This window comes from Dermacentor variabilis, chromosome 1 (assembly GCF_050947875.1).
Source record: "Dermacentor variabilis isolate Ectoservices chromosome 1, ASM5094787v1, whole genome shotgun sequence".
NCBI classification, from domain to species: domain Eukaryota; kingdom Metazoa; phylum Arthropoda; class Arachnida; order Ixodida; family Ixodidae; genus Dermacentor; species Dermacentor variabilis.
Window position 1 is genome coordinate 176,185,421 of NC_134568.1, and position 144,179 is coordinate 176,329,599.

At 46.6% G+C, this 144,179-nt stretch overlaps 1 protein-coding gene across 2 annotated transcripts; it reads left to right on the forward strand.

The window, feature by feature from the left end:
* Window positions 1–21,596: 21,596 nt before the first annotated feature.
* On the forward strand, window positions 21,597–101,076 carry Polr3D (RNA polymerase III subunit C53). 2 transcript variants are annotated; one of them, XM_075700107.1, is made up of 8 exons: window positions 21,597–21,762; window positions 23,831–23,945; window positions 24,168–24,323; window positions 29,650–29,813; window positions 59,934–60,067; window positions 63,951–64,176; window positions 71,445–71,548; window positions 100,708–101,076. In XM_075700107.1, exons 2-8 carry the CDS (start codon window positions 23,842–23,844, stop codon window positions 100,993–100,995), a joined length of 1,176 nt encoding a protein of 391 aa, XP_075556222.1. In that variant the 5' UTR covers window positions 21,597–21,762; window positions 23,831–23,841; the 3' UTR covers window positions 100,996–101,076. The 2 variants fall into 2 exon arrangements, with proteins under 2 accessions (XP_075556222.1, XP_075556230.1); XM_075700115.1 differs by having other exon boundaries at window positions 24,204–24,323.
* The last annotated feature ends 43,103 nt before the right edge of the window (window positions 101,077–144,179 follow it).

Genomic DNA, 144,179 nt, shown 5'->3' on the forward strand with positions numbered 1-144,179 from the left:
GGAGAAGTTCTTGAAAGACGTCCCGCTGTACTGGAAGTTGTTGCGTAAGGTGTTGGCAAGGCTAGAGACTGGCTGTTGGTGCCCCAAACCCCGCGCACGGCAGCCGTATAAGAGCTCTCTAACCGAAGCGCATTTCATCATAGAAAATGAAAAGCAATGAAAAATCAATGAAAAAGAAAGAAAATAAAAAACATGAACGCTTGAAAGCAGGGGCGCTATAACGTAAACCTGGGTGCTATAACGTAAAACTATTCCAAACTTTTCTATTCCAATTCTGCTATCAGCCCGCCACGATTGGTCAAAAACTTTTTTCGACCACGCCCACTTCACCTGTCTGTCACGCGACGTTACGAAAACCGCGATACCTCCCCATCTGATATGATGTGTACACACTGATTATGCATGATTTGACAGAAAAAAGAAAAAAAACAGTTATTTCTGATTCGACCCCTTTTCGCCTTAGCCCTCGGCTATTGGTAAAAAGTTTTCGGGCTGCACCCACTTCTCCTGCCTGTCACGCGACGTCACAAAACCGCACAATCTCACCGCGTGAAAGTGACGTGTACGCTATAAAGTTGCATTAATATGCCGAACAAAACTGAATTTTTTTCGGAATAGCCGCAGGCTGCCCCGTTCCGAAAGGAATAAAAGATGGCTGCCGCCGATCGCTGAGACGCTGGCTACTCGCACCTGCCGGAGAGCATGGGTGTATTTGCGTATAATAAATCTTCTTGCGTGGCCGTGTAACGTTTTCGAGCCCTTTCGGCACATTTACCACCTCATTCTGCCAACTATTCTTTGCTGAGGGTCACTTTTAGCGTCATTCTTAAGCTTCCGTTGCATGCCGCCGCGATTTTCGACCAGCCACCACAAGCTAATTAAGGGAAGCCGACCAATCGCAGACGCCGGCACCAACCCTCTTCATCCGGTTATCGATTTTCAGTGCACTGGCTTTGCCCCAGTGAATCCCTCTCCACTTGAGCGTGTATATAATGTCTTTGTGCAGCTTTACTTCATTGATTTGTTTAACAGCAGAGCTCTCTACAGGACTTGTCCTGAAGGCACCGGTCGCCAAGCGGATACCTAAATGGTGAACAGGGTCAAGCATCTTCAAGGCGCTTGGACTGGCAGATTAATATACTATCGCCCCATAGTCTAAGCGTGTACGTAGAAGACTTTTGTACACGTTCATCAGACACTTCCTGTCGCTGCCCCATGTTGTATGTGATAAAAGTTTAAGAAGGTTCATTGTTTTTAGACATTTCTCTTTTAGGTGCTTTAAGTGTGGAATGAAGGTCAGTTTTGAATCTAAGATTATTCCTAAACATTTGTGTTGTGTGACACCTGGTATGTGCTGTCCATATAATTCTACACTGGGCGCTGCAAATAAGCCTGGTTTTCGTGTGAAAAGGACACATGAGCTTTTAACAGGATTAAGTTTAGAGCCGTTTTCCTCTGCCCATTTACACATTTTGTTCAAGCCAAGCTGGACCTATCGCTCACAAATAGAAAGGTTACATGACTTGAAACCTAATTGTACGTCATCTACGTATACCGAATAAAACATACTCTGCGGTATAGATAAGCGCAAGCAATTCATTTTGATTATAGAAGGGGTACAGTTTTATACCCCTCCTTGTGGCACCCCAGTTTCTTGTGCAAATGGCCTGGACAGAGCATTGCCTGGAAATGAACCACCAACCTGCGGTAGATGCGGTGAAAGGCTCACCGACCTCCACGCCCTCCTGGAGTGTCGGGAAGCCGAAACAGAGCGAAATAAACACTTTCCGCTATAGCATACCGGCAGCACATCCACCTTCATTCTGTAATGTTTATTGGTACATAACCGTTGTTTGACACCAGAGCAGTCTTCTTAAACGATGTTGTCTTACATGTTGTTATCCCTACGAATTTGTAGCACATCCTCTCTCCAGAGGATGCCGCTGCGATAATATTTTTGTACAGCACATGCCTTCAGGCCCTTCCGTTTCAAAGGCTCTCTTAAGGCAGTAGTGCGTCTTGCAAACGTTTGGCTTCATGTATTTTAAAATATCATTATTCTATCACAATGTATCTTTTGTGTTCTTAGTACTCCTCATTAGTCATTGCCATAATTTTATTACACATAGCTTTTACGCACATTTCAGTGGTCGCTTTTAGGCCCCTTTACAGCTACGTCACACCAACCTCTCGGAATTCATCTACTCACTGCAAACTCGATCATCAACATTTACCTGGCGCTCTTTGGTCATAATTGGCCCTTGTGCCGTAAAACAACAAATTCATTCATCCATTCAGAAGTAAATAAGCCTGTGCGACCTTTCACGCAGGAAACTCAATTTCCACCAAAGCGTTTTCTTTTGAGCAGTTAAATTGAGAGCTTCAGTTGCCTGCCATTAAACCACATACTTTAAAACGTTGTCCACACATGCCTCGCCCGTTTGAAACTTTGCTCGTGTATAACGCTTTCGAGCAGTTATTAAGAATTCTTTTTTACAAAGGCAGCAATTGATCCGCACACATTTCACTTCCCAAACATTGGCAGTAATTTCCCCCAAATGTTCACTAAATTTGATCTCGGGGCCGTACATAGTTCTCCTGCAGGGCAGCGGGATTCTGTGCCATTCGTAAAACACACTTATAACTCTCCAGAGCGATTGAATACGTAAAAAGCTAAAGGCCACAATTAACTCACAAACTTTGAACGTTTCCTACATATCACTCATGACCTACCATTTATTTTCGAGAAATATTGTAACGAAAAGGAAGCCCAATGTACAAACGTATATGCAACTGTTTACATGTGAAAGGTTATAGTGGTAAACGCGCAGACTGGTACACCGGTAACAGCTCCAGTAGATAGTCTGTACCACTACTTCGTCTCGAGCTAAACAATTCGCCTAATCTAGGCACCTCGCCGGAAAAACCACTGAGGTTGCCTTTTAATATATGTACAAATTTCTTTTTCAATTAATAAACGTCTTTCTCTTCCCTCTTCTTCGTCTCTCTCTTGCCCGGCGGCGGTACTGTTCAAATGCACCGTAACATAACCCCCGGGGGCTGGAGCGCCGTTACGGCGCTTGCAAGAACGATAGCGAACTACATGAACAGTACGGTATTAAACGGGACACGTGGAGCTCGTAGCTGGGATGACGACGGGGTGTCTTCAATAGGGTGATTTCGTAATTTAAGTCACTTAATCGCCGCAGTACCCGGTAGGGCCCGGTATAGCGTGAGATAAGTTTTTAGGACAGCGGACATGGCCACTTGGAGACCACAAAACGCGACCACGCGACTGCCGTAGCGAGTCTTTTGTGATGCTTGAGACTCTATAAGTCGATCATAGGCAATCTGGCGAGCTATAGGAACCCGACCAACGGCGTCATGGGCGTATTCTGGGGTGTGTCGTGAGACCGAAGGTAGTAGGGTGTCAATAGGCAGAGTGGGATGGCGACCAAACAAAAGGTAGAAAGGTCAGAAACCAGTGATATGACGTCATGAATTGTATGGCGTCATGAAGTTAATCGCACAGAAAACTACATGCCTATGTATACAACACAAAGATCTCCAACTGCAGAATAACCCTATATTCGGCTCCCACATTCGTGTCCGCTGCGTCTGTACGGAGGATGAAGGGCTGGTTTAAATTCGGGAGTCGCAATATCGGGTCTTTGGAGGTCTGGCGTTTGGTTTCCCGAAACGCTTCTTCGCATGCTGATGTCCATTTGACAGAGTTGCTCTCTCATTTCCGGGTTAACTCCGTGAGGGGAGCGCTGACATTGGCGTAGTTCGGGATAAATTCCCGATAGTACCCGGTCAATCCGAGGAAGGCGCGTAGCTGGTGCTTTGTTGATGGGCGTGGTGCAGCTTCAATCTTGTCCAGCGTCTTACCCAATGGTTTTATAGGACCCACTATGTCGACCGCCACCTGTTTGGATGGGGTTTCAATTACGGGCATTCTTCCAAGTGGAACGCGTGGCACTCTACCCTTTGGAACCGTGCACTGGCAATTATCGCAAGAAGCGACAAACCGTTTCACATCGGCCGTGATGCCCGACCAATAGAATTCCTCAGGAATCCGATACTTAGTCTTCTGAGCGCCTAAGTGACCAGCCATTATACCGTCATGTGCTGTTTTTAACACAGCGTCTCGATGGCACCTCGGCACTACGAGCTGACGCACTGAACGTCCGTTCTTTTCCGTGTATATAGTATAGATAAAGTAACCCCCTTTCCTGTTTGAATTCGACACTTCCCTTCTGATTTGAGCATGTCTGCTTCCGTCTGATCCTAGCGAAACGTTGCTTAAGCGTCTGATCACTTCTCTGCTCGCTCGCGTACCCCTCCTCGCCTGGTAAATCTGCAGCGGCCTCGGAAGCCTGGAGTTGGGGAAGCCTTTTCTGCTGCGCCTGCGCCTTGTGCGCGCGTGATAGCTGCCGCCATGGGTCCTCGTTTCGTCTTGTCCTTACCGCCGTATTGTTCGGTCTCGTATTTCGGATCCTCCGGGGGTCTTTTGCCTTCTATATTTCCCACAATTAGGTCATACAGCTGTTTTCACATTCATAGCGATGTAAGGGGGTCGGTAAAGTACGGGGAGTCGACTTCAATCTGCGCCTCGGGCAGAAGCTTGACAGTTCCATCAACCAAGTAGATGGGGCTACTTGCGCCCGTTAGCTGGTTTTCGTTCAGCAGGTCACTCTCTATAATCACCGTGTTGCACCCTGTGTCCCGCAACACAGATCTCTTTCCCTCCTAAGGTTCCGGAGGCAACCGGAAGGGCTTTGATGAGACATTTTGGCGGCGTCGCCATTATCGCGTTGATGCCGGGAACCTTGTCCCCATTTCTCAGCTCGAGATAGCCATAGCGCATCTGATCCTGGTGATCTACTTTGGTGGGGCGTAAACGCACGATGCCTGTAGTCTGTTATTAGAGTCAGCTTGGCAGTTGTACGATCTGTAACCCTTTCCGACCACACGTGTAACAGACGATGGCCGAGTTGGCCGCGGGTTTGTTGCGACAGATAGCTGGGGTGTGTGGTTCCCTCGATTGCAGAGGAAACAACGCGGTAGTGGCGTACGGCCGTTTCCCCTCTTTTCAGTTTCCTGTCTCTCGGCTGCGACTGGATCACCTTTCTTTGGTTTCGCGAGATTTGCTCCACCCTGAGCTTCCAAGAACTGGTCTGCCAGCTCTAACATATCGTCCAAAGATTCTCCCTTCCTCCCCTTTAGGTAAAGCGACAAATTCGGACCACAACCGTGCTAAAATCTCTCTTGAATCAGCAGTGCGCTAAGGGAACTGTTCTCGGTATTGGTTTTGGAAAGTTTGACCCATCTATCGAAATAGCGACTTAGCCGAGCTGCATATTAGGTTGCCGTTTCAGCTTCCACTTGTTTCTCGTTATTGAACCTGTCTCGAAACACATCTGCTGTGAAGTGAAAGCGCCACAGGAGAGCGGTCTTCACTTCTGCGTAGTCCGCTGCATCCGTCCGGCGGTAACCTTCCGTAAACGCTAAGCGCTTCTCCGCTTAAACAGGCCGACAGCGCGGTCGACCACTGGCCTTCGGGCCACTTCTAACCTCTGGCGATACTCTCAAACGGCCGAATAAATGCTTCCAAATCGTCCCTTCTTTCATCAAAGGAGACGAGAAGCCTGCTAGTGTTTATTCGTAAACTGTGCTCGCCGCTAGCCCTGCTTCGGTTGCAACTTTGATTAAGCTGGATCCTTAATTGTAACAAATGTACCTCCCGCTCTGCGGCTTCCTTCGCAGCCACTCGCTCCCTTTCTTTTTCTTCTTGAGCCAACGCCCGCTCTTCTCGGGCCTGGCCCTGCTGTTCCGCAACCCATGTCCTCTGCTCAGCGCCCTCTAGACCTAACTGTTTGCCTTGTTCTATTCACTTTTTGAACTCCATTCCCTCCAAAATGCCGCTACACCTCCAAAACTTGCGCGCTCACAATTCGCATGCACGTGCATTCGACATTGGGCAACAATGTGTCAGTAGCGCTAATCGATCAATCTCCACGATCCTTGTTCTTCGTTCACTGTGCTGCTTTTGTACAGAACATCCTGTCACCGGACGCCAGTTCAGTGTCACGGCTTGTAACCCGTTCGTCGTCGGCGCGAAGCCGTCGACGGGGTATACAAGCTGGTGTTGCGTACTCCAGGGTAGCGTACCGTACTGCTGCCGAGAAGTAGTGACGCCTGCCTATCGAAGCTCGACCGACATTACTTATTGGGTAGCGTGGCGTTGTCGGCGGGCTGCAGGCATCCGGTAGATCATGGTGACCAAGCAGGGGCGAGACGATTTGGTAGTGCGAAACTTGCACTGTTTATTCAAAGGTAGTTGAAATAAAATAAGAAAAGCATGAAGTATGAAGTCTCAAGTATGAAGTCTCTCAAAGTACATTTCGGAGCCCCTTAAATAGGCTCTCTACAAGTGTGGGCGAGATCTTGCTTCCGCCGATGACACGTGACAGGCACGGAGAGAGGGCCCCTCCTCCTGCAATACCGAGCACGGGTAGGAGAAGTCGATCCTCTTTTCGACGAATCCGGGGAGAGGGTCGGGTGAATGACCTCTCCGGCGCCGTGGGGTCCGGCCAAGAGAAGGTGAAGGGGATGAGGTAAGCACACACGATGCCACGACCATGAGAGGAGGGGAAGAGGTCGCTCGTGTGCTCCGGCTCAGGGGTAGCGTGAATGACCTGTCGCCACGTGGTGTCAGGCGCCAACCCTAACAGCATCTCCGGCGGGGGAGGAAGATCCCGACGTGTAGGGGCCAGCAGCCGCTGTACGAGGGATCGGCGTTTCGGTATCAGGATTCCCCGTAGAGGTCACGAACCCTTCGTTCGTAGCAGGTAGATTCCGGGGAGTGGTCATCCGTCCTCGTGGCGGTCTTGTGACTTTTCTCCTTGGTCCGGTCCGGTGAAATTGGTCTTTGCAAGCAGGTCTCGCAACTTTTTGTCTCCTGAGTGGGCAAGCAATCACCCCAGAACAGTGCCGGACCCACAACCACAAAGCAGCGAGCACAAGGACACTCTCCCCCAAGACACACCCGGCTTTTAACAAAAAAGAAAACCCGCTACACCTTTCCCATTTCCTACGCGCGTCCTCCCCCCCTTAAAAACAGCCATTTCTTTAAAGCGCTAAGACGTGGTTATTAAAATCAGCTAACAATCGGCTTCACTTCAGAAAAACATATGAATGCACGAAAAATATGCCACGGAAACCCGGATGAGCATGAGGCTTTCGATACTCTAGGGGCAACGACTTAAACCGTCGGCATTGCCGTTAAGCTTGCCCTTCTTGTAGCGAATATCGAAGGTGTACTGTTGAAGAGCCAAGCTCCAGCGCAAAAGACGACCGTTTTTCGTAGACATGGACTGCAGCCATGTGAGGGGACAGTGGTCAATCTCTATGGTGAATCTTGAGCCAGCGATATAGCAAGCTAGCTTCTGTACCGCCCAAACTACGCAGGCGCATTCCTTTTCTGATGCACTGTATGCTTCCTCACGAACTGAAAGCTTTCTACTGGCGTACAGTACAGGATGTTCGTTCTCGTCATCTTTCTTTTGACAGAGCACCACCCCCATACCCCTGTCACTGGCATCACACTGAAGAATGAATGGCTTAGAATAGTCGGGCGCGTTCAACACTGGCTGACTCGTTAGTGCGTTCTTCAGCATACTAAAAGCCTTTTCTTTTGCGTCATCCCACTTTACCGTTTGTGGTTCTGTTTTTCTGAGAGCATCCGTTAAAGGACTCGCAATCTCGGAATACCGCGAAATATATCTTTGGTAATAACCCGCCAAGCCAAGGAATGATCTGATGTCCCGCTTGGTGCGAGGTTGCGGGAAGTTGTCTATCGCGGTCAGCTTAACCTCGGAAGGCCGACGATGGCCTTGCCCTATTACATGACCTAGATAAGCTACCTCCGCGCGCCCTAATTGGCATTTGGGAGCCTTAACAGTTAAGTTGGCCTCTCGTAGCCGACACAACACGGTTCGCAGGTGTTGCATATGGTACGCCCATGATGAAGAAAAGATAGCTGTCATCGAAATAGGGAAGTGCAAAGTCCTCCATTCCTCGTAGCACCTGGTCCATAAGGCTAGAGAAGCAATATGGCGCATTCTTTAATCCAAAACTCAGGACTTTCAGACGAAAGGTTCCCATCCGGGAAATAAACGCTGCAAGCCTGCTTGCCCCCTCGGTCAACGGAACCTGCCAATACCCTCTAACTAAATCGAGCTTAGAGATGAAATTAGCACTGCTCACTTTCTCAAGCCTTTCCTCGATGTGCGGTATTGGACAAGCCTGGTCCTTCGTTATTAAATTGAGCCTGCGGTAGTAGATACATGGCCAGTGGCGTAGCTAGGTCGTCTGGCACCCGGGGCCCATAGGTCTTCTGTCACCCCCCTCCCCGGGTGTAGCCGGCGGAAAGAGGGGTGTCTTCAGAGGTATATGACACCTCCCCCCCCCCTCACTAGCCCCTTGCACCCGGGGCCCACGGCCCCCCGCCCCCCCCCCCCCCTGTTGCTACGCCACTGTACATGGCCGCGGCTCTTTTCCTGGGACCTCAACCAAGATAAGAGGCGAGGTATAATCACTCTCTCCTCGCTCGATTACACCTAGCTCTAACATCTTGTTTATTTCAGCGGTCATGACTTCCCGTTGACGAGGCGAAAGGCGATAAGCTTTCGAACGAACTGGGTCCGACGAGGTTAACTCGATATCGTGAACGATCGCAGTTGTCCTGCCCGGTGTGTCTGAAAATACGTCTTTAAATTCAAACACGAGTTCCCTCAGTTCGGCCCTTTGATTGGGACTCAACTCCGCCTGTTCCACTAACTTATCAATGGTCTCGTGAATGTCTTTTGTCTCCGTCACGGCTTGTTAACTCTGGAAATTCGATAGGCATTTCCTCAGATTGGCTATTCAAAGAGGGTTTCACGATCATTCGCTTTTCCCCAACTTCAAAGCGTCGCGTGCGAGCCGTCCTGTCATAGTAATGCTCAGCATTGTTTTGTGCTTTACGCATTTCCTGCTTGGCAATCATTGTGGCAGGGCTTACGTTCAATAACTTGCTGCATTCTGCTTCTCGCGACATTTCAGGCTCCGCGGCTTTCCTGGTTTCTTCATTAGCTGGCGTACTTTCCGCCTCATCCCCTATAGGGCTATCCTGTTCAGTACTAGTTGACCAATCAGCTGTCAAACCGGTTTCTTTCACCACTGGACTTTCATCCACTGCTTTAGCCGCGAGCTCCTTTGCCTTGGAACGAGTTAGGGCTTGCACTGCTCCCTCACTAAACCCGATTCCCTTGCGTCGTAGCAAATCCTCTGATTTGTTAGAAAACAAATACGGATACGGCGGCGGAAGATGTGCCGAGACGGCGGCTTCAGTGTCCAGTACTCCGAAAGGGCCTTCAATACGAATTTTGGCCACCGGGAGACAAACACTGGAGGCCTCTACGGCTTGCCTTATCGAAGCACATTCCCCCGTGAACTGGCCTGGATCTACGTACGACGGATGCACTACGTCCATTGTGGCTGCCGAGTCGCGAAGCACTCTACACGGTTTGCCGTTTACCACGAGGTCTCGAATGTACGGTTCGAGCAAGTTCAGATTCTCTGCGTTACTACTTAGTGACATCAACACTAGTTTGGGAGTTCTGCATCCCACGGAGATATGCCCCGTTTGCCGGCAGTTGTAGCAAACTACTGGTTTCTTGGCCTCGAAAGCCTTTTTCTTTTGCTTTTCTGCCCTCTGTTCGGGTGACTCCTTTTCTCCTTCGCTGTCCTCGTCACTACTTTTCCCTGAATCTGATCTTTCCTTTGTTTTATACCGACTCGACTTTGACCATCGTTTTGGCTTGTCGGGTCTGCATTTATTCATCTCCTCCTTAGGAGCTTCGCTGCCTTCGTCCGCACGGCGAGTTACGTACTCCTCAGCGAGATCGGCCGCTCTCGAAACAGTGTCTACGCCTGGCCTATCCTGAACCCAATGCTTGATGTTTACTGGCAGCCGGCGGTAGAACTGTTCTAAGGCAACGCACTGCATTGTCTTTTCGGCATCGCCGAGTGCACCCTCTTCTCTGAGCCATTCCTTCAGGTTTACCTCCAAGGTGTATGCAAAATCTGAATATGACTCACTTTTGGTCTTCTCGACTTCCCTGAACTTTCGCCTGAATGCTTCAGCTGATAATCTATACTTTTTAAGCAGATTTGCTTTGACTTCATCGAAGTCCTCTGCTTCTTCTTTCCCCATGCGGGCGATAATATCAGCTACCTCACGTGGCAGTAACGTAAGCAAGCGTTGCGGCCACGTGTTTCTCGCGAATTTTGCCTTCTCACACATGCGCTGAAACTGCACCAGAAAAAGACCTATGTCCCCTCCTACTGCGTAGGGTGCCATCAAGTCTGTCATTCTGCGCTCGCTTTCACGTGCCTCTGTGCTAGGTCTTTCGCTATTTTGTGCTTTCAGAAGCTCAATCTCTAGGCGCTTCATTTCGAGGTCGCGCTCTTCTTTGGCCTCACGTGCAGCCCGCTCGCGCTCCTCTTTTTCCTCTAGGCGCTTACGCTCTTCTTCTCTTTCTTTAATGGCCTCTAGGCATTCCGTCAGTTCCTCGTCGTCTGCCCCGGTCGCTTCGATCGCCTCAATGATCTCCGGCTTTCTCTTTGATTCGGCAATTTGGAGGCCCAACTCTTTGGCCAAGCTCAACAATTCCGGCGGGAGAAAGAGAGAAAAAAATATTTATCGACTGACGACGATAGACAAATTAAACGAAATACAAGAACAATACGACACATGCACTTAATCTAGATCAATGATGAAGACAAAAGAAATACAACGAACAGTTAACAGTAAATATAGAAATTAACACTACACAACACACACTTAACGTTGGCCAACTAAACAGAGTGCAAACGAAAACAAATGATGACATTCGCATGGCCGGGCAGCAGCAGAAAGTCCATAAAGCGTGGAGTCGACGGCAGAGCTTTCCCGAAGAACGCTGGTAAGCCGATCTCGTTGCGGTGGACGCAGTTACTGGGCTGGTTTTCCCGGGAGTCACCCAATTGCATTCCGGCTCCTCCCAAGGTCTCGGCCGCGCCCCTTTTAAGTAGGGGCGAGGGAACGGGTGATTCGCCCCTGCTGCTAGAGGTCTTGCACTTGCATTGCACCACGCAAGCAGACCCTTGAGTCCGTGGCGGGCATTCATTCACAAACACAGGAGAAACGACAGCAGCCGGCCAAATGGCGCTGTCGGAACACATACACTTTAAGCAAATCGTGGACACAGGATTGCACAGAGACACCCCATATTTCGGAGTATTCGCACACCTGCCTTCTTAGCAAGCTTCTCAATGCACGCGCGGGGCAGAGAATACACAGGGGTACTTACAAAAAGGCGTCGGGGCGTCACGGTCGCGCCGACGACAAAAAGACAATAATCTCTAAACCTGCCTTCGACTTCTTTCGGCTGCTTGCCCGAGTGGCCGGCAATAAGCGTCTTGCTCGCCGGCCCCTATTTCCACTACCTTTTGGCGCCCGTTGATCGGTGCTTCGCCGAATCGAATAATGCCGCACCGTGACAGAGACGGAAGCTGAAAGCATTAGCAATCATTTCTGCTTTAGCAATGCCGGCGCGACCAAGATGCGGGCGTGTATCGTCCAGTAACTCGATCGATCGGTGCAATGGGGACGCATAAATGAGCTCCGGTCATGTTCAATGCATCGTGCACATATTCAATTTCTCGGCACGCGTGAACTCCAGCCACTACTAGCGCATGCAACAGAAGTTTATTCCTTTATTGGGCAGCGCACACACAAACGAAACACGAGAAAGAAGACAGGACAAGTGCTAGTCTAACAACTGAAATTGTTTATTTGAATAAAATTATTATATACCTAGTAATCATGAAATTCATGTAGATTACATGTAAAAACCGTCATACAATCACAAGTGATGGATGAACGAGATCGCTTCGTTTGCCAGTTGTTTATTTACTTTGTTCGGCGCACCGCAGGAAAAAGGGTTTATTAGCTTAGCTACACGGCTCCAGTGCGGAAGCTCACTCCATACAGGAGCAAGTTAAACGTCACACTTTACATCGGGACCCTCTGTCCTCACTCTCGAACAGTATCTGCCTTTAATCCCGCCGTCTTCCCTAGGGAAATCTGAAGGCTGTCCAGCAGCAAATCACCATCGTCGAGTACCACGCCCATGCTATCCATAACCCGCTCCTTTCGACACCGAAATTTATGATAATATATGGTGGCATATATCCTAGGTGGTAACAGGAATTTAAGCCCATTTTAATTAAGTGTACGACAGCTAGATGATATTGTGAACCTCGAAACTGTCAGTGAGCGCGGACACTCGTATTGAAACTGCTCTTTTTCACGCGAAAAGCCTTTGGTTGTGAAAAACTTGCTGTGTACCCGCGCACCGGCTGTGAGTTTTGTAGGGAGCGGTAGACGTAATAGCGGACGCTATCCCCTGAATGCTAACCTAGAACTAGGGTAGCTGTATTTGGAAGCATATGCAGGTACCCTACAATGCGCATGCGCCTCTCCTCCTTGCGGCAGGGATAGTGCGGCAGGAAGCTGCACCATTGCCAATCTCGCATGGCCTCCGAGATTTGCGCGCACTGTTAGGTTTGGATCTGGCTGTCCCATTCGCTCGGCGTAATTTCAGTAGTGGACGTGGCCGGCTCCTTCTCCGCACCGCGGCGCTCACACCCGACGACTCTTGGGTTCCTAAGCGCATTCCTAAGCAATTCCTAAGCGCACAGCCCCAGGGCTAGACGAGGTTCCCGTTAGGCTGGTTAATGAACTAGGACCAAAAAGTAAGGAAGCTCTGGTTAAAGCAGTGGAAAAAAACTTTAAAAGATAGAATACCAGACCGTTGGCCACAAAGTAGGATGAATTTAATTTATAAAGGTAAGGGGGAGAAAGATAGGATTCACTCGTATAGGCCGTTGACCATTACATCGGTAACATACAGGTTAGCAATACAGGCAATCAAGTTAAAGCTGCAAGCATGGGCAGAGAACAATGGCATTTTGGGAGAACTTCAGCATGGCTTCAGAATAGGTAGGCGCTTGGATGATAACTTATTTGTTCTTACTCGGTGCATTCAAATATCAATGAGTAGAAAGCAGATCGTTATATGTGGCCTTTTTAGACACTACAGGAGCGTATGACAACGTAGACCGCAACATTTTGTGGGATATTCTGGAAGGGGAAGGTTTAGGTGACGATTGTCTACTGCCTTTGAGAGAGATTTACCTAGAAACTACCGTTTGCGTTGAATGGCAAAGGATGAGGAGCGAGGAGAAAATTGATATCAACAAGTGATTGAGGCAGGGGTGCCCTTTATCCCCACTGCTTTTTATGATGTACTACATGGTGAGGATGGAGAGGGCTCTAGAAGGAAGTAATATCGGGTTTAATCTCTCATACAATCTCTCGGGTTAATCTCTCAGGCAGGTGCAGTAGTAGAGCAGCAGCTTCCAGTTTTATTTTATGCGGACGACATTGTGTTGCTAGCTAACAAGCAAAGTGATTTGTAACGTCTGGCTAATATCTGTGGACAGGAAGGCGAGAATTAAGGTTTGAAATTTAACATTAGAAAATTATGTGTTATGGTATTCAATGAAAAAAGTGGACAGTGGCAATACAGGGCCAGGAAATACCTCGGGTAAAAAAAATATAAATATCTTGGTATATGGATAAACGAAGACAATAGATATATGGAAACACACGAAAAAACAATTACAGTAAAGGGGAAGCGAAATGCAGCCATAATGAAGCACAGCGCGCTGTGGGGATACAATAGGTACGAGGTGCTCCGGAATATGTGGAAAGATGTAATGGTTCCAGGTCTTACTTTTGGAAACGCGGTTGTTTGAAATCAGGGGTACAAGCAGGACTCAATGGGAACTGCACTGGGCGCTCACTGGAAGACTACAAATGAAGCTGTGCAAGGTGATATGGCCTGTCGGGATCCAGGGATTCTTAGCACCCTCTGCTGCGTCACAGGTCTGACCGCCGCCGTGGTCAGTTGCTTCGCAGATGCTGGGGAATGAGGGCCGGGGTTTGATTGTTGTATTCATATAGGAGGTTGTGGCCAAGTACTGCACCAGGGTGGCCAATCCTGCTCTGGTGAGAGTGCGTTACCGGTTCTGGTCACCGGGATCAGGCCGCGCTCCAGGCCTGTGTATGCAATTTTATCAACACGCGGATTTTTTTTTTAATCCGGTGGAAAATTGCGCGGCACCGGGATTCGAACCACGGTCCTCTAGCACGCGAGGCGGATGCTCTACCTATACGCCACCACTCCATTATATGGCGGACAGGCCACCATTGGAATCTGAACCTGGCAACGTTTAACGCTAGAACGTTATCTAGTGAGGCGAGTCTAGCAGTGTTATTGGAGGAATTAGAGGGCAGTAAATGGGATATAATAGGGCTCAGTGAAGTTAGGAGGACAAAAGAGGCATATACAGTGCTAAAAAGCGGGCACGTCCTGTGCTACCGTGGCTTAGAAGACAGACGAGAACTAGGAGTCGGATTCCTGATTAATAAAAATATAGCTGGTAACATACAGGAATTCTGTAGCACTAACGAGATGGTGGCAGGTCTTGTGAAACTTAATACGGGGTACAAATTGAAGGTCATACAGATCTACGCCCCTACATCCAGTCATGATGACCAGGAAGTCGAAAGCTTCTATGAAGACGTGGAATCGGCGATGGGTAAGGTCAAAACAAAATACACTATACTGATGGGTGACTTCAATGCCAAGGTAGGCAAGAAGCAGGCTGGAGACAAGTCAGTGGGGGAATATGGCATAGGCACTAGGAAAAGCAGGGGATAACTATTAGTACATATTGCAGAACAGAATAATATGCTCACGCTGCAGCTCGGCCTTCTCCTCATGGAATTTGTCGAGGGATCAAATACATGAATAATAACTGCATTGCTATTGCGAAAGGTGCCGAAAACGAATTCTTGAACGCTACGCACTGTAAAGACAAGTAAAATACGTATTTTTTCACAAAAGAATACACTCGTATGTCCAAAAAATTGTGTCCGAAATAACTGATATCAATGCTTCCATATTTTTGTCTATTTGATAGGTAAAGAAAATATCACACGAACTTTAGAACTATATCAGCTCGAAACCAGCAAAGCACTGCATGCCGCTGATATGAAAAATGCAAAAGCCACGAAATTAACAATTTGAAGACAAATAGTTTAATGAAACTTTGTCAGCCAATAACCTTGTTTACATTTTTGTACATATAACACGGCCAGGGAAAAATCTAATGACACTGTCATTTGTTCCAATGTATTGCTCAGGAGCAGCTATCATCGGTCGTGTATTGTGAGCAAATGCACCGAAATTACAGTCGCAACAGAGAGCATTTATAAAAAGCAGGAGTTCTGCAAGATATACGAGGGCGAGTCATATGAAAGCGAGCCGATGCAAATATATGGCAAACGGGGTAGTTTATTTAAACGTAGTCTCCATGAGCATTTAGACATTTGCCCCACTGGCTAACGAGTCGCGTGATTCCTGCCTCATAAAACTCCTTGGGTTGTGCTTCAAGAGGTCTGTAACTTCACGTTATCGTCCGACATGAATCTGGTTCCCTTGAGCTGTTTTTTCAATTGCCCCAAAATGAGGACGTCGCAAGGCGACAGATCTGGACTGTATGTCGGATGTTGCAGCGTTTCCCACTTGAACTTTGCCGGTTTTGTATTAACCACATAAGCGACGTAGGCACGGGCACTGTCGTGGAGCAAGATGACACCATTCGTCATTTTTCCACGTCGTTTGTTCTTGACTGCGACACGCAGCCGATCCGGCGTTTCACAATAACGGAAACGATTTACAGCCTCTCCATGTTTAGCAAATTCTATCAGTAATGGCCTCTGACAATCGAAAAAAAAAAGTCAACAACACCTTTCCAGCGGGAATGACGGCCTTAAATTCGTTTTCTTTGGGGGTGGTGAATTCGAAAGTTCCCACTGTAAGCTTTGCCCTTGTGTTTCAGGCTGTAGTAGTGGCACCGTGATTCGTTCCCGGTCACAATTGCAGACAAGAAGTCGTCACCGTCATTGTGATACCGGATTAGATAAGTCAAAGCAGCGCCGAACTTCGTCTTCTGGCTGTGGGTCAAAATCTTGGGCATCCATTGTGCACACAAGAGCCGATAACCGAAATGTTACTGAATTATGGCGTGAACCGAACCGTGACTGATGTTCATACACCCTGCCATTTCATCGATGCTTATGCAAAAAAGAAGTGAGGCGTGCAGACAGGACACAAGAGTAGAGAAGTGCACAACACGAACGCAAAAGAGTGTACTCTTGTGTCCTGTCTGCACGCCTCACTTCTTTTTTGCGTAATGAATCCTTACCAACTAGCTCAGCTTTCTGTCGTTCTAAGCATCGATGCTTATCCTCCGGTATTGTCTAATCAGCTCATCAACCTTTGCAATTGTGTTGCGGGTGATTGCGCGGTGGCTTTGGCCCGGTCTTGGATCGTCTTTGGAACTTTCACGTCTTTCTTTGAACCGTTCCCTTCAGCGGTTCACAGTGGCCAACGAAATGCAATGTTCAACGTACACGGTGGCCATATGGCGACTAATCTCTTTTTAGAAAGCACCTTCAGGTGTCAAAAACCTCACGACACCACACTATTCAACTTTTGGAGTGTCTATTATGTCACGCAACCATGTTCAGCCCACTGTATGAGAGCATTAAAGAACCTTTATCCTCACACCTGCGTGTCACTTTTGTAAATTAGAGATGCCTGTGTACTACCGCATGCTTCGCAGATAATGAACAGAACCATCATTGCGCGGGGTTGGTTGGCTCACTTTCATTTGACTCGCCCTCGTACATAAGAAATGCGAAGATACAATGGAATATACAAATGCGAAGATACAGCTTGTAAAGGGCAAGGAAGTGTCACTGGAAACAAAGTCCACTGCACGTATACAGACAAAACCTCGCAATAAGATATTTAAATATACGTATAAGTCTCCAATAAACTTACGTATCTAAGAAAAACTCACGGTATATATTGCGCCAAACAAGGCAAACAAACGTGTTGCGCAATCACAAATTCACAGATAACAGAATCCTAATGCCCGCCCCTCCTCGGGCTCCACTCCCCCCGATGTATCGCGTGCGACGGAAGGCGGCGCGCTTCCTCCCCGCTTTTCTCCCTTGCGCACAGAAGACTGAGCCACAATCGCCGGCTCACCCATGCCACCCCCTCCACATCCTTTCACTCGCATATACAGCATACGGCGCGCGGTCCCGATGTTATCGCCCTTGGACTTTATACTGAACATGAGGGTGACGGCGACGGTGACGGCAGGTATGTGCCTGGAGTGTCCATGTAATTGCCACCGCAATAACATAATAGGAATATCCAGCAACTGAAGCGTCCCGTGGCCCATTACTTTCCGCAAAAGTAGTAACAAAATCGAAGTTTCACCATGCGACAATTAGCGGCGCCGCAACAATGTCTTTTCTTTTTCTTTTGGGGGGCGGAGGCATCGAAACGAAAGAAAAAACGCAAAGGAAAACATGCTAGCCACAATCGAATGCCTACTTTGGGCACCTAATGTGGCTACCGAAGGAATATCGAAGAAAACGTGAGACGCTTGGTCCACAGAGAACCATACGCATCGTGCTCGGTATCCTACACCGGCGAGACAAGACTTTCCGGAGAGGTAGCGCTCAAGCGAACGCGTTGCAATACGTCGAGTCCCCACAGTGCGACCATTGTTCATTTTACTCGTCTGCTATCCAGAAAGCATCCAAAACTCTGCCAGGCGAAAATCCACTCGGCCAGAGAAACACGAGAAAAACGCATGCACTCTGGCTGGCTCTGGCAGCCTGCGGGTAGCGAGAACAAGAAAATTAAAGAGGATCAATGTGTCCTCGCGAATAAAAGTCAAAGTATAAAAAAAATAAGAAGGTAGAGACCTTCGCTGGCTTTAATGTCTTGACATGGATGCTTTGGCGCAAGTGAAATTTTGATATTCTATTCTGTGACATGACGGCATAAATGAACCACCACAACGCTTCATCTCATCGGACCTGACTGCGTACTTTGTCAACTTGTCTCATAGTGTGTTGGTTTTGCTTGTGTCGTTGTATGGTCTGATGTACGACTTTAGAAAGATCAATGCACCTTTGGCGTCAAATGTTTATAACAACATTAAACCCACAAAGTTTCGGAATTGAAAATCTAAAGCACGGCTTTAGAAATGTCAATGTACCTTTCGCATCAGAAGTTTATGAGAAATTTATACCCATAAAGTTTTGGAATGGAAATCCATTCGTTCCGTAGATTCCGTGGCCTCCGCGAGATGCCGCGACGAGCCCGCTCGCTATCATAACGCCCTTGAAACTTTGTGCTCGGATGGGGCTCCTTGCGTTATTCGACTCCTGGTGCATGGGCGTTGCCGTGAAATCCAGGCGGATTTCGCAATCTACGCTCTGAGATGTCTTTTCGAGCCTGAAGATGACATTCTAGACAAAATCCAGAATGATTTCCGGCGCCGGGGGTTGTTTTGGTCAGCGGTGCATGGACAGCACGCTTAGGCGCCACGTGTGGAAAAATTTTGCGAGGGCGCTGCGAGCGAACTAGATTGGGGTGGAGAGGCGCGTCGCGGCACATTCAACGTAATTTCACTACGGGGCGCTGAGACCGATTGCGCGCGTACGCTCTGATAATGATGCTTTATTTCAAGTGCAAATTTATATTGACACTTTTTTGCTACCTATACATATTTAATGCATCGACTATATGACATGACGTCTTCAATTTTGCTTTCGTTGTCAAGTGCGTCGTCTGCTATCGAGCGCGCGTCCGTTGCGCGGACGCTGGCGGACACCCAGTTTTTCTCGCACAAAGTCTGTGCAGCACAGTCTTTTATGGTTTTACTTGCTTTGGTGCGCCCGCGACTCTTGTAGGACGGTACCAATTGTAGTTTTAGCCAGGTGAACTGCTATTTCTAACACTGTTTTCTAAAAGTAACAAGTAATTTTTGTCACAGAAGCCGCCTATCTACAACATGAAGCTACCAAAGAAAATTTTATTGATATCGTGTCAATTTACGTTCTCTTATTGTTGGTGGAATATCGATCAGGGACAAAAACCAAAGAAAACAATATTGTAGTGAAATAAACGAGGTTTATTGACTGCGTGGCGCGAAGAGGTGCAGATGACCAATGCACTTCTAGGTAAATCTAAGGGTGCATATACATATATATCAAAGACATACATGTAAGAGAAAAAAATATCAAATATTCTAAATGCACTGCTTGAAATAGTGAAAACTCCCGACCGGAATAAACGTGTTTCTTTTAAAAGATGCACCAGACTCAGGTGAACCAATCAAATTTTCGAGAAAAGCAATAAAGGCAATTATTGGACATTAATATGAACAACAGTGTTAGGGAAAATATATTGCATATGTACTCAGACTGAATCGGGGAGACCGGGAAGTCTTTACCAATGTAATCTCCGTGGCTCATCTGGCGATCTCCTTCCATGTGCCAGCTGCAGGCTAGATGAAATCGAAACATATAGTCTAATCGAATGGTATTTGCTATTCACATCGTATTCGACTTCAGAATTCTGTATTAAAAATGATCTAATAGCCGTTTCCGTTCGAATGTAACGCATAACAGCACTTTTGAAGTTTCTATAAGGTGAGAAGCCGATGCAAGCGAGGACTCTTATTTTTAATGATTGGGCTGCTGGAGAGTCGTGGCTCTTGCGCAGAGGCGCATCAGTTCCTGAGAGAATTAACGCACAGGTGCTCATCAGTTCTGCTGAACAAGTTCGCAGCTGTCACGCAATATAAACGCCCAGTTTTGGGGCAGCCTGTAAGTCTGCTGACTTCATCCAGGCAAGGAAAACAATTTTTTGTCAGTATCACCATGTCTGCAACGCCTTAAAACTAGGTGCCTAATGTGGTACCACGCGTACCTTCTTCAACGAACACAGCAGATCTACAAATATCTCTACGTGTATGTGAGACATGAGGTTCCTTTAAGTACTTCATGGTTGTTAAAACAGCCGTTTATATTACAGAAGCTGCTTAGTTGAGCGGACGTACAGTTGGGAACGGCATTAAATTTAGTAATGAAATATAAGGTACGCGCAACATGTTTTTCTCAGAAATCAGACTCGATCGACAATAATTTCTTTCGTTTACACCCCTGAAAAAAAGCCGAAGAACGCAGCTACCTCCCTTTCTTGTATTTATTTTTTAATGAAAATAATCCTGGCGTTTTACGTCTGGCGATATGATTATGAGGCACCCTGTTCAGTTCTCACTACCTGAGGTTCTTTAACGTGCACCTAAACAGAAGTACACGAGTGTTTTTCCATATCGTTCCCATCTTATTCCGCGACCTGGTTTGAACCCGTGAGCTCGAGTTCCGCAGCGCAGCGCCATATCCTATATGTAGCCACTAATTAGGCTACCGGGCTACTTCTTTTCTTTCTTTTTTGTTGTTGTTAAGCATGGACTGGATAAAAAATTTCACGCGGCTTACGGGCCCAAGGTTAGCATGTATAATGGCTACCTACAACTATTTTCGGCACCCGAGGTCCGACCGTAATAAAAGAACCCGTACCAATCACTCCGCATTGTGTTACGCGAGGAACACGGAAACATGAATGTGATGTTGCGCTGCAGTTTTCTTTTTTTTTTTTTCTATAAGAATACTGCCCGTAAATCTGAGTACAAGGCGCCGGATGGGGCAGATGTCTTTTATTTGTTTGAAGCAGCGAGCAGAAAGCTTAGATATGTTTTTCCCTCTGTGTTTCGCAAGTCCTACTGATGATGTGTGTACCATATGCGCAAATATGCACACGAGAGATACAGGCTGTTTGAAGAACAAGACAAATATTTGTTCTCCGAAGTGAACCGTACAATAACATAGTAGAATGAAAAGTGACACTGGGGCCGCAGTGCACGCGCAATCACCGAGTGGCATTAAAAAAATAATAAGATGAAACAAAGAAGAGAAGGAAAGAAATTTATTGCTAAGGCATAAATACATGTCATATCCAATTATAAACACCATTTGAGCGGCCTGAACGCATATATCAGCGCGCGAAGCAGTACGAATGACCCTTCCGAGAAGTATCGCCATGGTATCGCCAGCAGTTCCCAACGGCGCGACGTTTAAACGGCCCAATCCACTTCGAGCGCAGCGCCGCCACAGTATTTTTCGTCGTCGCGTGCCTCACCGCAAAGCATGCGCCGCCCCAGCCGTTCGTCCCACTCAACCGTATTCTAGTACACTTTGGGCCGAAAGGGTCGATCCTCGTGAGGGGCCATCCTAGGACCCGGGCCTGCCAGATCATAACTGAGCAGAATCTCAATAAAGTAGTTACCACCATCTAGCCATAACCACAGTGGCCACAACCAGAGTTTCTTAGCGAACCGATGGTGGAGGGCAGGGGCTGCTATGGGTGGGAGAAGGCAAAGTGGCGTCAAGTCTCTCCTCCTCGCCCTCGCGACGTCGCAGGCGGCCGCCGGGCCGCCAGTCCACCGTCGAAATAGTAGGATAGTAGTCGGCATGGTAGTCGGCATTACGCCTGCGTGACACGCGGTTAGTGCGCCTTCAGACAACGCTCGCGGCGTATCGGTACCGTGATCGGGACGTAGCTCACTGCAGCGCGGCCGACGCGGTGCAACGATTGCCTGTGGAAGGTACGTTTTTCTCTCCGCGTTATAGTTGGTATGCTTGGATAATGTTGCGGAAGTCGTTCGGGAGGCTTTGCCGGCATTTGCCGATAGTTTGAATATGTGATAATACCACTGTCTCGGTCAGCCTGCATTTCCTCGTCGTTACACGTGTGTATGGGTTCACTGTGCATAAAATAAGTGTATTTATCGCCTTCTTTGCCTCCTGTTTTATTACGTGCTGCTTGTCTCAACCACTGAATGCGGCCGCGAGTGGCATGTTCAGTTTTGACCACGTTTCATCCAAGCGTTTGTATGAAGCCGCGGTGAAGTGAGTAAACATAGCATAATTTGTGCATACTGTTAAAAGCAGATGACAGTGACCCCTCGACACTTTTCTGATTGGGCTTGGTTATAAGTACATAATTTTTTATTCGTTGATTGAAACTGGGGGCATAAGCACAGTCGTGATTAACTCTGCAGCTGTTGCATTCTTGCACAAAGTCCTTGAGATACCCGCCTAACTTAAGTTAGGCGGGTGTCAATTGCTACAAGAACTGAAATTTGGGCGAGTTTGTAAGAATTAATACTTGACTTAGCGCTTGTCCTGTCTAGTCTTCCTTCTTGTGTCCGTTTTTTGCGTCAACTTGCTGACTTCATATCTGTTAAAGACCATGAACTGTTTTGTTCATCTCATGATGTTGTGGAAGAGCTTTTTGGAGACTGTAATTAACCAACCTTTAGAAGGAAGCATAAATAGAGAACCAGGCATTCCAAACAAAATATAATCAAGAACTGCCACAAAATTATCTTGTCGTACATTTCATTGAAAAGTTCTATGCAGTTCATTCAATGTTGTGATGGGAATTTCACAACATGTTAATTGCAGCACACTATACAAATATTGAAGGACATGTCTGCTTGTTTTGTGATAATCTTGCACATTGTGTTTCGAACAGAAAGGTATTGTTCAGTGACACCAGATTGGGTGTGTGGTGTTCAGGATGGTCGTGAGGGCAATACTGACGACTTCTTGCACATTGTGTTTCGAACAGAAAGGCATTGTTCTGTAATGCCAGCATGGGTCACTGTCAATGTGTGGTGCTCAGGGTGGTAGAGAAAGCAAGACTGACAACTTTATCAGCTGTTGAATAAAGCTCTCCTCACTAGTTTCTTGGTGTGTTGAAGATTGTTTCTTTCTTTTCTTTTTTTGCTTGCTTGTATTGTTTCAATGCTGACCGGTGTAAAACCACTGGAATGTAATAATTCACACCTTCCAGGGTGGCTCAGGGGCTATGGCATTGTGCTGCTGAGTGTGAGACTTAGGGTTCGATTCCCTGTAGTTGGTGGCCACATTCTGATGTGGGCGGAATGAAAAAAATGGTCGTGTACTACACTTTGGGTGCACGTTTAGAAGCCCCAGGTGGTCAAAATTAATCTGTAGCCCTCCACTACAGTGTCCCTCACAACCCACTGTGCTGTTTCAGGGTGTTAAGCCTCACAATTTAATTTAACAATTCATCATCCTTAACATTTACAAACCTGAAATGATTGGGACAAGTAGCATGGCAAACACCATTTCTTAACTGTATGCTGCCATAGGAGTCACTTTATGCTTAATATCCCGTTTGCAGATAATGAACTCCTATTTACACCAAAATATTTATGGCAAACATAGCAACCTCCTAAAGCTGGGCTGAGGTATTTGTCCTTTGCTTTCTGTTAATAAAAATGCCATTAATGAGACAGTCATATTCTTGTCCTTGGTGTTTTAAGAAATAAGATTACTTTCGCACTCCATTACGATGCTATGGAAACTTGCAGTAGACTGCGTATGGGGGCTTTGCCATCTCCATGCAGACTGCTTGTTCATTTATTTTTGCCTTTTAAGCTTATTCATCAGTGAAATATTTTAAAGAGTAATCTGTTGTGGTGAAAAGCTTTTGAGGAGCTGCTCCTGCCATTTACACACAAGCACACTAGTTTCAATTTTCATCACTGAACTTGGCTTGGATATACAAGTTATGTGAAATGTGAGTCACCATTGACTTGGCTTTACTCTGCTTAGAATTTGTGTATAACATTTTTCTCCCAGGTGGGCCTGCAATGAGTAGCACTCCCAACGGGTCTCCCTCAAAGGCTGCTCCAAGTCCTCCTCTCCCACGTGGTGTCCTTGGTAGAAGTGGGACGCCCCTGCTCCCTGGGACACGGTAGCTATTTACAGTTTCTGTACTGGCTTTGAAGCCAGTACCTGACAGTGCATGCACATGCGTTATTATTGCTGTAATATGCAGGTGGCAAGAAATTGGTATGATTGAATGTCTATTGAACTTTGCCAATTTTAAACAGATTTCATTTGTTTGCCTTGCTTGCATATAGTATGCAAGAACTGAACTTTTGTACTTATCTTTGTGCTTTTGTTCATGCTGCAGAAAGCCAAAGCAGGAGGGCTGTTTTATTACCTCCAGGTTACCTTCCCTGAGAGGACCCAGAGACTTAACATTATCTGGAAGCCCTGGACAGAAGAGAACCTTTGCTCCTAAGGTTGATGCACCTAGAAAAGCCACTTCGGGTAGAGATGATGAAGGGTGAGTATTTTTCACTACCATTTATGGTGTTAAGGTGTTGTTCATACAAATTGTTCTGTTAGATAAGAAATGAAAAAGTTTTCCTCTTTACCAAATGGAGAATTACAACTACAGCCATTTCCTGGAACCCTGCTAGGCTTCACCTAGCTTCGTTATCTTCAACGCATGTATTCTCTGCTGCTTAGGTGCTGAGGTATAGAACAGCTCTGAAAATAGCAAATCGATTGGAACGTAAACAAGTACTGGCACAAGATTCTTGTCCCTTTTTTTTTAATTGGATAGTTGTCGACCCTACAAAGCCTTATTTCCTTGAGAGCACAAACAATAAATAATTACATCACCTTTAAATGCAACCAGTTCAAAACAAATACCAAGTACAGTGTGGCTTGAAACGTGAAGCTGGGGACTATGTACCTCACAGGGAAACCTTATGTGTTCTTGTGGTGCTACACACCACTGATGCATGCACATGCACTATGGCTGTGCAACTGGAAGCTGATGAGTCTGTCAGCACTGGATGGGATAAGAGGGGAGTGAAGATGAGAGGGACCTCCCCTGCATTTCAGGAAAAGCGACAGCAGAGGATGGGGCTTTACTTATTTTGAATGTGGAGGGACGTATAATGAAGGGCTGATTTGGTGGTGGAAGTAGTTTGAGCTATTCTTGAAGATTTTGACAGCAGCTCATTACACAACACAAGAAAAATTAGTAAATATAGAGGCTATATTCAGCCGTTTTACACTTGAAATCAGCAGACAAAAATTGCTAGGGTGTTTGTTCGCTGTTTATCAGCCTACTGTAATGTTTTGAACAAGAAAGACATTCAGGTTGTTTTGTGACACAAGCGTAAATTGCTGCATCATATATGATGTATAGGGAAGGGAAGTGCAGTCAAGGATGGCAGAAAATTAGGTGGGGTGATGAAAAGGAAATTTGCAGGCGCTAGACAGGCGTAATTGGAGATTGTTTAAAGAGGCCTTCGACCTGCAGGGGACATGAATATAGGCTGATGATCATGATATTATATAGCATGCAGTTATGGGTTGTTTTGTGGCAGAGAGCAGATATTTCTTTCCTTGCGAGAGAACAATTTGATGGCAGAATATGTTTTTACATGCTGTACTGTCTCTTAGCACCAGTATTGTCACGAATATGTCAGAAAATGAAAATGCTGCAGTGTTACAATAAACATAGCATGGGGCCGGCCGTGTGCTATGAGTTGACAGCAGAAACAAAAACTTTTGAAGGAAGAGGAAGAACGCATTCTTCTGGCTTGGATCAGTCTTTTAACAAAGATAGTGGCGATAATCGCCAAATGCGCAAAGACCCCTCTGCTCCTTCAGGCTCCCAGAAACCCTTGCACATTAAATGTCCTCTGGAGAAGTATGCACACCATCATTGCTGTGGTGCAATCAAAAAGCGCATGTTTCTATGACATTTTAAAACAAAAATTCACACAAAAGGAAGTACTCCAAACGTTCTGGCCTAGTTATTGGGCCTACCTATTAGTCAATCAAGTATGATGTCATGAAGTTTCAAGAAACTTGTACTAACTGGAACTGCAGAAAGTATGTCCTATTTTTTACAAAAAGGTTTCAAGTTCTTTTCAATGGTCCAGATATTTTTTGCAGGTTTTGTGTAATTCGAGTGCCTTTCTGCATGGCAACCAAATGTATCACTAACTGCATGGTGTATCATATCTGATACTCTACTTTTGCATATAAAATTGCAACTATGCGTTTATTTTGAAAATTGAAGCTTGTTTTGGCATATATAGCCTAAACAAAGGCCTGTCTAATTTTTTCACAATAAAATAAGAGTTCATGCAGTAAGAACATCATATCTCCTGTCTCTTCTTTATTATCTGGCAGCACACCGTTTCTGTCCAACAGCTGAGTGCTTTGTGACTGTAAGTATTCAGTGTGCTGTGCAGTGCACAAAAGATCTAGTGTGATGATGGCATTTGTGAAGTATGTCACCTACCGATACGGTTTCAATCTGTTTCTGCCAGCTCCCTTCCACCTATATTGCTGCTACTCGGCAGCACACGGGTGGGTGGCAATATGCACTGCTATGAGCACAAGCATGCTGGCAGTGGTTACCTGAGCAGTGAACTGAATTAAGTGGCACAGCAGTGTAGTAAATAACATATTTGCATTGCAATTATTTTAGATGTAGTTGTTGGGGATGTGATATTTATTTATTTACTTATTTTATTTCAAAACACTGCAGGCAGCAGTGCTGCCCAAGCACGATAGGTTTTCTTTTTTTTCTTTTTGCATCAAGTTCAATGGCAAAGAATTCACAAAGGCATTTGCATTTGTACAATCAACAAGAGACGCTGGCAGACAATTCCACTCTTCAATTGTGAGCAAGAAAAAAGACTTCTTAAACATCTTCGTCCTCACAAAGTACGGGTGGATAACATCCGAGGGATTAATTCTAGATGACCTGTGTTGTGCACGGGAAGAATAAGTTTTGTGTGGCAGACCAATTCTGTTCTGATAGATCAAATAAAGCATTTTGAGTCTTCGTGATCTTTCAGCAGACACGGAGGGGCTCCAGATTCAGTCGCTGCAGCATATAGGTAACAGATGAAGCAGATCGATAGTCAGATACAGTAAATCTAGCAACGAGGTGCAGAATTCGTTCTACTTGTGCAATATCTTTAACGTAGTGTGGGTCCCACACTGTGGAAGCGTACTTAAGGACTACAGTGTGGTATGCCTCGAGCTTAACACTTGACGGTGAATATTTTGATTTTCTGTGCACAAAGCAAAGTTTATTAAATGCTGTTGTGCAAACGTTCTTCAAATGCTTATCCCGTTTTAAGTTTCTTGTGATAGGTAGTCCTGTATATTTGACAGACGTTACTGACTGAATACTTTTGTTAGCAATGTGATACATGTGAGACAGTGGCATTTTCTTTGTGGTTATTGCCGTAGCAACTGTTTTATCAAAATTGATTTGCATGCTGTTTCGTTTGCACCAGTCCGCACGTTTACAGAGGCTATTGTTCAGTAGTGTTTGACAAGAGGAGCTGTTAACAACACTGTACATCACATTGTCGTCGACGAGTAATTTCACTGTAACAGAGTGATCGACGTTAGAAGCAATACTGTTAATATAAATTAAAAATAACAAAGGACCAAGTACAGAACCTTGTGGTACCCATTGAATCAAATGGAAGATCAGTACCGTATACAGAACTCTTTTCATAGTTTATTATTATCATGCTACTGCAAATTGGTATAAGTTCAGATAATGTTCCAATAAGGTTCTATTGTATTAGTGCAATCAATGTGCTCTTATTTGTGGTGTGGTGTCATCTTTAGTTTGCTGTGAATGTAATGTCTGAAAATAAATACATGATTGTTGCTTTTAATGCTATGCATTTCTGTCAACTGTTGTGCATTACTAAAAGAGCTTGTGGGATCCCGACAGGGTAATTGGATAAGGCTTTTTTTTTCTGCCTTGAACAATTGTTCGTATACGTGGGTGCTTAGTCATGTAGCCTGCAAATGGAGGGGTGTGTGCTGCACTTAAGTTTGAGGCCTACGCTTTCAACTCCAAAGTGGCCTGCAAAGTATTCGAACTTTCTTGCTATTTACCCATTCTGACAGCTTCAGTGGGAAAGTGTACAATGCTCATGATATAGAACGTACTAATTTAACCCTTTGAGACACTGTCTACATAATTGTGCACAGCTGGAGAGTGCATCAATAGCAAAAGCACTGATGAAAGTAATGGTATTTAAAATGTGTTCCATACATCTTGAAACACTTATTATTGGAACTGTGCTGCAATTTTGAAAAACGTGCAGAATGTTTTAGCAAAATGAGTGGGAAGGTAGACAGCTAGGTGTTTTTACTCTGTGCCAGTATGTTGTATGTAGCGGGTTCACTTCATTCATTGTTTTTCACAATGTCATGCACCAGGAATAATTTTCAAGTGGCTGGATAAGTGCCTTTCAAGCTTTGCAAAACACAATATGGTATATGTTCTCATCTTTTGTGTTCCTGTAGTGAGTTTATGCATGGAGTCGAAATTTTGTAAACTTGACAAAACTCGCTAAACAATTAAATTCTTAATCTTTTCTGCAGCTGTACACTTTCTATGATTCTGAAGATGCAAGAGATGGTGGTGAAAGCAAGTTTTCAATCAACGGGATAAAGTGGCATCTGAAAGGGTTGAGGCAGTTAATGCACATTCATACTTTTGTTTTTAATGTCTCCAGTTTGTGTGAAATTGGCATAATTTTGGCTCGTAGATTTTGGTAAGGGTGCATATCACCTCAATGACCAGTTTCATAGCGGCATGACATGGCACTCTTGAGTAATTGCACAAATGGAGTGTTCCACTTTAAAGTCTCCCTGTTGCGTTTTGTTCCATGCATACAGCACACACTTCCTGCCTATTGAAACTGTTAGTATGTTTGCTTTTGCAAAGTCAAATTTGTCTGTGTGCTGTGAACTTGTGCCATCTCCAGACATCTGTATTTGCGGCATTCATTTTTCTGATAGTCATTCCGACTAGCTTTTTATATTATTTGGAGAAAGGTGTTTGGCCAATGTACGACGATTCCCGGTTGTTTGCATTGTATTGTGCAAAGTGCCTCATTTCCTTTTGCACTTCAGCATCTTCTGCAGTTTGGCTGTCCATCTCAATTACTGCATGTTTGAAGTTGAAATTTTGCTGTCAGTAAAAGGTGTAGTAGCTCTGCAGCTTGATTGAGGCTTTGCAACATGCTTGTTTCTGTGTCCTACTTATCTCAAATTCTTTTCTGCAACTTCTTGTTGAGCAGGCTCTCATCTCAGCTTGTTTTCATGCACGAACTTACACAAACTTTTTTTACTGCTCTCAGGGCATCCCTCAGAAGACATGTTTGACATGAAAAACACAGTTTGGTAGCACTGATGGCATGGGTCATGATAAAAAAAAAAGAGCAGTGGAAACTAGTAGCATGTAGTAGAAATAGGTAGTTTTATTATGTAACTGGTCTATTGTTCGAAAGGTAAATATAGGGCACTATATAATCATACGTATTTCAAGTTTGTGAAAAAAAGAATGGCACTTACATTTAAAAATTAAATTATGGGTTTTACTTACCAAAACCACAATCCGATAATGAGGCATGCTGTAGTGGGGGGCTCCGAATTAATTTCGACCGTCTGGGGTTCTTTAATGTGCACTTGAATCTAAGTACATGGGTGCTTATGCATTATCGCCCCCATAGAAATGCTGCCGCCGTGGCTGGATTTGATCCTGCGACCTTGTGCTTGGCAGTGAGGAAAGACACTTGTTTGAGAATTTTGAATTTTCACAGGTTTGGAAGGGGCAAAGGTTATGAAGGCAGTCGTGGATCCTTCAACCATGGAGGGCGAGGCTCACGGCGGGGCAGAGGGGGCCACCACCCGGATCGAGGAGCCCGTTTCATCCAGACACAAGGAGCCACATTTTCTCAGGGTGTGGAAAGCACAAAGACAAGTGGTGAGTGTGTTCAGGTGCTCTTATAGTCTGATACATTTTAATCCACCTTAAAAAATATCTGATAGATTCTTTTTTGTTTTTTTGCACTTTTGCATCCAGGAAATGTGTATAGTACAACCTTACTAAGGAAGTTGAAGAAGTTGCTGAGATAACTTTGTTATATGCATTACTTTGTTACAAAGGTTGTCCATTGTCGTGACGGATATTTTCAGCAGAGGTAGGTGCTAGGGCAGTTGCTAACCAGTAAGTCAATGCTAAAGCCCACAATGCACTGCTGAATGACTCCGAAAAATTGTTTTCTACCCCGTTTTCATGAACATAATGACTGCGTCCTCTAATGCAGCTGTGAATGCTTATGCATCTTTGCTGTCATCGTGTTCACTCAAACGGCGGTGTAACAGCTCTTACAGCATTTTGCGGACATGCTGACGCAGTACTGCAGGCCTCCGATTTTGTGCGACACTCATCGCTATACTCAAGCAGACGCTTGAGTATAGTGGCTTTTAAGCAACACAATCCAAAAGTGCTGTGTCTACAGGAAACACACCTAAAAACACAACACACAAACTTTCTCCGACAGTATGTTACTTTTCGCAAAGATCGCGATGATGCAATCGCATCATCGGGAGGTGTTGCAATTGTAATCCAAAAGAGCATAGCATGTCAACATTTACAGCTACGAACAGCCCTTGAAGCAGTGGCGGTTCGAATAGTTTTGCTAAACAAACTTATCACTATTTGCTCGATTTATATACCTCCACACTACAAACTAAGCAAACATGAATTTCAGTCCTTCATAGATGAATTGCCAGAACCTTATGTTGTTCTTGGCGATTTCAATGCACACAGCACCTTGTGGGGAGACTCTCGTGTCGATGTGCGAGGTCGTCTCGTTGAACAGTTCCTTTTCTCTTCTGGAGCGTGCCTTCTAAATAAGAAAGAACCCACATATTACTCTCTTGCGAACAGAACCTTTTCGTCAATAGATCTTAGTATAGTTTCCGCCTCTTTACTGCTCGAACTCGAATGGGAAGTTACGAGAAATCCTTACGGGAGCGATCACTTCCCCGTATTGCTAAGAACATCTAAAGAAAATGAACTTCCTCCACGAGCTCCTAGGTGGAAGATAGATATAGCCGACTGGGAGAAATTTCGAACTCTCACTAACATCTCATGGGCCGACATGTCTTCTTTAGAAATTGATGCGGCTGTGGAATATCTTACATCATTCATAATAGATGCCACATCAAAATGCATATCCGAAGTGAGTGGTCTGGCATGCAAACGACGTGTGCCGTGGTGGAACAGCGAATGTAGGATCGCCCGTAAGAATCAGAACAAGGCGTGGGGGTTGCTACGCGCTTCTCCCACTGCAGAGAATCTTATGAACTTTAAAAAAATAAAGTCCCAAGGCAGGCGAACCCGCCGACAGGCCAGAAGAGAAAGCTGGCACAAGTTTTCATCAAGTATTAACTCGTTCAGGGATGAGGCCAAAGCCTGGAACAGAGTAAATAGGATTAGAGGGCGGCAAACACATTCACTCCCCCTGATAAACACACAGGGAGATACACTGCAAGACCAGGCAGACTCACTTGGGGAATATTTTGAGAGCGTGTCAAGTCCAACAAATTATACACAATCCTTTCTCAAATACAAAGAAACAGAAGAACGTAAGCCATTAACAAGAAAAGGTAGAGAGAATGAGCCTTACAACCGTCCCTTTAGCGTTGCCGAGCTAAGAGCTGCCTTGATCACATGCAAGAGCTCTGCACCAGGACCTGACAGAATTATGTACGACATAATTAAGAACGTACACACTGATACACAACTGACTTTACTTGCACTTTTTAACACTATTTGGGCTGCTGGATATCTTCCACTTGCATGGAGAGAAGCGATTGTGATTCCCATTCTGAAGCAAGGTAAAGATCCTTCGTTGGCGTCAAGTTACCGCCCGATAGCCCTCACAAGTTGCATTTGTAAGCTGTTTGAGAAAATGGTTAATCGGCGACTCATACATTTCCTGGAATTAAACCAAATGCTTGATCCCTTTCAGTGTGGCTTCAGGGAAGGGCGGTCCACAATTGATCACCTTGTGCGCATTGAGGGAAACATTCGCGACGCCTTTCTACATAAGCAATATTTCCTATCCGTGTTCCTAGATATGGAGAAGGCGTACGACACAACGTGGCGCTACGGAATCTTGAGAGACTTGTCGGGAATGGGCATCCGTGGCAATATGCTCGCCCTAATAGAAAGCTGTTTGTCCAATCGTACCTTCCGAGTAAAAGTCGGTAATGCACTGTCACGTCCTTTTACGCAGGAAACTGGTGTACCCCAGGGAGGTGTGCTCAGCTGCACTCTTTTTATTGTTAAGATGAACACACTACGTGCTTCACTGCCACTGGCCATTTTTTATTCCGTATACGTCGACGATATACAAATAGGCTTTAAATCCTGCAACCTCGCAGTATGCGAGAGACAGGTACAGCAGGGCCTGAACAAGGTTTCCAAGTGGGCTGATGAAAACGGATTTAAGATCAACCCCCACAAAAGCACTTGTGTTCTTTTTACTAGAAAGAGAGGCCTGGTTCCAGATCCGTGTGTTCAACTGTGTGGACATCAAATACCCATAAACAAAGAACACAAATTTTTAGGTATTATACTAGACTCCAAGCTTACTTTTATACAGCACATTAAATATCTTAAAGAAAAATGTCTAAGGAAAATGAACCTACTTAAAATTCTATCCCACTCAACATGGGGTAGCAACAGGAAGTGTCTGATGAATGTTTATAAGAGCCTAATTCGATCACGATTGGACTATGGTGCCGTCGTATATAACTCTGCCGCTCCGAGCGCACTAAAGATCCTAGATCCTATCCACCATCTAGGTATCCGCTTAGCCACTGGTGCTTTCAGAACAAGCCCAATTGAAAGCTTATACGCGGAATCAAATGAATGGTTGCTCCATCTACAGAGAACTTACATCAGCCTTACATATTTCCTAAAAATACACTCCAATCATCAACATCCATTTTTTAACACTGTTAACGATATGACCTGCACTACACTATTCCATAATCGTCCTTCTGTAAGAAAGCCTTTCTCGCTTCGAGTGAGGGAGCTTAGTGATGAGATACATGTCCCACTCCCCGAGCTTCGCCTAATGCACCCAACCAAGTTGTTACCGCCTTGGGAGTGGCAGGTCATAGAATGTGACATATCCTTTTTAGAAATAACAAAACACGCACCAGAGATCGAAATACGAACTCATTTCCTAGAACTCCAGCACAAGCACTCCTGCGCAGAGTTCTACACAGATGCTTCGAAGTCCAATGCCGGGGTGTCGCATGCTGCCGTCGGCCCATCCTTCTCAGAATCCGATGTATTACACACGGAAATAAGTATATTTACGGCCGAGGCCTACGCATTACTGTCTGCCGTGAAGCATATAACAAAATCAAACCTCCAAAAGTCAGCGATATACACAGACTCCCTAAGTGTCGTGAAGGCCCTGATGTCACTCTATACACACAAAAATCCAGTACTTAATGAACTATATTCCGTCTTGTGTAAAGCGTACAGATCTAACCAGAATATCATAATATGCTGGGTCCCTGGCCATAGGTGAATCGAAGGTAACGTTCTGGCGGACGAGATGGCCACGTCAATCGCATCGCAAGCTGTTAACCCTACCGCTGCGGTGCCTGTCACATATCTGAGGCCTTTCTTGCGAAGGAGATTGCGAGACCACTGGCAACGCATGTGGGACGCGGAAACGGATAATAAGCTCCACCTGATAAAACCACAGTTAGGATTCTGGCCCTCTACTACAAAATCGCGCCGAACAGATGTCCTATTCTGTCATCTCAGAATAGGACACACGTTTGGCACCCATAATTTTCTACTCACCGGAAGTGAGCCTCCAACCTGTGGTAGATGCGGGGAGAGGCTGACCGTACTCCACGTCCTCCTGGAGTGTCGGGAAGCCGAATCTGAGAGAAAGAGGCATTTTCCTTTAGCATACCGGCAGCACATCCCCCTACATCCCGTAATGCTACTCGGCCCAGAACCTTTATTTGACACCAACGCAGTCCTAAGTTTCCTGAAAGATGTTGTCCTGCATGTTTTTAGCCCTACATGTTCGTAGCGGATCCTCTCTTCAGAGGATGCCGCTGTGATAGCTCTTTAGTAATGCACGTGCCTCTAGGCCCTTGTGCTTCAAGGGCTCTGGCGAGGCAGCAGTGCCCCAAGTAATTTTACCATCTTATATATTTTATATTTTGCATCATTCTTCTACGATGGATTTTAATGTACATAGTATTCGTCCTTAGTCATCGCCATAATTTTATAGCACGTAGTTTTTACGCACTTTACAGCGACTATTTTTAGGCCACTTTACAGCCAAGTCACATCTTCCATAATACATCGTTAACACTACCACTTGTCATGGCGCTCTTTGGCCAAACCTGGCCCTTGCGCCACAAAACACCACACATCATCATCATCATTAAGCAACAAAAGAGCATGTCTTCATGCTGTGTCCAGCGATAGGCATAGCACAAAATCGGATGTTTGCAGCGCTGTGCGGGCACGATCATGAAATGCTGATAAGCTGCACGATAGATGCACAGAGAGCATGAGCAAAGGCTGTACAGTATATAACGATACATTTCATCGTCCAGTCTTGTCATTTGTAGTGCCAAGTGCCAGATCCTGGGCTTCTCCCGAATTAATGATAAAGGATGAAAACAACAGACGATGAAATTGGATCATTATGAAATATGGCCCCATAATGCAGAAAATCCCTTGACTGCACTGTGTGCAGCAGTTAATCGCAACAGCGGTTAGACGGAGCAGCATGTACCGAAGCACATACCACGAACCATGAGCTCTACTATCCGTATTTTATTATGGCATAGTGCACATCTTTCAACCAATGCACAGTGTGCTGTGTACACCGCACAGGAATGTGTGTGAGTTTGTGGTTTTGGTAAAGGGCAGTGCAAGGTGATAGGCGGTAGGCTGCTGACTCGGGCAGCACGACTGTCAGGTGGCCAGCGGCATGTGGAACTTTTGAATAGCTCCATCAGACAAATTACTAGCAGCGTCATGCACTGCCAGATTTTGGCCTCATTGGTGCGAAATTATCAGTAAACGTTCGTTGTGGACGAAAAAAAAGTTCATTATACTCGCGGACAACTTTCTGTGGCTATGAAGGGAAATCTATGGGCGCGTGGTGGCGGTACATGTGTTATCGTGCCAAGTAGTCCGGCAGCATTGACGGTGCTTTTGGTTGCTCGAAGCAGAGACTGAATCAATGCAGCTTCCACATGTGATGGTTTCGCATTTGCACAGACGCGGAAGGAAAAAGCCGCAAAATAAGTAAATTTTTTCACTTAGTGGTGTGTTCTGTCTTATTTGACTGTTGCTAATAAGGCGATTGTTTTCTCTTTCCCAGCCTAACCTAACATGGATTAAATGTCGGGACTTGTTCCAGAAGTGCTCTCACTTGTGCGGACTTTGCATCCATAGCTTTCCCCTTGTAACGTGCCAAGGGAGACGACGCTTACAGCAGCATGGTCAGTGCAGGAAAGAACGAAGGTTTATTGAGAGCATGGCTTATAAAGACATGAATGCAGCGCGCTGTACGCACTGCGCTGATATAATCAGTACACGTGTCCGATACATCCTTCCTCGGGCAACAAACAAAAGAGAGACTTAGATGCATACTTAAAGAAGGGAACTGCGCTAAAAAAGACACGGACGAGCAAGGACATGGACGGGCGCTCGTCCGTGTCTTTTTTAGCGCAGTTCCCTTCTTTAAGTATGTACGACCGACTCGCCCAACAACATGCTCTCCTAAACTTAGATGCATATACACATTTGCCAAAACTTATGACACTTGCTGAAAATGTTCATCATAATGAAGCTTCTGGGGAGGCCGGACGACACGTCGACCTTCTAGTAGCATGCGTCGGTTGGATGCCAGGCGAAGGATCGCCGTCACTTGCTGGTAGCATTGATCCTACGGCTGTTTCTAGAGATGACGCCTCGGAGGCTTGCACTGTTGGTTCAGCTGGTGCTGCAGGCGCCAGCGCATGGGAGCTTTCACAAGGTGGAATCTCCTCGCAGTTGTCATCACTTTCACCGCTATACTGTTCACCCGTCCTAAGTAGATGTCGGCGGTTGCACCGCAGAACACGGTGATCTTGCGTTCGTACCAAATAGGAACGTGGAGCAGTTTCACCAACGACCTTCGCTTTTGGGGACCACGCAGTCGCATCCTGAAGCCTCACCTTCGTGCCTCTGCGCAGTATTGGCAAAGGCTTCCCGGCCTTGGCTTGGTGGTGCTTCCTCACAGGGGTCCGGGACACCCTACCGAAGTCAGGAAGGTTAGAACGAAGTCTCCTTCTTTGCAGAAGCTCACCCGGAGAATGCCCATCTTCCAGTGGTGTTGAGCTAGTAAACCCAGCCAGAAGTCCTCCCTCGCCTCTCGAGTCTTTTTCAGGATGCGCTTTACGATTTGGACACCTTTCTCAGCCAAGCCGTTCGACTGCGGATAATGGGGGCTGGAGGTTACATGGTTGAAGTCGTATGTTTTGGCAAATCTGGCAAATTCATGGCTTGAAAACTGGGGTCTGTTATCTGTGCAAACTTCTACAGGTACGCCGTACCTGGCGAACATGGCGCTAAGGGCTGCGATCGTAGTTGCTGCAGTTGTGTCGTCAAGTTTCTCAACCTCAGGGAAATTTGAAAAGGCGTCGTAAGCAACCACGTACGAATTTCCAGCATAAGAAAAGATATCTACGCCGACCCTATACCGAGCACAGTTTGGAACTGGCCTCATTAGAAGTGGTTCATGTGGTTGCCTGTACGCGTACTTTCGGCAGGTTGCGCAGCTTTCTACTAGCGCAGCGATTTTGCCGTTCAGACCGGGCCAAAATACAAGAGTTCGGGCCCTCTCTTTGCACTTTTGCAATCCGAGGTGGCCAGCATGTATTCTGTTCAGGATGGTTTGTCGCATACTCTTCGGTATTACAACTTTCGAGCACTTCAGCACTATTCCATTAACGACTGACAGCCCCGTTCACCGGCTGCCCGCTTGTTAAGCTCTTCCTCACGGTATGTAGGTATACGTCACGAGACGTTTCTTGCTGCAGTAACCGCTGCGTTTCGGAAGTGACCATGTAGCCCAAGGACTGCACCGCATGGATCTCCACGTCGTCTGCGGTACCAGAAGTAGTGCCAACTCGATCTTTGCCCTGGTCAGCCGTTGAGCGTGACAACATGTCAGCGAGAACCAGCTGTTTCCCGGGAATGTACTGCAAGACAAAGTTGTATTTTAGTAGCCGCAAGAAGAATCTTTGCACTCGCGGTGGCATGTCGGCGATTTCCTTTTGCGCGATCGCTATAAGCGGCTTGTGGTCTGTTTCGATAAGCACTTTTCTTCCGTACACAAACTCGTGAAACCTTTCACAGCCAAAACAAATTCCGAGTGCCTCCTTTTCAATTTGTGCATAGCTTTGCTCGACTCTGGTTAATACACGAGATGTATACGCTACCGGTCGCCATTCACCATTGTAGCCTTGCAATAATGCTGCACCGACACCTTCCTTTGATGCGTCGCACATTATCTTAGATTCTCGTTGCGGATCAGATTGCAAGCAGGGGGGCGGTAGTCAAAACTTGCGTTAAGATTTGCCACTCTTTCGCGTGGTTTGCTGTCCATTGGAACTCTGTGCGGGACTTGATAAGCTCTCATAAAAGCGTCGTTCGCTCGGACAACCGTGGCACGAATTTGCTGAAATAGTTCAGCACTCCCAGCATCCGCTGGACGTCAGTCTTGGACGTTGGTGTCGGCATGTTCGCCAAGCTTTCGATAAGCTTTGGGTCAGGCGATATGCCCGTTCGGCTTATGACGTCACCAAGGAATTTGACTGATTTCACACCGAACTTCCATTTCTGCGCGTTGAAAGTCAATCCTGCTTTCTCGGCAGCCTTAAGCATTTCCATCAACCGTTCATTGTGTTCTTTTTTAATGGAACCCCAAACTAAAATGTCGTCAGTGTATACCAGCACACCAGGTAGGCCCTCGAATACTTGACTCATAGTTTGTTGAAGTACCTCCGGTGTGGACGAAATGCCGAAGGGCAGACGCAGAAAACTGTATCTCCCAAATGGTGAAGAGAAAGTGCAGATCTTAGATGTGCGCTCGTCAAGCGGCATCTGATGATAGCCGGAGTTCGCGTCAAGACAGCTGAAGTACGCGGCATTGGTTAAACGGGCTTCCAAATCTTCGCGCCTAGGAAGCGGGAAATGCTGCCGCTTTATGTACTTGTTAACAGCTCTGGGGTCCATGCACACCCGTAGCGTGCCATCTTTCTTTTTTGCCAGAACTAAAGGACTGGCCCACTCGGTAGGCTCTTTCACTTTAACAATTATGCCAGCACGCACCATTCTTTCAAGTTCCTTCTTTAGAGGCTCTTCCAGTGCCAAAGGAACTCGTCGAGCTGGTTGCACGACTGGCATCGCTTCAGGTTGCAGGACCATGCTGTATGCCTGCTGCAAACAACCTAGGCCCTCGAAGACATGCCTGAATTTCTTGAGAAGTCCGTCGTTGGAAATCTTGTCTACAGCGCCTACTTTACGCTGGACCAGCCCCAAAGCCTCACTAGCTTCTAGCCCGAGTATGGCCTGACGGCCGATTTTCACAACAAAAAAATGTGACCGTAGCAGAAGTATTAAGAAGCCTTACTTCCTGCGTAGACGTTCCATAGCACGCTATAGTACCGCCGTTATACGCCCTCAGCACCGAATTCGTTGGCTTCAACTCTCCAGCTCTCCTCAGTTGGCGGTAAATTGACATGGGAAACAGGCTTGCCTGCGACCCCGTGTCCACTTTAAAGCTTATCTCGCGATTGCGAACTTGGGCTTTAACCGTCCAATCCCTTTCGTGACTAGATGTCGTGATCTCGAGAATGTCGAAGTCCTCGTCTTGCTGTTTTTTTACTTCACTGACTACCGCTGACGCGCAACTACTTGCCAAGTGGTTCAGCTTGTGGCACAAACGACACCTCTTTCCAAATGCTAGGCATTGCTTCGGTTTATGCCAGCGGTTGCACTTACGACAGTGAAATTGTTCTTTTCCTTGCTTCCGCTCTTTTGAGGGTGGCGCCGTGCGCCTCGATACGGCATCGACTCTGTCGTCCCCGCTACGCCATACTTCGTTTCGCTGTGCTGCCGTCTCCGCTGCTTTATACATTTGCTCTGCTTTTTGCAAAGTCAGTTGGCTGTCACGAAGCATTTTCTCCCGTAGTCTAGGATCGTGCGTACCAAATACGATCTGGTCGCTTATCATGGATTCTTGCAAAACGCCAAAATTACACTGCGCTGCTTGTTTTTTCAGGTCACGAACAAATTTTTCAAATGGTTCACCCTCCGCTTGCTTTCTTGAAGAACGGAATACATATCTCTCGTGCACTTCATTGCTCACTTCGGCACAATAGACATCAAACTTTCTCACCACTGTACTGTAGTCGGTCTTGTCTTCATCCCGCGCGAACTGGAAGTTGTTGAAGACATCCAGCGCGTCATCATCTGCCATGCTCAGCAGGAGGGCTGCCTTCGATGCTTCCGTTTTCGGCCGGTCCTTTGCCGCCGCTGCCTGCAGAAATAACTCACATTTCTGCTTGAAACGCTTCCAGTTTTCCGTGACGTTACTCGTCAGCCGCAATGGCTGTGGTGCCTTCAGCAGGTCCATGTGTTCTTCGCGGGTATGATTCCCCTCCGGCGTCGACAGGCAGCGGAGCAACTTCTGACACCATGTAACGTGCCAAGGGAGACGACGCTTACAGCAGCATGGTCAGTGCAGGAAAGAAAGAAGGTTTATTGAGAGCGTGGCTTATAAAGACATGAATGCAGCGCGCTGTACACACTGCGCATCACCGATGCGCATCCGCGCTGTTATAATCAGTACACGTGTCCGATACACCCCTCATAGCCATAGAAAGTTGTCCGCTCGTATAGTATATCCATTTAGAGGAAATTATTGCTTCATTTAAATGAGATTTTATATCCATGGTTTCTGTGGGAATATAATGGGTGAGCTATAATTATTTCATTATAGTATTCATTAGTTTGTTGTAACAAATTTTATTATGAGTTCTGACTCTATAATCTAGAATAGATGTGTTGCTGTTAGGTAACATGGTGCACTTATAATGCACATCATACAGTACATGTGTTGTATGAAATATTTGCAGAAAATTTGTAAGGTCACACATTTATACAAATTGCACTCCATACGCGCATGCCGAAGTGTTTTGTGAGAGATAAGGTGCCTTGCATGTAACCGCTATTTTAAATGTGAAAATCTTGTTTTTACGTACGAACATTTTTTTTTTTTTGAAATGTTCGTATGTGGATCACGCAGACAGCACAAATATATGAAGCCTTGCCATCTAGCAAGGAGAGATTGTTAAAGGGGTTGGGACACCAAATTTTGAGGCTATAAAAAGCATGTTGTAGGCTGCTTCCGTATGCAAGCACACCCAGAACGCGGTATTGGACACTGCAAACATTTCAAAATAATTTTAATTCAGCTCCAAAAAGTCATTAAAAACTCCATGGTCGAGACCCATCGCTAGTGCGGCAGTTATGAGATCAGAGAGGAGGAACGAAAATATTGACGTCATAGCACACTAGCAAAAAAATGTGACGTATGATGAGTAGCGATGAAATGCCGATTACGGAGCCTGCTGAGCCGAGCGACCGAGCATAGCCTCCACTATGACCGAGCTACAGGCATATAGAAATCCTTTCTTAATGCAAAGAAGGGATAAGGTGTGCAGACACGGACACAAGAGGAGAGAAGCGGACAACACGAACGCCGCACGGCGGCCCGCGAACGGCAAACTGCGTGTAACACTTGACTCCGAAAGGGACCAGGATATGCGGCGTTCGTGTTGTCCGCTTCTCTCCTCGCATAGTCGCATAGTTCGGCAGCTCGGAGCGGTCTCTCGTTCACTTGGCCTTTCTCAATGTGAGGGCCCGTCCACGTAACCGGCACGCGGGCCCCCGTGCGACAAAGGTTTTGCTCGCGAACGGCGAGATTTCCTTGCCGTAGAGAGGACGGGCCCGGGACCCATTTGTGCGGCAGCTGTACGACGAAGCGGCCAATCAGCGACCGAGGAGTGGTCACTCTGGCACCGACGGCAGCCTCGCCCCCTCTAATCGTTGGGCGCCGCCGATATCGTCGCTAGGCCTTTTCCGGTTCACTTCAAAGCTAAAGCTTACAGCGCTTCGGAATGAATCACCGACTCTCATAAGCCGCAATATTTTCTTACTGTTGCTGTCGCTCTTCGCAATAATTATAATAATCGCTACATGCACTTCGAATCGCCATTTGTTTACCTCTGCTGGGAGAGCACGCATACGAGCGAGCAGATGACGCAGCATCGTTTTACGTTACTATTTTTTGTGGCCCACGTGACCAAGCCATATTGCGTTTCCTCCTCTGTGACGTCATAGCATCCCCTGGAGCCCAGAAACCGAAACCGAAATCGCTCGGTATAATAATGCTATTATTAAATTATTTATTGGATATATATGAATCCCGCTGTGTGTATCGTGCTCCCTGAAGCATGACGCAACATTTGAATCAACAAACGCATGAACGAAAATTTTGATGTCTCCACCCCTTTAATAAAATGAGCCCGAGAAACTATGCAACAAACTGTGACTGGCTTTCTTTTTCATCATTACAAAGACAAGCGACATCAGGCGCTGCAGCCTCGACAAATTTTTTTCTGCTTTCCAAGAATGCGAAAAGTGGACTTCAACCACATCGGAGCACATCAGACTAACTGGGCACATATGAATTTTATAGCCAAGCATGTTCAGGCTGTTGAACAACAGTAACATGCAACACCAGAAGACTTTGGTCATGCTTATGTAGGCTTTTAGTTCTAGTTATGAAGGTGTTTTCTATTGCCATCATCTTATGACATTCTTTGAGCTTCAGGCACCAGGGCGCTCAGGCAAATCTACGTCCAGTGCCTGATGCCTGCTGAGTGGCAATGAAGCCGGCGTGTTTAAAACAATTTGCTATCACAGCTGGACACATCGCAACCTATGCAGCGGCCAGCATCTCAAACGCCAGGTACATGTCCACATTGATGGCATGCCTGAGATGGAGCAGTTGAATCAGCCTCCCTTTGTAGGTGCACTTGACGCTGCGAATGACACCTTGATCTAGCGGCTGCAGCATGGAAGTGCATTTTGGTAGGAAAAAAAGCTAAGCACATATTTCCGAGCTCCATGTCATCAACATGATAGGTGCTGCAATTATCAAAAAAAAAGGCAGACCAACCTGCCTGCCTTCCGCATGTCGGCATCGAAGGCCTCGAGCCAGCCACCAAATATGCCCCGGGTCTTTCATGACTTCAGGTTAGCAGTGTATTGTATGGGCAGCCTATGATTCCCTGTGAAGCAGCAAGGCTTCTTGCTTCTGCCGATTACCATATTTACCTGATTCTAACGTGCCCTCGATTCTAACGTGCACCCACTTTCCGTGACCCCCCGTAAAAAAAAAAAATCATTTGCCAGGATAAAAAAAAAAGTGCTTTACAGTACCGTGCACCTCATTCTTTCATACATAAATAAAGCTTTCTCTCATATGGAAAAAACAAAGATTTACTCCCAATGCACTGAAGTTGTGAGAAATAAAAGAAGTCGGCAGTTTCGCTTGAAAGGCGAAGCATCGGTTACGATAGCAAATTAGTAAACATATACGAAAAGCAAGGATAGTAGTTTTATCGGCCATATAAACTTTTAAACATTTGCTTACTAACTAAATTAATAAGCATAGTGTCATGCGCGCATAAGCAAACATGTACATGTCTCGCTCAATGACCGCGAAACTCTTTATCAAAACGCCGGAGTGAGGAAGTGCGGTAGCGGGAGCAAGCGAATTGACCTTTGTGTGGCCTCTCACTTCAACGCGAACTAAGCGATGAGAACACAGCGCGGTGCGCCTAGATGTGTAGACTCTGTCTCCATCGCAGATCGTTTTCAATATAGGGGCCGCGCTGCCACACCGTATGTAGCAGCCGCCAATGTAGAACGCCTCTCCTGTTTGTGCCAGTCCTGCACGCAAGTTTCGGGAACTACGAACGCCTGTGATGGCAGCCTGATTTCTGTTTGTCTCCGCACGTATGATCGCTTTCCTTTTAATTGTGGCGTTCTGTTGAACTCAGCATATCTTTGCAGTCGGCACTTCTGTGCTGATAGAGCAAATGCAGAAAACGGGAAGACGGACGATGCATTAACCTAAGCTAAAGGAGGCATTGCCTGAGCACACGTACTACAGCACATGGAGGAAGCTATGGCAGCTAGGCTCGAAGCACGCATGAAGTGGCCATTTTGAAATGGCCACCTTATACTTTACCGGAGCACTCTACTTCAAACGTCCCATCAAACTCGGTAGTGTCTTCACTAAAGCAGTTGTCAATATAGTGATAACTTTCCCTCAGAAGTGAAATAGGTGTACTTTAGGAAAACAGAATGCTTAATTTACTCAAAGCTTCATGTTCGTTGTCTATTACTTGCAACCATTGGACAAAAATGACAAAAACAACTCTCATCCACAATTGTGTACCTCATGACTGAAGGGGCTATTCTTGGCATATGATCAGAAAATTAGATGCGTATTGTTTTTTGCCGCTGTTGCGAAAGTGGTTTCTGAAGTTACTATAGCACGTCTGTCCTTGTCGCTGGAACCTAGCCACGCTGTCGAGAACACTGGCAATTTCAATCATAATTCAGTCCCATCTGGATGAACGTTTTCAAAACTATAGAAAATGATCACTCCTATACGTTCGGCAATAAGAATTGAGTTTGTTTAGCTTAGCTAGCTTGAGGGCGCACACGATCGACAGTCTATATGAACTTGAGTGAGCAGATTTGGATCGTACATAATCGCAATCGAGTGACCGCGTGAAGGGAATTATACATAGCTGGTGCCTGCAGCTTCGATAGTAAGTGTAAATTAAGCTGTTACATTGCACGCTCGTTCTCTCCTTGACACACTTTTCAACAGCACATTATAGGTGACGCCTTGGGTGGAAACAGAAATGCTCATGAATTGAAAAGCAGCAGAAAAAATATGCATGCACGGATTGAAGAAGTATGTCCCCCACCCTCAGAAGCCATTTATTCTGAAAAAGTCACCGAAATTAAGCTGTAGAAATCATGTTGCGCCCGCAAAGTAAACACGAATGAGCAGAAGACCAGCGTAACAATGATGCCGGAAGCCAAATGGCAGATTCACTGAAATGGCAAAGCAGCCAATTGTTGTATTTATGGTGACCATGCTTTGGCGAGCAGTTTAACGACCCAGTGAAAACACTTCTTCCATAGGACATCCAAATCACACACCAATGTCCATGCACCATTTCGGATACAAATAGGACTTCTTCTGGAAGTCAGTTTTGGATATCCTATTATGAATGTCCCAAAGATATCCCGTATGAACCTAATCCAGATATTCTACCATGAACATCCCAAGGTTATCCCACACGGACCATTTTTTACATACACATGAATATTTGTCCTCCAATTCAAGCTATGTCTCATGAGTTTCCTCATAACATAATTATGTTTTCTTGCATGTTCAAATTACAGTCCGATGCTATCACGTCTGCAGCTCGTGCTTACGTGGAAATATAACAAAATTGAAGAATGTCCACAATGTTTTGTTATATACATGTTTTCATGACATGCAGTTTCACATGAAAACCAGGAAGTATCATGCAAAAACAAAACCGAAACGAGATGGATTTCAGTTCAGGTGAGCTCACCTCTCAAACATTTATTCAGGAGAAAGAAAGAACTGCTTGATTTTAGCTTCTTTCTTCTGCTTGATTGATGACATCAAGCGATGCTCCAAAGAAATTAAATCATGCAATGCGGCTTCATCATCCTGCTTGCCATCACCTCTCTCGTGGCAGGCACGGCAAACAGCAGATCTGCCTCTGATGCACCTTCCTCATCACCACGATCTTGCATGATTTCAACAAGCGCCGCATCTGGCATTTCTTTGGCGCCATTGTCAGCATACAAAAATGCGCCAAGTTCAATGTCGTTGAGCACTCCACCATTTGCACGTAGCACATCTCACGCTTCGGTGACATCAGGTGCATTTTCAGGCTCCTCTTCATTGTCGCATGTTCCACCTTGAACGACCTTTATTTGGGCTTAGGTGAAGCAATTTGAATCTGTCTGGGTTCCAACTTCCTGCAGTGACATAGCAAGCATCTTGATCGCTTGATACAGTCGCACCCACTTATAACAATATTCAAATGTCATGAAAATTTCATTGTTATAACTGATAATTGTTAAAACCGGGTTGCATGAAAAAAATCAAAATGGGGGGATGGCAGAGCTGATCTTAGCTAACTATAGTGGCAGGGAGGCCAGTGCCCCTCCCCACCACCTTTCTCCATCCGGCTGCTTTGTGCCCACACGTTTAACTGCTTCCTGGGCGCTCCGATTACATGTAACAAGTTGCGGCTGTCGACCTTAAAGAATGGCACTGCTATAACTGTAAAGAGGGTTCATGGGTGGCAAGCGATATAGCACCGCCGAGGCAGCGCTTTGGTGGGCCCAAAAGGGGCCTTTTAAAAATGTGAGGAGCTTGCCGCAGCAGCCTGTCAGCTTGAGGAATCCAGAAGAAATGCTGAGGCGAGATCGCCACAAGTGTCTCGCCACGTACATCGTACTGCATTGCACGAGAAAACCCTATGTCCATCAGCCTTGCCGACATCCTTCTACAAGGTATTGAGGTGCTCCACGTAGTGCAGTGGAAGGTTCCCAGCGAAAACGAAGCCCCGTAGGGACTGAATCATCTGGCGGGCCTCCTGTGAGGACAACGTTAAGGCAGCCTGCCCTACCGTGTCATCGCTGCCGTCGTCGCCGTCACTATCTGATGCAAGCACGTTCTCAACGATCGCCTCATCAGTTAGAAGCACTTAGTTTCCAAATCTATAGCCGTGCGCTTTCTTTTCACCGGCAACGTCGTGCATTGCCGATTATCAGCGGGCGGGTCGGTCATCTTTTACTTCGGCGGCGAGTCAAAAGAGGCTGAGAAACCACGCGGCCAGGAACGATTTTGACGCAACCAAGAAAAACAAACACGGGCGATTACGCTGTTTGCAGAACTACGCTGAATGAGGAGCCAGCGAGCAAGATGCGAGCAGCGCAGTTGGTGCGGTCCATTCGTGTTTCGAAGGGTGGTGAAGCGTAGAGATATGGGCGCAGCTCATTTGTGTTCGGAGCAGTGGAAGGGTGACAGGAGAGAGGCACGTGGAGAAGGCTGGAAAATGAGTGCATGGTGACCATTCGAGCAGTGGGCCATCGTGCAGCTGCTCAAATTTATTTTTAATTTTTTTTTATTTTCAAGGATTTCGCATTTCACGACCTTTTGGCTTGGACGCCGAGGAGCCCGACTTCATCGTTATAAGCGATAATGTGGCATCGGGGCATTGTAGTAAGCGGGTTATTTCACCATGCAAAACATACAAAAGTTAATGGGGCAGCAGCTTCTCATTGTTACAACCAATATATTGTTAAAACCGGTTTATAAGTAGGTTCGACTATATATATTTATCTTCGTCTGCCGTTCAAAACTGATGTCCAGAAAGATCTTATCACCTGACGGCAGTAGCAGCATTTGAAGCTATTGATTCCTTTGTCCAATGGCTGTATCAGGGACGTGTGAGTGGGAGAAAAGCATACCAACTCGATGTTTGACAGCTGAAGGTCATTGATGTGGTGTACGGAGCAATTGTCGAGCAGTAAGCATATTTGGCGGCCTCGTCGCTTGATGTCTTCGTTGAACTCTTTCAACCAGTCGGAAAAGATTGACCGTGACATCCACACTTTAGAATTAGTCACATATTTAACTGGCATTCGCTTCGTTCCCTTGAAGCACCTGGGCTGGGCAATTTTCTCAATAACTAATAGGATTCTTTTGTCACTGCCATCGCTGTTGGCGCAAAGGAAAACCATCACACGGAGTTTGCTCGGCTTGCAACTTTTAAGCACCAACGTGCGATTTGGCAGCATCTCATAAAACAGAACCATCTCATCAGCGTTGTAAACGGCGGCCGTCTCGTAGCTGCTGAAAACGCCAGGCAGCTTTTCAGCAATCCACAATGCAGAAGCATCACTGTTGGCAGAGGCAGACTCGCCGCTAATGATTTTCCTGACGCATTTAAATCCTTGCAACCAGCCGCTGCTAGCTTTGAAGTCCTCGTTGCCCAGGATGCACGCGAAATCCTTCATTTTCAGCCGCAAGATCACGCCACTTATGGCAAAGTGTGCCCATGTGTCCAAAAACGACGTAAACACAGCTTTGTCCACATTGGCGTAAGTCGACAACTACATCCTTTTTCTCTTCAAGCTTGTGCCTGACTCCGCTGCACTGCGAATGCTTTCTTTTGCATTCAAGACATTCGACAGAGTGCTGGCCGGGATGTTGAACCAGGCAGCAACACCCTTCTTATTCTCGGCCTCGGCAACCACATTCGCAATTGAAAGCTTGTTCTCGAAAGACAAAACTTTCCACTTCCTCGCTGACTCATTTTTGAAGCGAACAAACACCATGAGAAATGTGTGCTAGACTGCTGAAGTTAACACTTGCGTCAAGTCCGCTCTCACATTCACATACCTGCCACCGTGCCATGCCAACATGCATAAAGGCCGCCCCACATTCAACGTTCTTACCGGCATTTTCTGACGTTGCGTCTCTCAGCGTCGTCACATGACTGGCACCAGAGAGAGCGTCCAGCCACATGAGTGGCACGCAGACCAGTGCTGATTGGGCTGCGCTCATCAAGCCACTTGCAGCGGTGACGGTGAGATCTGGCCTCTCTTGAGCGTGCCACCCTCAGCGTCGACGCCAGGTGACAAAATGCCAGAAAATGCCAGGAAAATGTTGAATGTGGGGCAGCCTTTAGCCTAAAAAAACTAAAACAGGCAGACAAGGTAGTGACACCTGGTGCCACGATGCATAAGCGAAAAATGCAGAGGTTGATCCGCTTGTCACAGAGTGGTGCTAGGAGAGCTAGCGGTGTTCATCATCATCATCATCGCAGCACACTGGATCGATTGCTCTGGTTCGCTGTGATCGGATGAGTTCATCTCGTGATCGGCCGCTTGCCGTATTTATCAATTACAGAAACTACGCATTGTTCACCCGAATTTTTGGTAGAGCTACTGCTCACGATAATAAGTTATAAGCGTCGAAAATTCGTCGCAACAAGGTCAATTGCCAAAACGCCTTTGTTACATGGAGTTCGGAAATACATAGGCTTATTTGGGGGTGGTGTTGGGGAATGAAAAATTTTTGTTAAATCCTGGAATTCATCACATAGAGGTTTGTTACATCCAGGTTTAACTATACTGCGAATTCTCTGACGCAATTTACTTTGACAACTTTACTTAGCTCAATAAGGCAGTTCCATCCACTTGGTGAAAGGCCTAAAAGAATGAGAAATAGGCTGCACTTCCGCATATATATGTGTGTGCGTAACATGTGCATACAGTGTATTTGTTCATGATGCGTGGGAACTTTGCCCATTGCATCTATCACACAGCATGTGCTGGGACCGTAATTTACATTATGGCAAACATTATGCAAAAGGCCCTGGCATATGTCCGTAAAATGTGTGCGGCATGCCTACATAGTGTCTCTTGTGGACATGTTGCGGATGTCTGCAGGACATGGAAAATGCAGCCAGACAGCCATGTGAGGGACGTTCCCAGGACGCATCTGACGCATCCCTAGGCTATCGTTGTCCTGGCAGTGTGCATGTCCATAGGACGCCATTGTTGTCACTGGGGAGCTACAGCATTTCACTAAAGGGGGCACAAGCTCATGGTCTATGTAATCGGTAACGAAAGGCTCGCTATTCAGGCATCACAGAGAATGGGGAGACACACAAGAGCTGGTAGGGTGTAGAACATTGATATCTGAAATAGTTTTCCACACTAATGCAATGGCAGCATTAATTGCTATGGCAATGGTCACAAGAACAAATGAATTGCATTACAAAAGTCCTGCTGCTTGCTTTGCTTCAGAAAATCCTAGTCCCTGTAACAACAATGTTACATTGTACAATTGTTCTCTCCTTGATACACCTTTCAACAGCACTTTAAGCGACGCCCTGGAAAATAAAATCTGCGCAAACGAATGTCTAACTAAATCAGCCGGCCTTGTTGCTGTTGACGCAAGCTGAAATGTTCACGAATTTAAAAGCAGCGGGTGACGCACCACCTAACAAGTGCTTTTGAGCCATACAACAGGCACCGCATGAAAGAGTGAGCGATTGCAGCACCGCCGCTGCCTCTGCGACCGGCGGCGTCAAGTGCCACTATGCATTGCTGTCTGCACGCGCTGCACTTCCCCTTTCTAGTTCACTGTAGTGCAACTTCTCGAATAATAGCTCCACTGCAGCTTTTTCTTCTCTTTTTTTTTTTTACAGTGAAGTTGATTACCTGATGGACCTGTATGGATGAGCCATATGCGTGGTCTCGTAGGGGTGGAGGGGGGTATCTAGGCTGGCTAACATCTGTAAAATGAACAAAAAAGAGGGCGGCGCTGATTATTTCCGGTTTGTCCTTTCAGAAAATTTAATTAATAAGGGATTGCTGTAAAAAAAAAAGTTTCATTGTTGTGAGATACGAAATGCATTGATCATATGGGTGTTTGCCGGGGATCCAAAAATATTTTCTTGCAGCGAGAATTTCATTGCCTTGGGATTTCGTTATCATGGGTTTCGACTGTATATCTGTGACGGTCTAAAGAATGCTGGTTGATTTAGCATGGAGTGACCCGTCTTAGCGTTCTTGCAGTAGTCACTGCTGTGCCCATGATGCTGTGTAATGACACACCACAAAGAAGTGGTATGAAATGGTAGCAGTAGGAGTTGAAGGTGGAGGGACAAAGATAAATGAGAAGTAAATATGACGAATGATAAACCAATAGACCTGAAATAGTGTGAATAGGAAGAGGTCATTATAATATGTTGTCTATTTTATTTATTTGGAATACTGCCAGTCTCTGGTTGAAACCTGAGCAGGTGGGCAATGCATTCGTCAGGTTTTGACAGCTATAGTATCATTGTTCGCAGCAGCTCTGCAAAGACAATAATTGGCAAAGCAATTCTTCAGTAATAAAAGGTGAAAAACAAATTAGTACAAACAATTTTCAAAGAGCATGTACAGGTTTAAGTGAAAGACATGATCATAATATGATGTCTACTGTTTAGAACCGGCAGAATGGCCACATCACTAGTGTCTAAAACACGTTGTCTAGTTGTGAAAAAAAATTTGGAGATGAGTCAGCGTTAGTAATGGATGCGTACAGGCATTTCCATTCTCGTGTTACTAGCGGGAAGAAAGAGCATTTAAAGGTGTTACTGTGATATAAATACTCAGTGTGTACGCATGCTGGTTCCTTAATGCTTGAAAGGTTCCTTGAAAGTAGAGGTGCTACACAAGTTCTTGGTCTTCTTTCTAGGGTCTCTGCTTGCAAGTGCATTGGTCAAGTTCTTTGTGCTCAGAACACAAAGGATAATGAAATTAAATATTTGCACTGCACCCATAATAAGTATTTGTGGCATTGGAGACAGGGTCCAGTGAAGGTGGACGCTTGCAGTGTAGAGTGGTAGTGCACAATGCACCGATAAGTGTTACTTGAGCAGATTGGCCTTGTGATTTTAAGCTCGGTGATTTCTAGTTGTGAACTGCGAACCAGCAGCTCTGTGTTATGAAGCAAGGGGGCCACCTGAAAGTAACTAAGTCATGCAAGGCAGCCTATAGCCGGCCATTCAGTTTGGGTTTCCAACCAGCCCGAGTCTCGACTTCACCCAGTTAGGACTGCCAAATATTCCAGCTTTTGCTTTTATTTCTACCAAATGATGATCAATAAACTAGATTTTCTTTTTGGAATGCCTGGCAGCTCAATTCCACATTCTTCCCTTTTGTCTCCTGTTGTGTTCTTAGAAACGTAATTGGGGTTCTGTTTTCGTTGTTTGTTCAAGTTCTGTTGTAGGCACTAACCATTCACATTGCCTCTATCTGTATTGGGAGCCATATTAGACGGGCAGCTACTGCACCTTTCTTGTTATAAATCATTACATGGCAGGACAAAAAATTTATGCACCATTGTTAGACATGTAGACTGGCGGCTCCTGGCATAAACAGAGCCGGTCATCACCAGCCACACCCACCCTCATCATGACTTCGTCTCGATAGTTGGCAACTCTACCTTCCATTTAAGGTTATTACAGTGTATCTCTTTCCCTTCTGCTTGGATGCTTGGTTCTCAACCTTCTTCAGGGTCAACCTTGCTTTGGTCTTTTATTATTTTCATGTAGCACAAAAGCATCTGTCTATTGCGTTTTCAGATTTCTGCTTCCCTAACATGCTGTAGGGTTCTCACATCACTGAACTTCAAGTCATCACTCTCACTTGACATACACCAACATGCACAAAGGCCTGTTTATGCAGCATATCGATGTCCACACAACAAGAAAATAAATGATTGTAGATGTAAAATGCAGGGGTCACTTTCAAGTTAGCCAAACTTTACCTGCATTTTTTGTGTTGATTTGTGCTGTAAGGTCTAGCAGCCAGCAATACTCAACTTTCATTAATTCGACCCTAGTGGGACTTCAAGTTTTACTCAAATTCTCCAAAAGGTCAGATGAACAAATGGCAGCAAAATGAACAGATTGAAATCTTTTTTATTGCTTGAAGTAGCTTTTCATCATCGACAGACTACTTCAGTACAGTACTACAGTGGAATCTCGATGATATGATCATGGCTAATACGAATTTCCAGATGATAAGAATTTTTCTGTGGTCCCGGCTGAGCCCCATTACTTTGCAACATGCTAGAGAACGGTTGTTATGAATCGATTTTCGACCCGCGTCGGTTGATACAAATAAACGCCGCCCCACCGACGGTCGTGAAAGGGAATAGCGTGCAGTCACGCGATTTCTACTTTTCTCTTTTGGTGCGGAGAGACGCGGACGCAGCGCCGGACAGCACGGAGGCCGCAGTTGGGCGCGAAGAGTTTGAAGTGGTGGCGCTTTTGTTGCTTTTGTACTTTTCCTCCTTTTCTCCGTGCCATCGGATGGAGTGGCTGCTGTGCTTCAGGCAGCATTCTTTGTGTTTGCGCCATTTTTGCCTAGTCGCAGCGAGCGATGTCTCGCAAGCGGAAAGCGCTCTTCTTTAAAGAGAAATTAGACATTCTTCGAAAGGTCGATGAGGATCCCAAGAGGAAGCGGACGGAGTTGGCTAAGGAGCTAGGCCTCGCAATGTCAACACTGAGCACAATAGTTGCACAGCGAGACTCTGTCATGAAAATCGTGCTTTCGTTCAAGGTCAACGCAAAGCAAGTGACGACCGCTCAGCACGTGAAGCTTGAGGAGACTCACCTGACTTGGTTTAAAGAAGTAACCGCAGCTGGTGTAAATATTGACGGTAAAGTTTTGCAGGAGAAAGCCGATGAGTTTGCACTTGCTCTGCACATAGATGGATTCCATGCCTCATGTGGGTGGCTGCAGCGTTTTAAGACTAGGTACGGTCTCGTTTATAAAAGCGTTTGCGGCGAAGCGAAAAAGCTGACTAGGCAGTTGTCAGCGACTGGCTAGCGAAGCTGCTGTCACTAATCGCGGAGTATGAACCTCGTGATGTTTTTAATGCTGATGAGGCAGGTCTGTTCTTTAACTTGCAACCCCGAGAAGAGCCTCTGTTGAAAAGACGAAGCTTGCAAAGGAGGCAAAAAAAGCAAAGAGCGCATTACGGTTCTCTTATGCTGTAACTCCGACGGATCGGAGAAACTTAAGCTCACGGTAGTTGGCAGGTTTCAAAAGCCCCGGTGCTTCAAGCGCGAGAGTAATTTGCCGTGCGTCTATCGCGCAAACAAAGTGGCATGGATGACGGCGGTGCTGTTCGAAGAGTTTCTGTCGCTCCTTGACAGGAGGATGGCTTGCAAGAATTGGAAGATTGCTCCGTTTCTTGACCAGTGCGCCGCCCACCAGAAGGACATTAGAGACTTTTTCTTCAAGAAATAAATGCTTTTTGCGTACGTGGGCCTGAGTGAGTTCACCTCTGACTCTTTAATTTAGCTAGTTTTAATTGTGTTTCGATGTTACGAATTTCGGCTAATACGAATATTTTATGTGACCCCGTGATATTCGTATCATCGAGATTCCACTGTACTTTCAATCACTATAAATGTTGTCGTCAGTCAATGGCCCACAGACTTTATCAGCCCTGACAAAATCGTTGAAAGAGAAATCGCCCAGGGCATAGTGCATGTTGGCATCATCACTGCAGGGCAGGTTGCTGCTGTCACTTTCATTGCCTAGGGAACCAGTAGCACCGCCTACTGAGTTTCTTGCGTTTTGAAGCTTTTATAAACACTGTGCATGAGTGTGTCTGTATGGGGTTGAACTAAACGAAGCAACATGCTTTCACATTTGACCTAAATGTGTTTTCCTTTCATAGCAAAGCGTGGTTTCTCACCAGGACTTTCCCGTGCATTTGAATTAAGTGAAAAGTTTCATTAACCAAAATCGAATTAACGAAGGTCAGCTGTACTAAGAAACTAAAAAGTGTGTCATTGTGCAAAATTTGGCTACCTTTTCCTCTATATGTAGAGTGTATATATTACTTGACATGTATTAAATGTGGGCATTGGCCAAATACTTCAACAATTTTTTGCAAGCTGTACAAATTCTTGGATGCCGGTACAGTCGAACCCACTTATAACAATATTCAAGTGCCATGAAAATTCTGTTGGTATAACCGAGTTGCTATAAAAAAAATCAAAATAGGGGGATGGCAGAGCTGTTGTGAGAAAAGTACAGTCAACGACCGATTTTTCAGACCCTCTAGGGAACGTAAAAACGTCCGAAAATTCAGGCAGTCCGAAAAAATGAATGCATGCAAAAAACGCACTTTTTTTCTTTTTTTCTCGGATCTAGAGATAAAGGGCGAAGTACCGGGTTTCTGAAACCCTGCCAAAGCATCAGTGAAAGGGCTATAAAAAAACGCATTTAAAAACTTTGTATGCAGCCAACTGCCGGTTTATTATGTACAGGCTCGTCCACTCTTAGGGTGAACACGGCTCACCGTGGCCGCGCTCCGCGGGGCGCCAGTGCGTCCGGTGCGGCGGCGCATCGAAGCGAAGCGGCGCAGGCGCACATGGACCTCGGGGAGGTGCTTCGCGTCGTCTGCTACAGCGCTGGAGCGCGCCGCTCTGGCTTTGCTGTAAAGTACACTTCGCTAGACCCAGGGGACTGAGCGACTGAAGTGGCGTTGCGGGAAGGCGCACTTCACTTACTGGAGCATTTTCCAGCTGGTTCGGTCTTCAGCTTGTGAACAGCCTCCTTAATCAATATACATTAACAGAAACAAGCTTATCACCACATAAATCACTTAGCATGTTTTTATAAGTGATGAGGGTAAAAATACAGTAATTTTTTCGCGCTCTTTATTAGGCTGGGGCATAGAGGCGACGCTTGATAGTCGTGTCAGAGCCGTCACCCAGCCAGAGGCTGTTCTTAATTTCCAGAGCGATAAAGGTCAGGTTTGCAGCAGCCGCCGCAACAATGGTCATGTATTCAGCTTCAGTGGTCACTGTTTGCCGGGCTTTACGGGGAGCATCCGCAATTCTTCCATCCTTCTTGTAAGCCTGTACTATTCGATTCACTGTTTTCAGTGGCCTTTTTGTCATCTACGATATAACGCATTCAGAATAGCTTTGTAGGCACAGATCTACAATGCGTCGTCTTTCTTTTTCCGGTACCCGCGACATGGCCAGTTTCCGAAAGTGCACGGGGGAAAGAAAATCCTGCACTGTTACAGCGTTTTTATCACCGAAGTGCCATGGCAACCGGCAACCGAACAAAATGCAATTCATCATGCAAGTTGATAGAAATACGTTTAATGGAAACACCTCTGGTGTCTTTCGATTTGACGAGTCATCCCAGAATTTTTAACTCGTGAGCGGCCAGTCACTCACTTGAGCAGCCGTTGGCTGCACCACATCGCCATATTAAGCTAAAATGGAGTAGCATGACCTAAGCCACAAAAAAAAGGGGGGGGGGGGGGGCTCGGCGGTAGATCCGGCTGACTCCCATGGTCAGTTAAAAAGTAGACTGGCCCGAACATAGCAGTCTGGCTTGGGCCGGGCTTGGCTACAAATGTCGAGCCCGTTGGTCGACCACCGGCATGCTGTCGACAGACGACACCGGCCTGGCCTCATGACCGCCGGTTAATTATCGTGGCCACGTTTGTCCAACACACGGACCAGCCACTTCCCCACGACGGCAACAGCATCGCTTGTTCAAGGCAAGGGTTCCTGTGCCGTATTAATATTTGGGTTTTACCCACTCAGCCTTGCCACCCCCCTAACCCCTAAAAAAAAAGAGAGAAATCAATTCCTCCTTTTCTCCAAATTTATACGATGCCCACCTATATGGCGTAACGCAGAGGCCATGTGCCACTTCTGGACGCATACCGCACAATTATATGCTAGTGAGAATATGCATATGACCTATTCCGAGGAAGTACTCAAATGAAATACAAGCGAGTAACGACTTAATTACCCGGCAAGACGTAATTTAAGCTAGAAAACAGACATGTAGATTATAGATTTTCCACTTCAGTTACCTATTCAAAACGGACAGAAAGGGCATTCGCATGCGGCGTGCACCGACTCCAAGGAGAAAAAAAAAAAACAACCAAATAAACGACGGCGCCACATGTTTCACTCCACCTAATCAATGTAATCAAATAACTGACCGACGATTCCTCTAAATGAGAATGCGACTTCTCACGTCAGGTAGCCGTCAAAGGACCGGCACCGCTTCGGCGATTTTAACCAATCTGTGACAACAAAAATGAATTTTTTTATATGATGTAGAAAGATGAAAAGGGGGAGTAAAACTGCCGCCAAATCAGTTGCTATGCAGGGGAGAGCCCTTTCCTACACCGCGTAAAGCGCTCCATGCACCCCTACCAGCGACATTAACGCGTCAATAAGAAAGTCTCGAAGTAGCGGATGTCACTTCTTAGTTGCTGTCGAAGTAATATTATTGCCCTCCTTAATGGTAAAATCGATGGCAAACATGATGATGCATGATTGAACAATCACTCTCTAACTTTCTGTAGAATTTATTGCGGCTTTCGGTCGCTTCTTTAGGTCAATTAAACAAATTCGTTCTAGCATCAAGACATGCACGAAATGGCGCGCTAGGCTCATTACATGATGACTCCAACGAAGAAGAGCGCGCCTAATAGGTTTCTTGGTATGCACTACACCAAGTGCTGTGAGAGTAAAATAAAATGGCACCAGCCTAATAAAGAGCGCGAAAAAATGACTGTATTTTTACCCTCATCACTTATTAAAAACATGCTAAGTGATTTATGTGGTGATAAGCTTGTTTCTGTTAATGTATATTGATTAAGCAGGCTGTTCACAAGCTGTAGACCGAACCAGCTAGAAGATGCTCCAGTTAGTGAAGTGCGCCTTCCCGCAACGCCGTCTCGGTCGCTCAGTCACCTGGGTCTAGCGAAGTGTACTTTGCAGCAAAGCTGGAGCGGCGCGCTCCAGCTCTGTAGCAGACGACACGAAGCTCCTCCCCGAGGTCCGTGTGCGCCTGCGCCGCTTCGCTTCGATGCGCCGCTGCGCCGGACGCGCTGGTGCCCCGCGGAGCGCGGCCACGGTGAGCCGTGTTCACCCTAAGAGTGGACGAGGCTGTACATGTGCATCGTCGGGCAGCCGGTTTTATTGCTGCAGTGGCTTGAAGAACTTGTTGATTGTTGTTTGGACGGCGTTCCAGTTGCATGCAATCATATTCACCTCGATCTGAGCAAGGGTCATGTCAGCACTGTACACCGATGAAAGAGTCAACAGTGCTCGCATCAACTCGGCGCTTGTAGGCGGCGCAGGCATTGGCTCCTCATCTTCAACATCGGAGTCTTCTGAATCCCCCACAACCTGACTCCTTGCTCCATGCCGAACTCTTTGCTCACGTCAGCCTGCGATGGGCCGCTCACGACTTGCTTAATAATGGCGGCTTTCTTCTCCATCAATAACCGACGGTACTGCTTTCCGCGCTTCGATGCCATCAGCGAGGACGACGAAGACGGAGTGGCGGCCATCGAAGGCAAGCGACATCCTCAAGTAGCGAACAGTGGAGTTCGCAGACGAGCGTCGAAGCACCTAGGCCTAGCGTTGCAGAGCACACTTGACACAACAGCACAACCACACACCACGCTAGCCAAAACGTGGCCTATGTTACAGTGTACTAGACTAGTATTCTCGTACACTGTACCTACGTAAACAAATGAAATGGCGCCGCTCCGGAAACTCCGCCGGAGGCGGAAGCAGAAATGCGGTGATGAACAGAGCCAGCGTGGCCAGACCAAATCGGTGTGTGACGGCTAGATTTGGCTAGTTGTGGTTCAGAGCGGTGATATGCTTCGGCTGCAAGTCGATTTCCTGCGCAAGGCCGCTGCGCGAGGAGCCAAAGGACCTTCCGTCGCGTCAAAAAATCCGGAAAATTGGACGGCGGGGGGTTCGAGCGTCCGAAACTTCAGATGTCTTTATACATTGATTCTATGGGGCTCGTGGCGGTGCCGCGAAGACGTCCGAAATATCAGGCATGTCCGAAAATTTGGGCGTCCGAAAATTCAGTCGTTGACTGCATAATGACGGGGGAAGCCAGTGCCCCTTTCCACCACCTTTCTCCATTCGGCTGCTGATCGTGTTGACAAAACTTGTGGACAACTTTCTGTGGCTATGAAGGAAAGCTGCGGAGGCAAAGCACGCACAAGTGAGAGCGCTTCTGAAAAGAGTCCCACGTTTTCATCCGCGTTAGTTTAAACTGTGGAAGAGAAAAATAAACACCTTATTAGCAACTGTTAACTAAGACATAACACACAACTGAATGTAAAAGTTTACTTATTTTACTGCTTTTTCCTTCTGTGTCTGGGCACATGTGAAACCGTTGCACATGGAAGCTGCGTTGATTCACCGTCTGTTCTGAGCAACCAAAAGCACTAACGCTAGCGGACTACTTGGCACAGTAACACATGTGCAGGATCACCGCCCCCGTAGCTTTCCCTTCATAGCCACAGAAAGTTGTCCGCGAGTATAGTTTAACTGTTTAACTCTCTGTTTCCTGTGCGCTCGGATCACGTGTAACAAGCCATGGCTGTTGGCATTCAAGAATGGCATTGCTATAACAACTGCAAAGAGGGGTAACTGGTGGCAAGTGACATGGCAAGCTCTGCTGAGGCAATTGCTTTGATGGCCTCAAAAAAGGCCTTTTAAAAAAATGTGAGGTTTCCTGAGCAGCCTCTCAGCTTCAGAAATCAAAAAGAAGTGCTGGGGCAAGATCGCGAGAAAACTCCTTGTCCGTCAGCATTGCTTGCTTTTCGCAAAGCTTTTCCGCATCCTTCTCCAAGGCACCCAGGTGCTTCACGCAGTGCAGCGTAAAATCCCTTGCGATAACCGAGCCCCGTAGGGACTGAGTCATCTACAGGGCCTCTTGCGGGGACAACGTTGAGGCAGCCTGCCCTACCATGTCATCACTCCTGTTGTGGCCGTCACTGTTGCCGTTGCCATTCGATGCAAGCACGTTTGTGATGATCGCCTCATCGGTTAGAAGCACTGTTAGAAGTACACTGTTTTTTCTCCGGCAATGTCGTGTACTGCCGATGATCAGCAGGTGGATCAGCCATCTTCTGTTTCGGCAGCGAGTTTAACGAGACTGAGAGACCACGTGGCCAATAATGACTTCGATGCAACCAACGAAAACAAGCACAAGTGACTTAATCTGTTGGCAGGACAGCGCAGAATGAGGGGCTAGCGTGGGCTAGTGAGCATTCGAGGAGCAGCGCATTTGGCGCAGTTCATTCATGTTTCGGAGGGTGGCACGACGTAGAGCTATGGGTGCAGCCCATTCGTGTTCGGAGGGGTGGAAGGGCGACAGGAGAGAAAGACTTGAGGCTGGCGATGCGGAGAAGGCTGAGTGCGCAGTGGCTGTCGGGGTGGCAGGGAGGGTACAGCGGCTCTAATTTTTCTTTTTCGTTTTTCTTTGCGAGATTTTTGCATTCAATTACCTTACTTGGGCAAACACCCAGCAGCCAGACTTCATCGTTATAACCGATAATGTGGCATGGGGGCATTGTAGTAAGTTGGTTATTTCACCATAGAAAACACACAAAAGTTGACGATTCAGCAGCGTCTCATTGTTATAACCGATATATTGGTAAAACTGGTATCGTTATAAATGGGTTCGGCTGTATATGTTGTCTGCCTGGAGGGTGTAGTGGTGTCGGGACAAGGTTCGAATAATACCTTGTTAGAGCAAGTTCAAGTTTGAAAAGTTGGCCAGCTAAAGTTTTCCATTGTTACCTTTATTCCTTTTAATGAAGTTTTTTATACATCAGCTTTTACACATCAGTTGTCGAATGTTCCAGAGTAATCGCTGGGACCCGCGTGCCTTCCACACAATTCTACATTATTCGCGTCGTACACACATGCAATCAGATTACACAAGGTTCGGTCACAGACACCGTATGGAACCATCAATAACATTCCAGAAACGTCCGATACATGCAGGCGCATTCTGCACTGTGTGATAACATTTTTTAGGCATTGAAACATGGTCGCCCGATAAAGAAAAAACAACTAGATGTGTCAGTACATAGTTTCGAGCAAGTTCAAGTTTAAAAAAGTTGGCCAGCTAAAGTTTCCCATTCTTACCTTTATTCCTTTGAATGAAGTTTTTTATAATCACAGTGTATTAGTCTTTTATGTTGTTTGATAGGCAATTCCCAAATTAGACGCACAAATGAATGCTCTGACAGCAGGCAAAGCATAGTGCACCCGCTGAAAAAAGGATACTTCAGCTTGTATACTTGTACTGCTGTTGCTGCTTCCAGTGACCTGCTCCTAGTTGCTACCGTGCTGTAATTATGAGGTACTGAGTGAAGAGGTCATGCTTATTGGAGGATTTTTGCAGCGCCTGTCAAATGGAACAAATGCGAGTCCACACCTGTTGAGAGACCCAAGTACCATGGTCCCAGCAGCAGCAACCAGACAGCAGAAGAGAAGATTCAGGATGAAAAGAAACTGGAACTGCTTCTTAGGAGTGATGTAAGTGTTTCACAACCGATATCATGAGGTGAGGTAACAATTTTTGCTATGAACCAGGAACCATGAATTTAGGATGTAGTGCCACGGCGTATTTCACCCTGCTTATGTGATGCCTATGCTGTAAGTGGATGGGAAGTGTGTCCTATGTAGCTGTTCCAACATGCTTTTGTGCTTGTCATTGCCAGAGTTCTTCAATGCTTATGCTGGTCCTTAATCTCTTACCAAAGATTCAGATAGGTTGATTAGAGAGAGGGGTTGTTACTGCAAGGGGCACTACTGGAGCTAAAGGGAAAGTGGCAGGTGCATATGTGCATATGCACCATTAGCTGAATAGAATAGTGGTAAAGTGCGTTTTCAGCCATTTCTGCTGTATTTTTCTTGTGTTTATATTTCAAACATTCGAACTGGATAAATATGCTGTTGCATAATTGCTATGAAATCGACTTGTGAAACCTACAGTAGCAGTAACATTGTACTCCTCTAGTGCTGTGGTCTGGTATATGTGATAAAAGGCGCTTTCTAATTTTTTTGTTCCACAATACCAAAGGCATGCTTTGCAGCTAGTACAAGCTTGCTACAGTCGATCCCGGATATATAAAACTTGGAGATATTGAATTATTGTCTATATCAAACAGTTGTAAAATCCCTTTGAAAATCCTACACATAGCGATGTACTGCGACTGTAAATATGGAATGCCTATTCACCGCCACATTCGATATAAAGAATGTCGCACCGCTCAGTACCCCTGCAAGTGCGTTTCTCCTAATGGAGATGTAACCAGTTCTCGTGTCGTTGGACATACTTAATGCCGACAAATTTGAAATGGCACTGTTTTGGCAGATGCTGTTAAACAAAACATTGAATTTGACGGGCATACAGTATATGCCACGCAGGAAAATGAGTAGGGGCCTCTCCATTTTGCTTGCTGCACATAGGGGTGGCTCATGCAAACCGCACCCGTTCGTTATTGGCAAGAGTAGATCACCACTCTACTTCAAGAGTGCGAAAGGGGTTCCGGTCCGATACGCATTCCACAAAAAAACTTGGACGACACTCAATTGTTTCACTGAGAGGCACTGGACATGGGATAGTGAACTGGGGTGCTGCACCACCGATTTTGTCTTCTTGTGTACAGAGGCTTTCCGCGAACAGAATTTTAGGATGCTTCAAGCAGTCAGAATGAATCTGACCCCAATATCCGCTGAGACAGATCTTTACATTACAGTTTGAATTTAACAAAACCCCAACGTGCCACATTTGCACTTTGTGGAAGGACCATTGTGGCTGTGGCGCGCAAGACTCATCGCTGCGCGATTTGCGTGTCCCCCATGAACACGTTTAATTCATGCTTGCATGGTTATACGTGAGCGGGAACGGACTCGAATGCTCTGCAAGCTGAAAACCACTTCTGAAACTAACAGTCTGTGTAGTGTCAGCAGTGGAAGGGGGGAAAGGGCTGAGAATAAAGGGTTGCATCGGCTGCGAAGTGTCAGAGCACTGAGCGGCATGCAAGAAGAGATGCACAAACTTTTTTAAGGTGGTTGAGATGTAAGGACAACTGATTCCAACAGGGACTGTGTTCCAAAACCCAACACAACAGTCCGTCTAGCTCGTTTCTCACGTATGGTGATTGGTCATTTAAACAGCATATTGTAAAGGACACGCATCTGAGCGCGTTCACAGGTGATTTGCAGTAGTAGTGCTTTGTTGGCGGCATGATGTGTATCTGTACAAATTAGTTTGCTTTCGTGGTGCATCCATTTCTACCTTATCGTGAATAAAAATGCGTAGCAAGCTGTTCAAGGCTCACCGCGGTCTCGTGTGCAGACGACATGGGCTTATAGGGTTAGCGTTCAGAAGACCATTCCGCATTATGAATGACTCACAACGTTTATGAGCAAAAAATAAGTCAACTTTTGTGCATTCGACATGGCCTTGGAGAAGCAAATTGGTAAGTTTCCACTTTTCACAATCTCTAAAAACCGTCCGTGATATGCGGAGATCTCAGATAAGCTTCAGAATGGCATATTTTACATTTCGAATTATCGACATACCAAACTATTTTGTCTTCCCCTTCGAGTTTGATATATCCGGGATTGTCTGTATTGGGTGACTGTCTGGTAGAAGAGTGGGCAGTGGCACCCAATCGCCAAAATATGTCATTCAGGGCAGTTGTGCTGTAATTTGGTTCCTTCGTGGTCCTTGCTCGTAGATTGTGATTGCAACATTAATAAAACCAGTGCAGCTCTCAAAGAGAGTGACATTTGTTCTGCAAAACACACTATGTGGGTAAAATCACCTGCCTTTCCTTGTAGTGCAGGTTATGAGGATGTGAGACGTTGAGTAGATCGTGAAGTTCATTGTGTAGACCAGTGGTTCTCGGCCATGGTTGTGTCGGGGACCCCTTCTGACTTCTGGAGGGGGGGGGGGGGGGCCTTTGCCTTGACGGAGTGGTGTCAGTGGTTTCTTTTTGATGAACAAAATTGGCAATGAATATTGTGACACATTTTATTTTTTTTTATCTTGTGCGGATCGCTGCTGGGAGCGCTTCCGGGGGGAGGTTGAGTTGAGGCTAAACTGGCCTCCAAAAAACGTGCAATTAAAAAAATTTTTTAAGGGTTTGCAAATATCAAAATTTCAAATACGAATGCTTAAGCTTCAAACAAATATTGAATCGAATATTGTACTCGCTATTCAGTTCATGCATATCGTAGTAATGATATGCATGTGCATACCATTAGTATGATATGCACATGCATTTATTAGCAAGTTGGGTTAATTTGATACGTTTGAACATTGCAATTACATTGTCAATGTAACAAAACTAGACTAGTAAGCCATTATACTAAAGCTTTGTGCATTTGACTCATGTTAACTAGGAAAGTTGAGTAATTCCCACTAGCTGTCCTTGCCAACCTGTGCCTTAATATGCCGCATCAAATGCCCGTAAACTCGGAGGCATTTGGCCTTGTGTCAGTCGTTGCTCATCGAATTTGCTTTCAAGCAATAAACTCAGAATTGAAAATTGCGCTGCCTAAAAAAGAAAAAGAAAAGAAAAAAACGCCGTGCCCCTTGTTACTGAGAGGCTAGCTTTCTCGCAAAGTTTAGGCGTTTAGTGGCTAAGTGTGCTTTACAGGCAAACTTTCGCCAGCAGCATGAAATTATTACAAAATTCATTACAATATTGCAACAATATTCTTCGATTACATAGAAGCAAATGCTAAGAAGCGTGTTTGCTCCTACACAGCCAGCAACATATTCGATTTGATTTGAATATTCGTATCCAACCGAATGTTCGAACATTTTCAAATATATGTTTTCAAGTTGAATTCAATTTTTTTTTCTTTGTTATTTTTTGCCGGTTTTGGTTTCGCGGACCCCCAGTTGAGAACTACTGGTGTAGACTGTCTTCTTAGTGTTGGCTCGGCCATTAAAAACTCTATTGCGAATACATCCACCCTGCTCTTTCTTGTAATGTCCACCTCATGTGTGCCTCAAGTAATGTCCACTTCATCGAGTAATCTAGCTCAAGGCCTAAAATTTTGCTATCTCTGCTGCAGGCAATTTTTAGAATATTCTGTATACTCTAAAAAAGAACCTGCTATTACTTGCAGTTACACCTTTCATTACTCTTTTTTTTTTTTGAGGTGCTATAACTGAAAAAAGAGATTTTAATTTCTGAGTAACACACCGTGCACTTACTCTGAATTTGTTGCTGTGTTATGCAAAGCCCTTTATGCAGTGCACCATGAATGTTGCATGGCACAAACAAGTGTCATTTTATCATGCCTTTTCATAGCGATACTGTCAGCATTAATCTGCCTAAATGTGGAGCAGGTAGTCTTGCAGGTTAATTATTGTTTGTGGGGAATTTTTCTGCAGTTCATAGATGATGGGCACGTGGAAATGCCTCGTCTGTATCCAACCACCCTACCGCTGATAACGCTGTCTGTTACGGCCTCTGAGCGGAAGCCACTGGTCAAGGCCGAAGGGGGGCCAGCCATCAAGCAGGAGCCCTTGGACGGGCCTGCCCTGGATAATGTTGCACCATGTACAGCTCTAAACAGACCTACCCTGGCTGACCTATGCATGGACCCAAACCTGCCTGGTGAGTGGTCTTGTAGGCAAAGCATCTGATGTGAATGGACAGCAATGGGTTCCCAAACCTGGCATCAGCACATTCTATTTCATACTTTGAGTGGGCATTCTCACAATCATAGGATTCCTCGAACGATCTAATAGCAGAAATGCTTGCTGACAGAAACACCGTAATTTGAATATAAGGAGATGTTTTTCCCAGAATCCATAGCCTCAATGTCACCCCCCGCCTTATATGCGAGGCTGATTTAATAGAGCATAGACTGCTTATAACGCAAGTCACTGGAGTCGCGAATGTCCACACCGTAAGCGGTACCAGCACTATAACCAAGCCAACATTTTTCAAAGGCCGCTTTTGCATGTGCAAAACATGGCCAAGCAGCCACGCGTGTCTGGGAATCGAAGCATATGACTGGGATGTTGCCCTCACTTTCGTTGGCAAGGTGGTTCCTCCATTGCCCAAGTGCCATACAGCCACTGCCAATAATTTCATTGATTCTGCAACAAATAGCAGCTTTGGCTGCCGAACTGCAACAAGACTGTGCTGGTGAGGCCTAGCTGACGGGGGTGTTGGGCAGTATGCCATCATGGGAAGATTGGCATTGATATATGTTCGTACCCGTAGATGAATGCATGTTAACAACTTTCCTGTCTGCAGGGACATAGGCATTCCTTGGGTAGTCTAGGAAACAATTTTTTTACTGCTGCAGCAAATGCTTATAAGAATGCATAGTATCAATTTCTAAAAGGAATGTGCTTCCTAGTGATGTCACTGTATTTGCAAGCAAACGTTTATCAACAGCTCTTGAAAAAAATTATGCAGTAGAAAAATTTGCAACTAAAACGAGAGAACTCTGCAAAAACATTGATGCTGCTTTGCACCAAAAGAACATAAATTTCAAGAGATACATTTTGAACAAAAAGACAGTATACAACATTGCTGCACATATCAGCTTTCTGTCTGTAGAAGTTCTTTATATACAAGGGAATATGTAAGCCCTAGTGGCCATTTGGCTGTTTGTAAGAGCCGCACAGCAGCTTGTAAAAGCTGCTGCGTGCCAATGCAGAGCGTAATGCCAAGGTCCACTCTCAGCTGTCTTATCGTGCAAAACTCCACTTTTTGCCCTGCCGCTGGCAAGTGGTGCTGCCCAAATGACGTTGTCACCCTGCAGGTAAGAACTGTGACCTTTAGAACACACGGGATATCTCTAGATCTGAGCACGGCAGCGACGAGACGGTTCAGAGTAGAAAACGAAACTTGCCGACAGATACCTGTTGACGTTCCGGGGCTATATGACGCACTTTTGCTGTCTGTGCTGAAGTCCAATGAATCAAAATCGTCTTCTGAGTCTGTGCTGCTACCACCATAAAAAAAATTGTGATGCAGACTCATTGAAATTGGTCGAAATTCACCGTTTCCAAGGGGCAGCTGTGCGTGACATCAAAGCCATGTCGGAAGCTACAAACACTCATCACACCCAACTAAAATACACTTCGAAAATCCCCCCTCCCCCTGTGGGAAAAAAAAACACAAAAGCGAAACTTGTATGTGGGTCCGTTGTAAAGAGCGTAGACTGTACAATCACTTTCGTGCTTGGCACCGAACATGTCGGTGCCTACGGGCATCAGCGCACGCTGGAAAAATGCTGCTGCATGTGGGAAGTGCTGTTCCTCTGCATCCGGTGCCAAGTTATGCAAAATCTTGCAAAAGCGATCGTACCTTCGAAAGCAACTGACCGAGAATACTGCTCCATGGCAGTGCTGCCACTGCTGATAGACACATGTGGTGCACTTTATACTGTTGGCAATACGGTTCTATATCCTCACGCAAGCGTGCCAAAGTAGACTAACGGAATTTTGACAGTAAAGTTTCATCCTGCGACGCATTACCTGTCTGTGCTCTCATTGTGCAACAACGAAATTCTTGCGAAAGCTAATTTTTTTGCGTTCTTCGCTGATTTCGTTATTGCCAGATTCAACTGTACCGCTTATAGCATGGATTTTCACAACTCCCACGACCTACATTGTAAGCGGTCTTGACTACTAACACACATCTGCTAATTCTATATGAAGGAAAATGCAACAATACATATTGAAATATGTCACAAAAATTGCACCCTCATCTTCCATAGCATAGCATCCTGCCACCTATAGTTTTTTTCTTGTACTAAACACGTAGCTAAAACATAATTCAGTGAGAAGGCCGTTCAAAAATGAAAATACTTGTGAAATCTTGTGAAATTGCTATAATATATATTAGCATCACTATTAATAGCTTACACACAAGAGACTTCTGGCCAAGGTGTTGAACCGTACCCAAACCAGAATTTTAGCTAGAACTAAACCTGAACTGATATTCTTGGAGTGTGCCTGAACCTGAATCGAACCTGAACCGAACCTGAACCAAGAAATTAATAGACGATTACGATGCTTCCTAATGTGAAATTTGAGCGCAGCTCTTCAGGTGTTTTGAATTCCACCTGTCGCATCGCTCATTGTTAACATAGGAAGTGCAAACACGGGAACTCATGTCCTGCGCGGAGCGCTTTCTGATGTGCATCCTCTAGCAGTGGCAGCGCAGACAAAGTAGCGCATGCGATGTGGATCCAAAGCACATTCAAGCGCTTTGTTTCTATATATGGTATCGGTGAATGTGCTCGCCCAGTGCTCGCTGCATGCCTTAGTAATGACGTCATCAGTGCACACTACTATGGTGCCATCTTGTAGCCTTGTGCGGCACTCTGCTTTCCTCTTCACCCTTTTGCCACACTCTCCTCCTCCGCTTTCCTCTTTGTGCTCTTTTTGTTATTGACGCCTTTCATCCCCCGCTGAGCTCCGCATTCGCTCTTTCATCCTTCGCTGTGCTTGTTTGCTTGGTTACACCGAAAAACGCCAATGCTCAATGCAGGAAGGGTGCTTAAGAGTTGTGCTCTAAAAAAAATAAGCTACCGGTTTTTCACAAAATAGTTCAGGTGTATAAGGTGACGACTGACAAGTGATTCTTTGAAATAATTACTTCAGCTGGCACATTCCACTGACTTATTGTTATGACCCACGAGTTCTGTTGTGTGTGAGAATGGAGACAGTTGTTAGGTATGGGCTGGTAACTATGGCAGCCTAGGCAGAGACGTTTGCACTGCTGAACTTGGCCATGCCATTTGAGTTCTGTGGCTGCAACATTGCTTCTGGGGGTCAGTGCAATCACTATTTTTATTGAAGCTCCCAATTTGGCCGTTAGATCTGCAAAATACGCTTGCCAGCAGTATACATGGAGAGCAAGAAAGACGGTGTCCTCGAGGAAGGAAAAATAGGAAAACCAACAATTTTATCAGCACAGCTTTTTGTAATAATAACACTGCAGTCATTAATGAATGCTATCACCTTTTGAGAAAGTGATAACCATGGCTGTAAATGGCACGGAAAATCTGCTTTTGTTGTATGCCTTGGTACAGTGCAGATTTGGTGCCTATGAGATACAATGCTCTTTGGTTTCTACAAATCATTCCTGAAGCACAATGTGCACACTTTTGAAAGATTGTTGTGGTGTTCGGTACAAACAATCCTTCTTTATTGTTCAAGAACATCAATGTCCTTACCTGCTTTAATTTTTTTAAAAGCACAGAACTGAGTGAGATGTCACTTTCTAGCTTCTTTCATTGCTGCAGACTAGAAGTTTATAGTTGTAATTTATGTTATACAATTTGAATCTGACACCATGGATCATATGCCACAGTTCACTCACCACCAGTCCAGTAGTAATTACCTGTTCTGGAGCAAAAAAAAATATAACCGGCTCTGCAGCTGTCAAGGTCATGAGGTGTGGAAGTTATGCACACCCCATGCAGACACAGTGTTCTCACTAATTAACTCTGTCTTTGATATTGTTACGTAAAACACAGGCAGATATTTACAAGGTATATTTACAGTGTTAGTGCAAGTGGGATCAAAACGGAGATCGACAGAGGTTTGGCACCACTTCGTCTCCCTTCTCTTCACTGCAGCGACACTAAGGCAGAATTTATCTGCGGTGGATTTATCTGCGGTGGATTTATCTGCGGTGGATTTATCTGCGGTGGATTTATCTGCGGCAGTCCCACGTTATGGCCCCAGTGGTAGACACACCATCCTGGTGCATCATCAATGCAACGGTGGTTGAAGGAGTGTGATGGGGCTTGAGCCTTGCCATGTGAACGATGTTGCTTGATGCTGACGATGACGCTGAGTAACTGGCAATACATTGAGAATGTAAAAGATGTAGGACTTGATCGACATCTGTACTCGGGTAGCAAGGGCCTTTGCAGCAAGCTTGCGACCAAATGGATTACCAAAAAAATTGCGGAGCTTCTCTTTGAAAAGATCCCAGTGAGGGATCTCTTCCTCACGGGTCTGAAACCACGCCCGTGAAGTATTGCCAAGGTAAAAAGAATGTTGGCAAGCATCACCATTCAATTCCACCTGTTATTGGTGCTGACATATTCATTAATTAAGCTCAGCCACTCATCAGCATCAGGACTGTCCATGCTGGTGAACACTCCAGGATCGCGGGGTTGCGCAACCACGGTGAAGGTAGCAGCCGCAGCTGGTGTAGATGATGTTCCTTTGCCAGGAACCAAAAGCAGGATTGTTGGCGGTGCGACTGCTACGAAGTTCTATGCAAGTATGTTCACGTCCGCCGCCAAGGTCTGTGAGTGGTGGCGCTGGCTAACACTCCCAGCGTTCTGCAAGAAAACATAAATACCCAAGTGGACGGGGAAACAGTGCCACGATGGCTTAATTGGTAGAGCATCGCACACGAAAGGCGAAGTTGTGGGATCGCTCCCCCACCTGCGGCAAGTTGTTTTTTCATCCACTTTCATTTCCATTAATTTATCGTTTCTTTACTTCATTTATTAAGCACAAGTAATTTCCCCTATGTTGTCCTTGGTGTCAGTGTCCTCTTCACTGCAGCCACACGGAGGCAGCGTGTATCTGCAGTGGTCCTGTATGTAAATGAAAATTTATCCATATCTGCAAAGTTCATTTGTAAACTGCATATTGTAATGAAAAATGTCTTCACCCCCTCTTATCAGGCTGCTTTGGCTGCTTTCCGAGGTCATAATTTTCGTAAATGCCATAGCTAAAATTGCTAAATCATGGAAATGCACAATGTTTATCTAAGTGGCGTGCACCATACTTTGAACGAGTGTAAAAAAAAGAGCGAAAAAGGGACCAAGCATGGAATTCGCATTGTTGTGTTGTTGCCTTCAGAATGCCCAGATCTGCGCTGCATTCTCTATGTCAGTGAGGTGAACTGTAAAGTGAACTGGATATCAGCAGTGCTTTCTTGTATATTCTGCATTTATAAAATGACTCCAAAACTGTCGCAAGCAGGATGGTGGCCCACACCTAACTAACCAATTCACTAGTTCATCCTGGATGTGTGCAATTGTCTAGAATGCCAAAATCATGTGACGCAACTTGTTGCCACTAGATTAGCATGTATTAGCATGTAAAGTAACTTATCTTTTGAATTAGCTTTCATAATGGAAGACTGAAAGCAGAGCATTGTCGTCTCGCGCCCCGCGACATATACTTTTGTCACCATCTTGAAATGGCAATGGAGATGACGTGAACTAGGCTGGCTCTGACTGTGGGCTGTTGTGAATGCCACGAACATGGTTTTGGTTTTGTATATGATTGCCCCATGCCAGCAATTTTTGGACCAATTTTCTTTGAAAAAAGTAAAGACTCGCTTTAGAATAAGGTGAATACTGTAATCATTCATTGTGAGCTACTCTTTCCAAAATGTGTTTTCAGCGGGGATAAGATGTGTTCGATGTATTACTAAGCTATGCTAAGACAGCCGTTGCTGCTGAATGGTCGCTACTTGAGTCATTATTTGGGCAGACAAGTGCATGCTGACCAGTCAAGTTCGAATTATCCGGTGAAAGCCAGTTTTAGTATTGAATTGGCAAAAGTTACTATGGCTCATAGAAATGTATGAACGCCGGCCGGGACTTTAGGTTGAGATCGAATTAATCGAAAAATCAAACGAACTGTAATCAAATTAACAGAAGTCTACTGTACCATAATGTTTGTGATGCTCCTTCTATTGGTAGATCATTGCACTTCTGCTTCTTTCTCATTCTAGTGTACCTTTTGCCTTCACTGCCACTGCTGGTTTAAATGTATGACCTGTGCATTTCATTCATTTGCCATGCCATTTTCACAGCTTTACTTCTTCTGAATTGTGCCATTCATGATGAAATCCATCCAGTGGAAGTCTGCCATGATGCATGCACATAAAGAAAATTTTGTGCATGAAGCCGTGCATGGTGGTATGGATTTTAAACGTACAAGAGAGTGCAAGCAGCTGTGACCGAGATTATAGGTACACTGATAAATTTGCGAGGGAGATACTTAACTAAGATGGGCATGACCTTGTGGTCTTATGATTGAGTGGGCTTGCTTTCTGTGTTAAAAATGTTAATTGCCATAAAATTCAACCAGCTCTATAGCACTGCAGTTGCAACGTACTATTGCATATTTCACATGCTTTTCTTTTTTTTTTTTCATATTATTTAGCTGGCTTTCTTTAGGATGCAGAAAAATGATTATGTAGCAACTAAAAAGTGAATTGCATGCTTTTTAGAGCACTCTAGGAGTTTTGCCCTAAGGTGAATACTTTCCGAGAGGGTGGATAATCTTGGTTAATTGTGCAATTAAGCAGTATACAAAAAATTTAATAGTGACTTGCTCCATACAGTAGTAAACAGCATGCATTTGGTTGCATCCTCCTAGAGGGCTTCGGCATATTTTTAAACTTATCTTGTTTATTTATTTATTTTTTGTTTCTTGCAGATCTCTTGGTCTGATGCAATGCTCTGCCTGCCCACCCACAAACATTTGTTTTCTTAGTTGCAATTGAAAATGTGTATTACAAATAAAGGGCAATAAAAATTTTAAATATAACTTTGTCTTTTAACCTTCCACTGTCCTTCAGATGTAATGATGACAAATGGAATCACTTGGCCCTTACAAGGTTAAAGGCAATGGTATAAAGCTCTACGAAAGGCAATACTGCTGTTTTTCTAAATAATTGTTCTTGTGGAATTAATTTTTATTAATATTTTAATAGCTTCTGTGGGATTTTCTTTCTTTTTTTTTAAACAAATTGTCTTTTGGATTTTGACTGTTGAGTGGTGTCCCGTTTCTGTGTGGTAAAGAACAAGTGATTCATGAGGATTCATTCAAGACACTTTTATCTGACCATATCTTTGTCTTTGTTGCCCTTTGCAGAAATTGGGCAGCTACTGTTCTTTCAGCTTCCAGACACCTTACCTGGCCTTCAACTTCCAGCAGAGCCATCTCAAAAAGAAGCTGCAAGCAGTATTGTTAAAGTTGTAAGTAAACATTCTTTTTTATCAAGTTAGGTGTGAAAATTCAAGCTGTTAGTAATTCTTCTTTCTGTTCCTATATCTTGTAAACTTCGTAAAACTTTTATGGGTTGTATGGGTTGTACTCTGTTTCACAGGTATGCTGTGGTTCTCTCGGCTGAGAATGTAAAGCCGAAGGTGCCCTATAAAACAACACTTAGCAATACTACTGCCGTCTAGGTAGAACTTGGGGAAAACGGTAATGCATCAGAAGAGCACACGGTGGCAATAGCAGATTACTTGTGTATCACTTGTTTGCCTAATTACAGTAGACATAAACTGACTGTGGATATCTGTTCTATAGGTTCAGCTTATAGGGGCCCTAAATCACTCACAGCATAAAAATTTGCTTAATATTGCAGTTGCACGGCACTGTTTAGTGAACATTCCTCTGCAAAATCTTTTTGTTAGGCCAAGTAATAGCAGAATTACAGTGCTATAGAAGTTGAAGTGCTTGGTTTAGCCCCTTCGGTTACAAATTGTGACGGAGTGTTCCAAAGGCCTCCAAATGTACGTATTTTTCTGTAAACAAAGCCTGAACTATGCAGAAAAATGTTTTTGACCTGTAGCATGAATAAGTAACACCAGCACAGTCATCATAATTACAAAAATAATTGATTACAGGTATTGACATTTTACAGATAATGCGTTCTATCATGAAATGAACAGAAATATTTGTTACAAATAGATCCACTAGTTATTACTGGGTATAATGTCTTCTGATGCAAAAAAGAACACTAATAACAGCAGCGATACAGAGCAACAAGTCCAACTTTTTGTCAAACCTGGTATTGCAACAGTTAAAATACAATTGTTTTGCATTACTCTCTATATTAAAGCAAGTTACGACATTGCTTTGGCTTGTTTTTGGCTAGCAGAGGGTTTCAGGGTCATGTTCAAGATTTCTTTCTTGTTGTCACTACTCTGTACATTCACACGTAGGTCACGTTTCCATATGGCGATGCCATAAATGAAAGGGTTAACCTTTCATGTGTGGCTAGTGCATGAAAAATGAACTCAAATGGATGAACATAGACACCATGCTGTGCATGGTGTTTTGGTTTTTCCTTTCATTTTTGCTTTTGATGCACTACCTACACCAAATAGTTCATTAGTACCAACCTACTGAAACCACTTATGCATATGAAGTGATTCTACGGAGCAGTGAATTTTCATCACATCTTCTCAGCAGGGTGTGCTCTTACCCAGTGTTCCTGACAGGAAACGTGATTGGAGGGATGCCATCCCACATGAGTAACCACACACCACACACTACAACTCTCTGCTGCACTTCTTTTTGTCCTATGATCTTGTGCTAAACTCCACTTCCAGTTGCAAGGTATTTCCACAATCAGTGTTTTCTGCTTTTGTTTCCCCAAACATTTCTCACAATAAATAAATGACCATGGGACATGTGCAGCCCACAAAAACACAACTACAGAAGGTGCAAGAATGGCTTCATCAAAATAGGCAAATCTGAAAGTAAACACTGCATGTCTAGTCTCAAAGCTTGCTTTACGAAGAATGAAACCAGAAGCTACTACAGTCGAACCGAGCTGTATTGAACTCGCAATAAAAAAAGCGCCTATCAGTTTGATATAGGGCATAATTCGATATAAGCCTGCTAAAGAATTGGATGTCATAAAAGCACATGCAGATCCCAACCGATATTTTGGACCACAAAAATACGGACTTGATGGATATTCCGGACTTCATAAATGCACTATCAGGGCTCCCATAGAGCTAGTGCATTTTTGCGACCTATTTTTAGAACAACATAAAGCCAGAAGTTTGATTTTCCGGACAAAATTTCCCACGACGGACCAGCGCTATGGGTCAGGGAGGACGCCATTTTGAATCTTGAGCCACCTGACTAGCTTCGGATCGGACGTGAAGTGGCTTAGATCGGTATAGTAATTTGATTAGCAAGTATAGGGGCATCCAAATCCACACTGCAATGGTGGTGCCTGTTGTGAGAAATGCTGATCTTAAAGGCCATGCTTTTTTGCTGTAGCCTGTGGTGGAAGCGATCTTCAGAGTCGGAAACCAGTCATGCGCAGCCAGTTTTGGACACCACCTATGAATGCCAGGTGATGCTCACAATAACCGCCATCATCATCAGTTTTGCCTCAGTGTCATAGGTGGTGTTGCGCATGTTTTCATCCAGCAGTGATCCGCCGGCTTTTATCCAGTACAGTGCAGTTGAAATCATCGCCTGCCATCACTAGCCGCCATACAACATAACATAGCTATTTCAGTGTGTTGCGGCCATTGATTCAGCACAACGCCGACGTGTTTTCAACGCCATAGCCCCTGCTCTTCACCCGCCTCCATCGAATGTGTCGAAGAAGCGTGGAAAATATTCGACCATGCCGCCTGACAAGAAGGCCGCCATCATCAGGCTTATCGAGCAAGGATGGACCCAAGTCGACGTTGCGAAGGTGTTTAATATTTCCAAACAGACCTTGTCTGATTACGTGAAAAAACAAAGAAAAGATTTTGTCTGCAGTTGACCAGCCGCACTGCAAAACTACAAAAAATGACCATGCGAAGCTTGAAGAGGCCCTGCAGCTGTGGTTGAAAGGAGTCCTAGCAAAGAACCTCCCCGTTTCTGACTACATACTCAAGCAGAAAGCCGAGATGCTCGCTTTAAAAATGGGCATTCAGCACTTCAAGTTGACCGATGGATGGATCCGTGGGTTTAAGAAAAGGTGCGGAGTCTCTTTCAAGAAAGTTTGGTGGGAGAGCGGTGCCGTGAATCAACCTACTGTCACGGATCACCGGATGAGTAAGTTGAAGGCTTTGCTACAAGAGTATGCTCCTGCAGACATTTTTAATTGTGACGAGACAGGCCTATTCTTCAAAATGCTGCCGGACCGTTCACTTTCCTTTACTGATGAGGCCTGCGCTGGTGGGAAGCATAGTAAGGAGAGGGTAACTGTCACGGTTGGCACCGAGAAGCTGCCCCTTCTAGTGATAAGGAAAGTGAAAAACCCGCGTTGCTTTAAGGGTGTGAAGAACCTGCCTGTGTGGTACATCAGCAATACAAAGGCCTGGATTGCACAGTTTTTTCGAAGATGACATCCGCCGTCTGGACCTGATGTTTGAGCGCCAGAAGAGGCAAGTGGTAATAGTTGTAGACAACCGCAGGGTGCACAGTGCCATAAACAACCTGCAAGCTATTCGTCTTGAATTCTTGCCACCAAATACGAGTGTGCTCCAGCCGATGGGCCAAGGGGTCATTAAAAACCTCAAGGTGCACTACCAGGCCCGTTTACTTGGCCGCACACTCATGTGCTTTGACAACGGGAAGACATGCTCCGTTAACCTGTTCTCTGCACTCAGCATGCTAGCGGATGCCTGGAAGGCTGTTCATCCTTCGATGATTGCAAATTGTTTTAGGCATGCTGGATTTTGCAACTCTGAAGAGCCCGTGACCGAAGAGGCAAATGGCACTGCTGAAAACATAGACACCGACGAGCAGCTGATTGCCGAGTTGTGCAGCAGTAGGATGGACCTTCCCGCAGCTGTTACTTTTCGCGAGCTTGCCGCGATCGACAACAACATAGAGTGGTGTGCAGAGCTTACGGACGATGAGATCGTGTGCCAGGTGACTGCACCACCAAAAGCGACTCGGACTTCGACGACGACGACACCTCTGGCCGCCCGCAACCATCAATGCAAGACATTTTCAACACACTAATATTGTTTTCTAGTGGGTATGACGAGAACATGACGCTTGCACAGATGCAAGCAGACGTCGTTACAAAAGCAGGAATTTAAAACAAGAGACCATCTGCAACTTTTTCAGTCCAGATTAGCTGGAATAAAGTTTGTTTTTATGACTTGCTGTTCTTTTATTCAGACTATTTTTCGGTCCCCTCCAGGTCCGGGAAATCGGTCGGCTACTTTACCATTTATAAAATGACTTTATTGGGGAAACTGGCTTAGTTTCACATGAAATAGTCCTGTATTTTCTTCTGCTTGGGCATTTTCGCTGCCTGCAACGCACGCATTTCTACACATTGTCTAAAGAATTGCAGCAGCTGAGGCCGCAACCTTCCACATAGACGCAGAAGCGCCGGACTAGTGCGAGTGCACCAATCACCTCGGAGGATGTGGGCAAAGGGTCATTGTTGCTTTCCTCATTGCGCCCACTTTCACTTGTACTCAGTACGATGTCAGCAATGTAGTCTTCGTTTTAGGGCTCTCCCGTGGTCGCGACACCATCATCCATACTCACAAACGAGTCGACCATGGATTCGTCAGTGGCTTCTGGAAATTCTGATGGCTCGCTCCAAACTTGAGCAACACTTAATGGCTTCGTTGCACTCATCAGAATTTTCAGTTACCACCGGGCGCACCGAAGCTGGCACATCTGAAGCAATTTCGGATGAACCACTTGTACATGGCCTCCTCGACGTCTTATACACGGCCGTGTGTACGCATTGGGCGCCACGGGCCCTGGGTCGTGAGTTTGTTCACATTAGCCCTAATCTCCCCCGTATTCGCTAAGATCATGCTGAGAGTGCTCCTCGGAATCTTGCACGCTGCAACGACATGCAACTTCTCACCGCGTTCGACTCGATTGATGATTTCGAGCTTCATGGCGAAAGGCAAGGTCTGCCGTTTTGTCGTGGCAACACTGCAGGAGAAGGCCCACGAGGTGCAAACACAATGAACCAGAAAAGCAGCGAGACAACTTGCACTTGCGCCATCTTGCACGACGAGGGCACAAGAGCCTCTGATTGGCTGTCTGAGCAAGCACTGCGGGCGGGCCAGGATCATTTTTTGCAGAGGGGTGTCGATGGCTCACCCGACGTGGCTCGGTCACAGTAAGGAAAGCGGTTGGATGGAGTCGTGCCGCCGCGAGGGAAAGCCAAATTCTGGGGGCACATTCGCACCGCTTGACATTCGATATAGGCTCCATCCAGTGAACAGGCAGCCCCACTGAGCAGCATCGGCGCAGCGCTGCTCAGAGCTGCCTGTGGCGAGCAGCGCGACAATGGGAAGGTGAGAAGACCGCGAAATTTATACTGTGTGCACACGTCGCTGGAAGCCACACGTATATCCGTGATTCGCCGTTATTTTTGTACATGTAGGTGCATGCGTGGTCCTCGATGATGTCGTAAATACTTTTTGCAGGTTTAGGCATATTAAAGGAATAGGAGAGTACTTTCATACTGCTGCATTAACCAGTGGAAACAAGCTGTATGCTACTTAACATGTTCTTTTCGCGAAAGAAGTGGACGGCCTGGACGTTCACGCCAAGTGCTGTTTGCAGCAGGTAAAACAACTGTACAAAATGTTCCTGCACATGAGTAAAGGCTAGTGTGACACTAACATTAAAGACACTAAACTGGCACCCTGAAAACGTTGTGCTTCTAGTAGATTGACCGATTTTTAATTGACGCCACACTGTTGGCGATGCATACCTCATTTCGCTCCGATGCGTTGTAGCCGCGGCCTATCATTTGATGCCCATTTCACATTGTTACTCTAGATCGCCACACAGCTCGATCTGGACCGTGTACAGCTGCACGGTCACTTTGGATCGCAATTTTGCTATATCTGCGTTCAGTCGATCACGATCCGTGCATCGAGTTCGAGCTTCACGATCGCGATTGTAAGCTGTCGTCAGCACTGTCATACCTAGTGAGCTAAACTAACTTGATTCGAATTGTTGGACCATGTAGCAGTTACCGTGCGTCATTGAAATTGAGAAATTTGACCCAGCTGGGCGTGATCTTGATTGAAAGTGACTGTGTGACACCGCGGTGTTGTAATGTTGTGTGCTTCGTCGTCATCTGGCATGGTGCCAAATGAAAGCTTTTGTAGTTTTGAAGCAGTTGTAAGTGGTCTGTCACGGCTCACTGAACACAGAACCAGGACCTACTTGCCAACGTAATTGGTGCAACTACGAGTCGCTTCGCACAGCAAGTGAGACAAATGAGCCCTTATTTATCAGGTCCTTTTATTCGTCAGATTATTCTCGTCAGCTTGCCACACTTTAGAAATGTCTGGTAAAAGCTTCTGGTTGTTGTCAGGATGACTTGTGATTGTGATTTTTTTCTCCAATGACTAAATGCTTAGAGCATATCCTGGTTGATTCGTTTGGGAACCTTTCGGAGCCATGTGCAGTTGAAATGAGATTTATTACCATATTTACTCGAATCTAGGCTGGCCCTGATTCTGAGCTGACCCTCGAATGTAGGCTGAACAACAGCAACAACAACAACAAAAAAAAAAGAAATGAGGACAGCATTCACAAAATGAAAACTGCAATTATTTAATGCGAACATGCAGAGTTCACTCTACGTTATCATCACTGCTAGCCTCGTCGCTATAGCCCAGACCACACGCATGCTTGCAGATGCACACCCATGCATGTGCAGGCACGGCACGGCTCGCATGCATCAAAGCGCGGAGCGACCTTGGTGAACAGCTCCTCTCTGTTATCGCGCGCTTATTTTCCTTATCGCTGTCATCTCCTCGTTGCGGCACACCCAAAAAGCACCCCCCTGTTGCCCCTTCCAACGACGGATGTTTTTCTCATCGATGCTGAAGTCCCGCCCGGCTTAAACGTTTGACAATGCCTCTGCAGCTAGCACAACTTTTCGTTTGAAAGTGGCATTATAGTGGCATCGCCTGTTTGCTGCCATTATGATAACGCCACGCCAGCCATGCTACACTCTTAAACAGAATTACACCCTTTGGGTCGTATCTTACAACACAACACTGATCGTCATCTCGCTTGTCTGCATTTCCTTTCTTTAACCCTTCAAGCCCGGTACTTCCAAATCACGAATGGCATACATGTAATCAGCATGACAGAGCATTCTTGATAGGAAAGTAGCAAGCACAGCTTTTTCAAGAAAGGAAATGCAAGCAAGACAGATGATGATTATTGTTGTGTGGCAAATATACACCCCAAAGGGTGTACATTTGTTTAAGAGTGTATGGGTCACGCCGCACACCGATACAACACAGATCAAAATAGCGATGTCGCTCGTGTAGGCTACTGGCGCGGCTAATAGTGGCTGCGATATTGACTTTTTTTAGATATGGCTAGCTGTGCACCATATTTATCATTTTCATTTACAAACTGGCGCATTTTTTAAAATCCATGAATCTAAGTCGACCCTAGAGTTTGGTATATCATTATTTAAAAGAAAAGGCTATCGGCCTAGATTCGAATAAATACGGTATAACCACGCGATCTGAATTTATATGATGCGAATGTTGGTTTTCATCATGTACAATGATCGTAGTTCATTATGCCCTTTTCACAAAATTTGATTTTGCTTGCGAATTCCTTTGCTTGCATATGTGTTTTGCATTCTGCTTTTGCAGTGCGCTTTCGCAAATGTAAATTCGCAAGAAAAATCGCACCATATGAAACGGCACCTCTGACGCCAGCAGCCGAAACGAGTACCATCTATGAATTAGCGCTTGCCAGCATAAAATAAGCTTCCTTGGCATAAAATGTTGCTCATCGCACACGCCAGTGTAATCCTGATCATACCAAATGCTAAGGCAGCTGTCAAATCTGCACAATTGTTACAAATGTCTTTTAAATGTGCAGATGTTCCACAATTTACAAGATAAACCCTTCTCACAAATATGATGACAGTAGCTGACTCACTGTACTCTCCTCACAGCTGCGATCAGTTTCTTTCGCCATTCTAGTTCGTAAGGCCTGCCAGGAAACTTGTACAAATTTATTCCGGGCGGGTCTTCGTGGCTGTGAGTCTCTTACACAACACTATCACCGATTCCACTTCTTTTTTGCACCTCCGTAATTTCGATGCTTGCCCATGAAGCGCATGCCATTGCGCTGTCGCAAGAGGTATCCAGGGAAAGAAAAGGGGGGTGGGGGTGGATAATGAACAATGCGAAACGGCCCCAACTGTGGCCAACATGAAGTCCAGTGCACGGGAAGGAATATGTGTCGTGCCGGCTGAGCCACCTTCGCAGTGCTGTCTCTTCGCTGCAGTAGATGGCGCCGGCGTAGCCATAAACTCGACTGTACGGAACCTATGTCAGGAGTTGCTGCTATTTTTGTTCAATGCAGTGGAGCTTGCCTTCTGAAATCATGGATTCGTGGAACTGAAATATTTCTATCTAGGCTATGAACGAGTCGATTTGAAAAATTTTTCCGGCAGAATGCTCCCTAGAGGACACGTAACAACTTCCAGCGTATAACCAAAATTTGCTATGGGATCTGGTGCGGGGCCCTTTAATGGCCGTCATCAGTCTCAGTCATTATGGCTGTTAGGTTCCATACATCGTCCTCCTCACAGTTAATTGCGTTTGATTTTCTGCATTTCTCAAAACACTTGGTTACAATCGCAAATATGATGGTGGCCCATGCCTAGACTGACTTGTTTGCCAATTCGTCCTGCAATACATGCTAGTCCTGACTGCTGAAACATGTGAGGCGACTCTGTTGCCATTAGCTTAGCATGTAAAATAACATATTTTGAATAAGCTTTCATAATTAAACCCTGAGAATAGTGTGTCATCACCATTCTTTGAGAAAACTTGTTCTGTTTCCACCTTTTGATGGCAGTCACGATGGTACTGGCGCTGAGGGTATGCTGATGCTAGCGCCGTAAAGTTGGTATCGGTTTTGTGCAGTACTTTAACAGGGTGCAGGCAATTTTGTGAGCAATTTTCTTGTAAAAATTGTATGTGTTAGAATCAGTTAAATACTAATCATTAATTGTGAGCTGCTGTTCTTGCTTCAAAATCTGCCAAAGGCAGTCAGCATTTTCAGCTAGAGATAACATGTCTTCACTGCATTCACTGTCCCCTGTAGCTGCCAAGACACTTCAGCCGTTGGAGTGATGATTTTGGGTTCAGGTGCAGGCATGCTGACCAGCGAAGTTCTAATTATCCAGCGAGGGCCAATTTCAGGATTTGAATAGCGAAAGCTTTGGCTTATAGAAATGTATTGGTGGCAGCCAAGACCTTCAACCGTCGTAGAAATCAAAAGTTTTAAACATGAATACATTAGATTGATGTTTTTTGAGCCACTACACTGATGATCAACCAGCCTGCACATGATGTTTTAGAGTTTCTCAAAGTTGCAGTCTTCTCAACGGGTCACAAGTTGGAGGTAGTGCTGGAGAGAATGCCCACTTTTCTTTTCTCACTACAGTGGGCAGAGCTACATTATAGAGAACCCTACTGATACGTTCCTAGTTCATAAATTCTGCCAGATATAATTTTCCTAAAGCTCAATCCCAGCAAAGGGCTTATAAACACCTATGTATTAGAATCCCCTTTAATACATTGTTGTTTCCAGATTATATGTTGTCACTATGCCACATAAATTGCAAGAAAGATATGAAGTGTACTGTTTAAACTTAAAAAAAATCTATAAGAAAAATCTCAACCTCACTAGACACCTTGGTTGCGCACTTCCGAGCGCCACCAATGTGCACTTCTGATGTGCCACGTTATTGGTGAAAATTTGACGCCTTACAGATCACTGCTTGATATTTGGGATCCGCTTGCATGGTGTGCCAATTTGGCCACAGAAATGAGCAAAACTAGCGATATTTTGGTTTTAAAGTGGCACGAGCATGGCTGTCGGTCGTGTCGCTGGTGCCCCCTCAAAACCGAAACTAGTGAAGCTTTCTCAATCCAGTAGTCAAACGCGCGCAAACCGCAGGGCAAGCCAACGTAGGCTGCAATGTGTTGAAAGGATGCATCAGCTGCATTTGCTGTTTGTGAAGCGAGTTCCACACATCCAGCATGTGTTAATTTATTGACATGTCAAATAGCAACACGGTTTTGGGCAAACAGATTCAAGTGGCGCCAACTTCACTCACAATGTATGCACCGACGAGGGCTGTGATTAGGTGAAGGAAGTGCCAGGCAGTGACTGTTGCAATGAAACTACCGATCATTTGGTTATTGAAACTTGGTCGTCTTCTGTTGTGTTGCCAGGAGATGAAGATTTTCCGCATGCATTGACTCTACTTTTGCCTATCTGTAGTGACAGCATTGACAATGGTCGAAATACGGACTGACCAGGTTGCAGGCAAGCGTATACGTACACAGAAATATGTTGGCAAACTTGAGCCGTATTCTCTGGCAATCAATTTTCGAAGATGCCACTTTTAGTTTTGTAGCACCAGATGAATTGACGGGCAAAGGTGATCCTGGCACTACAATAAGATAGCATGCTTGGCACTGTGCCAAGAATGCCGTTGCTTGTAGACGTCGATACGTCTGTTGCTAGTCACGCGAAATGTTGCAAAGTGAAGGTATCCCCGAAAATGATCATCCAAGAATGCAACAGCTTTTTTTGCCTCTTGTGGAATAAGTCGCCGAATGACTGCCGAGTTTGATACTTCGGATTCTCGTGTTAACTGCCGGTGATTGTAGCTCATTTAAGGGCTGAGCCGTGCAGAGTGTCTTTATTTTAGTACTTAACAGCATATGCTGTTCATGCAATACGTCTCCGGGATATTACATTTTTTTTATGCAGTCCCGTGGAAAACGTATTGGAACAGTTTACTGTATTTGGCATATACCATAACTTGGTTGGTTTTGAGATTTGAGTATTCCCTTTGCCCAAAGAGGTCGCATTGAGAATTTGTTGCACTAGGGCAAGACAGGAGGCTGCAGGTAGGGGTGCCATCGAAGAGTGGGCAGAAATATGTGGGGGGACATGATCAACCAGGCGTAGAGATGGCAATTGCTTTTCAGTTTTATTTGCCGTTGCATATGTTCCTACAAAGCGTGCTGGTGTCAGTGTGGCCATGTTCTGAAAAATACCATCAGCCAAAAGGAAAGAAACTCAGTGATGGGGCTTTTTGAGCCAAGATTCCACTCTGGCTATAAATAGTGTGAAGAAAGTGTCCCTCTTCTGTGCACTGGCATACCAGAGCAATTTGCAAAGTAGGAGTGCACCATCTCAGGGGCTGACAAATCCTTGCGGAAGAATTACTCCTTTAAATATTTCGTAGGTAGTTTTATGGGAAGTATAAATAGCAGTAAACATTTGCTTACTAACTGAATAAATGTGGGTTACACACCCAAGAACACTCATGAACAGAGTTCACTTGCCAACTGCTAACACTTGACGTCACAGTGTTGGCGTGATGAAGAGCGCCAGGATGAGGGAGTGTGCATTCTTATCCCAAAGCGAATGTTCCGTGCTGATGCTTGCTTTACCATTTCTACTGTGTCATGTATCCAACACTCGGCAGATCATGCGACCTGGGCATGCTGGAAGACAGTGCACATGAAGCTGCCAGCTTTCTCAGTTTGTCCTTGCATGCTCGCCCTTCACCCTGGCACCTGTAGCATGAACTCCAACACATGGTGTCTGGGCTGTATGTACCGCGTATGTGCTCTGCTGTGCGAGCAGCGTGAGCTTTATTATTTGACCTCACAACATTTAGCGTGCAGTGACGCCTGCCATGTTGGCATAGTGGCGTTGGCGCTGCGCTGCTAAGCCTGAGGGTGCGAGATCAAATCCTGGCCGTGGTGGCCACAGTTCAGTGAGCGTGAAATGCACAAACACTCATGTACTGTGCATTGGGTGCACATTAATTAACCCCAGGTAGTAGAAATTAATAATATGCATCAGTAATATATATAATGATGAATTAGTATGCATAATTAACATGCAGCTATGTGATTGGCAGGATCACATGGGATCGGTACATTGGCTTGCTATGAGACAGCCAACCGAAGTCGTTGGCCAGAATGCGAACGCATGCCCGGAATAAGCTGTTTCAAGTTGCATTTACTGAGTATTTGGCATTGTTGCTACCAGAATACATATTTCTAGCTGTGAGTGAACAAATATTTACTTCGCTTTAACCAATATAGTTTCTCATCTACCATTTTCAGTTTTTTAAAGCAGTAAAATACCATATTTTCTGCACTATTAGTGGCACCTTTATGTAAGTTTCACCCCCCCTCTTTTTTGCAAGTTTCTAAGAAAAAAAAAATTGGTATATTAGTTGCACTGGTATTTAAGGCTCACCTATTTTAACTTGGTTGGCATGTTAAAATGTGAATATGCCCGCTTGTACACTCCTCGCAAAATGCTGTACTTACTCATTTCAGGGCACTAAATTTTCTTAAACAAAATTTGTGCGAGCCGCAAATTCTAGCTGAAAAAAAACTTCAACCAACACTCTGCTTAGGCTCAGGAAACCAACATTTATTGAACTTCACTCGAAGCCATCGCAGGCCTCATCTTTTGATGCAGTCAGAAATTTCAGCCACTTTGGTCAGCAGCATCGCTGGGTCACCATTGTTGGCCTCTGAATAACTTTTACGAGGCATTGTAGGCATGTTGCTGGAATTGTTTTGGCGGCGTGGCGTGCTCGGGATGGAACACACGAGCGTTCAGAACATGCCTGCCTGAAGCTGAAATCACGGACACAGCCATACCAGGGAGGCCAAGCTGGCTGCCACTGTGCTGCCTACACGGTGGGCCCTAGGCGCTAACATCTGTTGCTTTGATCGCTCCACTGTTAATACAAGATACGAATTCTTTCAGAATGTTGCCGCACACGGTTTCTTGATCTGGTGGGGAAAGAAAAAAACACCCCTCATATTGGTAGCAGCGTTGGTTTTATGCTGTAGAAGCGCGAGCCGTTGGGCTAGTTGGTGTGACACTTGAGGATATAGTTAAACCTCGTAATAAGGAAATCGTCGGTGAACACGAAAAAGTTTGCTTTCCCGAGAATTTCGTTGTTGCAAAATGCGACAGCACATATAGGTAATGCGTTGCTGAACAAAAAAACTGCTATCAAAATTCTGTTAGCCTACTTTTGCAAGCTTGCTCTAGGATATAGAACCGCCTTGCCTACAGTACAAAGTGCACCGCCTGCGTCTATCAGCAGTGGCAGCACTGCCATGGAGCAGTATTCTCGGTCAGTTGCTTTCAGAGATACGATCACTTCTGTGAGATTTTGCGTAACTCGGCACTGGACGCAGAGCAACAGCACTCCATGCATGCGCCAGCATTTTTCTAGCGCATGCTGTCGCCCGTAGGTGCCGACGCGTCCAGTGCTGAGCGCTGAAGTGGTGATATCTCGTTGACCGAGAATACTGCTCCACGGCAGTGCTGCCACTGCCAATCAACGCATGCTGCGCACTTTGGATTGTTGGCAATGCGATTCTATATCTTGGAGCAAGCTTGCCAAATTAGGCTAACGGAATTTTGACAGTGAAGTTTCGTTCTGCGATGCATTACCTATCTGTGCTGCTTCATTTTGCTACAACGAAATTTTTGTGAAAGTGAATTTTTTTACATTCCCTGCCGATTTCATTATTGCAAGGTTCAACTATATACTGCTGCTATGTCGACCTGTGAGGGTCGCCCACATCAACCCACCACCTATGACAATGTAACCAGCGTTCTATGGCACGAGCTTGAGGCCGCCTGTTCGCCAACCTTCTCCACGACGCCTCCCGATCCGCCAGCAACCACGATTGCGATGATTCATGCCATTGTCAGACAGGAATTTGAGAACATGGGTTTGACTCTGCATGTTCGTCGACTCAACCCAGCGTTCCCCAGTTCTTTCGCAGCCCTCCTCATCTCCGGCAGTCCTTTTCTGCCACATATCGCAACCCGTATAAATGTTGTATCCCTGGTGTATACAAGCCTATCTGCTTCCACTGCTGTCGCATTGGCCACGTCACTCGTCACCGCTGCAACCGATGGCCACGACTGCCTCGAACATACGCTGGCACTTATTCCCACACCTTTGGACCTACTGGTTCCTAATGCCCCAGCTCTAAACCTTCTGTAAGGCTGCTCGCCTTCACCTCGATGCCATCAGTCTTGTTCGCCCCAACCCCTTTGCTTCTCTTTGCTGCCTATCGCCACCTGCACCTAGCCCAAAAACTAGGCACTGCAGCTGCTGGAGGTGAAGCTTTGTTTTCGGCCCTGCCCTCGAGTCCTCTGCTTGCGTTACCTATTAACCAAAACCTTCTAGACGTTGATGGCTATCCTGTCACTGCACTGATCAATACAGGAGCCCATCTTTCTATTATGAGTGCTGCCTTCCGATGACGACTCGGAAAGCTCCTTGCCCCAGTGTTGGCACGAGTTGTCCGCATTGTGGATGGCGGTACTGTTCCTATCCTCGGCATGTGTATGGCACATGTCAGCATCCGCCGGCCGCCACCCTCCTGTCCTCTTCACCATGATTGCTCATTGCCTCCACGACCTAATTCTCGAACTCGATCGTCTCTCTGTGCATTCAGGTCTTATTGACTGCTGTGCTAGTATCCTTCGCCTTGAGTTACAGATTCATGCAGAGCCTTATAACGCATCCCCGTGCCCCTTACACCCCACCGGCTTTATTCGCCTGCCACCAAAGTCGTCATTAGCCTATATTGAACTGTCGTCTTCCCTACCTGTTCCTGATGGCAAGTACCTCGTCACTCAGACTATGCCCGTCATTCCACTACAGTATGACGTCACCGTGCCTCGTAGTGTTCTTATTAATACTGCTAACTGCACTCGCATGCCTATTTATAACTTTGAATTGGCAAAGCAAATTCTTCCGCAAGGTATTTGCCTTGCCAATGTTGATTCTCTTGGCAACCATCAAGTGGCGGCTTTATCAACCAGTGTTTCTTCCGAGCTTAGCACACCCCTCATGCCAGCTTCGGGTGCCGATCTCAACATAAGGAAAATGGTTGCGGCAGACCTGTCCTCTGGCAGGCTGAAGACCTTTGCAATGCTTTAGTGTCCTACTGAGACATTTTCCACTTCGACGATTGCCCTTTAGGCCAGGCGCTCACGGTCAAGCATTGCATTCATACTGGCGATGCTACACCTATTCACCGATGACCATATCGAGTTTCTTCGTCGGAACGCCAAGTAATTGAAAGTGAATTGAACAAAATGCTCGATAAAAACATCATTGAGCCTTCTTTGAATCCCTTGTGGTCACCTGTGGTGTTGGTGAAGAAAAATGGCACGTGGCACTTCTGTGTAGACTGAACAAAATTACTAACAAAGACATCTACCCGCTCCAACGTATATACGACGCTCTTGACTGCCTCCACGGTTCCGGCTATTTCTCTTATATTGATCTTCGTTCTGGATATTGGCAAATTGCTGTTGACGAGATGGACCGAGAAAAGACCGCATTCATAACACCCCATGGTCTATACCAATTTAAAGTCATGCACTTCGGATTATGCAATGCTCCGGCCACCTTTGAGCGTATGATGGACTCCTTACTCCAAGGTTTCAGATGTTCGACATGTCTCTGCTAGCTCGATGACGTCATCATCTTCTCACCAATGTTCGACACTCACCTTGAGCGTCTAGCAACTATACTTGATGTTTTTCGAAAGGCAAAGCTGCGACTCAACTCTTCAAAATATTGTTTTGGCTCCACCAAATTACTGTCCTAAGGCATCTCGTTGACACTTCCAACGTGCATCCCGATACCGACAAAACTCGCGCTGTCCTAGTATATTGCGAATACAATGCATTTGTGATTATTGTTTAATGTCTAACATGGCAATATGCTTGCGCTCTGTTACTTATGCAGTGTTGTGGAAGGTAGAGTGACATTATGCACTGCATCCATCCACGAGCTAAAGTGATGTCATATACAGTAGTTTCCTTTATACAACTCCGAATAATTCAATTTATTGGTTCCTTTGATCTTGACTGAAGGTCCCGGTCAGTGCCCGTATGATTCTGTGGGTCCAAATTTTTATTTCAATTGTGAAATTGGCCTTTCCTGCGTAATTTATACTTGACTGATCATTCATGAGCATGTATGTGCCTGACGTCAATATTTTACGCAATGGTGACCCTAGTTATGATCCCAGTAGCGGCAGCATCTCTTTTGGGTGTGCTTATTTATTTATTTATTTATTTATTTATTTATTTATTTATTTATTTATTTATTTATTTACATGTAACTTACAGGCCTTCAAGAAGGCATAGTGTAAGGGGGGAAATACGGTAACATATTAGTATGGAATCGGGAAAGAAATAAACATCAGCATAATGAAAGGAGTACGCACAGAACATGGAAAATTAATACATTAGCAAATACAATATGTAGAGCAATAACAATAAATGGTAAACAGCAACATAATAGCATAATAACATTGTAAACGTTTTTGCATGTTATACAGTAGTAAGTATTGTAAAAAATTGGGAGCACTGAAATTCTTTAACTTGTAGAAAAAATGCAAGAAAACTACAAAAGACATGACGTGTTTAGACATTTGAAACGGCATATTTATTGGTTAGCAGATTGCAAAATGCAGTGTGTTTAGATTGGCATGCAATGGTATCTGGTAGTGCATTCCATAAACGGACCGCACGGGCCAAAGCTGAAAAATTAAAAGCGTGTGTGTTGCCATAAATTCGGGTGTAGCTGAACTGATTGTTCAGTCGTTGTGACGTCGAGGATGCTTTTTTCAGCTTTGATAAGGTTAGGCCAACTCTGTGAACAAATCTATGAAATAATAATAGAAGGGAAATATCACGGCGAGTAGTTAGTGGTTGCAACGAAAGATCGATCTTTATTTGGGTTACACTTGACTGGTTACTATAATTTTTAGAAACGAAACGGCTCGCTCTATTCTGGATGCTCTCCAGGAGTTCGATGAGGTAATTTTGATGAGGAGACCATATACAAGAGGCGTACTCAATTTGTGGCCGTACAGTAGTTACGTAAGCTAGTTTTCATAGTGTTGAAGGCGCACTTCTTAAGTTGCGGCGCAGAAATCCTAATGATCTGGAGGCGTTAGCTGAAATGGAGGTGATGTGTTTAGTCCATGAAAGATTGTGTGTAAGGAGCACTCCTAAGTACTTATATTCTGTGGTGTGGTCAACTATGTTAGAATCCAGATAATAAGAAAAGTGAGAGTTAACGGTTTTTCGAGAAAAGGAAACTACTTTGCACTTCGACACGTTTAGGGATATGAGCCACGTAGCACACAATCACCGATATGTGCAAGATCATTTTGGAGTGCCGCGTGGTCAGAGGGACAGTTAATCGAACGGTATACAATGCAGTCGTCAGCAAATAATCATACAGAAGATGATATATTGTTCGGTAAGTCGTTAATGTAAATTAAAAAGAGAAGAGGCCCAAGTACACTGCCTTGAGGTACACCAGAGGTGACGTCAGAGAGGCCAGAGGAAAAGTTAGCAACAACAGTGAACTGTTCGCGATTAGTAAGAAAATTACGAATCCATGATAGGGTTAGTGAGTCGAGTTTAATTGCTGAGAGCTTTGATATCAGGCGACTATGGGCTACACGATCGAATGCTTTCGAGAAATCCGAAAAGATGCAGTCAATTTGTTTATTACTGTTCATATCAAAGTGTAAGTCTGACGTGAAATCTAGTAGTTGTGTTTTAGCAAGAAAATCCTTTTCGGAAACCATGCTGTTTCGGGTAAAGAAAGTTATTACATTCAAGATGAGAATATATATGGGATGCGATAATGTGTTCCAACATTTTGCAGCAAATGCATGTTAGTGATATAGGACGGTAATTATCACTAGAACTCTTGTTACCTTTCTTAAAGACAGGAACTACTTTTGCTCTTCCAGTCTGTAGGAAGCATACCAGTTGTAAGCGATTGGTTAAATAGGTGTAGCAGAATTTTTCTTGATACTAGTATTGTGTTTTTTAGTATTTTAGAATTTATACCATCTATACCATGGGGCAGTAAATGTGTAGACGGCATGTTACCTCCCACCGTAAATGCCAATTTTGGGCTTTTGGCAGATTTCGAAATGAAAATAGCAGCTCTTGATGAATGATTGCGGCTGTTTGTTACCCGATTCTAATGCACACATTTTTTCCAAGTAGACTGTAAATTGCCTGCACATTGCAGTTGCATATGCAACCGAAATCACATTAGCAGCCTTAGCAACAATCTGCCATCGGACCCAGTGTCATCGCCATTGTCGTCACCAGGTGGCGACAAAAGTTTTCGCATAACATGACGATGACATGCTGCTTTTAAGGTTTGATTACGAAAGCGCATACAAAACTTATTTCACATGATGAGGTAGCGGCAACAGAGGCGTGTCACATGTTTTCAGCGCTCCAGAGACCTGCATGTGTCGCAGGGCAAACTGGAAAAGTGCTTAGTCAATGTGTAGGCCACCATCCCATTTGCGACGATGTTATGGAGGCGTTGAAAAAATGCGGAATTTGAAACACAGTGGACTACATGAAGAATTTTTTTTTTTCAGATTTCATGGTCTGTAATATTTTGTCGCCAGGTGTGTACATTAGAATAGATATACATGAAAGGGTTATTATGTAGGCGTTGTCTAACTGTGTTGTACTACTCTGTTTTCATTTCATTGTTTAACCGTTTCAGGGTCAATGATGTAAATTTACGGTGCACCGAACAAGTCCAAAATGGTCGATGCCATATATTTACGGCGCCATCTGTACATTTAAAAAGCGCGCTGATTTCCTAACTTTCTCTTTTCTGACACGTGCTGCCACTATGCGGGAATACAGGGAATGTTTTTCGCTCGGTTCTAGTTGCATGGTTTGTTTTCTCCAGCGTGTCTATATACTACCGCTCGCGCATTGGTGTGCCCAGCCCATTCTTATTCTTCTGATTATTTCAATCTCATGATTCGGATCCACGGTCACTACTTGCCCTAAGTAGATGTATTCCCTTACCACTTCCAGTGCCTTGCTACCTATTAGAAACTGCTGTTCTCTTCTGAGACTGTTAAACATTACCTTAGTTTTTTGCAGATTAAAATTTAGACCCGCCCTTCTGCTTTGCCTGTCCAGGTCAGTGAGCATGCATTGCAATTGGTCCCCTGAGTTACTAAGCAAGGCAATATCATCAGCGAATCGCAAGTTACTAAGGTATTCTCCATTAACTCGTATCCCCAATTCTTCCCAATCCAGGTCTCTGAATACCTCCTGTAAACACGCTGTGAATAGCATTGGAGAGATCGTATCTCCCTGCCTGATGCCCTTCGTTATTGCAATTTTGTTGCTTTCTTTATGGAGGACTACGGTGGCTGTGGAGCCGCTGTTCAGTCATTCCAGCGACGCAGGCAGCGCCACACGGCCCTCCTCCGAAGCAGTCACCCGGTGATAGAAATCTGCGACGCACTTTGGCGGTTCGGTCTGGCGGTGTGCATGGACGCGCCGATGAGGAAAAAAGGAAATAGTAATCACATATGCAGCGTGCCGCAGTGCTCAAACCGTGTCGTAGCAAATGTTCACTGCCACGGTATCTATAAAATGTACTTCAAGACAGGCATAACGACCTGAGGCACTGCAACCAGTTACGAAGCTGGTACTACAATTGCATGACACTGAATCGCTAAAGAGGGGATCCCACTTGTCTACAGCGATTGAGCCAAGCTCTGCACAAGGAAGAAACAAATTTTAAGGGAGGTACCAAGTTACGAAGAAACAACTCGAAACGCAAGTGGCAAAACGTGAAACCCATTCAGGCAAAAGTACTTTGTCCCTAGTCAAACAGCTATGCTAAAGTTCAGTTCATTGGCCTCGCCGTATGCTGCTCGAGGCTCTAGACGAGCATGATCACCCCTGTACGTTAAGAGTTTTGTAAATTGTTGTATTGTACAGCCGTTCTTTTTTAGTTTACATTTCGAAATGCACTAAAGTTTGTTTCTTACTGCACAGGATTAATTTGTTGAAAACAGGAGCGCTTGAAAAACAACTAACGTCTGTTACCGGTATGTGCTTGCGTATACTAAGTGTTTGCGAAGACACAAATATATGGCTTCATGCCCATGAGAATCTTCAAGGCTAGTAACGACATACTGACCTTTACAGAGCCTGCACCTTCACGTACTGTGGCGTTAACGCAGTGCTGCGGGCCCTTGATGATTGCACTCATCTGCAGGTAGAGCGATTCGACGCTGAGCTCAGTTTCTCTAATGGAATAGTAAGCTGTTGGGCTAGTTGGTTTGACATGATTTTTGCAAAGGGGAGCACAGAAGCATTGCGGAAAAAGGAGACGTGGGCAGGAAAGACGCTCACTTGCAACTAAGTATATTTTCAGAGACAAAACGATTTCACACCCCTTAAAAAGAATCGGGAAGAAACATGGCATTGACCTCATCACCACAGCTCCTCTCAAGCTTTCTCGGTTGTGCGCCTTTGCAAAACGGCCACAACAAGAACAAGACCTGTGGAAAGAAACACGAAACCACTTGCCTCCTGTGCTACCAAAGTGGTATATAAGATACCAGTCAACTGTGGGATAGTTTACATTGGGCAGACAGGGTGCTGTCTAAATGACAAGCTAAGAGAACATTCTTCATCTTTAAAGGCCCTGAGCAACTCCGTGCGCACTGCAGGGATTGTGGCTGTAAGCCGCTTTTCGATAAAACCGAGATTGAAAGCAGATCCAAAGGCAGACTGAAAGGGAAATCCTCAAGGCAGGCCAGATTCACGCTCGTGCTAACCTTCGTATTAGTGCTCCGTCAGTGCATCTTATGGGTAAGGAATTTACGTTCCTCGCCCTTGGCCGAAGTTTCTACGCCACCTCCTCTGTCACTCTCCCCCCGAATGTTTTTTTGGAAGGACTTTTGTCAGGCCACTTGCACGTGCCGTTGTTGCTATCACCTACACTATAGCCGCCATTATTGATGTAGTGATGCATGCCCCGTTGTTAGGTGAATTTTATATATATATATATAATCTATACATTTTTTTTACAATTGTCGATGACAGCGCATGCGCAATAGCGTTCCTCTTGTTTGTCTCTGAACATATACTTAGTCGCATGTGAGCGTCTTTCCTGTCCAAGTCTCCTTTTTCTACAATGCTTCTGTGCTCCCCTTTGCAAAAATCGTCTCTAATGGACTTGATGCCGCAGCATATGATGTGACCAGCGTTGAAGGTAGTTTCGCCTTCATTTACACACTTTTGCTTCTCTTTAGCAAGAGAGAAAAATGCAGCGAAAGTAGAGCGCCTGACGTGCTTTGCTGCTCGAGATGCACATGCTTGCGAGATCGCCTTATCACCATCTCGGCAGCCATTTTTACCTTCCGTCGCGCCGCCTATAGTTGCTGGAATGAGCGAATAGATATCTTTCAGTATTTTTACATACGGCTTGTCTACACCCTGATTCCGTAATGCCTGCATGACTGCTGAGGTTTCGACTGAATCAAATGCTTTCTCGTAATCAATGAAAGCTATATATAAGGGTTGGCTATATTCCGCAGATTTCTCTGTCATCTGATTGATAGTGGGAATATGGTCTATTGTTTAGTAGCCTTTACAAAATCTAGCCTGGTCCTTTGGTTGACAGAAACCTCGCTATAGGGACAGTAAAATTACATTGTTATATTCATTATTGTCCTTTACTGTAGTATATGCTCAATGGGATGCGCACCCTTAAACATGCAATGAAGAAGATGGCTTTGCATCCTGCTTAACTGCTACATGACCCCTTATGTGATAAAATTTTTATAAAACGGCAAAAGAATCTTCAACACGTGCAGCCTGCGACTTCTGCCTTTACGATAGCTGCTTTCTGTTGCAATGTGATGGTCTGTCTCTTCCACTTTCTGCTTGGCTTGCCTACATTGTCGTGAAATCAGTGAAACGGGGATGCGCTTGAAGGAAACAGCTTGCTAGCTTTCATAATCGAGCAGCACGCAGCACTCAACATGGCGTGCTGGATACGCAGCTGATCCAGGCTGATATGCCACTCTCGCGAGGCTCTCACTGTGTGAACAAGGAGGCCAGCAAACCTCGATGTTCCAGCTTGGCTTAGCCAGCTCGGGCCTCTGAGGCTGCACTGGCACTGATGCCATTTTGGAGGCTAAGCCTAGCTGCCCAAGCCTTCCCGACTTGACACAGTGAGAGCAGGGTGTCTACGAACCGGCAAAACAGGGAATTCTCAGAGATTTTGAATAGTCTGGAAATAATCAAGGAAAACTCGGGGAATTTGTGCTTCTATCAGGGAAAATTTGCTCTAACTTCATTGAAACGGAACTAAAGTCGTGGTAATGCTGGCTCGAGTCACACAGAGGAATCGTAATAAATTGTCTTAGACGCCGAGTCGTCGGCTGGAGGAGTTGCAAGTGTACAGTCAATGACCCACTTTCCGGACGCCCGATAATTCGGACGGCTTCGCGGCACCACCACGTGCCCCATAGAGTCAATGTATAAAAACGCCTGGAATTTCGGATGCAAGAACCCTTCGCCGTCCGATTTTCCTAACTTTTTGCCATGACCACAGATCCGAAACGGCATTAGTCCAAGCCACCACTGCCGCCATTTTCATTACCTCGCCGCCTCGAGCCGGCGCTCACGCACGCAGATCCGCTGGCAGCCATAGCCACTAACGCTGCAACGCTAGGCCTAGCTTCTTCGACGTTCACTATTAAGCTTCTTGCCGTTCTGTGCCATGTTTTTCATTGAACGAATTCGCCGCTGTCAGCAGTGGCGCCGACTCCACCTTTGTACTCCTTACGATTGGCTTCGAAGCTCGGAAAGCACGGTGCGTTGCATAATGCTGGTTCCCGAAAGTCAGCTTCGCCTCAATGGAGAAATGTTACGCTGTGAAACATACGTTAAAGTGTTGCGGTGAAGCATGAGCGTGGGAAGGGGCAATTGTCACGGGACACAGTATGCATTCCTTAATTATACACGAGTGCACCTGCCATCTCCTGTCACAGTACGAGCACCGATATGCCTAATAAGTATACTGGCAGGCCTTCGGAGCTGTTTCGCATGTGACTGTGGCGACTTGAGCTCTTAAGGGCAGTAAAAGACATGCATTCATATTTCCTGACTTCCCGATTTTTCGGATGTTTTTGCGGCCCCTTAAGGAGTCCAGAAAATGGGACGTTGACTGTACAACTGACCAAGAAGATGCTTCAAATCGTCTGTGGGGCGAACGCGCGGCGCAAGGAGGACGGGAACAGAAAGGACCTACGCTTTGAGGAATGAATGGGAAAGGGAGCATGCCGCTGCTTCTTTCAAGGAATTTGAGCTCGAAAAATAGTGTTGGCTGAAGCCGAGATGCAGATGTCCCTCTGTCCAAACCAAAATAAACTGTTTAAAGCAGTGAAGCGCAACACTGAGGTGTCGTGCGCAGGCTAAGGGTATGTCAGGGCACATTGTTCTCTTGGTAACAGTGCAAAGGAACATGGACAAAAGAAAGAAACACAACAACATGGGCGCCCATTTTGTCTTGTTTCTTCCTTTTGTCTATGTCCCTTTGCGCTGTTACCAAGAGAACGATGAACCCTAACCAACTCGTCCGCCTTGCTATCTTGCTTCAGCGTATATCAGGACAGTTGAGGTTGACTTACCAGCTGTTGAGAGGCGATTTCACTTGTGACAAAGTTCACGCCTTATGCCAACGCGCTTGCTATTAGTTAGAAATAGCCCATATTCGAAAATATTTGCTTCTGTGTGCATATCCATTTTATTCGTATTTGAGAATGATCGACTTGATCTGCAATGGGTTTTACCATTTTTTAAATATATTTTATTCACTGTGCATTTTATTAACCCCTCCCTTCTGCTTTCTTTCTGAATAAAATAAACACTACTTCTTAATGTTCACACTGGATTAAGTCGTTTTATTTTTTTAACATGCTTACTAGAGAGTGAAAGCATTGGGTGACATGGTGTCAGCCCGTCTTGACACCATGTCAAGTTCTATGTCACTCAGGGAATTTCGAAAGGCAGCCAGGGAAAACCTGGAAAACTCGGGGGAATTTAGAAATGTCAACTTTGTAGCCACCCTGGAGAGAAAAAAAGTGGATGCATTGTTTTTTTGCATAGCCGCACACTAGGAGCAACTCATCATAGCCTGTGTCTTTCTCAATGTGACACATTGCGCAGGTTGGGCATAGCTAGGTGTTGCCTCTGAGATTCTGCCGGTGCGCTTTTGGAGATTACGCCAGCCTGCGCGGCGCCACAGTAAGAGAGAAGTGTAATGGCGATGATGGGAGCCGCTGCTTGTGCACAGCTATGTGTGACAGGATGTGGGAGTTTTGAACTGCTGTGCCAAACGAGTGTGAACCCTGCAGAAAGCTATATGCTCGGGGCTTTTTTTGTTTTGTTTTGTTTTGCCGACAAATGTAGTCAGTCATAATTCATTGGCAAGACAATTTTACTTCATTAAAATAAGTTTTCTTTTTTAATACATGGACCTCCATGGGGATATTAAGGGAAACTTCATTTAATTAATTAAATCATGTTTCGTTATGACAAGGCATCACTGTGTTCATTGGTGTTTGAGATAGGTAGCGCTGCTGCCTGCAAGGTGAATAATTGTGCAGGTCTGAAAAATCAAGTGTCTGAAAAATGAGTTGCCGACTTACAGTGGCATCTTGATAAACGAAACTGCAAGGGACCAAGAAAATTATTTCCATTTAACAGGAGTTACATTTACTGAGCAAGGGTGCAGCACTATGCACAACACCCTCTTTATATAGTTTTAAGGAATTGTAAGCTCCATGAGGTGAATGCAGTTGATAGTTGTTCAAAAAGCTGATAAATTACAAAAGGGGTTTTGGCATAGCATTCATAAAATTTATTGCGCAGCTACTAGACGCGTTAAAGAATGCATCAATTTTTGCTTGCTTCATTCCTTGCCACCGCCTATTTAAGATTGTGTTCTCCATAAAACACAAGCTTCGTGCAAACATATCAGATCCTGGTTCTCATGATAAAAATTCTTGAGAGCCTGCGCACCTAATTCTGCTTCTGGAAGTGTGGTAGCTTCTTCTGTGGGAGCTACCTCTTGAGGAACTCTGATTTCGACATCAGTCTATTTACAGTTCCATGTCCAGAGCAGTTGTCAACAAGGAAAAGGCCTTTACTTTTCTACCACGAAAATTGTGCATCCTCGCTTTGGATTCGCTTGCTGTTGAGAACCTGCTTCATCCATGCTTTCATGTTTGACTCGTACAAATTGGTCAAGGTTGCAACACCTGTAAAACAGCAGGGATTCTTTTACTTCCGATGACTAAGGCCTCAACTTGTCACTGACAGGCGTGTGCGCCGATGAGAACAGTTAGCCTCTCTTTGCCAAGTTTTCCACCTGTGCACTGCTCATCTTTAAAGGTGAGTGATTACGATAGCAGGAGATTGAAAACAAATGGACTGTTTCATCCACATTGTAGATATCGTCTGTCTTGAACTGATGCAGGATCTCCGGAAGCCATTGTGCACGCCAGTCGTGGTGTGCAGTGATATCAGCTGCCGTGGCTTCCCCTGAAATGGTGCGGAAAATGGGGCCATTTCTTCCTTTAAACCTTGTCAACCAGCCTTTGCTGTATGAGAAGGCCTCTATCCCATGCTGAACAACAAATTTTTCGGCTTTTGTATTGATTAGCGATCCATTGATGGGGATGTCCTGGCTCTGGGCTCTCCTCAGCCACAACACCAGGCACAGCTTCAGCTCTTCATGGTTGGCGAGTCTTTTCCTTTGATGCCCGAATCACTAACTTTTGAAGGCATCCCGCAACATCTCTTTGTCATGCAGAATCCGTGTGAGGCTGCTTTTCGGAACACCGTGTTTCTTCCCAAACGCTGCTTTCGTATAACAGCCACTTTCGAAGCTGTCAATGATCTCTGCTTTCTTTTACAAAGTAAGTGCATGGTGTACGTGCTTCTTTGTCACCATTGAAACAGCGGGGGCTAGGCCTTGTAACTTCACCCGTGAACACAAGGTTACAAGTCAATTGATGCTCATGGCGATGGGTCTTACAAGAAGTCGCATGACAGGCATGACTGTTTTCAACATTGTAGTTCCATTTTTGGTTCTGTTTACAAAGTGATGTGAAAATTTTGGTTACAATTATTGGAAGTTTTTTGCATTATCTAAATACAAAACCCACCAATTGAAAGGTGATTATTCCATTTAAGTGATTTCCGTTTACCAAGATTTTACTGTAATGTGACATTTTTGTTGCCAGAGTATATATTCTGAGCCCCTTGCAAACGAAAATTTGCTTCACTATGACTGATACCGTGTTGAAGGCTGCATTCTTGATTTAATGATAGCAGAAGAATACCCCGTTGAATTAAAGCACAGCCAACCAAATTTAGGTTTACTTCTTTATATCTCTGATAATTCATTGTACCCATGTTCATTATCTTGAGGTTCGGCTGTACAGTCAAGCCAACTTGTAACAATACCAGTTATAATGAACGATTGGATATTATGAGCAAAGATACCGTGATGGTCATAATATTCAAGTGATCTACGGGAGCACGTCTTGGAACAAATATGTCATAACTCCACGTTCATTTACAGTCATTGTGGAAGTCCCATTCAGCTTTCTAAGAAGATGCCACTCGCCTTGCATGCCTACTGTGTAGTGTGCTCTTGGATGGAGGCTACCGCACATTGCATCAAAAACTGTTTTCGCAAGGCTGAATTTTTTTGTGGGGCAGGGCAGTCTGGAACTATAGAGCTTGGAAGCAATGATAACTTGCCTTTAAACTTACGGCAGTGTATTCTTGAAGAGCAGCCTAGTGCTGCTGACGTTAGTTGGCATGATTTCATTGATGCGGATGATAAAGCTGATGTCGCAGAGTCATGCACACACGGGAGCATCGGCTGTGATGTGCAAGACATTGTCACCAATGAACCGTATGAAGTAAAAGAGGAGACTGTGAAATCAGTACCACCATCTGTAAGTGCATCAACAGCGGCCTAGTACATTGCGTTGTTAAAACAGCTCACTTGCAGCAAAACTATTGGTGATGATCACTTGTCTGCTTTTAACGATCTGGAAAACACAATTGTTGGATCAGCATTAAAGAAGCAAAGCAAGTTTATTGATTATTTTGGAAAATAATGAATGTTTTTGCCATTTTGTTGGCTTATTCTTGCATGTCCACTTATTATGAACGCTTGGCTATAACTAATGCATCTTGCATGACCGTGATATTTGTTATAAGTGGTGTCGTTTTGATATGGTTCATCCGAAACCTATCAGCCTGCCTGTTGCGTCACTGCGGTCACCTCGCTACATTCTATAGCACGCACCCTCTCCTCTCAGTGCAGGTGGCTGCTCTCCTGCTCTGTTTTTTTTTTTTTTTTCTGCTGCCAAATACACCAGGCTCTCTGACATTTATTTGAAACTGTTGCACATATTGTAATTGCAAAGTGAAGCTGGTCAGTGCTGATGATGATGTCCACTTAGGAATTTTGACAATAGCACCATTTTCGGGATATTCATCTCCAAAATCTATGATGAAATAGGCCTCATTGGTGTTCCATGTAGCTTTCCTTTCTTTTACATGGCCCAATGAAGTCTTTGCGTGAAAGTGAGTAAAATGCCAATGGAATTTTGCCAGAAGTTGAGGACAGTCGTACAAAACTGGTGCCAGTCTCATGATTGCTATTTGTAGATTTGGCTGGAGCACAGATAGGCTTTAGTATTGCAATTAGTATAGTATGTGTACTAAAGATAGTAATTAGAAAATCAATTAGCAAAAATTTGTATTGATTTTTACACAAATCTGGTGCCCACCACGGCTGTGAAATTTGGCCATCAAAAATTACCCTTGCTTGTCAAACGCCCTGTTCTGAATACTAAATCAAGAATGGAGCTGACAGATGGAATAGCACACTGTGGTATAAAGGTTATAAACAGGGATAAGGTGCCTCAGAAAGGCCAACGTTTCGATAGGAGGACCTATCTTCGTCAAAGGTGGCCTCATCATCCTCGGCATGTTAGTTTTAACGGGTTAGTAGAGCGATGTCACATGCTGATGTTATCGGTGGTGGCTGGCTGTAAAGGGAGAGACTGCAAAGAAAATGAGCGCTGTCGCCTGACGTCTGTAAGCGTGGTTTCTAAGACGAGGGGATACAAAACACAATTTACCTAAACCAGTAGCCAGCCACTTTAATGAACATGGTCATATATTCGACAAAGCAAGGCTCTATATACTACAAACAAATTTCCGTTCACCTCGCGAGAGGAAGTACATATACGGAATCATACCTCATACACAAGTTAAAATGTCTACACCCGACGGGAATTAATTTGGCATGTGGCAATTTAGAATCTCTAAAAGCTATAACTTAAATCTGAAATTCTCATATCATCAACCAAGGCACAAAATACATTGTGCCACTAACCTGAATTCTTAACCTCACCTGTTCCTCCATTTCCAGCTTTTCCTTGCCTACAACTCAATTTAATATACTCTTTCACGTTTTTATGCATATATCAACTGTATGACCCCTTTTCCCATATACACCTCCCCCGCCCACTTTTACTCATGCCACCCTCCGATTTGTTATTCCAGTTTTCATCCCCCCCCCCCCCGTTTTATGTCTGTTTATTTTTTAAACGCCCTCACCAACACATTCCAAAGTCCCAGACGCCAGGATACCTTTCTCGGTGCTTCAGCCACACACGGTGTCGCCACTACTGTATACCGCCGTGACAACGCCTACGTTGAGCTACTGGGGCTAACATTCCTTGAAAGACCAAGCCGCTGCCTTTTAGCTACCCCATGCATTGCACCCAGGACTCCTTGTCGCCATCTTAACTCCTTCAAAATTACCCGACACGTTGCTGCTATGCTACCCAAGTAATTCTTTCAACTGATGTCTTTTTGGGTCTTTTGTTGCTCGCGCACTGACCAGCTGACCGCCTCTTCTAAAGACACAAAAGCATGCCACCAATGACACCCCTGAATGTTCCCTAACCTCTTGCTCCCCCAACACCCTCCCATGCCCTTATTTTTCTTGTTGTTTTTTTTTCCTCCTTTTTTTTTCTTTTTTTTTCTCCCCGCCTTCCCATTCTCCCGCTCTTGTCCCCTCATCTCAAGAACCACACTTACAGATGTCAGGCGACAGCACTCATTTTCTTTGCAGTCTCACCCTTTACAACCAGCCGCCACCGACAACAACCGCACGTGACGTCACTCTACTAACCCGTTAAAACTAACATGCCGAGGATGATGAGGCCAGCCTTTATGAGGCACCTTATCCCTGTTTATAACTTTTATACCACTGTTCTGAATACTTGGAGGCTGTAGTGAATGAAACAACTCATGCATGCAGGTGTAGTCATCGTGCCTCTAATTTACTGTGACAACAGTATTGTGAAAATAACCTTAATCAATGCTTGTGGTCCACATGCAGGAGGAACAGCAGTCACAAAATGGCCAGATCAAGCTGAGACAGTTTCCTGAGGGATACATTGGCAAGCTGCAGGTGATGAAATCCGGGCGTGTCCGCTTGGTTCTCGGTACTGTAGCCCTATCAGTGGACACGGGCACCCATTTGTCCTTTCACCAAGAACTTATATCTGTGAGGCTATCTGAAGTTGGAGGGGCTGATGTCTCTGTTCTTGGACACATACTCAACAAGCTCATATGTCTGCCTGACATGGAACAGCTCCTTGCAGCGAACTCTCAGGAAATTTCCTGAGAATGGCTCTCTAGAAAATGAAAATGCAAATAAATAAAAGAGCCAATGTGTATATAATAAATATGCATGTCTGTAAAATAGTGCAGTTGTCCTTGTGTTTGATAAAAAAATGTAGCATGCAACACGTTCATTCATTGAAGCAAAATACAAAGGGGCAGGTTTTGATAATTCAGGGTTAAGTAATGATATGGTTGGCTTGAGTTTGTAGTAGGGGCTTATAAGCAGCAGCCTTGGCATGTAAGGTGTGTTATGAATAGATGATGCGGCTACTTTAAACCTATAAAAAAATTTTCATGAGCGGGAAGGTTGATGCATAGCCAGTGCGCCTTTTGCGATGCATTGTGGCGCCATCGTGCGGTGGCCACGAAAAACAATTTGGCAGGCGCCGCGACAGCCGCCCCACGCGAGACTCTTGGCCAAACAATGGAAACACCGAGTGCGTTCCATTGAGCGGCCGTGCAAGTAGCGTGCGAGACAAGACCGAAACAACGTGTACGCGCCGTCATACTTTGTCATCGTCAGCTAGCCATCGAGCCCGCTGGTGAATGCTTTGTACTAGGGAGGTTTCTTAGCGTGAGGAGCGGCTGGAAGAAGAGCTTCGGCAACGCTTTACGAGCTTCTCCTTGGTCTTAAACCGCTGCACCTGTGGCGAAAAGTGAATAAGTAATAAAACAGTTGAGTACGCACAAAAACACGTGACTTGAATAGGGCATGAGGTGTAGTTCTTAGGGCGAATATTACGTTTCACCACTGCATGTCTTGCTTTATGGTGTGCCATGTGCTAAGCGTACGTATGTACATATACAGACAGTGGGGAGGCCAACAGAATGCCGAGTTGCATACGTTATTTACCCACATTAAGTGTGTGTACATTTACAAAAATGCCAAAACACATGGTCAAAATGACCAAAATCGGTGATACCCCCTGTTTGTGGGGCACCTGTTTTCCTCTTAGAATGCGCCGAGGTACGAACATAGCGTTCGACCGCGTCCTGGGTTTTTTTTTTTTTTTTTTTGAACTGGTGCTTGTACACAAACAGCGTCGGCATTGTCACTTAGTAGTGACGGCAAAGAACACAGTAGCAATACTGTGAATGACGAAACAAAACAGGCTACACTTGAATCACGACGATAGCGGCGAACACAGTCGGCGATCATCGAAATGTGATCAGCGGGTCAACTGTGTCAGCTTTATTACGTGAGCCAACGAACGTTCCAGAGTAATCGCTGGTGCCCGCGTGTCTTCCAGAAAGTTCTACACCATTCGCGTCGCGCATACGTGCAATCAGATTACACAAGGTTCGGCGACAACAGACAGCGGATAGAACGATCGATAACATTCGAGAAATTTGCGATACATGCGGGCGATAACATTTGTTTCACGGTGAAAAGCGGTCACCCGAAAAAGATAAACAAGTACACGTGTCAGTATGAAGTCCAGATGTCTGGGCGACAGCGAAGGCGCCCCTTAAATGTGTTAGTTACAGAGTAAGACGCGCCACTCGATTCCAGAAGATGCCGCACAGGAAAATGAGCCTTAATACATACCGTACTACATCGCGATTCGCTAAACGAACATAAAAGCCTTCTGCAAGTAAATATTGGTGCCGACAAGAATGACGAAACAACTAGCAACGATTGCTAACTAGCACTGTCAGCTACTTTTACAGTGCACGCTACGTTTCCCATGTCAGCCCGGCAGTACAGGTGAGCTTGTCGCTGGGCGTTTATAAAGCTGCAAGCGTGCATGGTGTGAAGTTGCGAAATGACGGCGTTCTAGCCAGTGGCGTAGCTAGGTCGTCTGGCACCCGGGGCCCATCGGTCTTCTGTCACCCCCCCCCCCCGGGTGTAGTCGAGGATATCAACAATTTCCGGGTGTCTTCAGACGTATGTGACCCCCCACCCCCCACTGGCCCCCTGCACCCCCCCCCCCCCCCGTTGCTACGCCACTGGTTCTAGCGACGGGCGCACAGACACGATAGAAAAAAAAAACTTCGCGTTTCACTCAACCAGGTCGCGCGAGCTCAGAGATAGTTTGTTTCGCTAGCTCAAACATAGTGCATTTGCGTCTTCGTCGAGATTATTTGTATGAGTCAGTAATGAAAAAAAAAAAAACAGGTAAACTGCATATGCCAATACATACCTGTCACAAAGTGCAGCCGTAATCCAGGCTTCACGGCGCTGTCGACCACGTTTTACCGACGGAAATCGGAAAATCCGCATTGCCCTGCTGGGATCGTCACGGGAGGTGCAGCCGTAAACGAGACACGACATTGGCATCGCGCCGAATTTCGATGGCAGTAATGTTTGGAAGGCGTTCCGTGCGCGCGGCAGCAAGAATGGCAAGGCTGACAAATAAGTGAAAGAACTTTATTGGAGTTCCGCGCCGAGTACGGGACCCGGCTAGTCCCACGTCGGGACCGGCAGGTCTAGCCCACTGGCCCGGTCATGGGCACGCCGGACTGCCAGGATTCGCTTGTCTAAAGCGGGGCTACGCAAACGCGAGTCCCACTCCTCCTTGCTGAACTTGGGGTATCTCGACCCGCAATCTCGGAACGTGTGTGCTAGAGTGGAGGTCTGCCCGTTGGACGGGCAGGCGTTGTCGCGATATACGTCGGGGTAAACCGTGTAGAACGGCAAGACACAGATATGTGCCGGTCTGTAAGAGTCTAAGAGAAACGGCTGGCGCCCTATTCCACTGACAGGTGCAGCGCCTGCCACGGCCGTACTCCGCTAACTTGGAGGAGAGTAGGCTCCTGCCGTGCGCCTGCCAAAATTGCTTCGGTCCTCAGCCGCTAGGGCGCTGCGCATGCGCAGTTTGGCGTCGCAAACGGCGGATTAAAGCGCTGTACACTTTCTTATAAAACCCATAAAACTAGTGCCATGCATAGACAAAGCCTGAAAGTCCAGTCAATCAGCAGTCTCTGATGCATGTTCTTTTTGCTGTTTCAAATTTCTTGAGAACATTAGTTTCGATTGCATAGAGAACTATTTCTGTCATTTTCAGCATGATGTATGTTCATCCCTTTAAAAAGGTCTTTAATCACTTTTTTATCGAAGTTCAGAAATGCATTTGATGTTAAAATAGACTATTTCAAAAATACTTCACAGCAAAAAGCACTTCAATGTGTTCAGCAGAAGTGGAGTTATTGGCAAGCAAAGATCGCCTTTGACCCCTTGCGGTGCTCCCATTCCTTCTCCAATGCCTTGTATCGCGAAGGCTACAGCGATGCAGGGTGGCATCCGCAAAGCTCCACCCACTGAACGTCAGTGTGGCGTGCAGTTAAAATCTTATTTTGGATGTTCACATAGACACCACTACTTCCGATTTTGGCACATACGACCCACCAAATGGACGCTATCCCTCAGCTTACGGCTGAGGTCACGATGTCTCATCCCTTTACTGTGCTACAGTGTGCGGTTGTGTGTTCTCGCACCAGGTAACATGAGTAGCAGATTTCCTTTTGCACCCCCCCCCCCCCCCCATATCTCTGCGACAATTAATTTCCGAGGGTCGAAAAGACTTCATCTTCATGCTCGCTTGTGCGAGTAGTCAGCAGCGCGCAAATCGGCTAAGCGATGAATGCCGCACTCCGGACTCTCATTGAAAGGATTCTTAATGTAACGAGCTTCAACCATGATGGTGACACACCTCAAGGGTGTGCAACTCGAGAAACTACTTGTTCATCAGATGTTGCCGCTCGAGCCTTGAGTCATGTCACGCACAGATACCAATCTGAGTATGCTGTTGCCCTCGGCAAGCTCAGTGAGTGGGCTCGTCACGGCGCCCCATGGCAGCCGCGATATCTACACTACACTGCAGATGCAGCTACGTGCAACTGTAGTGGCGAGTGTAAGTGTAGTGACTGCGAGCCAGGACGCGTCGCGTCTAGCTCCCGCAATTTACTCAAATTAAGTGCGATTTTTGCGGAACCAGTGCCATCGCACCGCGGCATCACGTTTATGAAGATATATGCTTCACTTCAAGACCATTTTCGACCCTGTGAGTTTATTTGGTGCACTACCGCGAGGACTTTTATGCCCGAGGCGGGCGCTACGTCGGCTAACCCTAACGCCGTACCCGCCGACGAGCTCGCCGCTTGGACGGACGCCGGGGCTCCCGCCGGCACAGAGACATCTACCCGAGTCTTGCCAACGGCACTACAATGAATTACGAAGTGATCGGCCGAGAAATCGACCCCTCGGAGGTGTCCGTCAGGAACCGGTGGTGCGACATCGCCCCACGAAGAACGACCAAGCCTAAGCCTAGTCTCAACGTGGCTGCCAAAGTGGCAGTCTCCGGTGCCAGAGAGAAAGCACCCAAGCCCTTGTCGGCCCGTAAAGAAATCATCAAGGCAAGTAGAATGCCTTTACTCCCACAAAACGAGACCAAAGTAGTAATTCGCATCCGCGGCGGACTGAACATCGCCAAAACCGGACACGTAGCAAATGTGCAGGCCATTCAAGAAGCAGCCGGACTCGAACCGACGCAGTGCGACGGGGACACGATTTGCCCCAACCTCAAACAGAACATCATGGTCGTGAGTTCCCCGCTACCCGAGAACGTCAACGGATATTTGAAAATTCAGAGCGTCACCATCGCCGGGCATACGTACGAGGCCTTCTCCTACCAGACTGCACCGGACGACACGTGCAAGGGAGTCATTCGCAACATTCCGCTCCACCACACGCAAGAAACCATAACCAGGTCCGTCGTCAACCAGAGAAACCCCCTCGCACTGGCGGCGAAGCGCATTAAGGAAACCGGGACGGTGATCGTGGTCTTCGAAGGATACAAAGTTCCGAACCACGTGATGTACGGAAGTGCATGGGTAGAGTGCTCGCCAGTGGCGTAGCTAGGTCATCTGGCACCCGGGGCCCATAGGTCTTCTGTCACCCCACCCCCCCTTCCGGGTGTAGTGGAGGAAGTCGAGGATATCGACAATTTCCGGGTTTCAGCACTGTTAGATACGGGACCTTTTTCTAGGCCCCCTTCGAGTTCCCCAGACCACATCGAATCGCACCACTGCTAAGTAAGGAATGCAGGAGCACGGATGCCACATTCCGGAGGCACGACACGTGCAAACAAGTCGGCGGGCCCCACAGCCGGTGGAGCTATTCAATGCTTGACTCTTCCAGAAAACGAAGGGATAGCCCGGCACTGTTCCAGGTAACGTGAGTCCCGAAGCCAGACGGCTGTGATGTACCGAGAAGGCCTAGCAGCGTCGCCCCGGCCGCCTTTGAAGAGGGCATTTGCAAGCCAGCGAGGCCATACCGCCGGGAGTAGGGGGCCCTAGCGTCGCCCCCGTCCGCCTTTGAAGAGCGCATTGCAAGTCAGCAAGGCAAGACCGCAGGGAGCCGCCGGGTGTGACACCACCGCACGGGCGCCTACCATTGGCCGAAAATGGCGTCATCTGAGCGGACTCTCCCATTGGCCGAACATGACGCTTCTTCCAGACATTGAAGGGCTTAAAAGAGAGGCCGGGAGCCCAGAGCATTCCAGAGATTCCTAGAGCATTCCCGGATTCACCTCTCTCGAACTTCTTGCCGCGGGCCGCAGCGTCCGAGTTGCTGCCGGCCCGTAATGACTGTACGACTGTTCATTGACGTCTCTCTGTAAATAATGTAAAATAAACCTCCCAAGTGTTTCATCTCGACGTCCGTCCTCAACTCCTACAGCACCAGTACAGCCGCCTTCGATACCGCGCACGTCCCCCGGGTCCCCCTCTCCGCTTTCTTTCCCAGAGATCGCGAATGCAGCAGGTATTGGCGGCGAGGAGTTACGGAGTCGCCATCTATCGGAAGCGCCTCGCTGGCGTAGTATGAGGGATCACGCGGCGCGCTCCTCATAGGGTTTGCTGTCAGCGCTCACTGAAAACACCACGCAGGAGCTCTCCCGGACATTTCTGTAAGTACTTTCGAAACGCGAGAAGTTTTTTACTGTCTAAATAATAATCTTGGGCAAACTGAAAGCACAGAATCGTTTAGAGACGCTGTCTCTTTACCGAATACGTACAGTGAACGTCACTGTGCACGGTCGCCGCGATAGAGTCTCCCGAACCGGCTTCTTGCGTGAAAGATAGGCAAACGCTGAGAGCAATCTATGTGAAATATGTTCTTATAGTGTTTGTATAACTAAATGGAGCGTAATAGAATGAAGCCTCAATGCAGCGATCGCACAGTTTCGCAGCGACCGACTGCGCGTCTGCATGCTTGTCCGCGTACTGTTTCGCTTTCGCCGTGTGCGCGTTTTCGCACCGTGCCATGAGCTTTAGGCCGCAGAATATGAGCATTTCACAGTATGCAAGCAACCATTGTCGCGTGGGCGCTATCAGAGCAGTTCAAAAATAATTTCATTGTAGAGACTTCGACGCCTACGGGGACTGTGATGTGCCGTTGCGACGATTCAATCTTTTTTGTTTTCTAAATTATTGGACGTTTCAATATTATTTCTCGAGTTGCGTCGCACTATATGTTTATCAGTGTTCTCAGCGTGCGATTTCCCGCTGCTTCTTTTTTGTAAACCAGTGCATTAATTCATTACACAAACATGATCATATGCCATGCTTTTTTTTAAAGTGCGTCTTACCGCTCCCTTTCCCCTCCAGTGAACTTGCAAGTATCTATAGCATCGACAAGTTCATAGACAAAACCGTCATGACATTAGTCGCGCAGCGGACTCGGGCGAGCGTCTCAGTGCGCGTTTTCCGAACATCGCAGACCGGGCGCCGTAGCAGAAATCTTCCTCGCGTCTGTGCTTGCTGCATACTCGAGTTGTAGCCGATGACTGTTTGCCGGTTTTATGTTTCGCGAGCCAAGCTTCACGCAGCTTTTTGTCCCGCGGCTACTTGTGAATAAGGCTGACACCGGGCTCCGTTGCGTACGTCTGGCACTGCGGCACCGAGCAGTAGTTTACCATGTTGCACGCCTTCAAAGGCAGCCACTACCTATTGTAGTGCTTTCAATCGTTGTAAAAGAGACACTCGAAGCGGGAAAATCTCGCCACTAAATGAGGACCGCAGCGTACAAGGGAACTTAAACTCTCGTTTTCCGTTCGCTTCGGCTCTCCCGAAGCAGCCGACGCGGCCGCTATGTCCACGTGATCCCTAATAGCACGTCACGCCGACGGTGGCGCCAGCTTTTCCAGTGGTGCAGCTCGAGGCCAGTACACGCTGTTTTTTCTGCGCCAAATAATACAGGGTGCTGCACTGATAACTTGTGATAAGCGCATGTGCACATCTTCTGTCAAACTGTAAGGCTTGACAACCAATACAAATGCGGCATCGTAGAAAATACGGGTCACGTCACAAGTAAAAAAAAAATTACAAAGTTTTAACCATGTTTTAACTACCAATTTTAGCGGCAACATTTCATTTACAAAATTGAAGGCCGACATTCATATCTTGCCCAACAACAACTTCACAAAAATCGTCGTAGGTACTATGGCCTGCAGTATTTTGGCTGTGGGCAGGCCTGAACGAAAACGAAAATTAAATTGTGTCTGAGTGACGCTGATCTCCCCACCATATTAGAAAAACGGAAAACGCTACCTGCCTCCCTGCTGCGCGGGCGCCAATGTTATGACAATTACGAGTTTTCTTCATTCTGATCAATAAAGCCTTGGTTTTATTTGCTGCTATACGGACAAGCGTGATTATCCGAGCTGCGGTACCACCAAAAGATTGGGAACAGAATAGAGCACGCTTCGCGTCGATTCTTGGCGCCACCATTAAAAAAAAAAAAAAAAGAAGAAGACCGCGAAGAAGTCCGTGCCAGCGAAACCTGTTGGTCTGCACTCGCAATGGAGAGGGTAGAGGGATCAACCTCACTGGTCCACTATGTCATATTTATTTCGCTACTGCAATACTGGGCGCCGCCCGCAGTGCCAAAGTACTGTAGGTTGTAGCACCCAAAACGATTTTGTTTAAGAAGCTTTTGTTGAGTTCATAATATGATTTTGAGTCCTCAGTTCTGGAATTGAAGTACTTCCTCTATAAGTACTAATTGAGGGATTATTAGGAATATGGTTATTACTTATCTGCCATATTTTTCACGCTACCGAATTCCTAGTAATCACAGACACATAACTTCATAGAATATTGGGAAATATCCTTACAAAATTCACGTTTTCTTTTCTTTTTTTTTTTGTAAAATTCTGTGCAGCTGGCACAGACGCTGTACTTGTGACATGAAGTCACACAACCACAATAGTTTTCTTAAACGTTCGAGGGTAAGAAGGAAAGCGTGAAACACAACGGCAGGTTCCGCAGCGGCTTCTCGGAGCGAGCGGGAGAGGGGAAGTAAAAGCGAGCTGAGGATAGGGCGCGGAGAGCCTTTCCTCCTGTCTGGCTTGGGCGATCCGGTGCGGCGCTGCTTGAAAGTATTGCTGTCGCATGCTGCGGAACGATTTAGAGATGTTTTAGATGGTACTTTGTGAAAGTTACGCCATGTCCGTTCATATAAGGTCGTCAGGGAAGCCTTTCGGTGCATAGGTAACTACAGTATATATCTCTTGGGGGCACAATAATGTGACGCGCTTTATCAGCCGCGGTGTACGCACATTATCACTCGCGGTGTGTGTATGTGTTTTGAACTATTTTGCTTATATCGGTTTTAATTCAACAAATAAAACCGGTGTCTCTGTATTAGCAGCATGAAATGGTAAATCTGCTCTCTATCTTATCACTTAGCGTAAGGAGTAAAACATAAAGCGTAAGAGCGCATGCTCGTGCACGGCCAACATAAGGCAACCACGAAACATCTAAGCAGCAGGCGCTATCAAATATTTGTGATGCACCGGCATCGTTCTCGCGCATTTCAAGTCTAGTAGGCTTCAAATTACCATATGTCTACGCGTAGCCTTCCTGCATGACGCCGATGGCGCTGCTCAACACAGCGATCACTGCGGTTGGTGAACCAGCACGATACATATGTAAGCTGTCCGCTTCGCATTGCCTTTTTGGCCTGTATACAGCCATAATATATGAGAGGGATCGCATAAAAAGAATGCGATGCTTATTTTTTAGGACAAAATTTCCGTAATACGTGTGAGTGCGTCGTAGAGAACGGAACGAACACAACCGGAAAAAAAAAATCGGTTATCATCCTCTTTCTCGAAAAAGCAAGAGAAAACGGTCTAACGCTGCAATACGACCTCGCATAGTCACGCCGCACAACGTCTATAAATATATAACCGCTGATGCCGCATGCTTGGACCATGCGGTATATAGAACAAAGATATCTGTAATCCAGCACCTGCCACTGCTTAGGACGCTCGCGCAGTTCGTAAACAGTCCCTTTGCTGGACAAGCGTAATTCAGACTAATGTATGCTGCTATTACTTGCCAAAACTACTTTATTCAGGGGTGGAAACCTCATCCATCCAGCCAAGTAGTCACGCAATGTAACCTGCAGCGAACAGTTTGAACGCTTGTCAAAGTATAACATCACAGCTTCTATCGTAGCAGAACGGTACCCACGCTGTTACGATCGTCGCGTATGTTTCATGGCTCCTAAACCGCAGCCTAGAAATATAGGATAATACTGCAGTAACGTCACATTAGTGATTGGAACATTCAGAAATACACAATTGATCTCCGAGGCTGATTGTAGGCTCAAATATGCGCGCACACATCGCACTGCGTGTTTCGTCCATCTCAACGCCAGCAGAAATTCCGGCCATGACGCCTTAAACCACTTCAGCACACCTCACAGAACCGTTTACCACGTTGAAGACGCACGTCATACTAAACAGACCACACGACCGCGAAAACAAACGCCAGCACCTACCGCCGAGCGTATACCTGCCATGCAAAAGACCGCTTTCACCCAAGCCAGTATGGCGCTGCTCATAGGCGGCGCCACTGCGTTCACAATATGGCGGCGCCTACGAAAAAACGGTCTATATACAGCCTGTCGAGTCCTACGCCGCCAAACTTTTCGGCCGCACCGAGTCTGAAGACGATCCAGAGAATCCCATTCGCGACTTTTGACGGCCGCACTTATGCAACGTTGCTCTCAACGAACGCTTCGCCGTAAACGGCGCGCTCGTTGAACGTCCTCTTGCTGCTGTCTTTGTTCGTCTTCGCTGCGCGTTCTGAACGGAAGAGGGACCCAAGAGCCTTAACGCCTTACAACGCCTCACTGTATGTTTAGCGACCTCTGCTCCCAGCATGAACGCACGGCATGAGCGCACCCCACACGAAACGTTCCGCTAAGGCGAATAGTTTAGCGACCATATTGCGAATTAAATTTTTTAGCCCGCACATTCGTGCAATTATTTCGTGGGGTGTTGATAGAGCTGCAGCCGACAATTCGGCGCAACGCATCGGGTACATGAGCTCGGGCTACTTGATACCGGAGCATTCTTTGCCATTTGCGCCCAGTCAAGCCGGCGGAAAGAGGGGCGTCTTCAGGCGTATGACCCCCCCCCCCCAACTGGCCCCTTGCACCTGGGGCCCACGCCTCCCCCCCCCCCCCCCCCTGTTGCCACGCCACTGGTGCTCGCTCTACAGGAAGCACATCGCCATATGTCAGGCTTGTGGCAAACTAGGGCAGCGAGCAGACGTATGCCCCACACAGGAGAAGCAGACTTGCAGGGACTGCGGCATTCCAGACCCCGGAGCAGATCACGCTTGTGAAGAAGTCTCTTGCGCGCTGTGCGGCGAGAAACGCCCCACGGCCAGCAAGGAATGCAAGAGCAGATACCAGGTCCCGTACGTGGTACGCAAGCGAAGAATCGAGAACGAGCAGGCAGCCATTGCGTCCAAGAAACTTCGAGAAAAAGCGACGAGTCTTTTAAGGCAAAACGGCACAGGTGCGGCGAAGCAGCCAGACGGACAGCGCGAGCCCAGAGGACGCTCCAGATCCAGAGGGAGTTCGGGATCCCGATCGGCCAGCAGAGGTCGCAGGAGCCGCTCCCGCACACCGGGGAGCCGGGGCCGCTCCACATCGGGGGTGCGTTTCGCACCCGCGGCCGGAGCCAACAGCTGGGCCCAGCGAGTCAAGGGGACAACGGGATGCCAGGCCTCCGCCACGGCAGGCACGCTGCCCACTCACTGCGGGCCACTGAGGGACCAATCTCAGGTGAGCTTGCAAGCGCGGCCAGAGAATAATGTACACAAAGACATCTTAGAGAGAATCAAAGCACTCGAGCACGAGAACGCTCAACTCAGGCGCACAATGACAGAACTGACTAACGAAAACAGATTGCTTAAAACGCAAATCGGCACACCAAATGCACAGACACAGGACACGCACATGGACACTTCACCCAGTCCGAATCCCTCCAGCGTAGCGGAATCAGAAACGGCTAGTCAAACCCCACCCGCGGGCACACCAGCCACCGAGAAACGCAAGGCCAAGACCACGGAATGCGACATGCCTGCCAAGCACATAGACGGTAAATTGGACAAGATCCTTAGTACCCGAGGTCAACACCAATTCGATGTCGAGTCACTAAAGAAGCGGCACGACAGACTAGTAGATGCGGTCGACGGCCTAACAAGCAGGGTAGAAGTGATGGAGAAGGGCTGCGGCGCCAGGATCGAGGGTCTCGAGAGAACCGTCTTTACTCACTCCATGGCACCGGTCAACTTACCCGCCTCACCCATGGTCAGAAGGAACACTGCAACAAGCGATATCATCACACCCAAAATGACATCGGGAACCTGGAACCTGCTCAAACACCTTAACAAAGGTCAAACCAGGAGCTCCCTGACCAAGGCGGCTGACAAGATAGCGAAACGCGAACTGAAAAACTCCAACGAGCAGGAATTTATGGCAGGACTTGCCGAGAGATACATGCCAGTCTCGAGCAGCCACGAAAACGAGGCCGAGGCACCCGGTTCCCCGTACACGGGCGCGGACAACCCCGATCTTGACGAACCCTTCACCCTGGAAGAAAGCAGGACCGTCCTTCAAAACCTGAATGGCACATCGGCTCCAGGTCCGGACGGTATTAGAACAAGGCTCTTCGTAACTTGGACGAAGACTCCGTCCGGTTCCTAGCGGAACGAATCAGTCAGCTCTGGGCTTCCGGCAGGGTCCCGCCGGAATGGAAGAACGCCACCACGGTTCTCATCCCAAAGCCAACAAGCCCTCGCGCATCGAGAACCTCAGACCCATATCACTCACGTCGTGCGTGGGTAAGGCTGCGGAACACGCCGTTCAGAACAGTCTCCAGATTCCTCAAACACAAGGAACTGTTACCACACACCCTCATCGGATTTAGACCCGGTCTATCAACTCAAGACACCATGATTTTAATCAAGCACCAAATCATTGATGAGCCCATTAGAAACGCCAAGGCCATTCTCGGGTTGGATCTTGAGAAAGCATTCGATAACCTCTCTCACCAATACATTGTGGACACCATTTCCGACCTCAACCTCGGAGCTAGATTCCACGCGTACGTCAAGTCATTCTTGGATAACAGGACGGCTACGCTCCGATTTGCGGACCTCTCCACAGAGACACTCTCGCTGGGGAGCAGGGGCACACCCCAAGGCTCGGTCATCTCCCCTATGCTTTTCAACCTTACCATGGTGGGACTTGCTAAGAAACTCGGACAGATCCACGGGCTCGAGCACACCATTATACGTAGATGATATTGTCACGTGGTGGTGACGATGAAGAACACAGTAGTAATACTGTGAACGACAGCAGCAGCAGCAGCAAACGACTTTATTGGGGTCCTGAGGAGCTAAGCGGGGGCCTGCAGGTCCCTACCTAGCCGTTGGCTAGCCCCATGTCGGAACAGAGAGGCCATGCCTCTCCGCTCGTTCACGGGCCCTCTGGACAGCCAGGAGCTGGACGTCCTGCCTCGGGTCTGTGATGGCCTTCGTCCAGTCTTCTTCTGTATTAAAATCCTGTAACACAGGGCACTGCCAGAGCATGTGATTCAATGAGCTAAATTCAGTGCCACAATCTGGGCAGAGTAGATCGATGTCCACTGTGAACGACAAAACTAACTTTTATTGGGCGAACCTGTGCCCACGAAACAGGCTACACATATAGCACAACGATAGCGGCGAATACGGTCGGCGATCGTCGAAAATCTGATCAGCCGGTCAAGTGCGTCAGCTTTTATAGATCGGTCGTCGAATGTTCCAGATTAACCGATGGGACTCGCGTGTCTTCCACAAAGTTCTACTCTATTCGCGTCGCGCATATATGCAATCAGATTACACAAGTTGCGGTGAAAGACAGTGGACGGAACCATCGATAACATTCCAGAAACTTCTTTTACATGCAGGCGCGTCCTGCGCTGTGCGATAACATTTGTTAGGCGGCGAAACGTGGTCGCCCAATAAAGTTAAGTACTCGTGTCAATATCACCATGTGGGTCTCCAAAGGAACCCCGGGCATGGTGCAGGACATCTTGCAAGAAGCAGTGAATACCGTAGAAGAATTTCTAATTCCCACAGGACTCAGATGCTCGCCTACCAAGTCGGAACTGCTCGTACGCAGACCCACGCAGAAGGGCCGCAGACCATACTTGTCAGACTTCGATTATAATCAAGAAATTACCGTACGAACCAATTCGGGACACGCCATACCGTGCGTCGACAAAATCAGAGTCCTGGGTATGATCGTAGAGACTAAAGACGTCAATGTCTCTACGGTTCAGAAGCTCATCACCAAGACCAACAACGCTATCGGGCTCATCAGAAGAATTGCAAATAGACGCAGGGGCCTCAAGGAACATAATCTCATCAAACTCATACACGCGTTCGTCACTTGTCACTTCGCATACGTTGCGGCAATGCTCAATTGGTCACGATCCGAAAGAGACAGACTTAATGCCCAAATCAGAAAGGTCACCAAGCAAGCCCTCGGCTTCCGACCAGCACCAGCAACGAGAAGCTGGAGCAGCTGGGCATGCACAATACCCTGGAAGAAATTGCCGAAGCCCAGCAGCGCGCCCAGCTTGCTAGGCTTTCGACGACGCCTCCGGGGCGCACGATCCTAGGGAAGCTAGGCTTTGCTCAAGGAAACATAGGAAAAGACTTTGCGGACCTCCCACGGGACATCCGTGCCAAGATCACGGTACGACCTGTTCCCAGAAACGTACACCCCGAAAACAACAAGGGCAGATGACAAGCGAGAGGACAGCAGTGGCCAGGACATTCCTCCTTTACCAAGCCTCGGCGAACCGCGAACGCTCAGCTTTTGTAGACGTGGCTGCATACGCGGGAAACAAAGCTTTCGCAGTGGCGGTTGTAGACGGCCGCGGATCCACAAGACATGCAGCCACGGTAATCGCAAGGAAGCCTGAACAGGCCGAACAGGTTGCGATCGCTGTTGCGCTCACCGACGACAATCTTTTCCATATCTACAGCGACTCCATAGCCGCCATCAGAGCTTTCCAAAAGGGCACGGTCTGCGCACAGGCTCTCAGAATTGTTACAAAGAAAGAGATTAAGAAAGACGTCATATACTGGTTGCCGGCACACTTAGGGCCAAAGGTCGGCGACGTCCCCAACCTTAACGAGGCGGCACACGAGGCTGCGCGCGCGCTTACAGACCGCGCTGCTTCACCCGACCACTCGGAGAACAAGGACGCCCCCACTATATACAATGAAATCACTAAACACTACTACCTGCAACGTAGAGAGTATAGCACGCCACACCGCACGCTCACTCGAGCTCAAGCGGTTACACTCATCATCATCATCATCATCATCATCATCATCATCATCATCATCATCAGCCTGGTTACGCCCACTCTCCCATGTTTCTCCAACAACCCCGGTCATGTACTAATTGTGGCCATGCCGTCCCTGCAAACTTCTTAATCTCATCCGCCCACCTAACTTTCTGCCGCCCCCTGCTACGCTTCCCTTCCCTTGGGATCCAGTCCGTAACCCTTAATGACCATCGGTTATCTTCCCTCCTCATTACATGTCCTGCCCATGCGGTTACACTCAGAATGCTACAAACAGACACATACCCCACGCAAAACAGACTACACCATTACATGCCCGAGCTCTACGACAAGTCTTATTGCACTGTTTCGATCGCCCCGCTGGTACGACCGGTTGGGAACTCGGCGCTGACGCCCGTGGTTGTACCTGGGTCGCAAGCCCCAAGGGTAGCGTTGGCCTGGCGGCCTGGGGTACAACTGGAAGCATCCGAAGGTCCCGGCAAAGCATGAGTCGACTGGTAACAACAAAACAACTTGTTTATTTTAACATCGCAAAGAGTTGGCGGTCAGGTTGACCGAAGTAGAGAGACGGGAGAGCACTTTACTCAACAGAAGAAATCGGAGCCCTCCTTTTGGCGTCCGGGGGCAGCTGTTTTTATACTCTCGCAGTTGAGGGCAAGAAGGAACCCCTCAATAGACGAGCACGTGAATGTACAATGGGCTAATGGTGACGCACACTGTCGTAGCGCTGCCGGTCGGGCACAATGACTGTAATGAGAGGGTGATCCCTGCTTTCGCATCGCCTGGTTCGGGCACAATGACTGGAAGGAGAGGGTGCCCCTGCTGTCGCATCGCCTGGTTCAGGCACAATGACTGGAAGGAGAGGGTGATCCTTTGCGGTCGCATCGCCGCAGTCGCGCCTGGAAACACCTGGCGGGGAGCGTTGCGGCGACGACGATCGGGCCAAAATGTCTGCCGCCCCGCCGCAGTCGCGCCGGCAAAACCACGTGTCGCAGGCGAAACGCAACAGACCGCCCCGCCGGGGAAAGGAGATCCCGATGGACAGAGGACTGCATCCGCTGTCCGGAGGGATGTCGCTCGATGATGCTCATAACCGAAGTCGGGCGTCCCGCGACGTTTCTTGAGCGCAGCGCACAGAGAAGGCCTCGTTCTCTCGTTCAGGTTCGCACGGGACACTGCAAAGTGACTTCGGGAGAGTTCACATTTTTGTTCTCGTTCCCGGCAAGCGTTAGAACTACGCTGAAACTCAACCGCTCAGTCAGCAAGCACGGCACAACCCTCACTAAGCCCTGCCAGGCTCTTTCCCCTTTTTATACCACTGCATAGTTCCTTACAGTAGTCTAGCATCACTCAGAACGCGTCCACAAATTGGAAAATTGCACTAGAAAGCATATCATCACTTTGAAACACTAAACAAAAGCAATATGTTAAAAAAAAATCCTGCCTCAGGAAGAAAAACATCAGTAACAAACAATTTTGAGGCTGATTCCTACGTTAGGGGCTTCGACTTAAGCCATCGGCGTTACCGTTGAGACTCCCCTTTTTGTAACGCACCTCAAAGGAATATTGTTGTAAAGCGAGGCTCCAGCGCAGGAGGCGGCCATTTTTGGGAGAGATGGTCTGCAGCCATTGGAGAGGGCAGTGATCCGTCTCAATGATAAACCTCGAGCCGGCTAGATAGCATGACAATTTCTGAACGGCCCACACGAGACACGCACACTCTTTCTCGGTGGCGCTATACGCCTGCTCACGACTGGTCAGCTTACGACTAGCATACAGGACGGGGTGTTCTACTTCTCCATTTTCCCGTTGGCACAGTACAACGCCCATGCCTCGCTCACTAGCATCGCACTGAACAACGAACCCTTTTGTATAGTCTGGCGATCGTAGCACAGGCTGGTTTGTTAGGGCACTCTTTAGGGCGCTAAAAGCTCTTTCCTTTGTCTCGTCCCAGACGACTGTTTGAGGCTCTGTCTTTCTTAGAGCATCCGTCAGGGGAGCCGCGATATCAGAGTACCTAGGGATGTACCTCTGATAGTAGCCGGCGACACCTAAGAACGACCGAATATCGGTCTTTGTGCGCGGTTGCGGAAAGTCTCGCACAGCGGCCACTTTTATTTCAGAGGGGCGGCGACGACCCTGACCAATCACGTGACCGAGGTAGACAACCTCGGCCTGTGCTAACTGGCACTTAGGAGCCTTTACTGTCAAGCCCGCTTCGCGCAGGCGGGTTAGCACTGCCCGCAAGTGTGTCATATGCTCAGACCAGGATGCGGAGAATATCGCTACGTCGTCTAGATACGGTAAAGCGAATTCTTGCTGTCCCCGCAACACTTTATCCATGAGGCTTGAAAAACAGTATGGCGCGTTCTTCAAACCAAAACTCAACACTTTAGGACGGAATTTTCCCATTGGTGAAATGAACGCCGCATACCTACTAGCCTCTTCTGTAAGTGGAACCTGCCAATAACCCCTGACAAGATCTAGGGTGGAAATAAACTGAGCGCTACTAACTTTCTCAAGGCGCTCCTCGATGTTAGGGATCGGATAAATTTGATCCTTAGTGATGGAATTAAGCCTGCGGTAGTCGACGCAAGGACGAGGTTCCTTGCCCGGTACCTCAACTAAAATCAAAGGGGAGGTATAATCACTCTCACCTGCCTCAATAACACCGAGCTGTAGCATTTTCTTTACCTCAGCCTCCATAATATCGCTCTGGCGGGGTGACACCCGATACGCCTTGGATCGTACTGGCTCTGGGGAGGTAAGTTCTATATCATGAGTAAGTACAGAAGTCCTACCAGGCCTCTCAGAGAACAGACCTTGAAACTCTTGTAATAGCTGGTGTAGTTCGGTTTTCTGCTCGGGCGACAGCGGTGCTTTACTGATAAGGTCACTAATGACTTGACCGGTGTCTTCCCTGTTCGTCACTGAGCCTAGTCCCGGAAGCTCGACCGGAAGCTCTTCAGGAACGTTTACCATCATGCACACCACTGCTTCCCTTTGTCTATAAGGTTTGAGCAGATTACAGTGGTAAACTTGCTGTGCTTTCCGCTTTCCTGGCAGACTTACCACGTAGTTAACGTCCGACAGTTTCTGAACAATTCGTGCTGGGCCCTCCCACTGCACGTCTAGTTTGTTGTTTAGCGATGTGCGCAATATCATGACCTCATCGCCCACCTCAAAACGACGGGCCCTGGCTGTCCGATCATAATAAACCTTGGCCCTCTGCTGGGCCTTTGTCATTGCTTCACCTGACAACTCCTGTGCCCTTCTTAAGCGTTCGAGGAGCTTAAGTACGTACTCCACCACGACTGGGTCGTCGCCCCTACCTTCCCACGATTCTCGAAGCATGCGAAGCGGAGATCGAAGCGAGCGACCGTACACCAGTTCAGCTGGCGAAAACCCCGTAGCCGCATGCGGCGCGGTCCTTAAAGCAAACATCACCCCAGGCAGACACAGCTCCCAGTCAGTTCGATGTTCAAAACACAACGCTCTCAACACGCGCTTCATGACGGAGTGGAGCTTCTCAACGGAATTTGACTGTGGGTGGTACACTGAGCTGTGTAGCAGCTTTACCCCACACCTTTCGAGAAAAGTTGTCGTCAAAGCGCTAGTAAACACTGTGCCCTGATCTGATTGGATTTCCGCAGGGAAACCAACTCGCGCAAATATGGACAGTAGTGCATTAACTATCTCAACTGAGCTGAGTTCTTTAAGCGGCACTGCTTCAGGGAACTTTGTCGCTGGGCAGATCACAGTCAAAATGTGTCTGTACCCCGTGGCTGTTACCGGCAGAGGTCCCACTGTATCAATAACGAGCCGTCTAAAAGGCTCCGTAATGATAGGTACCAATTTCAACGGCGCCCTCGATTTGTCCCCTGGTTTGCCCACCCGCTGACAGGTGTCACATGACCTCACGAAGTGGTCTGCGTCCCGAAAACACCCTGGCCAATAGTACTCTTGCAAGAGACGGTCCTTAGTTTTCTTAACTCCTAGGTGTCCGGACCACGAACCCCCGTGTGACAAGCGCAACAGATCCTGACGATAGCATTGAGGCACGATCAGCTGATCGAACTCCACTCCTCGGCGGTCTAGATACTTCCGGTACAGGACTCCACCTCTTTCCACAAAACGCGCAGTTTTCCTGGCGATACCTTCTTTGACATTGCAGCGCACGTTTTCCAGGCTGCCATCCTTTTTTTGCTCGGCTATCAAAGCCGACCGGCTGACTTTTAGCAACCTATCAAGTCCGTCTGACGTAGGCGCGATGAGCAAATCAGTAGATAGCTCTTCTAACTTTCCCGTGTCGGGCGTTTCCTCTCCAGTATCTGGCGCCTTTAACGTTACAGACTCAAGTTTATTCAGTTCGGGCGTGCTCTGAATATCAGCTTGCTGCGCCTCTGACCCTTTTTCGTTGTTTGATAACGTCGGCCCCGCAACTACCGCCTTTGCAGCGAGCTCCCGAACCTTCGATCTGGTTAAGGCCTGAACACTAGCTTCACCAAACAAAAGCCCCTTCTCGCGCAGGAGGTGATCGGACCTGTTTGAAAATAGGTACGGGTACTGGGGTGGCAGCATAGATGACACTGCCGCCTCCGTCTCAAGCGCTCCGAAAGGTCCTTCAATAAGCACCTTTGCTACTGGCAGACACACGCTATGAGCTTCCACGGCTTGCTTGATCCACGCGCACTCGCCCGTGAACATATGGGGTTCTACGAAAGACGGGTGAACTACATCCATCGTAGCTGCGGAATCGCGAAGCACTCGGCACTCTTTCCCGTTCACGAGGAGGTCTCGCATGTAAGGCTCGAGAAGCTTCATGTTCTCGTCAGTGCTGCCTATTGAAAAAAACACAACTTTTGGTGTTGTTTCCGGACACTGCGCCGAAAAGTGACCCGGCTTCTGGCACGTATAACAAACGCGCGCTTGCCTCATCTCGAACCGCTTTCTGCGTTCGGCTTCGGCTGCCGCCGTCTCCTTAGGTTCGGTCGCACTGCTTCCACTCGCATCCGCACTACGCGTGTTCCCCTTTGCTCTCATGGGTGTGAACTTCGGCCTCTCAAACTTCGAGCCAAATTCACCCTTTTGACCGTCCTTAGCTCCGCGAGCCCGACGCGTCACAAACTCCTCGGCTAGCTCAGCGGCTTTAGCCACCGTACAAACGTCAGGCCTATCCAAGACCCAGTATCGCACGTTCTCCGGTAACCGACTATAAAACTGTTCTAGCCCGAAGCACTGCAGAACTTTATCGTGGTCACCAAACGCTTTCTCTTCTTTGAGCCACTCCTGCATGTTCGACATAAGCCTATACGCAAACTCTGTATATGACTCACTTTTGCCTTTCTCATTTTCCCGAAACTTCCGACGGAACGCCTCCGCAGACAGCCGGTACTTTTTTAGAAGACTCGATTTCACTGTGTCGAAATCCTCTGCCTCCTCTCTGTCCAAGCGAGCGACTACGTCGGCCGCCTCGCCGGGTAACAAAGTGAGCAAGCGCTGTGGCCACGTTTCCCGAGAGAACCCCTGCTTCTCGCACGTTCGCTCAAAGTTAACCAGGAACAAACCAATGTCCTCTCCAAGCTTAAACGGCCGCATCAGGTCAGTCATTTTGAACAATACGCGTTCTCCTGCACCGTGTGCCTGACTTCCATTACGAGCGCGTTCCATCTCTACCTCAAGACGCTTCATTTCCAAAGCGTGTTGACGGTCACGCTCTTCTTTTTCTTTCTGCTCTTTAAGTTCGCGCTCCTGTTTCTCTTTTTGCTCTTTAAGTTCGCGCTCCTGTTTCTCTTTTTGCTCTTTAAGTTCGCGCTCCTGTTTCTCTTTTTGCTCTTTAAGTTCGCGCTCCTGTCTTTTTGACCTCTCCTCAATAGTCTCAAGGCATTCCGACAGCTCGTCATCCTCAGCCTCTAACTCAAGAATAGCCTTTAGCAGTTCTGGTTTTCTGAGTTTGTCCGAGACATCCAGACCCAACTCTCTTGCAAGCTCCAACAATTTCGGTTTGCGCAACGACTTCAAATCCATGGCTGCTCTGAATGCTGCTTTCTCTACTGCTTACTATTGTCTTGCCGCAAACTAACCCGGCAGCAACGACAACCACAATTACCAGCTCTGTTTCTGACACTAACAAAAGCCTGGCAAAGCTCAGAAGAAGAAAGTCCCGCACTCACCAAACCTCGCAGGCAGGAATTCCGCGCAGTCGTTCCGCTGCAGGCAACCAGTCGTCACACAGGGCTCGTTGCACTGCTCCCGGATCGTCGTTGAGCTGCTCAGCATACAGTCAACTGCATATCTTCGCTGCTGGCCTCCGTTGTCGCGATCTCACCGCTGGCAGACAGATGTTTGAAGTCGGAGGCGATCTCACCGCTGCCAACCAGATGTTTGAAGTCGGAGGCGATCTCACCGCTGCCAACCAGATGTTTGGATCGCCCCGCTGGTACGACCGGTTGGGAACTCGGCGCTGACGCCCGTGGTTGTACCTGGGTCGCAAGCCCCAAGGGTAGCGTTGGCCTGGCGGCCTGGGGTACAACTGGAAGCATCCGAAGGTCCCGGCAAAGCATGGGTCGACTGGTAACAACAAAACAACTTGTTTATTTTAACATCGCAAAGAGTTGGCGGTCAGGTTGACCGAAGTAGAGAGACGGGAGAGCACTTTACTCAACAGAAGAAATCGGAGCCCTCCTTTTGGCGTACGGGGGCAGCTGTTTTTATACTCTCGCAGTTGAGGGCAAGAAGGAACCCCTCAATAGACGAGCACGTGAATGTACAATGGGCTAATGGTGACGCACACTGTCGTAGCGCTGCCGGTCGGGCACAATGACTGTAATGAGAGGGTGATCCCTGCTTTCGCATCGCCTGGTTCGGGCACAATGACTGGAAGGAGAGGGTGCCCCTGCTGTCGCATCGCCTGGTTCAGGCACAATGACTGGAAGGAGAGGGTGATCCTTTGCGGTCGCATCGCCGCAGTCGCGCCTGGAAACACCTGGCGGGGAGCGTTGCGGCGACGACGATCGGGCCAAAATGTCTGCCGCCCCGCCGCAGTCGCGCCGGCAAAACCACGTGTCGCAGGCGAAACGCAACAGCACCAATTGCAATAGATCCCTTAACGTATGTCATTTACTCTGGCCGTGCTCGCAAGCTCACATAAACTACGAACAGGACAAGCGCAAGTTTGAAGAAGCAATCCGGAGCGAAGAACTCGCTCCCCAACTCTGGGCCGTCCAGCAGGTCCACGACGCCGCCAGGAAACTCAACCTTCCGGTTCCGTCGTGGGAGACGCCCGCTCCATGAGAGCCCAAAGCTCTCGTGGCCTGCAGGACCTCGAATAAAGTTCATTTCCTTCCTCCCTTCCTTGTGCACAACAGGGCTGGAGTGCACACTTGCGCTCATGTGCTCCGGTCTGTCTGTGTTACGTGGTGCACACCAGCTTTGTCCTGCGCCAGCTTAACTGACATATAGTAGTCACATTCAAATTGTGCATTTTGTGCAATGCGAAGCGAAGTCTAGCAAGGTGCCTAGCCAGCAGTGGCCAGGAGTGAGTGCACGGTGCAACGCCTACATGTGGTCTGACCTTAAGTTTCGTGTGGTTCAATGCTAGTTCAGTGTTCAAAACTAATTGAAATTAGCGAAACCTGACAGCTACGATACCGATAAGCAGTGCGGCCAAAGTTTCATTTCTGCGTAGGCGGGTGCGGGAGAGCGTTAGCATCTGATAGTTGGTGATAGTACGATAGTTTTACTTCCGAATGTTAATAATTCTTATCAGAATTCTAAATGCAGCTTTTAGCTTACTTAAGCCTGTTTATTACATTGTGTGTATATACAGTAAAACCTCGTTATAACGAAGTTGAAAGGGGGTTCGTAATTACTTCGTTCTAACCATCAATTCGGTATAGCCACTATACATTTATATTCACAATTAGCAAGCAAGAGAGGATGTACTCAACACCAACTCTCACAGCAGCCCGCCACGCTAATAAGGAAACGGCCGCCGCAAAAAAAGTGAAAAAGAACAGCAAGGAATTGATACGTTATTCACGCCAAACGGCTCATCACTGATCGATGAACAGCATACCAGCTGGCGGCTCACTTCGCAGAGAAAAAGTCCTTGATAGATTTTTGCCGTGTCTTCTTCAGGCGAATGATTGCTTTTTCAGCTGCAGCCGCTATTTCGAGTCCGTCCTCGCCGTCATCGTGAGCGCCAAAGAAGCGACGCCGCAGGTCTGCTGCATTCAGCGCTTGTGCGGGCATCGGTACGTCGGGTTCGCCAATATTAGGCTGCGCTGCGGGCTGTCGTCGACACACTCGTCACTGTCATCATTAGGCACCCCCGTCACTGCGCGCACAATTTCCGCCTCTATTAGCTCTTCGGTCGTCACCGCGTCAGCATCGGCACTGACGTACGTGCAGAAGGTGTCGCAGTCGGGCACAACGCCGGCTTCAAAGAGAGCGTCCCACTACGCTAGGACTTGGTCGCCCGCGGCACCCTCATTGGCGGCAGCACCGATATCTTCGCTGTAACCGCCGCTGCTGACGCCAAACGAGGCATGCCGGAAGCAATTGGCGATCGTGCTTGCCGGTACAGCCATCCAAGCAGTCTATCTGGATCGCCATGTACAAGTCGATCGTGGACTCGCGCTTCATGCTCATATTGAGCAGGATCCGGTCGATCACGAGGGGTTGCACAAATGCAGTGCAGTTTGCCGGCAAGAAGCATAGCTCGATGTTCTTGGGCACAGCGGCAGTGTGGTGGGCCGCGCAGTTGTCCAGTATGAGGCATATCTTGCGGTACTGCTTGTCCAGCCGCTCGTCCCACTCTCGCAGCCATTGTGCGAAACCTTCTTTCGTCATCCAAGCCTTGCGGTTGGACACATAACTCACTTGCAGCTTTCGTTTGCCTTTAAAGCATTGTGGTGACGACACTTTTGCCGACCACGAGGGCCGACACAGTTCCCGACCCATCCATGTTGGCACAAAGCAACACGGTCGCGCGGACCTTGCTCTGCTTACCACCCTGGCAGCGTTCACCTCTGGTGGCCAAGGTTTTTTGCGGCAGCATCTGGTAGAACGGGGGGGGGGGGTCTCATCCGCGTTGAACAAATCCTTGGCACTCTATTTTTCTAGTAGTTGTCCAACGTTTGTCTCCACCCACGCCACTGCAGCTTCGCGGTCGACAGACTGCGCTTCCCCGCTGACAGTCCTGCCGACGATGTCGTGGCGCTCCTTGAAACGCTGTAGCCAGCCGACACTCGCCACAAAATCGTCGTGCCCCATGATGCGCGCGAAGTCCCTCAAGTCCCTCGCTTTGCGCTGCAACAGTGCCTCATTCACTGGAGTGCCGCTTGCTTTTGCGCCCAAAAACCACTTGAAGACCGCCTTCTCTATACAGCTTCGAAAGCGGGGGCTCGCAGTTTCTGTCGCATTTTATGCCACGTGCAACAGCACCGGTGGCAGCTTTGCTGCTCAAATCGTCGACAGCGTGCTCAACGCTATGCCGAAATCTTCGGTCACTGTTTTCTTCTTCACGCCGGACTCGACGGCATTCAGCACAGCCACCTTCTGCTCGATTGATATCATTTTGCGCTTCCGTTTGCCGTTGCCGTCGGTCATCTCCTTTCTGGCGGCAGGAACTCGCACGAACGAACCGATAGAAACACCGCCATCCTTGATGCGCATGCAGACGACAAGCAACAACAAAACCGCAGTCGGCGCCGCCCCACGCACGCAGCGGAAGAGCGGGCGGGTCCACGAGTTCCACTGGAAAGGGGAGGCCGAGAGACCCGCACGTCGCGCGCTATAAGACATTGACCTGACATTGACCTGACCTACGCTCCGACTGATTGACGCCGCTGACGCTGCTCGCGAGTCAACTAAAGGTGACTCTGCGTTTCGGCTTGAGAAGCGCGCACCGTGATCCGCTGATACCGAGCCGGCGCTTCGGCAACCGGAAGAACACCGCGCAGTCGCCGCCACGGTGGGGGAGGGGGGGTACACACAGTGGCGAACGGCGGCGGCTATGCGTTTCGGCTTGGGCAGCAGCACATTATTGAGATAAGCCGCCACCGAGCCGGCGCTCTGATTGCCGCCGCAGATGTGTGGCACTGGAGGAGCGAAGAGAGCAAGGCTCGCACCGTGCGCGAGAGATGGCGCCAGGAGCGCGTGCAGCTTGAGCAGCGCGCTGACTCTGGCTACGGAGCTGGTTACGGCGAGGGTCGACGGCGCCACAAAACGCAGGAACGGGCGCCAAAGAGCTGCGCTCTAAAAAAAAAAGGTTCGTTATAAATTTTAGCTTCGTTAAAACGAGGTTTTCAATGCATGGGTAGCTATTGGAATTTCAAGGGGAATCACGATTGCTTTGTTATATCCATTAGTTCGTTATATCCCGTTTCATTATAACGAGGTTTTACTGTATATATACAGTAACAGTAGGACGAAGTGCACAAATCCAAACACCCTTGATTTATGTCAGCTATTGGCCAATAGCAGTAGCCTATGGGAATCTGCTATATGATGAAATATGACAGCCCAGAAAAGAGTATGGATGCTTCTGTTGAAAAGAGCGTTCGAGAAAAAAAGTGTCTTTGCACTCCACTTGCGAGCTCTATACGCCGCGCGTGACTGCAAAATTTGGCTGGGATGTTTGCAACAGCATATGCCATCCATTGACTTGGTTTTTTCACCAATCCGGAGGGGTGGTTCAGGACCCTTAAATCAGATGCCTCCACAGTTGTCCCCTTTCTAGGATAATAGGACATATACGCACCACTTTATTAGTGGGCGAAGATTCTTAGCAGCAAGGGGCGCGTTTATATCATTTTTTTTGGTGCTGCCTTCTCTTTAAAGGTTTCAACACTTCATGCGATAATTAGTTTGGGGAATGGGTACTAACTGGCGACAAGCGTGCAAAAATCCAGAAAGTTTTCTCGTTGTAGGAACGTTTCCTGAATTTGGCCCACACATTCCTGCATTTAGATTTACACCTTTAACTCACAATCATAAGCGCCAATTTTTGTAGCTTGAGGTGATAGCTAGTCCACAAAACTCGCCGTTGTGAATGCATGCGCAAAATGGCGCTTATCCCATTGGTGTTTCATGCTTTTGCGAAAAGTGTGCACAAAACATTTTGTTTATGGCCTCCGCTGTACCACTTTGTCCATCGTGCTTGGGTCCATTCTAAGAGGGAAATGGTTACATATAATTTTTCATTGAGGCCCTTTTTCATTGAACACTGCATAAACGTGCCGATCACATGGCATGCCAATGGCTGCCTCGCAGAAGCTGTTGTAACCATGGAAAAAGGAAAACAATAGGAGGGAGCGTCACGTGACAATTTTGAAGCCTAGTCATAAAACATTAATGCCACCTTCAGCTGGTCGTTTCTGAGCGCTCTGGAGCGCTCTCGCGAGCGGCGTTGTCTTCGGCTGGTTGAAAGAAGGTGCGCGCCCTGCGTTCGGCTGGTTCTTCTTTATTGCTCTCCTCCATCTTCGAGCGCTCTGAGGCGCTCCGAGCCCTGTCATCGGGGCAGTCGTCGAGATTGAAACGTCATCAAAGCGCCGCGTCGCTGCTGTTCGCGACGGCCCACCGTAACCTAGGCAACCTAGGCCACTGCGTGCTGGCGTCTCGACGAAACGCTCGTCCCACCGGCGCGTCCGCCGGTTTTCCAGGCAGCGCCGGGAGCTTCGGACGTTGGCAGTAGTCACGTGGCTTCACATCTGCCATTTCCTCCTCCGAGAGCGAGCCGCATGTTCGGCTTGCGCGCTTTTCCTCTACCTATGAGTTCTGTGAACGCCGTATCTGCCCGACTCTGCTTCGGGGATGGAAGCGACCAGTCGAAGATACCATTAGAGTAATGGGATGATGGGAAATAGGCCCTCAGGTGATAGGCAAGCGGTAGCTTCAGTCAGCTCGCTTTGGTTGCGTGTACTGCGGGGCTTTTGGAATATGCGCACATAGTCGGCGTGGCAAAGGCACGCCGAGGTTGGGCGAAGGAATTTAAGTGTGAGAAGCAGTCGAGTCTGTGTTATGTCAGTCAGGTAAAGCACCGAACCACCACGCGGCTCGCCGCTTAAGCAAGCAGCTGACAGGCGCCAATGCAGTAGCGAACGAAGGCGTCGGCATCATGCCCAACAACCCCGCCACTACCACCTAAAGGACGTCTGGTCGCGTTTCGGACCGGTTTTAGGGAAACGAGGAAACCTTTCACCCTGCAAACGTGTGAAGGAAACCAAGCCGCCCTTCCGACGGCGATTCGTCGCGTTTGGGGACATCTTCTGGGAAACAATATGTTTTTCGCCCCTGCCAACATGTGTAGGCCCTGAACCGAGGGTCCAGGGTCCACAGCGACTGCTTTTACGAGTGAAAAAAATTGTCCCATCTTGTGCCCAACGATGGAATGGCGAGCCAGGGATCCCGACCATATTTGAGGCCCACTGTATGGCAGACGGTCCCAGTCGACGCTGTCGTGCCGCTCAATGCCTTCTGCCTCTCAAGAGACCGGCGAGAACTCAATAGGCACGTCTCAACAGCGTAACGACGTCGCACCACACAATCTTACAAAATACTGCGCGTAAATCTCAAGGAAAGGCGACGACTTCGACGTTTATAGTGCAGGGTAATGCTATTTATTTCACAACGAAAGATGCACAACAGAACCTTTTACTAAGCAAACAATAGACACATAACTATCGCGCGAAAGATCTTGTCTCACCCTATATTGGTGCTAGGCATCGGAGCAAAAATTTGCAAGAAAATACGCACCGCAGTTCGAGGTACAGGGGTGAATCTCCGCATGGCTGCCATTGACTGTTTTCGAGCAGACGCTCTTTCGACGCTAGCGCCAAGGTCCCCTCCAGTTACGGCCCTAACAGGAGGGCGATGCTCTAGCAAAACGGCGGTGCACACGATTGTTTACGTTGTCATGGCAACAGGAACAGCAGCCGCGCGGTGCCTCCTCCTCCCTAGCGTTTTTTTTCTTTTTGTTTTTATTATGCCGACCCACTCCGCTTCCTTTCCCCCGTGCCGCGCGCGCCGCTTACTTTTGTTTTTGCCTGCACGCCGCGCGGTCTGTTTCTTTCTTTTTTTTTTTTTCTATTGCGCGCGCGCTCTACGGCGCACCACGCGCCAGCTCGCAAGCAATGCCAATGCGCGCGCTTGGCATTGCTTGCGAGCTGGCGCGTGCTGCGCCGTGGCCTACACTCTAAAGACAGTTGTACCCTTTGGGGTGTATACTTGCCACACAGCAATAATCGTCATCTGTCTTGTCCGCATTTCCTTTCTTTAACGCTGCGAGCCCGGTACTTTCCAGTAACGAACGGCACGCGCGTTATCAGCATGACAGCATTGCCGACAGGAAATGCTATCATGCTGATAACGCGCATGCCGTTCGTTACTGGAAAGTACCGGGCTCGCAGCGTTAAAGAAAGGAAACGCATCAAGGCAGACGACGATTATCGTTGTGTGGCAGAAGGGGCACTCCAAAGGGGGTAAACTGTTCTTAGAGTGTATAAAAAAGGTTACACCCTTTGAGTCGTATCTTGCCACACAACGATAAACGCCATCTGTCTTGTGCGCATTTCCTTTCTTTAACGCGGCGAGCCCGGTACTTCCCAGTAACGAACGGTATGCGCGTTATCAGGATGACATAGCATTCCGGACAGGAAAGTGGCGGTCGCGGCGTTTTCAAGAAAGGAAACGCATCAAGGCAGATGACGATTATCGTTGTGTGGCAGATATACACCCCAAAGGGTGCAAACTTTTTTTAGAGTGTATGCGATGGCACGCACGCAGTCTTGCCCATACTTATAGCAGCATGTGCCGGGGCATAAAAAAATTCCACTTCCAACACATCTTTGGTCTCGCTTTATTGACTTCGTTTCCGAAAAAAAAAAAAGATTTTTTTTATAACGTGGTCTGATACACGCTCAAAAAATGAACAAAAGTGAAAGGTGCATTACATATACATGAGTACTAAACACAAAAGTTCACAGACAGTGAAATAAAAAAAAAAACGCTAGAAATCGCGGAGACCGTTTCATGTACACACACATAAAAAATAAGATTTTTATAAACGCCCTCAAGGCCAAAATGTAGACGAACTTCTGATATAGGCACAAATATCTTGCACAAAACTGGACGACGTGTATGACATAGTCATGACAACTAAAGGAAGGGAAAACTCACTGGCAAGGCAAAAACAATGACACGCAAAATACCTAAAAGATAGAATAAAATGAAGATTGATTGACAGCCATACAAAAAAAAAAGAAGAGCTTACTTATAAACCTGCAAGAAAGTATATGAAATGCGTGACATCTTCATTACTACTGAACAAAATGAAAAAGACATGTCAGAACAAAAATAACATTGTACTAAAAACTGAAATACACATTATCACATTATTGTGCACTTTCGAGACGTAATTCCATCATATGACTCAAATCAGAATATTAAGATTGAATTTGATGACATTTTCCCCCAAAGCCCTAAGTTTTAATCAGTCAGGTTCTTGAATAACCGGTCGCCAGATTACCTTGCACACGTACAAACAAATAACATAACAGCCACAGATGCTTCCATCAACGACGATAAGGCGGGCATAGGCATTTTCTCGCTTTCGCTTGTCTGGTTATTCTGTTCGAGAAAGCCATATTTCACTCCCGTCTTTGAAGCTGAGCTCTTGGCAATGATTTTAGCGCTGCAGAAACTCCATTTGAATGCAACCAGTTCGGTGATTAGAAGAAATTCCCTTTCCGTCTGTACTTCGCTTACAGCTTCATCCAATTCACCGGCCATAAATACGTTCCTAACATTAGTTGCTCTACAGCTTAAGCTTGTAAAACTATATGGGTACCAGGTCACTGTGGATTACATTTAAATGAAATGGCCGATTCATTAACGTGTGCATCCTCGAGTGGACCGATAATATCTGTTCTTCCAGTAGTGACACACATAACAGCGATATCAAACATTTTCCATTCGCAGAGATAACAAACAACAACATCATGGACAGAATTTCAGCACCTAGAATTTCCGTGCAAAATCCAGTGGTGCCCATCAGGACAATCAGAAGTAATGACCACCAGATTACCCTGCCATGTCTCCCTTCAAACCTATATTTACACAGGGCTGGTCTAGCGATATACCTTCTGTGTCAATACTGCCTGGAAATAGAATCCGTAGAACACTGTATTTTAATATGTCGCCGGCATGAATTCCTAAGATACAGACTTCTTTAATTTCTGCTTGCTAAACCAAGGGTAAACTTTATAAATAATCCTAGCTTTCGGTGCCTGAGTATTGGATTTTAGCGACAGGGACGTCTTTGATCATTTGAGCATAACTAATGTAAATTGTTCTGTTTAGAAAAATTGTTAATTTGTCTGTTTTGATTGCTCAATTGAACATTACTTATAGTTTCTTAAAATATTATCTAAAAGTTCAGGCGCCCAATTCTTGGCCAATCCCACAGGGTGGGTATGAGCCATATTATAGTGTCATAATAACCATCGTCATCATCATGAACAAGTTCTAATATATGGCTGAAGGCGTACTACTCTCACTGGTACATTATATTTGGCGCAGCCGATGACAGTAACCAGGAGATGTGGGTAACCTTCTACCTCATACAGCGAGACGACCATCCACTGATCATAGGCTATGAGCTGGACGGTGAGAACTTCGTTGCTGCATCGAAAGAGGTGACTGCGCCAGATCGTCTCGAAGCCATCGCCAGCTGTGCCAGACAGCCAATCAGCGACGTCATCATTATAGAGGTGCCGTGAAGATTAATGCACCGCTCTCGGATTTTGAAACCTGGAACAAACAAAACTTAGCTAAGGAGCATGTTTCAGCTATAAGGATACAATCGCAAAAACGCCAAGCTTGTGAGACGCGTTAACCCAGCTGGCTCAGTTGCAAAAGCAACTAGAGTAGCAACAAGCATTGCTGACGGTACTTGCATCGGACCGGATTAATCGCATAGCAGTAATCCCGTACATGTTAGACAATAGTTCGTGTAGTGTAGACGGTTTGTTGAACGTATTTGAATAAGCATGTGAACAGAACCGTTGGTAGAGAGACTCCGTCAATATATCCAACATGCGAGCCTACCTGTCTGGAAATGCCAAAAGTGGTTCGACCTGCGTTTTTGCCCAGCACAAAGAAAGTGCATGAGAGTCATGGAAGAATAGCGTTCTCATTGCTTTCAGATAGAACCCAGCAAAACTGTGGAACAAAGCGATTATATGTATAAACAAAAAGGCGATGACATAGTTTATTATTTTTTCGAGAAGCGACAGTTGCTCTACGATGCGGAACCAAAGCTTCCAGAATCATGTATCGTGCCTCTAATATTACATGGCATGCAAAAATACCACCAAAACAAATACAAATAAAGGACCCGGCCTTAACTTCCGAGGAGCTGCTTCAACATCCGAGCACACAGCTGAAGTCATATTGAAACAAGAAGTAGAACCTAAGGCAAACAAGGTAGGGTCACTAAGAAAAGATTCTGTCTTACGCGAATCACTAAGCACCAAATCAAGCTACGCATCGATCAAGTGAGAAACTTGTATCGTCTCAAGAATGGTCGCGTCATTTTTCGCAGGATGGTATAATGAAACAACAAGAGACTATTTATTGTAAGCCCGAACGTACTTTTCGCTGCGACGGTTGTAAACGGTTCCGACGTCTCAGCGCTGATTGACACTGGTGCTTCAGTTAGCCTAATCAATGAGACTATAGTCGATAGCAATGACATCTGTCCAGGGAAATCAATCGGGGTTTGCAGCTATGATGGAACTTGCAGGGAGTTCACGAAATGGACTTATGCAGAAGTTACCTTTAGAGACCAGGTTGTCCGTGTGAAGAACCTCGTAATGTCTAGTGTCGATTTTGATTTCCTTTTATCCCAACCCGACATGAAACGTCTAAAAATGAACATACTATTGAATGATTGAGTATAACTTGAAGCAGCGCGAACAAGACGAGGACAGGAATCGAAAACAAAGACAACAGGACGAGCGCTGTTGTGTTTCAAGTTGTTGCTATGGGATTAAGTTGTTGCTATAGAATGATGCCATCACAACTCATAAGATGGAAGAATGCTCTCATATTAGTGAAAAAGAACCCAGAATGGTCACGTGTGCCGACGAAGTGACGTTGAAGTATCCGGAGCTCATCTCTATTGGCACCTGTCCATCAGCTACCACAACGATCGAAGTGCCCTTTGAACTGCGAGACAAAAGTGTCGTCAGAAAGAAGTCATATGCGAAGAGCCACGACAAGAAGACTTGTTTGAAGCAGGAGCTTCAAAGAATGCTGGACGCCGACATCATTTGACCGTCCACATCATCGTTTGTCTCATCGATTACGATCGTGCCTAAAGATGGATCCTTCCGCTTGTGTACAGATTACCGTATCATCAACAGGCAAACCGATCTCTTTACCTTTCCAATGCCAAGAATTGACGAGGTAACTGATGACACCGGTGCGTGCAAATGATTTTCAAGGATATACTTGTGTAAATAATATTGGCAAGTACCCTTAAAGGAAAAGACAAAAAAAAAATTCACAGCATATTCGTTACACTTTTAGACGTATATGAATATAACCAGCTCCCGTTCGGATGCAAAAACTCGGGCGCATGGTTTCAGAAGATGATGAATGATGTACTGAAAGACTTCGTCGGGAAGTTCTGCAATGTATGCGTGGACGACATCCTAGTTTATTCAAGGACCAGAATCGACCACATAACTCACCTTTCAGCAGTACTGCAAGCACTCAGTAATGCACGGCTTAACATCAACGCGAGGGAGAGTTAATTTTTTTGTCAGACCGTGGTATTTGTCGGCACATGCTTTGATGGAAAAGCCAAGAGTACTAAGGAATAAAGTGTGCGGCGGATCAGGTCTCTTGCGAAGCCTCGCGACGTTCATTCCCTGCATGTATTTTGAGGCCTCGCCAGGCACTTCGGAGCATTTATTAATTAAGGGCTATGCTAAGAAGACAAAGTGCCTAACAGCCTTAACTCGGAAAGACGTTTCATTCATGTGGTCTGACGAATGCGAACGCTCTTATTTGGAGCTGGTTAACACAATCTCATCTGACCCTGTACTTACACTGCGTCACTTCATTTTATCTTTTGATCTATACGCTAACGCTTCACACTTCGGAACTGGGGGTTATTTACCAGAGAGGTGCCAAGGAGCCTGCGGCCAGACAACTGAACTACTGCACCAGGGAAAAAGAGGCATTGGCAGTTGTCATGGCCTTGATATACTTCAGAACATACTTGGAGGGCAGATGTTTCAAATAATTTACAGACAACCAGGCTCTGACTCATCTTCTCCATCTCGCACAGCCAAAGGGGAGAGTTGCAAGATTGACCAGCGAGATCCAGCAGTACACCTTCGAAGTAAATCATCGTCCTGGACAACATCACCAGGATGCTGATGCGTTGTCCAGGACGATGATTTACTTCAAGAAAGTAGATCAGAACATGTGAACGTCTTAAGACTCTGGGAACGAACAGGAGCATTGATGCTTCGAAATGGGAAGGTATAAACGTGCCTGAAACAGAAATGCCAAATATTCTAAGTCTGTACCATAATAGTCCAGAATCTGGAGGATATGATGGATTTTGGAGCATGTATAGAAAGCTCATACAAAGATTCACTTTGACGAACATGAAGGCAGATGTCGCTAACTACATTAAGGCGTGTCACGAATGTCATATCTACAAAGCGAAGTTCAGGACACGAGGAAATAGGATGGTGATGCCTGTGTATTCGGATGTACCCTTCGAGGTACTGCACCTCGATTTTGCGGAAATCAAGAAGGGTGAGGACGTAAGGAAAACCCAAGCATTTTCGGTTGACATGGACGAATGTACGCGATATGTGGCTGCCAAGGCTGGTCGTGAAAATGCAAACTCTAATTTCGCGCCTCGAACGAAGCGTCTTCAAAGATGTCAAGTCATCGTGGCTGATATAGGACCCGCTTTCCGCAGTCTGAAGCTTCGCCAGTGGGAAGAAGAAAAAGCGTCGAACTACGCTTTGCCACGTTATACCACCCTGAAGTTAACTCCCTTGCAGAAAGGATGATTAGTGACCTGAAAATTGTTCCTTTCTTTCTATACAGACTTCAGAGGCGGGCGGAAATGCTCCCTTGAGGCAGCCGTGCCTCATCACAATCGCTCGTATACATCAGGACATGGATGCATCGCCAACTTTGCATCTTTCGGGAAAGTATGTTGGTTGCCTGTAGACCAAGAGCTTGGCTTAGCTGACAGTCTTCCTCAAAGAAAAACATGTCCGAAGAGCAAAAGGAATGATATCGGCAAACGGTGAAGATGAACTTTGATAAGCGTCACCGATCAGAGATCTCTGATGTACAGCCTGGAAATTTGGTTCTTGTGCGCAAGGGACTTGATTCAAAGTCTCCATTCACAGGACCTGGCTTCGTCACGAAGATCGCGACACAGCAGGGGATACTGAAGACCAGCTATTACCAGGGACCTCGTGGAAAAGTCGAATAGGCATCGCTTGCTAATACACTTCCGTACCATCTCTGGAGTGATGGAAACAGGAGCTTTGGAAGACGTAGCGATCCAAGAGTATCAGCGGGTGAAGGCGATGAAGGAGAACCAACTTCGAGGAGGAAGAAGAGCTAGGACTATGAATAAGTTCCAATAAATGGCTGAAGGCATACTGCTTTCGCCAGTACTTTACACCTGTATATCGGGTTTTGGGTAGCACAAAACTCAAACTCCTGCTAATGAACGGATAGCACCGCGTTATAACTATTCGTCTGAGTTATGCTTCGGTGTGAATTTCGAAGATATTCGTGCATGAGAAGATTTGTCTTACACCCTAGTTGTCAAAGATGAAATCAGTGCTGTGACAAATATACATGGGGTGCACAAGAAGTGGAAGGTTTCGCCGCAGTGCCATTTTCGAGCGCACGCAGCTAAAGCAATCGACGCCAAGCTGGACGAACTATTGCGATGTGTATTCATTCGCTTTACGCACAACTCCGAACCGCGTGGCCCTTGAACAATGATACAGCCAGCAGATGAAGCTTATAAAATGATGAAATCAGCGGCTTGCGTTCACACCGCGACTGACAGCATAACTGACTCTGATACCTGCTGACGGTTGGCTACAAACGTGCTTTCGAAGAAAATATAGAATTTTCGATATGATTATCGGCAAATTGAGCGACCTTGTATGTAAAGCTTTTAGCGCGGAAATAATGCATTGAGCGAGAATGAGCGTACTGAATTCTTTTGTCACTTTGCCATCCATTTGTTTCATTGCATGCTGTGGCCAGCCATCATTGTCAATTGGGCAAGTAGCGTGTGTCGCTCTACGAGCTTTCGCTTGACTGACTGCCTATGTCGCTTTACCACGCTTCAGAACTCACTCAATACCTGAAGAATCTCGCGCGTGGCAGTTTCGAATGAAGTGGGGCACGAACAACGGTTTCAAAGACCAAAAGGCGTTATTTTCTCCCGCTTTACTCAAAGTTAGGTAAAAAGAAAAAAAGAAAAAAAAAGGGGCACAATTTCGATGAGCTGGCACACAGGCTGCTCCCAACGAATGCTAATATACCTTTTCCAGTCACTAGTTGAACACCCAAGTAAGGACAGAAATGACGCCTTAGAATGCAAGCAAAGCAAGCGAGACGGGTTGTACTATTTGTTATACTTTCGTGTGACAACGTATCTCAATTTACGAAGCTTCACACACCGCGGTGGCTTATAGCGGCTATGGTGTTGCACTTCTAAGCACGAGGAAGCGGGATCAAATCGCGGCCAGGCCGGGCTTTCGTTCCGCGATCCCATCAATGCTGGTAACAAGCAACTATACTGACTATACTGGGGGTCTGTTCAAATATGCGAACGCCTGTACTCTGCGGAGCAATACGCCACCTAGCCTGAAGGAGTACGTAAGGTATCCCCGCCGCCGAACATCGAGGATGGGAGGGACCTTGTTCTACGGCAATCTTTCCTGTTTTACTTCCGGGATATTCAGGGACCGGGCCGTGTTTTCGCTGAGGACTGTCGTCCAGGCTGGACGCCGAGGAGGATGTGTGAAAAGAAGGCCACAATAGCATTTCTCCACCGGAGGGCATACGCCCACTTCACGCGGGAAAATACGTGTTAGAAATAAAAAGAAATGTCACATGAGAATTGGTTCAATATCCGCCAGCGCTTCATTCAGCCACGCCGCAGCATTTTCTTTTCTTTGTCCTGCTTATCTCTTCGTACCCTTTAGAATTCTTTCGGCACATCGTCGGTGACGTGACCATACGGTACTGGCGTCGTTTTACAAACATGGGTGGATGTTCTCATAGTGTGGAAAAATCAGTACGGAAAAATGTTAGCTGGAACAGCAATGCATATTTCAAGATACAGTGCCAGTGAGCGAACACTTTCTATACATTGTAAAAACGCGTCGTGAATATCTTGTGTAAACGCATTTATCAGAGGAAATGTGGTTGCCCTTTGGCTATCGCCAGCATATCTTGTTAGCTCTAGAAAAAGCTAGGTCTCCTTAGTTTTTTTTTCTTGCATTCAGCATTATGGCGCTTTCATCTGTTGCGTATTTTTTATTTATAGTAATGCTGTCAGGTGTGCTTTGTCCACTTTTACAATTTTCTTGTAATTTATTCCAATTAATAGAATGTCATTATTTTTCTTTGTTTCCGATATTTCAGTGCGCTTTCTTTGGTTTTGGACATGTTTACATCTGCTGGATGCCGTCGCAATGTGGTTTGACATTCTTTGTTTATTCTACTACAGTCCTTAAATAGTTCGTTAAAGTTACTTCAGATTGTTTCAGCTCTTTGTCTCTTTATGTATAACCTAAATAAATAAGTTACGTGCCAAAACCACAGTCTCTGGATTGACCACCTCCGGTTCTTTAACGTGCACCTAAATCTACGTACTCCCCACAAGCGTTCTTGCATTTCGCCCCTATTGAATTGTTGCCACCGGGGCCGGGAACGAAACCGCGATTTTGAGCTCAACAGCGCAACACCATAGCCACTACGCTACTCTGGTTGTGTATGTATAAACTGTAAATGAGTTCCATTACAGTTTTTGACTTCGTGACCGCCTCCTACATATTGTTAGCTATAACACTTTATCATGTCAATCATCAGAGTCTTGTTTCGTTGGTTAAACGCTTTTAATTTTTTTTACCTTGCCGCAGCTAGACATATAATAAACGTGTCTTTGACACGACAACAAAAGCTGAAAGAAGTCACTGGAAACCGTATCGACATGGACCGAGGTAAAGCACACGCGTGACTGTTTCCTAGCTTCCACCAGAAGGACACATAAAAATCTACAGTGCCATGGAAGTGAGGTCTCGTAAGCTCTTCGCTGCTCCCCCCCCCCCCAAAAAAAATGTAGGCCATCAAATTAGGAATTGCTTTTAAAATTTTGTTTCACACTATTTCAGGAACTAACGGAAAAACAACTGTGACGCAAAAATCAATTTGAAGCCTAAAAGCCGTGTCCACAAGTGTGGACGCAAGTTGCGAAACCATCTCGTGAGCTGCTTGTAGCCATTTTCTTTCTTTCTTTTTACAGAGAAGCTGTTAAAGGCTACTTTCTCCACTATCGTGTCCACGAGTAGAAAAAAAAAATCCCGAAGATAGTGCAATACAGGGCCGACCCGCGGCGGAAGTGAAGCAGGCGTTAAACACTCCCCGTACGTCAGCAGATCCCGACGGTAGTGCAATACCGGGCCGACCGGCGGCGAAGGTGAAGCAGGCGTCAAGCACTCCTCATGCGTGGGCCGGTCCCGAATATAGAACAATACCGGGCTGACCCGCGGCGGAGGTGCAGTTCGCCATTAAGGGGCCCACATACACAGCCTCGCTGGTCATCGTTCTTCAGAGTGGAAGGGCACTGAATTTTTAAAATTTTTTTCTTACGGTCGCCTCAGCCGACATGACGCTCTCCTCTCGAAGCAGAGTAAACCATGGCACAGGCTGGTAAACCCGTGCGATTTCTATGCCTCAGAACTTTTCGCTGAGGCGTACGCAGCTTTAGAAAAAGTGTCCGCAAATGCAGACACTGGTAGCGAACACGAAGATTTGCGAGAGCTCTCTCAGCCTTCTTCTTTTTTTTTTTTAACAGCCGCCTCAGCCCAGATATGGCGTTCTCCTTTAAAAGCTCTGTAAACGATGGTCCATACTGAGAAATGCGCGCAATTATTGCAACTATATAGATATTCCAAGCGCATTTACACCGTCGCCGTCGCCGTGAGGTTCTGTATAAAGTCCAAGGGCGATAACACCTTCTGTATGTGCGAGTGAAGGCGTGCGAGGGAAGCCCACGATCGCGGCTCAATCTCGCCGGCGCCAAAGAGACGAAAGCGGGCAGGAAGCGCTCCGTCTTCCGTTGTGCGCAAGACATCCAACGTTGCGAGCCACCGGAGGGGGGCGGGATTTTTATTCCGGCTGCAACAGCGCATGTGGCGACTGCGCGTGGTCGCCCGGCCGTACATTGAGAGCGATCTGCGTTGGGGGCAGATTATAGGTGCATCGGCGGCTCGTAGCTTTGTGCGTGCTTTGTTTTCGCGGCTTAGTTCATGTTGGGATGCGAGACACAGCACGAAGGTCAATTCGCTCGCTGCTGCTGCAGGGCTTCCTCACTCAAGCATTTTGACAGCGAGTTTCTGCGGTCATCGAGTAAGTGAGTGTGCTTGTGCGTGCGTGACACCATGCTTGTTAATTTAGTTAGTGTGCCGATGTTTACAAGTTTATACGGCCGATGAAACCACTATCCTTACTTCGTATAGCTGTCCACTAATTTGCTATCGCAATCGATGATTCGCCTTTCGTGCGAATTTGCGACTTCTTTAATGCCTCACAGCTTTTTTCTCAGGAGTACTAGGCTTTAAAATAAGTGTCTGGGCACCACTAGCGAAGAGGATAAATCTGAAGTGATCAAGCGGTGATAAATTGTGATGATTATATGCAAAAGGATCAGGGGCCACATATAGTTTGTCCACACACAAATTGGGAAATTCAAGAACCATTTACGCCACGAAAACAGAAGCGTGTAGTATCATTTGCGCCGAATGGAACGAATAATAATAATTGCATTTTCCGTTTCTTTACCGTTCTGACTGTTTTCTGAAATTGAGTAGCTCGGTGCATATTCAGAATAGAGAGCGCAGGGGAGGGTGCCAGGACCGTCTTACGATGCAGTATAATTAAGATCCCCCGGAATTGTGGTAGGACGTTATTTTGTGTACCTTCGGCAGAGGCTTGGCGAGTGGCGCACTGACGAGTGGCCTCACGAGTCTGCTCAAAGCTGCTTATGCCGCGGAATTTTTTTTTCAGATTACTAGACAGCCGTAACTCTCAAACTTCTGCTTATCAAAGAAAACACGGAAATATCTAAAACAGTCCAATTAGCTATCAACGATATGTCGCGACACAGAATTTCAGAGTGTCTGAACTGCACAAACATGTATTACTGCGCAAACATTTGAGGGAAGTTAGGTGAAGGGATTGAAGGTGCGCTGGATGCATTTCTTTGTCAAATGGTTAAGAAAAACATCATTAAAGTCTTTTTTTTTTCTCGTTGCTAGTAGCTTTGAAGGTGCTTGCGTCTTTCTGCTAATCTTCAGTGCCTAAAGAGGGGCTGTGCCAGTGCCAGCCACACCTATACGATTCCTCTTTATCGTTATCGTTTCTTTCTTTCTTCTTTTTTTTGGGGGGGGGGGACAGTAGAAGACTTGCGCAAAGAAGACACGCGCACTCACGCAAGTGCGAGCTGATTTAATGATCGCAGGAAGAGGTGCATCAGACGGCGCAATTTTGTGCGCGCCCACGAAAACAACACGAGCCACATCTATTGTTACAGTATGCGTTTCTTCTATCAACGCGAACAAGGGGAACCTCAAACAAACCCATCTCAGTGGAATCCTTCAATCTGCTCGTCCTTTTTCTTGATATGTCGTGCTTCAAAGTGGTCGGGCTTACTTAACGTGGTTTTTTTTAAGACGCGATGAAATATTTTTAGGAATAAAGAAAGCAGAAACGAGGCGCCAACTGCTTCATGCGCTACAAATGGAAACCGTTCTATTCGTTAAAGAACCTCAGGTGGTCTAAATTTCCGGAGTCCCCCACTACGGCGTGCCTCATAATCAGATCGTGGTTTTGGCACGTAAAACCCTATAATTAAATTTTTTAACCGTTCTATTGCAGCTTATAGCGCACACGCCACGAAATGGCATGGTGTTGGCCGCGCGACAATTTATTTCTCAGATAAATGTCCTGATAAAAACAATTCTAGAAGAAAACAGTGTAATCGATGTTTGGTCATATGTTTGCTGTTTGGTATACACACGCTTCCTCTTCCTGGTTGGTATTAAAGTCTAGACGCTCAGGGTCAGTTTGGTTCCCGCTCTTGCCCAGAGTCTTCGCTCGGGAAAAACAAGGCTGACACGAGCAGGCTTTGCTGTGCCGCCGCGAAATGCGCGCCTCAATTTTTCATTTTTTTTCTCAAATCGTTCAAATGCTCCTTCAGACGGTCGTTGATGTACCGGCATGTTTGTCGTGCGTAGGGCTTTCCGCAGCTGAGGCGAATTTCAGTGCAACCCCCACGTAGCAACGCGCGAAAGGGTTTAGCGCGTTTCTGTTGACACCCGTTCTTTCCAGCGCATGTAGTGCGATGGGGGACACAACCTGTCTTTTTCAGCTCGGTGCCAGAGGGAGCATTCGAACTATTTTAAGAAAAATGGAGTTGCGCATCTCATCACGCTCTGCAAGGCCTCCTCGTGTGTGTCTTGTTTGTCCTGAGTGAAGGCATTGGGCAAAAGCGGGAACCAAGCAGCTCGTGAGCTGCGATACAAGCTTTTTATATCGAACAGAAAGGGTTAGCATGTGCGAGCGAAACGTCGATTTCTCTTTTCGATACTGTTTTCTTCGGAAATTGATTTTGCCAACGCACTTTACTGAGAAAGGAACTGACGCACTGACAGAACTCTGCGATTTCATGGCGCGTGCGATATCTGTTACGATTTATTTTACTCATTTAAAATAATAAATTAAATTGCAGCCTATATCGCAAGTGCACGATACACAGTTATAATGGCACATTTACGATCTCACAGTTTCCATCTGCCCCTTATTAAACGGTTGTTTAATAATCTTCTTGAGGCATATTTCATGAGCTCGCGTGTTCTGTCGCCACTCTTGCCCCGAATCTTAACAGCGAGAAAAAAAAAAAAACACGGCTCACATTAAATTTATTTTAAATTGTTTCTAAAGTGCCTGTTTAAGTAGGTTTTAGCATGTGGCGCAAGCACTGCGCCTAAGACGGGGAGGGGGTTGGTTCGTTTCGATTGAGCGTGTGTCCTGTTGATTGTGTCTCGAGGGACTCCAGGTACAGGCGTGACTTCCAGTTCCTTCGAAACAAAGGAAACCGCGCGTAAAACGGGGGAAGGCCCCGTCTTACGCGCGGTGCTTGCGCCTCATGCTAAAACCTACTTAAACAGGCGCTCCAACCTTTTTTGACCGATTGCGAACAAGGCTTAAGCCGAAACGTTCTGTGTTTAAAAAGTTTTACTTCGTCGGTGTACGTCTTCCTTTTTCATGTTTCATCCCGACCAGACTGGTTTCCGTGTAACTCTCGATTACAAATGCGATGTTCCTGCGTGTGCGAGGAACATTGCGCCGTATGGTGTATTGCGATCATTTAGGTGATCACTCATTGCGGTGATTAAATCAGTTGGTAGTGACGTTTTGTGTGAGCACGTGTGTCCTTCTTTTGTGTCTTAATTTTTTTGCACCGAAGAATAATGTTCGGTTGACCATACCAACTTTAAATTATGGGGTTTTACGTGCCAAAACCACGATTTGATTACGAGGCACGCCGTAGTGGGAGACTCTGGAATAATTTTGACCACCAGGGGTTGTTTAACGTGCACATAAATTTAAGTACACGGGTGTTTTCACATTTCGCCCCCATCGAGATGTGGCCACTGGGGCCAGGATGCGATCCCGCGAGCTCGTGCTTAGCATCACAACACCATAGCCACTAAGCAACCACGGCGGGTCCGCGCCGACTTGCCCATGAACAAGTACATACAACTTTCATACATTTTAAACAGCGCCAAGAAACACACGGACAAGGAAAAGCACAGGACCAGCGCTGACTGCCAACATCTTTATTAAAGCCCGCACAAATGTATACTATTGGCAACGGGCTGAAAGAGAGAAAGGAAGAAAGGGACGGTGGGAGTCATCGTCAATCAAGTCCTGCGGCGCATGCGTCACAAACGTAAAACTACATAAATGTAAAATACACAATAAGGACACAATCGAAACTGATTCAATTCTAAGGAACGTGAGCTCCTTATCGCAAAGAGCTATAGAAGGGGCGCGTGCGCAAGTGGCTCCTAACTCAAACATTGGAAAGGCCTCAAACATTTCCCTGGCCATCTGATCGCTGTATCTTCCAGCACACGGCGGGGTGAACAGCCACACTTTTCACAATCAACAGCAAGATTACTATAAGTCTTAATCTTGACCCAGTGCGCATGCTCACATAAACGTTCAGTAAGGCAGCGCCCCGTTTGCCCTATGTAACTGCAGCCGCAAGAGGTGGGAATGGCATAAACTACATTGGTATTGCAATCTACGGGCTTGGCAGTATGTCGCTTACTACACAGTCCAGGCGCTTGACGGTTGTCGTTGATTTTTTCGCACAACCTTCCCAACTTCTTAGGAGCGGTAAACACCACCTTAACACCGGCCCGGCCTGCGGCTTTCTTGATGCAGTGCGACACACAATGTACATACGTGATCGCAACAGTCTTGGATATGTCCTTTACCACCTCTCGCGGTTTCATGGCGGAACGGCCCTCTTGCAGTAAGACTTCCGTCAAGGATGAATGCAGTTGTGCTGGATAGCCACTTGCCTTAAGCCGATGGACTTGGTTAGTGAAGCTGCTGGACATCAAGTGGGGGCAAGAGGGTACGACAGCATTTCTGAGAGCCACTTCACCACTTTTGAATGATTGGAAGTGTAGGGGAGAAGGTGTTTCTTATGACGTGGGGCATACATCCAACAGGTGTGCTTCTCCTGGAGGTGCAGTGCAAGGTCAGGGAAATGGATTTGGCCTTTTTCAGGCAATTCCCTTGTGAACATCAACCCTCGAAAAATGCTCTTGAGTTTTTCAAAAACATGGTCGAAGAGAGAAGTAGCTTCATTTGGGCGGGCAGAAGCAGTTAAAATGAAGCGCTCCATATATGAATGGGGGCTCTCAGAAATGCTGATCGTTTTCTCTTGTCCGTTTGATGTCCAGCAGCTTTGCTAACCAAGTCCATCGGCTTAAGGCAAGTGGCTATCCAGCACAACTGCTGTCATCCTTAACGGAAGTCTTATTGCAAGAAGGTCGTTTCCCCATGAAACCGTGCGATGTGGTAGACATATACAAGACTGCTGCGATCCCGTATGCACATTGTGTGTCGCACCGCATCAAGA

Excerpts from the sequence above, each read along its gene's own strand:
- Polr3D (XM_075700107.1), top strand. The coding sequence starts at position 23,842 with ATGAGTAGCACTCCCAACGGGTCTCCCTCAAAGGCTGCTCCAAGTCCT. Across the intron at positions 23,946-24,167 it reads CCCCTGCTCCCTGGGACACG|AAAGCCAAAGCAGGAGGGCT; the intron begins GTAGCTATTTAC and ends TTCATGCTGCAG. Across the intron at positions 60,068-63,950 it reads AACTGCTTCTTAGGAGTGAT|TTCATAGATGATGGGCACGT; the intron begins GTAAGTGTTTCA and ends ATTTTTCTGCAG.